The sequence below is a fragment of the Calliphora vicina genome, chromosome 2, assembly GCF_958450345.1.
Source record: "Calliphora vicina chromosome 2, idCalVici1.1, whole genome shotgun sequence".
NCBI lineage: Eukaryota > Metazoa > Arthropoda > Insecta > Diptera > Calliphoridae > Calliphora > Calliphora vicina.
In genome coordinates this window covers 100129241-100273419 of record NC_088781.1, presented here as the reverse complement: position 1 = coordinate 100273419, position 144179 = coordinate 100129241, and the positions used below count along the sequence as shown (strand labels likewise).

The window sequence follows — 144179 nt, the reverse complement described above, 5'->3', positions numbered from 1 at the left end:
ATTCTTTCATATTATAGTATAATTCTAACAAATTCCCAATTAGTACCAGCAGGAACAATTATTATAAAAAAATTAAATTTATATAATAAAAAAATATTTAAGCTATACTAAATACTAAATAAAGATATAAAAGAAAGAAGAAATATAAAAATATGTTATGGAGAAAAATGAATACGTTTACTCTGCCGCTTGTATGGAGTATGTGAATCTCGACATATCGACCAACAAATGCTCTTTCCTCTACCACCGAAGTTGCGAACGAGATTGCGGACGATTTCTTCGTAGTTTTCAAATTTTCTATTACCTAAGAAATTTTCTATTATGGCATCTAAACTCCTCCAACTATTTTTCTCAATAGGTGATAGAAGGTTTGGAAATTCCTTGCAATTTAACAATTTTTTTAGTTAATTTATTTAATTTTTTATAAATTTGTACATCCTTGAAACTTTGAAGTCCTTTAAAAAGTATATGCATGGTTTCAACATATATTTTTTTTAGAAAAATAAATTGGAAATTCTCAAGGATATAAAAGGATACATTTTTCAAAGGACATTTTATATAAAACTTTTCGTCCTGAAAAGTAAAAATAAAAAAAATTATCTACTTCTAGAAATTGTCCCCTTTCATTTGATATCCATATAAAGAAAAACTAATGAGCAGAACCAGTTAAACAATTTTTTGGAAATTTGTATATCCTTAAAACTTTGAAGTCCTTTAAAAGGGAGAAAAGATCACAAAATGAAAAACTGAAAACGCGGTTCTACTATATATGATCTCATGTAAAATTGTATCACGGTGTTATATTCATTTATTTGCTTATAAAATCTTTTCACATTTTTTTATTTTACTTCGACAGGGGTAGCGAAGCGTACCGGGTCAAGCTAGTGACTATATACATCATTTAAAGAAACTTCTGGGGAATGTCTTTGTAAAAAAATTCGAGCCGCCAGCACCCGCCGAAATACTTTTTTTTAATTTTTACGGAATGGAATTTTTAGAAATATTTTTTTTTTATTATTGATTTTTATATATCTAGAACTTGAAGTATAGTAAATACAGATCTTTTTAAAAATTTAGTTTCAGAAACACATGAAAATGTATTTTTTTAATTTTTTTTATTAATGATTTGTATATATCTAGACCCTACTGTAACTTGAGAAAAAGTTTATATTGATATTTTAAACATTTTTTTTTGGAATCGGAGACATAAGTTCTATATAAAAAGAGCGACAAATAATTTAGTCCATCAAGATTTTGATTTGGAACCACAGTGCTAGGCTCTCTTTTGTTATGTCTTATTTCTGACTTTCTAGTTGAATTTTCCGTTTTGATGTATTCAGGGACTTATAGTAAAATTTTACGTATAATTTTTTTCCAGAACATTTTAACCCCTTAAATCCCTGTTTTAATGGTGTTTTTTGGTCTTTTTAAAAGAAGGACAAAAAAGACCCATGCCTTGAGGATTTAGAGGGTTAACATATTCTACAAAAATGTTCTCCGTAACATTTTACATAAATTTGCTAAACAAATTTTATACCTAAAATATAAGGATCACATGGTTTCTTATGTCGATTAACAATACGAATGTGCCAGAGTTGGGAAACTTGTTGAAATTCAGATGTAAACTTTCAAAACGCCGATACACGTGTCTTTTTTTTGTTGTACAGTGTTATTAAATAAATTATTTAAACAAAAATGAAACAAATTGAGTTAAAAAATCTCATTGTTGTTTGCTTTTGTTTAAGTTTCAGCAATTTCTTGCCAAGCTTGTATTTTTGGAAATGTATGTATATATATTGTGGTGAACCGATGTCCCAAAGCGTTGGACATTCTTGAACTGCAGTAATTAGTTTATGGCCACAACTACACATGATACATCAAGAGATATGGTGCGATATCCGCTGCATAGGCGTAGACCTTCTACGGAAAATGGACATCATGTCATTCCTGGAGGTTTATTTTAGTGAACCATTCCAGATGAGTGACCCATATAGTAGTATAGAGTTTGACACTCTCTATAGAATTATTCTGCGGCTTTGCTTTGGGCCTCCTATATTTTTGGCATCATCCCGGCCAATGAATTTACGACTTTAGTAGCCTTTTGGCATGAGTACTCAGTATGCCGTTTAAAATTTAGTCGGTTATTAATGATCACGCCCATGTATTTTATTGCTTCCGTGATAACAATTTCGGTTCTTCCAACTTTGATCCTTAGGATTTCATTTTCTCTCCTGCTGCTTATCAATACAGCCTCTGTTTTGTGTTCTGTAAGTTTCATGTTCGATTTTACCAGCCATTTCTTGGTGGTTCTAATGGCCTCGTTTGCATAGATTACGAGCTTGAACTTTTACTGCCACATCATCCGCGAATCCAACGATTTTCACCTCATCCAGTACTTGGAGCCTGAACACACCATCGTACATGATGTTCCATAGTAATGCGCCTAGGACCGATCCTTGCGGAACACCCGCCGAAATGTTTTTGTCAATCACATACCACATCGGAAAATAAATATTTTATTATACTTATAAGCCCAGCGGCGAAATTTTTGAGGCCTTCAGCTATAAGGCCTTCTGTAAGACCTTCCTGGACCTTTTTTTAGATCCAGTACTCATGCTCGCTTGCCTTCTCAGGAAGACCTTATGGAAGGCCTACCTGCTCCCTTCTTTTTGTTGCTACAAACGTAGTACAAGCAGAAAATACCGTTAAAAACTCACATTCCAAAGACAAAACTACAAATACAAAAAAATGCAAAAAGTGAAGAGAAAAAAATAAATAAACTTAAAATAGTTTTGCTTTAATTCTTGGTCAAAGCGGTTGTGAGAATTTTTTACTTGGTCATTATTGGATTTTATTATAAAAAAATTAAAATAAATAAGATATCGTTTAGGCCGGGTAAGTTATTAAATTTTAAACATAGTTTAGGCTTAATCAAAGATACAATTTATTTAACAAAATTTATTTACAAAAGGCCTGAAAACAAGCCTGTGAAGAAGGCCTGCTACCAGGCCTGTTGAAGAAGGCCTTCTATCAGGCCTGTTAAAGAAGGCCTTGGCTGGCTAGGACATCGTGTGTAAAAAATGTATGAGTATGGAATGGGTCAATAAGTCCTTGTGTCTGCTAAATAAGGCCTTCCAGAAGGCCTGCTTACTACTTCTTTTCGCCGCTGGGAGGTACTCCTGAACGTTCAAATTCTGCAGAGACGTTATTGATATCTAGCGCAATTATTGCACAGTACTTGACCGACTATACTTTCTTACTTGTTTATTTTAGAATAATAATACTAAAAATATTTAATGACTAGAGATCGGATTTACATATATGCAATTGCAAATTTTTTCTAGAATGAATAAATACCAAAGGGCTAATTACACTATGCAACTTTTGGAAAAACACACGGACTGAACAGTATAGGTTCGACTCTACTACCAAAGGGTAGTTAAACCCTATACTCGGTGTAGCGTATCATATGGTCGGGTTTGCTAATGCAAAAACTGGTTGTTTCAAAATGTTTCTGGCAACGCTGGTAACATTTGACATTTGCTAAAAAATAAAAAAGCCAAACTGTAAGAAAAAGATTAAAAAAAATTATTAAAAAGTGTATTTTATATATAACTAGTTGACAGCCCCGGCTTCGCCCGGTAGCATTTACTAATGTTAGTTGTTCAAGTTTCTCCAACCCACAACCTGCCTGTTCTTATTTATTTGCAAATAAAATATCTAAATTTGAACTGCATACTTTAGGGAGCTTTTTTATTACAGCTGACTGGTCTCAAAAAAGCAGATTTTAGCCGGAATTTTTTAATTTTTTTTCTTTACAAACCATCTCCTGAAAATTTCGGATCGAATAAAAACAAATCATCCAAATCACTCCAGCCGTTCTCACGTGTGACATTACATACATGGACCATTTAATTTTTATATATATAGATGGACAACGAAAATAAAAGGTATATTTATATGTACATATAAGTATGTCGTGTAACAATGTTGTTCTAAAAAAATACGGATGCTTAAATCTTATTTGTTATGGAAAAAATATGGAAAAATTTAATACAATTTTTTAGGAAGCGTCTCCACATAAACCTATGGGGAAACCATATAGAGGAGATCAGGGAGTGCAAAAGAAACAGCCATATTTTCGAATGATAGAGTGCTTGTCATATTGGGTCCATTCAAGTCATATTCAAGATTAATTAAAATTATAATTTAATTTTGTAAAAGTGGATTATTAAGGAATTATTAAATAACAATTAAGTTTCAACCTATAACGTGCTTTTAAAATTTGTTGAACACCCATCTTACAGAAGATTCCCCCTCAAAAAGTTCGAATTCAGTTGCAAATATTGTTGATGTATTAAATGAATATGATGAATTCGAATCAACATTGGAGTCATCATCTCAAAGTGTTTCCCACATCGATTAAACAACACCTAACAAAAGTAAGAAAATCAGCAATCAAGAAGAAACATTAAAGTAGTCAAATGAGATTATAAAATCCGAATCTCAAAAGCATTCTGACCAAAAAATGGTTAAGCTGCAAGAGGAAATAGTTGCCATAGAGAAGGAAAGAAATGGAATTCTTAAAAGTTTTATAAATATGTAGTAAATAGAAAGAGCTTTAGTACTTTAAATATTGTTTTTTGTATTAAAAATTTTATTATAAATGTTTTAAAGAATGAAAATTCTAAAATAAAATTTAAAACTATTTCTATAAAAATTTATTAAATAGACTTTTTATAAAACTGAAATATTTTTTTATGAAGACGGGTTTATTTTAGTTATACGTATTTATCGGTAAAAAAAACCTTTTACATAAAAAAAAATCGTTGCAATTACGAAGTTGCTATTGCATTTCTTATCTCATCGTCTTTTGGATTTGAATCGTAAGTAAAAGGTTCAATATCAGGCTGTTCTCTAAAACTTTTATTTTCGTAACTATTATTTTGCCATTTCTCATTGATTTTTTCATTATTTTCATTTAAAAAGTTGTGCAGAACACAGCAACTCTTTATTTTGGTGTTGACGTTATCAACCCGGTTTTCAAAGACGCCTAAATTGTATTTTTAAATGACCAAATGCGTTTTCCACCACTCTTCGGCATTTAGATAGCGATTAATTAAATACTTTTTGTTTAACGGGTGCATTTACTTGGCAAGCGTATGGTTTCATCATGTAGTCTGACATTCTAAATGCAGAATCGCCAATTAACATAACAGGAACTTTAATGCCGCGGCATGCCGTTCAAAACTACGGATTTTTCTTTAAGAATTGGCATGTCCATTTTCTTTCTTAAGAGGGAATGTTCAAATATTGACATCCTACATTCGTGTATAAAAAACGGTACCTGGCATCAACTACGGCCAATAATATAGTTGAGTGCCAACCCTTATAATTGTAATAGTCAGTAGTTTCTGAAGAGGGTGGTCGGACTTCGACACCCATCTAAAATGAAAATAAAAATAATTAAATGTGGATGAGACATATTTAAATACATATGTATGGCATTGTGGAAAACCTAGTTCATTAAAACCATTAACACACTCTTCAATTTTAGTTTCGTTAAAAAAAATGTTGAGACAAATATTCTCCAGAAAGTGCGTTCAAGACCTCAGTACAAAAACTTCTTAAAATCAAACACACACTTGCCTTAGATATTCCGAACATAGGATATTCCGAACATATTCAGATGATAATTTTAGTGTGTACAAAGCGATAGCTACACGTTTTTCAAGAGGAATACATTTTCTGAATCTTGTGTTCTGCTACGCGATGTTTATCATTTGAATTAAATGTTTCACGACACAATCTAAAATTCTCAATAAATATGTCTTCTGTCATCAAGGGCACGTCTTCCACATCAAAAAGAACCATATCGAACCGTAGTTGATGCCAAGTACCGTATTCATATATGTACATTAGAGTGACAATCAGTTGTATGGAAAACATTTTTTGTTAAAATTTTAAAGAGTGCTGGGTGGTCTAAAAGTTAAGTGCTGAAAATTTGAGCCAAATCGGACATCGAGGTCAAAGTTCAGATATATGCAAAATAAAAAAATTTAGATTTATTTATATTAATGAATATGACATTAACATTTTTTTTTTGGAAATTAACCCTTTGGTTCAAAATGGCCCAAAAACTGTATTATCGCCAAAATTCGGAAAAAATGCAAATTTTTCAGTTTTTGTAAAAATGTTGCTACTAAATAACCATTTTTGCAATTGAATGCAAAAGAATCGAAATACGAACGTAATTATGATTGTGATGAGATATAAATGACAAAATTTGGTTAAAAAATGTTAAAGACCATTAATGTGTCTCAGGACACTAGAACAAGATATGTAGAAACAAAATTAACATATTTTGAGAAATATTAAAATAATAGCAAATGTTTACTTAAAATATATCCATATTGCATATGAGTTTTTGTCTTCCTAGGATATCGTTAACCTATTCGTAGGTAGACCAAAAAAATATTTTTTTTAACGGCAGTTTCAAAACTCCATTTTAAAATTTTAAACATTTTGTTAAACAAATTTAAAATCACGAAAAACACAGCCATTTTGACCCCAAGTGCTCTTAAAGGTTAAAATCCATTTTTGCACTGTTTTTGTAAATGTTAGACCCCAATGTATGTATGTGTCCATTCTGATCTACAGCTTAATATTTGAGTACAACACTTTTGAATATGTATTTGGTATAAAATATTAAAAAAGAGTGTTCTTCTTTTCATCCGTAAATGGTCAATTTCGGATTGAATTTTATTCAACATGGATGAAAACACACAAATTTTAAATTTTTTTTTGTAACAACCTCCATATTTTTATTGAATTTTTAATATTGAAGTCAATAGTTTTATGACTTGTCAAAGATAAACCACTTAAATGCTGATGTAAACGGTATAGTTTATAAAAGTACATTTCAACAAATTCAGATGGTTGATAACAGATTCATTATTTCGAAGTTCTTTTGTAAAACTTGCTGTGAATTGATGTAAACTCAATGAACACTAGGTTTTTAATCATAAACATTTGATAAGTTCTTCGTTTTCTCTTGTCATAGAACTAACTTTTCTCATCTTCCCCTCAACACTATTAAGCACATTATTGTGGAGTTTATTTATAAAAACCACCCAGCTTAAAAAGATATTCTGACTCCTTTGGAAATTAATGACTTCTTCAGTCTGTAATATGTTTGAAATTAAAATATGACTTGCATTATTTTTTTTTGTGTCGAAAAATTACGTCTTATAATTAAATTGGTTTGTTAAAAGTAAAAGTAATTTCGTTGTATGAGGTAGTAATTTTATGGATTTAATTTTAAAGAATTGTAAACTAAAGCAATTTTATTTCCCAGATGTGCAATTTCGTTTTCGCTTGGTTTTATTTTATATTTATTTTTTGCAAAGTCAATGTCAAGGGTCGTGTACTTTCAACTGAAAGAGGAAACAAAAAATAGAAAAACAAATATTCAAGTATTAAATAAGGATGCTTGCAACAATGTATTTTTATATTAAAGGATGTGTAGTGAGTGGTTGCTGGCTGCATACTTACAAAAGGTTATTTATACGTTGCTCAACAATGCGCAAATAAGTGCTATTGAATCTATTACTTAAACACAGATATCTAAAGGAATGAATTATGTTTGTTATAAAACCTGAATGCTGATATTTTGGCAGAAAAACTCCTCTTTAATATTCCACTAAAATTCAATTAAATAATGTGTTCATTATTATATTTTGTTTGGAATAATTATGTTGCTGGTTATTGATTGAACTTTGTATGAAAACATTTTATTAAAGAACTGCATCTTTTCTGATCTGATTTCGCAATAAACTTGTATGTAAGAGCAACTAAGTATTACGTATTTTACCTTATTTGCCATTAACGAGTGAGTACTTTAGTTGTTACCCATCACCTCACTATTAAATCCTCCCTTCACTTACATTTTTTTTATAACTTTCTTACTTTCAGTTTCGTCTGAAGTCATCTTTGATGGTGAAAGGATGCGACACATACATACGTTGATTATGGGTGGGTATGTGATCAGGATGTGCGGTTGTTATTAAATTGTGCCCCTGGGCGTACGTGTCATTTACTGCATTAGAGTTCTTTTTTTTTTTTTGCAACACTCTGGAGCATGTAACACATCAATTTGAAATGCTTCAATTCGCATAATGATGAAGAAGGCGAAGCTGTAGATGTCGACCAATACATTAATAAATATTTCAAAATCGGCCACACAGTCTGGGTTAATGTAAATGACATTTATATGAAATACACAAATTGTAATTTATTATACATACATATTTTTAGGGCATGATAATGATTAAAAAGCTTTTTCGCTTATGATTTTGCATTACAAATTTAAAAATGTATCTGTTGTGGCGTTTTTCTGTAGGTTGTTGGCTAGCAACCACATTTAACCCTATTAGTGGAAGGTTAAGTACTGGGAAAGATACTGACCAATAGCATTTTGCTTCGAGCTCAACAAATTAATTGAAAATGTGTAATTTAATTATTATATGGTAAATTATTTGAATGCCAAAGGTATAATTTACATAAATATCGCTATTTGCTTTCTATGATGTTTTTACTAAATCTTACTTGAGGTGGCAAATACATTTTTATATGTATTCTCAATATATTATTATACCCTATGTATACATTATTGATCCATATGGGCACTGCTAGACGTTCAATATATATTGACCGCGATCCAGTATCGCGATATTTATTAAACGTGTAGCATATAGTATTGATGGATCGCGATCCAAATCATAGAATAACCTAATTTTTTGTGAATATATAAATAGAATTAAAATTACCATCTGTGATTGTGTATCAATATTAAAGACTCATGGTATTACGTAGAACCGATCAATGGAATCCAATCATAATGTATTTGTGTTCCACAAAAGTATCTGATGAGTTCTCCAACTCGTTTACCTTCCTGGACAGAAATGGATAAATAGGCATCAGGTAATGGAAATAATATCTAGTTTCTAGTTTTTAAAGTTATGAAATATTTATGTACAGAGTCAAGTGATGAATCGGAAATTACCAACTCATTCGCTGAATTTTTTGCCTCTACTTACTCTACGGGGTTTTCACAAAGGATCTTCAGATATGACTAACATTCTACAATTATAAACTTTGGTTAATGAAGAACTCACTATTTTTCAACATACTCATGTCATTTATAATGATTTCAAATTGACAAAGATAATCATAAACTTCTGCTATAAAAATCGGATACAATGGGTTTCGACAATATTTATTTAAGCTGGTTAAAGTCATATCTTTTATGTAGAACACAGTCCGTAAAATTTAATTTCGAGAAATATTTTGGTAAAATCCGGTATTCCGCAGGGAAGTCACCTCGGCCCTATTTTATTTTTACTTTTCATCAACGATTTGCCGGAAGCAATAAACTATTCGAATGTACTGATATTCGCAGATGATGTTAAACTATTTTTAAGCCTCAAACATTCACCAGATCATATTTACCTTTAGAAGGACTTGGATAATTTTTATAATGGGTGCAACCATAATTTAATGGAACTAAACCTGAAAAAATGCAAACACATGACTTTTTCGAGAAGATGTGATATTTTTGATCACTACTACCTTGGTGGTTATAAACTGGAGTAGGTAAATGCAATTATGGATCTTGGTATTTTGTTAGATGGAAAATTAAACTTCATACAACATATTACGATGACTGTTAACAAAGCTCGAGGAATCTTAGCTTTTATCAAACGATGGGCAAAGGAATTTAATGATTATTTACATCACTTGTAAGACCAATTTTGAGTATGGCTCAATTGTGTGGGACCCCTACTATAATGTCTACATTGATCGTATCGAATATGTCCAGAAACAACTTTTGCTATTTCGTTTAAGATATGTATGTATGTAGATACTAAATTGACTCAAATGTAGTTAAAATTACTACAAATTTACTGGCTAATTGGTAAAAACTCGAGATTGAGTTTAAATTGTAAACTTTTGCTGTACAGCTCAATAATAAAACCCATATAGTTATATGTTTATGAGCCTCACTAATATATAACTACATTATTTCACCTCCCTTTATATTTATTTCCCATCTTTATGTATTAATTTTCTTTATTTACTTTTTGTCCTAATTTGTTAATTATTCTTATTTTACTATATTATATTTTATCAACTATTTTCTTTACATTATTGTTATTATCTTTACTTTTAATTTAATCATTATCAACTATTTTCTTTTCATTGTTTAATTGTTATTTCTTGCATTATTTAAAACTAGTCTTACCGTTATTTATTCTATGATATAAAAGAGCCAAATATTGTGTGTTGAAGTTAGATCATAAGTATCAATTGAAAAGAATAGTTGACTTTTTAAAAAATAAATAAATTGTTCTTAAAATAAAGCACTTTTGTTTTAATAAAATAATTATATGGTGCTATGGAATTTAATTATGGGACACGGCCTCAGCTTCTAATATTGAAAAAATTCAAAGATTCCAAATTAAAATATTAAGAATGATAACATCAGCGCCCTGGTATGTGAGAAATATTAATTAAAGGATAAAATTGAATGTGAGCATCCAATCGCGTTCATGTCGCAAAAATTAACGCCAGCGCAACGGAATTATACCATGATAGAACGGTAGTGTGTGGCAGCAGTGATAGCAATTAAAAAATGTCGGGCCTACATCGAACTCATGCCGTTCACGGTCATTACAGACCAATGCAGTATAAAATGTTTGATGTTGGACAAGGAGATGAGCGGTAGATTGGCGCTATGTATTATATTACTACAATCCTATACGTTTGATATCGAACATCGCCAAGGGAGTAAGGTGATAGTGCCAGGCACTCTATCGAGATACGTCATGGATGCCAAAGTTACACGTCTCATCGATTTATATTCTCCAGCTTTCGATAAAAACTGTGAAACGTGCAAGGAAAGTAAACCCTGCAATCATGTTATAAGACCAGAAATGAACGACGAAGTAATGAAACTCACGCGAAAGCCAACAATAAAAATGTAGTTCTCTTCTTAGTTTCAGAAGTGTTTTATAAAATCGTCGTACCATAAGCAATCTTGTCGGACAATGGAGTTCTGTTTGTATCAAAGGAATTCAGAGAAATGACAGATCTATTCGGAGTTCCATACATGAGGACCTCAGTGTATTCCACCCCAAGCAAACGCGTCGGAGAGAGTCAACCAATCGCTACTAGCAGGCTGCTAGTAGCAGCAATCAGATCACACTTAAAGAGTGACCAGAGAGATTGCACTCAGGTCATCGGTGCACACATCTATTGGGATAACTGCCTAATTCGCTTTGTTTGAAGAACATGATAACATGGTAGCGTTTATCAATTAGCTAAAAAGCTTCAATTACTGGATGATGCTGAGGTGAACTTCTTACCGAAACCAACAAAGAACGAAATGAAAAAAAAGACTTAGCGAAAAGCTACACTCTCTCAGACAAAGAGTATAACGAAACCGAAAAATTGGTGCATTTAGTTCTAAACGGTTGAAACAGTTGTTTAATGTTGTTTAGATGTTTGAGCTGTCATTTATCTTGTGTTTGTTGCGGCGAATGCTACAACAAACGTAAAACCACAGGCAAACTTTGACAGCTTGTGAGAGGACCTAAATTCTTGGAATTTATACCCACATAAGTAATGAATTAAAAAAAAGCCAAATAAAGAAATATTATTGTTTTATTGGGTAGATGATGGATGACATCCATCAACGGGGGGCAGATAACATCCGCCAATATTTGGATTTATTCTCATTTTAGATATCCGGACGATGGGGTACAGAAGGTCATACGAGCCGTACAGTCAGGGGCAGGTGGTGGGTACAATACTGGCTGCGAAAATAAACAAACGGAGTGTATACAGCAGATTATCAACAGCAGAGAGTGTCAGCAGAGGAGTTTAGAGTAGAGTTCAGCAGAGAGGAGTCAACGGAGTGTAAGCAGAGAGGAGTCAACAGAGTGTATCAGAGAGGGTAGTCAAGAGAATACAACATACACAGGATCAAACAACTGAGATGAGTTTAGCACAGGGAAAGGCAACCTATACTATTGCATTTTTCGATTGTATTAGTTATACACTCTCTCCGCTCTCACCACGAATCGGTGTTGCCAGTAAACTTTCGACTCTTTTCTCCAATTAAAAATCTCATATTGTTTATCATACATCTTTAAAAGTTGGGACATTTTTTTTTCACTGGCAACGCTGATTCTTAAATTGTGCGATAAAAAAACGATACACAACCTGCTTGTTTGAGTTCTCAAGCTAGACTGATTAAAAGTTGTTTATTTCTCTACAATGCGTGTGCACACGTACGTAAGAGAAGAGTAAATGAAAAACGCGGCGCCCATGTTTTGCCCAAGGCGAATCTATAGAAGGTGACGACAGAAGAACAGCTGATTATTTTTTTATTCACTTGTTTAGACAAGTGAACTGTCAATTGACTTGTGTTTGTTGTGGCGAAAAATACAACAAACCCAAAAGCAAAAACAACCACAGGCAACTTTGACAGTTCACTTATCTTTTTACAAAAACAAAGTACTTGTTGTTTTTGTATATGTTGTATTTGTTGTAGTTCTGTCGTCACCTTCTATAAATTCGCCTTGGTTTTGCCTTTCCCTGGTTTAGTACAGTGATGTTCAAAAATAAAAATGAAGATATTTGGTGAGAGAGCTACCCAGCAAACATAATGTCAAACACTTAAAATAACAACAAAATGAAGAAAGTTTAAATTTAGAATTTTTGTCAAATAAAACCAATTTATTAAATGAATATAATTTAAATTTTAAGGAAATGAAAGAATATACATTATACGGCCGAAATACTCTCAAATTTTTTATTTATTTTTAACTTTGTTTTTTTGTGTTCAATTGTAATTGAAACGCGTGTGTTTGCTATGCTTCATCCAAAAACCAACCAACAACAATGCTTATTGAATTTCTGAAAAAATTAGACATTTATTACGCTCTTTAAAAGAGCGTAACAAATGTGTTTAAATTTTTTAAACAATTGTTGTATGGGATGAACATCACTAAACTTTAGCACAGTGATGTTCAAAAATAAAAATGAAGATATTTGGTGAGAGAGCTACCCAGCAAACATAATGTCAAACACTTAAAATAACAACAAAATGAAGAAAGTTTAAATTTAGAATTTTTGTCAAATAAAACCAATTTATTAAATGAATATAATTTAAATTTTAAGGAAATGAAAGAATATACATTATACGGCCGAAATACTCTCAAATTTTTTATTTATTTTTAACTTTGTTTTTTTGTGTTCAATTGTAATTGAAACGCGTGTGTTTGCTATGCTTCATCCAAAAACCAACCAACAACAATGCTTATTGAATTTCTGAAAAAATGAGACATTTATTACGCTCTTTAAAAGAGCGTAATAAATGTGTTTAAATTTTTTAAACAATTGTTGTATGGGATGAACATCACTGCTTTAGCAACAACCGCTACCGGTTCAAACCTTTTTTCCGCATTAGCTACAAAACTACAATTGCTGTAGAGAAACAATAATATATAAGCTAATGTAAGACCCCTTTCACAATGGGCAATTTAGTTGCGCAAGTCTCTTGTGTTTGTAGATGCCAGAGGTAATGTCGGGTTAAGGAGAAGAAAATTTTGCATGCTGTTTTGTTGTTGGTCAAGAGACTTGCGTAACTAAATTGCCTAGTGTGAAAGGGGTCTAACAGAGCAATCGATCTCTTTTGTGTTGTACAAGTGAACAAGTAAGACGTGTGACAAGCAGGTAAGAAAAAATGATATAACAAGTTACAGAGCAGTGCTAGGGAGTAATTCAATTTGGATTTGGTAACACCGATCCATGCATAGTGAGAACAGGGCGCTGGTTTACAATCAGCTAGCAAGGCGGATTACATCCAACCTTACTCAAAACCGGTTTACATCCGTGGAGGGAGGAGAATAGGGCACTGGCTCAGGGCAAGAATGGTGGACATTCTTCTTGGAAGTAACACTCGGAAGTATTAGAGACAAGAATAGATTCCAAAATTACATTGTAGAATATTTTGAGAGCAGGAATTAGTGGTCACGAGTAATAGGGCACCGGTACGTATCACTCGAAAGTTCACGGAGCAACAGCAAGTTGTTCTCAATAAAGAAGCAAGTCAATTTGCATTTGTGGCTCAATAAATATAATTAAGCAATTGAAAACATAAATAAAGAGTGAAAAGAACAAAAGCAAAGTGTTTTAAATTTTATGTTAAGGACCCTGGACTAGACAAAACCGGAGTAACCGGAGGTTCCTTACACTTGGTCCATAAAGAGAGAAAAATGGTAAACACAGGAAAAATTGATACCTTTCGTTTTTAAACATTGATTATTTGTTCTAAAATGAAAACATTTTAGATTTAGTTCTCTATAGTCACTAAAATATTTATTCGGAAAGTACGTTTTCAAAAGTCTGTATTCAAGGACGTAAAATGAGGAATTTTGTGTTTTTTTTAACAAATGAGCTGCAGACTTATATTTTAAATATTAATATAAACAAGTAAGAGTGCTATATTCGGCTATGCCGAATCTTATATACCCTTCACCTTTGTTGTGGATGCATTATTATTTTTTATAATTAGTATATATGTATGTACATTGCCCACTTTCAGCGTACAGCATCCTAAATTTATCAAGAACACAAAAAACTACAACAACGCCAAACGAAACAGAACACCAAAAGAAAAAACAAAATACGCAAGGCAATCAAACCAACACACATCCAAACATACAGTCAGCGTCTAAAGAAAGTGTACAACTTGTTTTTACATTTAAAACATTTTATTTACATATTGAAAAACTATTTGTTCTCCAGTTCTAGTATATTTAACAAAACATTTAATTGTTCTCTTACAATATATAAACAAAAAACTAAACTAGTTCAACTGCAACAAAAACAGTAACAACAAAACCAAAAATACTCCATTTTTAACGCGTCAAAAGAAAGTGTACAGTTTAGGGAAATTAGAAGAAAAAACGTGTTTAGTATTTTATTTGACATCTTTTGGGTTTTAAAACAGTTTCAAGTTTCCTTGGCATTGTTTCTACCAATTTTGATGTCACCGATGTTGGGATGTTGAACCACTCTTCCTGCAGGATTTTGTGTAGAGAGTCATTGCTGGTAATATTTCATTTTCTGATCTGTCTGTCCAAATGCTACCACAGATATTCAATGGGATTAATGTTCGGTGACTGTGGGGGTTGTTCCAGTTGTTTCGGTGTATGATACAACAACCATTCTTTAACAACTTAAGAAGTATGCTTCGGATAGTTGTCCTGTTGGAAGATCCAGGTTCGGTCTAGATTTAATTTTCTAATGATGGGTTCCATATTTTCTATAAGAATGTTTAGGTAATCGGTTTTGCTCATCAAACTATCAATAGATATGAGTTTTCCCATGCCACTTGCCGCCATACACCCCCACACCATCACCTAACCACCACCATGCTTTACCGTGGGTAGTACATTTTTTGGTCGAACTCTTGATTTTTGCTTCTCCAAATTTTACTCCTTTTTTTACTTCCGAAAATCTCAAACTTGCTTTCGTCCGTAAACAGCACATTATTCCAAAACAATTTTCTTGGTTTTTATACCTGTTTGCGAATTCTCGAAGTCGCTCTTTATTTCGTTTGGAAATGTGGGGTTATTCTCTCGGAACTCCACCATATAGAGCATTTGGGTGTAGCGCTCGACGAACCGTACTGTTACTAACTCTCACTCCAGACGAATCTGTTAATTCTTCGCATAATTTTACTGCACTTACTGTGAATACTTTCTTCACTGCTCTCACAATCGATCGTATTTCAAGGTTGTTAAGGCGTTTTGGTGTTCCGGCACGTTGCTGATCTTCTAAAATTCAAAATTTTTTTGTTTGTCTATAATTTTTTTTACAGTATTATGGCTTCTTCCTATTATAGAGGAGATTTCACGTGACGATTTGCCTTCATTTTTAAATTTTATGACTTACTTTCTTGTTTCAATTGCAGTTTGTTTTCCCATTTTGGTTTTAAAGTTCTCCCGATCAAACAAGAAAAGCTACTATCTTAAAATCTCATGAGACTAGCAGCAAGATCCACAAAAAATTATAATCTAGGCAAAAATAAAGAATAACAATATATTTTTTTATGTAGCTAGAAAAATCTTATTGCAATTCTAAATGTGTACACTTTTTTCTGACGCGTTAAAAATGGAGTATTTTTGGTTTTGTTGTTACTGTTTTTGTTGCAGTTGAAATAGTTTAGTTTTTTGTTTATATATAGCAAGAGAACAATTAAGTGTTTTGTTAAATATACTAGAACTGGAGAAAAAATTGTTTTTTAATATGTAAATAAAACGTTTTAAATGTAAAAACAAGTTGTACACTTTCTTTTGACGCTGACTGTACGTTTAATTGTATAAAAAACAACAACGCCAAAAGAAACAAAACACAAAAGAAAAACAAAATACGCAAAGCATGCACATTCAAACATACGATTTGTTGATTTTTTGTCAAAAAACCAACACACAACCAAACAAAAGTTTAGTTGTATAAAAAACAACAACAATGCCAAAAGAAACAAAACACAAAAAAAAACAAAATACGCAAAGCTTGCACATCCAAACATACGTTTTGTTGTTTTTTTGTTAAAAAAAACCAACACACAACCAAACAAACGTTTAGTTGTATAAAAAACAACAACAATGCCAAAAGAAACAAAACACAAAAAAAAACAAAATACGCAAAGCTTGCACATCCAACCATACGTTTTGTTACTTTTTTGTCAAAGCATGCAATACATTGTGTTTTTTGATGAAATTTTCAGAGGTTGTCTCGGATTTTTGCTCATATCTCCGTTATTTATGGACGGATTTTGCTGATTTTAAATAGAAAAATTCTCGAAAGTATATCTGACAGAATTGTTGAAGATTTGGATCCCGGAGATACTATCTGGGGCCTTCAGAAAATTGATTTCAACAGACAGACAGACGGACATGGCTTAATCGACTCCGCTATCTATAAGGATCCAGAATATATATACTTTATAGGGTCGGAAATGAAAAATGTAGAAATTACAAACGGAATGACAAACTTATATATACCCTTCTCACGAAGGTGAAGGGTATAAAAACAAATTTTTTTTTTAAAATTTAAATAATTCGAAAAAAAAATTTCAAAAAATTTAACTTTGGGAAAAAAATAAATTTTGTTTACCTAAAAATATTTAAAATTTGTATTTTGAAGTATAATATCCTACTTGTTCTTATAAACGAATGACATACAATTTTATATACCTATATCATAAAGGGTATAAATTATAGTATAAAAACAAGTAAGAAAGTATGGTCGGTCAAGCCCGACCATATAATACACTACACTAATTAAAATAGCAAAAACATATTTCTTTTAAAATTTCAATAATATATCACCCCTATCGCGAATCATTATTTCACATGAAATATGTTCCCATTTCCCATTTTTCGTTCATAAACTTTGTTCACGTGAAAAAATTCCCCATGTTGTGAAATTTTTAGATGAAATTTTGTAAACAATAAACAGCTGCTACGAACAAAATCAACTATTGTGAATGAAAAGTTTAGGGGAATATCACGAATTATTTCCCCCTTCGAGGGAAATAAATATTTCATGGGAACATAAATTTCACATGTTTTTCACGATAGGGGTGATATATTTTTGAGTGATTTTCGGAAGTGGGCCTTATATGGGAGCTATGACCAATTATGGACCGATCACCATGAAATTAGGTCGTGTGATTTATGTCTATATTAAAGTTAACTATGTTGAATTTTGTGTGTATACCAACATTTTTAAGCGATTTATGCACGTTAAAGTGATTTTCGGAAGCGGGTCTATATGGGAGCTATGACTAATTATGGACCGATCGTAACCAAATTTGGTGACATGAATTTTGTATATACAAAATTTATTTTGAGCGGAATTTGTGGAGATATGTACATATATAAATTAAACATATAATACAATAATACAATTTTTAGGTAATTTGGTCTGCTTTCAGATACAATATCTCGAAAACTAGGAAAAGGATCGTCATTATTTTTGATTCTGTTGATAGATCAATTTATTAACTGTTTGCTTTGTATTTGTCCAGGTAAATCAATATTCACCAACTATCCATTTTTTCAATATTTCTCAACTTTGGTGGAAAATATAAATTTTTATATTTGCCATATTTTCAAAATAAGTTATTTTATAATTTCTTTGCCTAATACAAAAATGTCACGAAAATAAATTATAATGTAGGGTATTATATGATCGAGCTTGACCGAACATACTTCCATACTTATTTTTATCTGCTTACGACTTTCCATAAAAAAAATTCTAAAATATCTCTATCGGTTCAAAAGTTACAGACTTTTGGCCGATGAAAAACGATAATGAACCACTGTGCGTCGGCTAACCCTGCCTTTAATAAGTGTATATTACTGTATTGTTGTTAGTGTAAATTGTCTTGTTACTCTTTCTGTCATGTTCGTGCATGCATTGTTATTTATTGTATGTAATGTTTTTGTTGTTAAATAAATGCACCACTTGTTATTAATTTTTAGTTGTCCAAAATATTGTTTTGTTAATTTTAAGTAGTTAGAATTGAACCTTCAACTAAACAACATTATAGAAAAATACCCTCGCGTCTTTTTAATAACCTATTACTTTTAGTAATAGGTAGTATGTCCTCACACTTGAGATTGTCGAGAAAACTTTCTTGAGCTGAACATTCTTAAAATCCCCATATCTCTATTCTTGGGGTTCTTCTATAAGTTCTATATGATTTTTCCACGACATAATACTTTATGCGCTGTTTGTGTCATTTCATTCCAAGAGTATAACTGTAAAAGAAGTTTTGAAATTTCTGTGGAATACTCGCCAAATTTGGTTGCATTCACTTTATGTTTACTATTTATTGCCATTAAAATAATATTGAGTTTTTTCAGTAATTCCATATTAATTCTCATTATATTAGAGGTTGTTTGGAAATCATTGAAAAATTGTCTAGCTGTGTTTTATTCAATCTGCATAATGAATTCTTCTTTTCTCCATGGCTCTCATTGGTATGCTTCTGTATTTTAAATCATATGCTAGATATAGAAAATGTTCAAGAAATCTATATAGATATAGAAAATGTTCAAGAAATCTCCTTGGATATTTTTGAAAATTATGATTTTTTCACGTTTGGAACAGTACCAAGTAGATATTGTTCCTGTTATGACGTTGCTGAATTTTCCATCGATCATCGTTAGTTTTATATCAAAAGAAATGATTAAGGAATATTTAGGTAATAATAGGTACCAATAGGTAGTTAGTAATAGGTACCAAAGCATTAATTTCCACAAAAATGGGGAAATAAAGCCCAATGGAATAAGTCCCAAAAAAATTAAATAAGACCCTAATATTTAATATTTTAATGAAATGTGTTTATTAGTGTTTCATATATGAATTTATCTAAATTTTTGTGTTTCGATGTTATTTGTCGAGGTAATGCTTGGCAGCAATGGAACCAGCATCCAAATATTCTGGAACCTGAAAATACGGTTATTATTGCCTTACGGAGACCTTGCTCATAGTCAGTTTTGTATGTGGCTGCATTGAAATTTAACACATTTGAATTAAAATATTTTAATAGGTGGTTGTAACCTTCGCCACGATTTTTGTTACGAACTATTTCTCGTCTGCGGCGCTATTCTTTTTTCCATTACAAAACTTGTCTCTGTAAAGTAGTAAAGCTTGTATAATGATTTTTTCAGTCTAATTGTTGTTCAGTAATAAAATACAACAATTTTCTATTTCTACGGCGACTACTCATAATTTCATATTCCATTAATAAAAATTGGTTTGATGTCACGAGTTCAAAGGTTTGTTTAAAAAAAAAAAAACACAAACTGCGAAGCGTTTTGCTTGTCTGCAGATACACCCAGAGTCTCTGGCGGGAATCGAACCCGCAACCTTCAGATTGATAGCCCAACACTCTATCGTCTAGTAGTCCAATTCTAATGGTATTAAGCTGCACCAAGAATATTTTAAGTCGATCCTAACGGTTTCTAGTTGTAACACAAGTTTTAAAACTGTTAAAAATTTGTCAACAAATCATGTTTATGAAAATGAAATAAGGCCCATTTTATATGAAGTAAACACCAATTTTTTTTCTTTTTGAATTTACTTCATTTTGGAGTTATTTCATAATGAAATAATTCCCAATTTAAAAATGAATTAACCCCCCAAAAAAATGAAATAAAGTCCAATTTTAAATTTTTCCAATTTTATTGGAACTTATTTCATTTTCCTAATTGGGCGTTATTTCATTAGGTGTTATTTCATGTCGCGGAGAATCACTGTCAGTATGTCAGTATACTTAAGAATTCTTAATGAAGCCAGTGATGACATAAATACACTTTTATATTCTGATGATGTTTGACTCGATGTAGTTTGCATATATTCTCATCCATATCTACGTACAGATTAAGTACAGATAAGTACTTATTTTGTTTAGATGTTTTGTAGAAAATTCGGAAGCAATACTTTATAGAATTTATGTACACCAGTTGCCAGAACAAAAGTTTATTTTATTTTAAAGAAATATATAATTTTATTGTTAACAATTCAATAATCAAAGTAAGGTACATAAGTGTACCCAGCCCGCTGCACATTTGTAACCTATTACGAAAATAATGCCAAGTAAATTTACAGAGCAACATATTGTTGACCTGCTCATAGAAAGCGATATTGAAAATATTTCTGATGATGAAGAAAATGAGGTGGAACAAAATTGTTTGACTTTTGAAGAGGAAATAGCGGAAGAATTAGTGGAAAGAGAAGAGCCAATACCACCCGAAGTTTTGCCTCAAGCAAAAGTGAAGCGGCTAAAATTACTTTAATTTTATGCATTAGGAGCATAATTATTTTTATGAATTTTAAAAGAAAAATGTATAAATAAATATCTTTTGAATCAGCTCATTATTTATTTTTCTTAACATTAATATTGTATTATATACTTTAATTTCATTTCTATTGAATTATTATTTAAATTTAACTTTTAACGTTTATTTTTGAATTTAACGGATTTTACAAGATTCAACTCTGTCAATTCTTTAATATTACACTTTTTACTCTGATCATTACTTTTTATTTACAACTGAGTATTAGAAAATGGTATATAAGCAGCGCCAGTTGCATGAATAAAATGACTTTGCTTTCTGCCTTCAATGAGTCAACACCTTTGTCTAGTATTAGATTACCGGACGGGTTGAGAATGACTTGAATTTATTAAAGTCACTTTGCTTTCTGCCTTTAATAAGTCAACAGCTTTAGTATTTAATTACCGGACGGGTTGAAGCTAGTAAGGAAAAGTAGTCTAAGTTAAAATCTTTTGTGTGTTTTCTACTTCTATTGTTTCTACCAGAAGCATAAAAAAATATTTTTAAAGACTTTCGCTTGGTTTTTCCTTGTTAAAAGTTAGTTAGCCAGTAGCCGGCGACTAGGTAAGACCTTATTTATTTGTTTAAGTTTTTCATTCTCATTTTTTTCCATTTCAAATCTCCCACATTCTCACTAAAGAAAGGTATTACTGACTGTCTGTCCAAGAATAATTTTCAACTATAACTGTCTGAAAAGAAGAAACCCGATACCCAGTAAATGTAATCTGCTCACCCTAACGCCATTTATATATTCCGCTAATATAATGCGTGCAAATGGTGGACTAGCTAATTCCAACAATTTGACCTATTACCCTACTGTAGTACATTTGCTAAATTACTGGTAACTCTGCATGGTGGAAATCAACTCATGTTGATAGTAATCCGATCAGGATATCGGGTAACTTTTTCTTTTTAAGTTATCGCAAAAAATTTCTAAGGAATTTATACTTTCTGAAAGCTAAGTTCTTATAAAATATTTTAAATGAAAAAAAATTTAAAATTGTTGTTACCGAGGGGACCAGGTCCATTCAAAGAACACCTATTTTTATGTAAAACTAAACATTAGGCAAAAATTCTCAAATCACATATTCTATATCAAAATATAGTAACCGATTTTAGGTGGCCCAATATGTTTCTAATTATTTTGTAAAGGGTTCCGGTAACTCCGACCCTGGTATGGAAATTATAGCCAAAAAACTAAAAATTCCCATTTTTGGAATTTTTCAACACTTTTTTGGGAATTGTGGAATGCTGATAATAAATTTCAAAATTCGTTTTTATTTTTCATTAAAAACTATTCATAAATAAAAATTTAATTTCAATTCGAAAAATTTGTATCTATGCAAAATTCAATATAAAACATTTTTTGTCATATTTTTCAATAAGTTATAAATATTTTTGAAAAATAAGAAAATAGCTTGATCGAAATTATATTATATCGCATCATAACATTTTTAATTCTATGTATAAATTTCAAAATAATCAAGAAAACTAAAATATTTTGATTTATATTATAAAAGGTACATGTTTTTTATAATAATTTTGCATTTATTGATCTACTTATTAAGAATATATTATTTAAGTCTAATATTTTAATAAATTTTTGTCTAAAATCCACATAATGGGTGCACGTTAGTTATTCTTTATTAGAGGAGTGTATTATCCAATCAGATTTCACTCATTCCGTTTATTAACACTCTAACACGCAAGGGTGCCTCAAGGCATGTATTACAAAACACCAATTATCTCAAAAAGTAATTATAATTTTTTATTTAAATTTAACTGTGACATTAGTTTTTGTTCTGTCAGCTGATATCATATTTTTAGCACGTACAATTTTGTGTGTGATTTTTTTTTTTAATTAATGTTTAACTAACTTGAATTACCGGAAATATAATTTCGGCTATTACTTTGGGATCCAACATTTGTTTTAGTGGCCATTAAAGACCGGTGAAGGCTATCTAGTCATAGAATATGTAGCCAAGATTTTCCGATCAAATATGGCCATTAGAAGCTTCCTGCCCGCAATCGAGGCTCATATGTTATCATATAACTTAACTGGTATACGTGTGTTATTGGGCCCAATCGATACCATTACATTTTGCAGATCGAAGCTAATGATACCCGTATCACAATCGACGTTGCTATTGCCTGTGGATGAGGTAATAACATTTTGCATTGGTCTGGAGTTTACGTTGGTAATTCAGACTTTAGCCGTCTTACGTAATCTATTGCCGTATATAATTGTTTCACCTTTGCTGACCGTTTTTGTAACAATTTTCTGTGTCGCCAGTTTTCGTCTCTTTATGTGTTATTATCTTCAATTTTAATATTATATATATTTATTTATTCGGTCAAATGAATTTTTATCGGTTCATCCATACCCGTACCTTCAGATATAATATTAGCACTGATGTTACTGAGGTTATTGTAACCAATATTACTGATATATTTCTGACTTTGTGGTTGCTGCTGTGATAATAATACTGATGTCCTTGCCGATGTAGCATATATTTGGGATAGTAATTCTAATTTTCTTTCTCTTTGAGTTTGCTGCTCCCTATTTTCGATTTCTGGCCGAAGATCAGGACAGTTGGGTGGATTTTCCTCCCGAGCTACAAAATTGACATTATTATTTGAATACCACTCAATATACTTTTTTCCGTAGTGTCATGTTGCCAAATCAGGCCTGAAATATGAAGGCACTCTGTGTTTTTTTAAGAAATGTAAAAGCTGTCTTTATATACACTCCGTAATATATATTTCTGTGTTTATGTTATTACCCACTTCTTTTTCGGCTACTTCACACTTGTGAGTTACCGCAAATATAATGTCGGCTATGACTTTGGGATCCAACATTTATTTTAGTGGTTTGCCTTGGTCATTAAAGACCGGCGTAGGCTTGCCAGTCATAGAATATGTAGCCAAGATTTTCCGATCAATTATGGCCATTAGAAGCTTCCTGGTCGCAATCAAGGTGGAGGTCCAATTCATGTTGTCATATGACTTAACTGGTATAAGTGTGTCATTGGTTCCAAGATTTTCGGATCAAATATGGCCATTAGAAGCTTCCTGGTCGCAATCGAGGCAGAGGTAAAATTCATGTTGTCATATAACTTAACTGGTATACGTGTGTCATTGGGCCCAATCGGTACCATTATATTTTCCAGATCGAAGCTAATGATGCCCGTATCACAATCAACGTTGCTATAGCCTGTGGGAAAGGCAATAACATTTTGCAATGATCTGGTATTTATGTTGGTAATTCAGACTTTAGCCGTCTTACGTAATCTATTGCCGTATATAATTGTTTCATCTTTGCTGACAGTTTTTGTAAAAATTTGCTGTGCTGCCAGTTTTCGTCTCTTTATGTATTATTATCTTCAGTCTTAATATCAATATTTATTAATTCGGGATCCAGACAAATTTGTAGCCGCCCTGATTCTACAGAACTATTTAAATGTAATGTCCATCATCTTCGTCCAAATGAATTTCTATCGGTTTATCCGTACCCGTACCATCAGATATAATATTAGCAGTGATATTACTGAGGTAATTGTAACCAATATTACTGATATATTATTATATACTATTATATAACTTAACTGGTATACGTGTGTCATTGGGCCCAATCGATACAATTCTATATTCCAGATCGAAGCTAATGATGCCCAACGTTGTTATTTCCTGTGGGTGAGGTAATAATATTTTGCATTGTTCTGGTGTTTACATTGGTAATTCAGAGTTTAGCCGTCTTACGTAATCTATTGCCGTTATAATTGTCTGATCTTTGCTGACAGTTTTTGTAACAATTTGCTGTGTTGCCAGTTTTCTTCAGTCTTAATATCAATATTTATTTATTCGGGATCCAGACAAATTTGTAGCCGCCCAGATTCTGCAGAACTATTTAATCTTCGGCCAATTGAATTTCTATCGGTTCATCCGTACCCATACCTTCAGATATAATATTAGCACTGATGTTACTGGGGTTATTGTAACCAATATTACTGATATTTTCCGTGGTATAAAACTGACATTATTATTTGAATACCACTCAATGTACTTTTTTCCGTAGTGTCATGTTGCCAAATCAGGCCTAAAATATGAACGCACCCTGTGTTTTTTTAAGAAAGGTAAAAGCTGTCTTTATATACACTCCGTAATATATATTTCTGTGTGAGTTACCGCATATATAATGTCGGCTATGACTTTGGGATCCAACATTTGTTTTAGTGGTTTGCCTTGGTCATTAAAGGCCGGCGAAGGCTTGCCAGTCATAGAATATGTAGCCAAGATTTGCCGATCAAATATGGCCATTAGAAGCTTCCTGGTCGCAATCGAGACGGAGGTCCAATTCATGTTGTCATATAACTTAACTGGTATACGTGTGTCATTGGGCCCAATCGATACCATTATATTTTCTAGATCGAAGCTAATGATGCCCGTATCACAATCAACGTTGCTATTGCCTCTGGATGAGGTAATACCATTTTTAATGGTCTGGTGTTTACGTTGGTAATTCAGACTTTAGCCATTTTACGTAATCTATTGCCGTATATAATTGTCTCATCTTTGCTGACCGTTTTTGTAACAATTTTCTGTGTTGCCAGTTTTCGTCTCTTTATGTATTATATCTTCAGTTTTAATATCAATATTTATTTATTCTGCCAAATGAATTTCTATCGGTTCATCCGTACCAGTGCCTTCAGATATAATATTAGCACTGATGTTACTGAGGTTATTGTAACCAATATTACTGATATATTTCTGACTTTATGGTTGCTCCTGTGATAATAATACTCATGTCCTTGCCTATGTAGAATGTTTTTGGGATAGTATTTCTACACGTAATTCTACCTTTCGATTTTCCTCCAGTACTCTTATTTTTTCCTCTAATTTTCTTTCTCTTTGAGTTTGCTGCTCCATATTTTCGATTTCAGGCCGAAGATTTGGACAGTTGGGTGGATTTGCCTTCCGTAGAATCTCCCTGGTCGCAATCGAGTTGGAGGTCCAATTCATGTTGTCATATAACTTAACTGGTATACGTGTGTCATTGGGCCCAATCGATACCATTATATTTTCCGGATCGAAGCTAATGATGCCCGTATCACAATCAATGTTGCTATTGCCTGTGGGTGAGGTAATAACATTTTACATTATATTTTCCAGATCAAAGCTAATGATGCCCGTATCACAATCAACGTTGCTATTGCCTGTGGATAAGGCAATAACATTTTGCAATGGTCTGGTATTTACGTTGGTAATTCAGACTTTAGCCGTCTTACGTAATCGATTGCCGTATATAATCTTTGCTGACAGTTTTTGTAACAATTTGGTGTTCTACCAGTTTTCTTCTCTTTATGTATTATTATCTTCAATCTTAATATCAATATTTATTTATTCGGGATCCAGACAAATTTGTAGCCGCCCAGATTCTGCAGAACTATTTGAATATAGTGCCCCATCATCTTCGGTCAAATGAATTTCTATTGGTTCATCCGTACCCGTACCTTCAGATATAATATTAGCACTGATGTTTCTGAGGTTATTGTAACCAATATTACTGATATATTTCTGACTTTGTGGTTGCTGCTGTGATAATACTGATGTCCTTGCCGATGTAGAATGTATTTGGGATAGTAGTTCCTCCATTACTATTACTTTTTCCTCTAATTTTCTTTGTCTTTGAGTCTGCTGCTCCCTATTTTCGATTTCAGGCCGAAAATCTGGACAGTTGGGTTGATTTGCCTACCATGGTACAAAATTGACATTATTATTTGAATACCAATCAATGTAGTTTTTTTCCGAAGTGTCATGTTGCCAAATCAGCCCTGAAATATGAAGGCACACTCCGTAATATATATTTCTGTGTTGTCACAAATTATTGGAATATTTTGCCAAAACTGCAAATGGCTTGCTATACATGAAACTTCTTATGGAATTTTGATTGTTTTTTTTTTTTTTTGTCCACATGTTGACTCGGAAGTTGTGAAAAGTCTGATAGTACATAAGTTTCATCGACCTTAATATTATCGTTCGTTCTTTTGCTTCTAAGTTTTTTAAAGCATTGTGATCTGATACTTTTTGAACTTTAGAATACTTCAACCCAGCATTAGCTTTGAATCTGCGCACAAAATAATCAGAGCATTTAACTTTACAAGCTGCTTTTCTGATAGAATTTTTCGGAAGACCTATTCTTCTTCCAGATCCAGGTTTCCTTCCTTTCAATATTCAAATCTTCCTTATATTGTTTAGTGGCTTTTGAAACAGTGTGACAATGGACCTTCAAATCTTTTGCTTTTTTTTTGAAAGACAATACTGGATTTTTTGTTTTAATTTAATTTTCATTTTGACTGAAATAACAGTTGTAAAGAAATGATTTAGAAAATAAAATATCTGGCATATTTTTAAAAGCTAACTTGATTAATAAATAATTTGTTGGACCAATGCTAAGTTTTGGAAGGAATAGTGTGTATAAGATTATTATGACTCACTTTTTACCAAATATAAATGAATATTTTTAAGATAAACTCAAATCTACTTGAGTTTTCTCTTAAAATATAGTAAATTTCTGCGTTTTAAAGCAAGAAACTCTTAAAATAAACCTAAATCTAATAAAAACAAAAAAAAAACACAAAATTCCCAAAAGGGCACTATCCTGTGTGCCAGATAAACTTTTTTTAAAAAACCGGTGACTTATGTTCAGATTTAAATCAAAGCAAGGAATTTCATAATTTAAAAAACCGATAGGTGAAAGATAGTTTCTGTTATACCAACTGAAATCTCTTTGCTCGTTAAATAACGTATGCTGAATGAAATTTCAACTGTCGTATCCGTGCATGTATTGTTATTTATTGTATTTAATGTTTTTGTTGTTAAATATAACCACTTGTTATTAATTTTTGGCAAATTATTTAGTTTTGTAAATTTTAATTAGTTAGAATTGAACCTTCAACTAAACAACATTATAAAAAAATACCCTCGCGTCTTTTTAATAACCTATTACTTTTAGTAATAGGTATGTCGTCAAATTTCTATAGCAAATCCAATGTTTCCTCATAGATGATAAGACTGAATCTGATGATAAAATTAAATTATTCATAATGTCTTCGTTTTGAGATTGTCGAGAACACTTTCTTAAGCTGTACTGCTGAACATTCTTGAAATCCCCATTTCTCGATTCTTGGGGTTCTTCTGTAAGTTCTCCTAAGGGCAAAATATTATGCAGAAATATTCCATGACATAACACTTAATGCGCTGTTTGTGTCATTTCTTTCCAAGAGTATAACGATAAAAGAAATTTTGTTGCATTCACTTTGTGTTTACTATTTATTGCCATTAAAATAATATTGACTTTTTTCAGTAGTTCCATATTAACTCCCGTTATATCTGAGGTGGTTTGAAAATCTTTGAAAAATCGTCTAGCTGTATTTCCATCATTTGTACTTCCATATCCTTCGAGTGGTGCATCAATGTTTCATCTAATCTGCATAATGAATTCTTCTTTTCTCCGTAGCTCTCATTTCCATCAGATCTTCAGTTCTATTTTCTGGTATGCTTCTGTATTTTAAATTACATGCTAGATATAGAAAATATTCCAGAAATTTTATACGGGCATGTAGAGGAGATATTCCGAATTTGAGTACTTCCTCTTTAGTTCTCTCCTTGGATATTTTCGAAAATTCTGATTTTTTCACCACGTTTGGAATAGTACCAAGTAGATAATGTTCATGTTATTGCGTTGCTGACATTTCCCTCGATCATCGTTAGTTTCTTATCAAAAGAAATGTTAAAGGAATATTGAGCTATTCCGATTGTAATAGGTACCAAGGCATTAATTTCAGATTGAATTAAGTTTATCAAATCTTGTGTAGTAATCTTGGTTTCTTTTGTATATTCGAAACTTATTGGCCTACAAAAGGCTTTCGATCCAGGAGTTGAATTAATCCATATAACGTATGCGGAATGAAATTGCAACAAAACAGAAAATGCTATATTTGTTTCCTATGTTAAAACAAATAATTTATAAAACCTTTATAAAATAGACCATTGCACAGTGGATTATATAAGGTGTATGCATCTCGCAAATGATTGAAATTAACCATAAAACAGCTTGTATCGTAAAGTTAAGATGTCAAGCAATAATTATTTGCAGAAATTATACTTAGTTATTATGTCAACAGAAGTATTCGAAAATGGCGACAGAATACACTACGTTCCATTTTAAAGCTTTGGGAGTTAAAATTATACCTAATTCAAGGGCGTATTTTAAATATTTATAATTATTTTTAACAGAATTGTTATACCTTGTTGGAAAGATTTTAAATTTATTCATTTAAAATATATAATGTTTTTTGGCTTACCTACGCAAGTTTGACTAGGATTGCAACTATTGGCACCGATCTAGTTTTAATACAGAATTAAAGTTTAACTTATCTAAAATATATATCAAAATTAGCTGCCTATAAACAAATGGAATGCAAAAATGTTAAGCAACTCAGAAATTTAAGAAAAAAAAATTATCAACTTTTTTGGATTTTAGTTGCTTTTCATAGCTTATTTTGCTATATTTGCTAATTTATAACTATATATAAAGTAGTTTATTTAGTTCTTAACAAAACTGTGTTTTAATTTTTTTAACCGGATGAAAAATGTAAACGTTATTAAACTTTTCATTAATACCTTTTATAGTATTTTCTCCCTCAGCACATAAGTATAATAAAAGCAAAAAACTAAGTATAAAAAAAATTGTTTATCAAAAAAGTTTAATAAGTAGTGACTCACTTTTGTCTATATAACATTATCTTTAAAACATTGCACAGTTGTATGAGAAAAAAAAGAGGGAAATAAATCTGTAACTTCTAAACGCTTAGTCCGATTTGAATGAAATTGCACATGCGCAAAGAGGAAGTGTTGTCGAGTTTAAGTTTTGAATTTGGACCCACCAGGAGCGAGGCCAGGGGTCCACAAAGTAGGACACCTCGGGTATGTTAAATTTTAAAAATGATCCTATTTCTTCGTTTGTGTTCCGATTGTGTTCGTAGATATCAATTATCTCCTATAGCTTAGGAGATATTCGCATTTGAAAATTAAATTTTCAACATTTTTACCCACCCTACTCCAGTTTTTTAATGACCTATTTTTTATGTAAAATTCAACTGGCAAAACTTCTCAAATCGCATAGTCGATATCAAAATATAGAATCCTATTTTAGATGCCCCAATATGTTCTTAATTATTTTGTAATAAGGATTTAAGGATTGATCGTAAAAAAGTGGCTGTAGAAATTCATAAAAAAGTATGTTTGCGCCTACCTAACAACCTTTTTATGACACTAATAACAGTGTTAGGTAAATTCTCTGCGAGGTGTTAAGTTTTCCCTAATTAATTTGCCACGTAAAAAACATAAGGTTGACATGTTATATATCAAGGTTATGGAATTTTGTCTATTTTTCAATAATATATACAGTGAATGTCACTTAAAATCGTACACCATCGTAGTCAAATTTTATTCATTAGTTTTAGAAAGTTGATGTTTTGGAATATTTTAAAATGCTATTTTTATATTGTGTGTGATATTACCTATCAGAAAATTGGGTATAATTTTAATTGCCCTTATCCACAAATAAAAAAATTGGGTAAGACTGTCAGTGCCCAGAATATCAACGCTTCATTTAAAAACGTAAAGGCACTAAAAAATAGCAAATTATACCCTACAAAGTATTAGGATTTTTTAATATTAACATTTTTTTTTAATTTTTAAAGTTTTAATTATAATTTAATATAATTGTACGAATTTAAGTGAAATATGAATTTTGTGATGTTCTTTAATTTTCATCAATATTTTTTTTAACGAATTGAGGTTTTGTTAACTTTTTTGTTGAAATACATATTTTTTGAAATACAATTAATAAAATGACTTTAAATTTTTTATATAATCACCTATATTGTATAATTTTATAATATTTTAAAAAAATACGTTGTACGATTTTGAGTGACACTCACTATATAACTTTTGTCAATTAAAAAAATCATGGAATACTATTTCGAAAAATATGACAAAAAATTTTTTTCATTTAATTTTTGCGACGATACAAATATTTCAAATTGAAATAAAATTTTTATTTATGAATATTTTTTAATGAAATTTTACCTTTATATAGATTTTTTTACTGAAAATGGAAACAGATTTATTTCCCTCTTTTTTTTCTCATACCACTGTGTGGCGTTCTTTGAATAAATTTACAGCTTTCTTTTTGTTGACTTTTTTAAGCGTGACAATCCCATGAATTTCATTCTCTTTGAAATAGATGTGGCACTTGCTATTGATTGTGGCGTGATTAAAATCCAGATTTTGTTTTTGCAATTAATACAAGACTTTGTAGTTTTGCATACTTCCTTGAATTGTTCACATTTATGGAATTCGTTAGAGCAATTTGAGCATAACTTGATATTTGTACATATATTTTCAATATAACCATATCGGAAGCAATTTCTACAACGTATACTGCGGGGAACATACGTACGTATTTCTACTCTTTCGAATCCAATAGAGACTTCTGATGGCAGAGAAATCCTGTTGAATGTAAGAGTAATCAAGCCAGTTTCTTCTAGTTTGTCTGCTGCTTTCCTTCGTCTCATTTTTAAACATTTCTTGCATTTTGTGATTTTAGTTCATGAAGAATTTCTTCTTCCATATAAGTCGTTAAAATAAATAACATATTTAGCGAAATTGAGGCAGTTGTGCTCCCAGTTTCAGTAATTTTGCAGCTTGGATGAAATTTTTTGTTTTAATTAAAATTCTTCCATCTTTCCATTTCTTACAACTGTCGACTTCTCCTCCGCAAACAGAGTCGATTACTCTTTTAATTAAAAACGGATATACTCTGGCGAGGGTCTGTTCACTTTTTGTTCTTGACATAACCAAATATTTGGGTCCAGGAGATGGCTTGTTCGTCATAATTGTTGGTTGGTATATTCCAGAATTGTTCGATGATTTATTGCTATTCATGTTGTTATTAAAAATTAAAATATGCGGACGAAGAAACTAATGTGTGCATACCTCAACGTTCAAAGTCGAACTAAATAATTTTCTAATCATTTTGTGGTAGTAAACATTTTATTTTCAAATTGGTAATACAAATTTGAGAAACATATTTAAATTATTAAATGTCAAATAATTTGATTAGGTTCCATGGACAGCCACTATTCAAGCAGCTCACTAGGGTCAAAACTGAACCAATTGTGGCACACAAGGTGTAAACAGCAGGGTATCTGATTTGAACCAACCATATTCTCTGATGAAGGATTAGATTCGTCTTAGATTCATCCTTGATAGCTCATCCAAGCATGATATGTATGGGATTCCGAGAATGCGTTCACTCTAGTTTGTCAGAGTCGGGCATTGTACAGTTGCGCCATTTGAGTTTTTTCGTTGTGAAAATCATAACTTTTGAACCAAATGAGAATTTAAAAGGCATATGATAGACAATTGATTTGAAATTATTATGGGAAGTAAGATAAAATATTTTTTAAAATGTTTGATTTTTTATGTTTCTTTTCCAGAAAAGTTTTAAAAAATAGATTTTTGATATTATTTTTAAATTTTTTCTAAAATATTGCTCAAATTCCGTAAAAGGAGATATATCTAAAAGACTAACCATTTCTGAACTATAATTATTTTCTAACTCTTTTCGTGAATTTACATGCCGCAGTGATGAAACAATTGGTTCGGAAGATGTTGCTAACATTTTGTCTCACCCTTGATAATTTGAAAGTGTTCAGTAATCTGTATTTGATAGTCTGATATTCTATTATATCTTTGCTATGCGACAATATGTTATGAACTGTCGGAGTCAACTCTTTATAATTCTGCTAAAAGGTATGTAGTTTTCGAAGCATATTCTCCATATTTTTCAGTCATTCTTTTCAAAAAAATCTCCTCGAAGTGTTTCCATCGTTTTAGTTTCCGTATCCGTAATTGGGGCAGTGGGAAGCTTGTTGCTCCTTTGTGAGATCCTCGACTTTGATAGCAGCCCTTCTGGCAGGGTTTTCATGCCTGAGATTTTATTCGGTGGCAGAGTTGGTGGTGCGGCTTCAGAACATGCGGAGAAATCCAGAGTTACATCGCCGCTTAGGTCACTACCACCTATAGCTTTAAAGTTTTTACAGCGCCACCAGTAGCATGCAGACTAGTCTAGCCCGGTGTAATCACCTGACTAGCCTGGGTCGCAGTAACATTCGACTCACCACAGCCCGTTATCATTGCTGTGGGAGTAGGGACCCCGGAGATTATGAAGCCCCCGACCAGGTAATGGGGTATGATTTGCGACCTTCCATGCGTCCTTTCGGAAAATTTTGGTTAGATTTCATACCTGCTGCCAGGTATTGAGCCGCCCAATATGAGAGACAGGTGCTGATGGGTTTCGGATGGACATTAAATGAGCCTTTGTGGACCAAAACCACCCCTCTCAATGAGGGGGAAATGGTTCCATGGAACATCTGATAGCCACCTCCAAGGAGAACTGACGCTATCGGACATATTGAGAGGGTAGTTCTTAGTGTCATGCTCAACGTGTGCCCTTCTGGAATGGAAGACTGTACCAGAGACAGCCAACTCAAGTTAAACTATTTCCTCCATCATGGCCAACACAGATCATAGCATTTAAGCCTCTACATCGCGTCAAGATGACTACCCATCGTAGAGGTAATTTGATTAATAATTTACGATTTGCAAACTAAACTTTTGCAGTTTTGTTCTAAAATCTCATATTTTTAGATCAATGATCATGATCATGTTCACGTGAAATTTGTGTTATTTATGTACATTAGAATGTTTAGAAACAATTTTTTTAGGAATTCACCATCCAATACTAAATGGGAAATTTCAGGCAAACAAATGTATTGAAAGTCTCAATATCAGTATTATATCTCCCAATATTTTGTTTGTATCAAATTGAGTCTTAAAAATGTTTATTATATGTACAATTTATTAGTCAGTAATTTTTGTCCATATACTGACTATATTTTTTTCTCCTAAAGAATGAATGCAGCAAACAATTTTTATAAATATTAAGGTTTTTTATTTATTGGGTTTGTATATTTTATTAAATTGTCTAATAAATTTATATTCAATTGTAAATTTTAGTTAATTCTAATTTAATATATATTTTTTCAATCTTATTTTTTCACATTTTTTTAATCAGATCAGATTTATAAATATATTCAATTATAAATTATAGAAGTTGATATTTTAAAAACAGAGTAGTCAATTTAATATATAAGAGATACATATCATTATTAATATACAATTATAAAATAATTGTTAAAAGAGAGAATAATTGTTTATATTTATTTGTAGTTCTAAAATCTGGATCGTTCTGATATTTCAAGGATTATAGAGTAATCTTTTACAGCAAGGTGTGTGGATGAGCTACGGTGTATTTTGGTAATTGCTTTCATTATTATTAATTTCTGGTGTGTTAACGCTTTGTTCAGATGATGCACCTTACAGAGTATTTGAGTGGCGTTCTTTGTACAAATTTACAGCTTTATTTTTGTTGACTTTTTCAAGCGTGACAATCGCTTGAATTTCTTTCTCTTTGATATATATTGGGCACTTGCTGTTGATTGTGGCGTGATTAAAATCCAGATTTTGTTCTTTGCAATTAATACAAGACTTTGCAGTTTTGCATACTTCCTTGAATTGTTCACATTTATGGAATTCGTTAGAGCAATTTGAGCATAACTTGATATTTGTACATATATTTTCCATGTGACCGTATCGAAAGCAATTTCTACAACGTATAGGGCGGGGAACATACGTACGTATTTCTACTCTTTCGTATCCAATAGAGATTTCCGATGGCAGAGATGTGCTGTTGAATGTAAGAGTAATCAAGCCAGTTTCTTCTAGATTGTCTGCTGATTTCCTTCTTCTTATTTTTTCAACCTTTCTTACATTTTGAGATTTTAATTCATGTTGAATTTCTTCCTCGCCTATTCCCCTCAGGTCGTTACAATAAATCACACCTTTAGCAAAATTGAGAGAGTTGTGCTCAATAACTTCAACATCAATTGTAGGAGAAAGTACTTCCAGCTTGAGTAATTTTGCAGCTTGGATGAAATTTTTTGTTTTAATTAAAATTCTTCCATCTCTCCATTTCTTGCAACTGTCGACTTCACCTCCGCAAACAGAGTCGATTACTCTTTTAATTAAAAACGGCGATACTCTGGCTAGGGTCTGCTCACTTTTTGTTCTTGACATAACCAAATATTTGGGTCCAGGAGTTGGGTTGTTCGTCATAACTGTTGGTTGGTATATTCCAGAATTGTCTGATGATTTATTACTATTCATGTTGTTATTAAAAAACGCGGATGAAGAAACTAAAGTGTGCACACCTTAACGTTCTAACTCGAACTAAATAATTTTCTAATCATTTTGTGGTAGTAAACATTTTATTTTCAAATTGGTTTATGTGACCTTATAGCCATTAATCCCTTATTTCTAAATGTGTTTCTTTACAATTAGTTCTTTGTTTCCCAACTCAGCACATTGAATTGTAACATTTGTGTGTCGAAGATTTGGATTTGTTTCCCTCTCTAATCAAGTGTGCCAAAGCTTTTGTTCAGTTTTCATAGTGGTGGGTTTAAAGATAAAATTGCAATCAATTGTTTGCATGTAAAAGTTGATGTGAAAAAAAAGAAAAATCATTCAAAATAATGTTTCTTCTCATTTGCGATTCATTTAACGATTTCAAACATATAGTACACACACATTTGTATATACAGCAAGCTGACTGTTTGGCCGTCTGTCTGTCAAACCACCCTGCAAATATTCGAATCACGTACATGCGATTTTCGTTAAAAATTATCAACAAATTGCAGTCATTGAAATCCAATTATAAGTCATGGTTAGAAATTTTGCTACTGATTGTAGTCCGTCATTTAGTCTGCCAGCCAGCCAGTCAGTCAACGAGTGAGTAGCTTTAATCCATCGGAAAATATGAATGAATGTAATGCAGCAGATCTGTGCAGGATACATGAATGCATGCAGGCAACAATCATGCATGCATGCATGGAAAAAATTGTAATGACATGTGTGCTTGGAACGGTGCGTACGAACATTCTTTATGTCGAACGGGTCATATTGCAATTGTATCCCAAAAAAAAGTAAAAGAAACATGAACAAATTATATAGATTTTTCCAAAATTCTCATTTGCTTTTACTTCTTTTGTTGCATTTTATTGAAATGTGTTCATTATCAGAATAGTAATCGGATTATCGAAGGAACAAAACCAGCCAGCAACTAAACAATGAACTAAAACCTAAATCAAATATTTCAGGGGCTGACAGAGAATGAGAGGCAAGCAATGCAACTGTGATAAAATCTCCTCATTCAATTTATTATTTATTTAGAAAATTTGACAATAAATTTTTTTGTTTTGCACACAAAAATTTATTAAAATCAAACAAAAACGGCAGCAGGTCAATTTGCAAATGTGTCAAAACGATAAAATGTGAGTGAAGGTGTCACTGGTGGTTGCAACTAGCGAAAGTAAGAGAGGGTGGGTGTTGTCACACCATCTACAAAAATGTAAATGCAAACTGACACTTAACAACAATTTAAACCGCACCAACAATAACAACAATTTTTTTGCCATCATTAACAATTTAACTACAATTATTTATTTTTTTCTTTGGCTGTCGTATAACGAAAGTGAAAACCAATCATCTACAAACTGATCAAATTTCCAATTGAATTTATGAGTGTTGAATGGTTGGTAAATTTTGTTAAGACTTTTTCTGCATTTATTTATTTTTCTATTTCCAACACCCTCCCTCTTTAGTTCCGGTATTTGGCTGAAATTATGAAAATCTAAAAAAAAAATTGTATTTTTTTTTTGCACAGACTTTTAGCAGATGTCTGGATGAATGCACCACCAATATTTAATATCGAATGAAGAGCAATCAAACCACAATACAAACTCGTCTAAGCTGAAAACACCAAACAAATCATCTATGAATTTTATTTTTAGAGTGACCAGAGTTGGTGTTTTAAAAAATCTAATGTACTGACTGATTTTTCTAAAAAGTTTCATGAAACAATTCATGACAAAATTTTAAGGATCTTCCTGTTGATTACACAATTCTTGAAACTGCTTTCGATTCAAGTTTTATCACGAATGTTTCGGATAGATCAGACGGTGGTGCTGTCTCGACTAAAGCGTTTAGCTATTTAGTTGCCATAATATATCAGGCTTTATTGGATTATTAAAACAATTTGTTTTATTTAGTTTTAAAAAAGTCTTTAATGATTATTTCTGTTAATATTAACTTAGCTAAATATTATTTCAACATTGCCAGCGAACATGCTATTTTCATTTTGATTAATTGCATTTTTAAAATCAAGTATTTTAAGACCTCTAAGTTCGGAGTAATATTTTTGTTTATCACCTTCCCATATGAAATTTGGAAAATGTGTTTTATAATATCAAAAATGTAACCTTCATTAAATAAAAATTTAAGTTTTTCTAAGAGTGAGTGACTTTTATTTAATTTCAAATGTCAACAAGTACGTTAGGTTTAAAAAAAAAAAATTGGCAAAAAAAATACCTATTTTCTATTTGGATCAAATTTGGCCCGAAGATCGTCAACGTCAGTAAACCATTAAATAATAACAAAATTATTTTTTTTTACTTTTTCTTAATTATTGAATCTAGCTTATTTCCTTAGGCCTAACAATAAGTATTCAAGTCTTAAAACTTAAATTAAATCTTATTACTCTCTAACAGAGCATTAATTCATTATTGGCTGGTAAGCTCTACGATGCCTCGACTGCTTCTGGCTCTGAGCTAGAAGTCTAGCAAGCGGATTCGGGTGGCTTTGTAACACCAATCATACCGGTGTTTGACTGGGTCAATCATACCGGTGTTTGACTGGGTCTCGTCTTCAGAGTTAGTGGTAAATTTGGCTTTGCTTCTCTCGCAGTGGCGCCAATGATTCCTTATTCAGAACAACGACCACCTTCTTAATTGCACCTTCAGGAGCGGAAACCTTGACCACTTTCCAGTTATGGGTCGGTAGGTCAGTATTCCCGTTCTGAATTTACGCAAGGATCACCTAAGGTTCATGTGGTTCCGCCGGAATGACTGCAATTGATATCGGTCTGCGAGGTATCTCTCTTACCGAGATCACATCCAGTTTCGCGCCAGGCCACAATTTCCCTAGGGACGCAATTGCTAGTTTTAGCAATAAAGCTGAGTGCTTGTTAGTATGCGCTAGCAGTTTTACATGGCCTTGATACCAGCCAGCATCATCATTTTGCGGGGATGGATCGGCATTCTCTTTGAGAATCTTCCAGTATACCCTGACGGCTCATCACTATTTTTTCTGGGCCCCGTCTTCAACACTCCTATCGATAATGGCTCACGAGCATCTTGCTTTGACGTTTAGTCTTCTTTAGGTTTTGCACACAATATCCAAAGTTGGGGCTGTTGCTGGTTTATTACCAGTGAGGGCTAAATCAGCTTTGGAGGACAGTTGATTTTTTGCAATCAGCCAGCATAGGTTCCCCAGCTAACCTTTTGCCATTGTTTGTTGTTGTATTTGTTGTTTTTTTATTGTTGGTACATTTGGTTCCAATGAGTAGGCGCGTAAGGGGATGGATCATCCATGCAGTGACTGCGTACATGGACTGGGCAAAATCTGTATTATCACCGAAACGTGCCCTGGCGTCGGAGGGAAGCAGTTCGCTACTAGTCTGCTTTAACCACTATCTAGCCATTCAGGTTATCAGCACTGCTACCAACCACATTAACCTTACAAGTGGGGGAAAGGAAAGAGTGGGATTAGAAGGATATATGTGTATGGGAGAGAGGAGAAAGGAATGAATAGTTTTGAGAGAGCTATTCTGACAAAGTTTGAATAATCTCGTAAAGTGATAAGATAATTATTCGTACAAAGTTTAAATACTTTTACGACTATAAATAGTTCTTCAGATATTCGAAATTAAGAATATACATTATATGGGAGGTGTTATGCCCACTAATACAATACCGCCCATTTTCAGCAAAATTATAAACAATAATAAGTGAGATATTCGGGCATATTTTAAGACTTTCACAACTATAGCCCTCCAGAATTTTTGGGAGCTGAATATTTAAAGGAAGATTATAATTTTATGCACTCAAAGTTAGGGAATGTTCGAAGAATTTTTGGAACATTCCCGTTACTATATGTTGCTAACAACTTAAAATTCGTTAATTAAATAAAGGTAATACATATTTTTATGTTAACAATTGATATATAAGTAACTGACGGTGCTGGATATGTGGTCTTCTTGGGCTGGATGAATGGCGTTGAGGGCTTGACGTCCTTCGGACGTGTCATATAGCTGGTCGCATCGTTTGCACGCTCCCATAGAGGAGCAAGAGTTTAAATTATGGGTTCTAGCCAAACAGTTGAAGCTGTAGGCCAAATTCCCAACCACTTCTCGCCTCTTCTCTACAGACATCTTCTTGAATTTCCGGCAGAACCGTTAGCCGTGGTACACCCTGCATATCAGGCAATAAAAAACTTCCAAATCTCTAGGCTGTTGGCTGTACTGGGGTTACGACTTGGGCTGGTTATTCTTGTAGCCATTAGTCTGCGGTTGTATCTGTCAGTAATAAAATGGGAAATAGAAGAGACAAAAACAAATTAATTAGTTTGCGTTTAAGAATTCAATTGGATGCTGGAAAAGAGCAAATTTATGTTAATAGTAGGAGATCGGGTTAGAGTTGGGTTATTAATATGAGTTATACTTAATAATGATAGTATTATAAAGTAATGTTAAATTTTTAAACATGTTTTCGCTTAAAAAGGGTAGGTAGCTTAATTTTACGATGGGCCGAGTAATGACTCCTGAGCATATTATTACGTCGGCAATGCGTACATTATTGTCTGAACCAACATACGTTTTTTGGATTCTTCCCAGACGCCATTCGTAAGGCGGCTAATGATCGTCCATTTCAACGACGAGATCTCCGACTTTAAGGTTTGTACTAGAGTTTTTCCATTTATAGCGTTTGTGTAAAGTTTTAAGACGAATAGATAATTGATTATGGATTGCTTTTAATTTTTTCCACCTATTAATAAGAGATATGTTTTGATAATCTTGTTCTGGGAGCGCCATTATCGGGTTTCCTCTAAGGAAATGTCCTGGAGTTAGGGCAGTTAAATCTGATAGGTCTTCAGATAGAGCTGAGATTGAACGAGAGTTTAGTACGCCTTCAATTCGAGTTAGAATTGTTGAGAATTCTTCAAATGAGTATTTTTGAGCACCAGTAATTATTTTTAAGTGAAACTTGAAGTTTTTTACGGAGGCTTCCCATAAGCAGCTCATGTGAGGAGCGTGTGGAGGAATAATTTTATACTCAAAACCGTGTGTCAAATACTTTTGAGCTGTATCTTGAGAAGCGTTTTTTTATAAAAGAGTTAAATTCTCGTAAAAGTTCTCTAATAGCCCCTGGAAAGATTCTTCCGTTATCAGATACTACCCTTTGGGGTAGTCCTCGCCTCCCAACGAAACCAGAAAATGCTGCTTGAAATGCCGGTGAAGACAGATCGGAGCATACTTCTAAATGCACAGCTTTCGTACTGAAGCATACGAATACGCTGACGTACCCTTTGACAAATGTTGATTTTCGTAAAGCTGATGCTTTGAGCTCAAAAAGCCCAGCAAAGTCAACGCCTGGTATTTGAAAAGTTAGAGACAAATTGCATCTGGTAGGGGGTAAAGGAGCCATTATTTGAGAACATGATTTCTGTTTTTGTAAATTATATAAGTTTGACAGTGTCTTAAATATTATATTTTTTACACGAGTCTGAACACATAAAATTCCCTTTGTACCATTTGGCACATATAGTTTAGATAGAGTTTGCAAAGTGTTGAATTACAGGGTAAAATTATTGGATAACGTTCGTTATAGGGAGAAGATTAATGCGATAATCTTCCATTTACTCGTAAAATTGAGTTCGAGTCCAGAAATGGATTGAGAGATTTTAGCGATCTTTTATTGGGTAAAATTTTAGATTCTAAGCAACATTCGTATTCTTCGAAATATAATAAGGGTCCTCATGTAAACGCTTAAAAGCCTCGCAAACTGTGCAATCTGTGCATTTTTACACTCTCGCAAATGAAATGTCAAAAAATGTATGGAAATTCGTTTGCACAACTCCGATAAGTTTGCGCGACAATTTAGACTCGCAAACTTGAATTTATTGTGCATTTGATGAATCAGCTGCTTTTGTTTACTTTTATTTATAAGAAATAAAAATCAAATAAAATATAAAAATTTTGTGCATGTTAAAATTGTGTAACTTTGGAACAGAATGATTGTATTAAATGACATTGTGTATGAAAACATTAACCAACAGCTAGAACACAAACAAAGTCCTCTAAACTATGTATACCACCGTTTGTTCCAAAGATTTAACTTTCATTCAACATTTTAAAATTAAAATTTATACAATTTGAAAAAAAATTATTAAAGCTTTTGTTGAATTTACAAACAAAATTAAAAAGGTGGGTTCATGAAACATGTCGCGCAAATTTGCCCATTTGCACAAATGGGAAACTTAAGCGTTTAAATGAGTACCCTTAATATTTTTTTAATGAGTAATATTAGTTTATTTTTTGAAAATTTCATTTCATCTTGAGTTAAAAAGATGTGTGTAGGGGAATTAACTTTTTTACATTTGTTAATAAATCAAAAAACATAGCAGATAACACGTAAGGCTTTGCTATACGATGAAAATCTTTCAAGTATATCTGTTTGTTGCGATTCTGAATGCATTGATACAGTTTTCTTTGGATATTCAGGGGTTTTTAAAGGATTTCTATTAGGCTACTCTGACGATGATTTAGCTAAACATGATGGGCCATGCCACGAAAGCGAATTGTGTACAAGGTCTTGAGGTTTACAACCTCTTGTTCCCAAATCTGCTGGATTGTCATGCGTTGGGACATGTTTCCATGTGGCGTTTGGCGTTAAACGATGAATTTCTGCAATACGATTTGCGACATAGGTTTCCCACGAGATGGGTGTTTAGAGATACAACCTAACACAATGGATGAATCAGTCCAAAGAATGATTTCTTTACTATTGAAATTCATAGAAGAAATTATGAAATTCACCAACTTTGATAGCAATACTGCACCACTTAGTTGCAGTCTTGTAAGGCAAACATTTTGAATTGGTGCTACTTTATTTTTTGCTACAAGTTAATTTACGAAAATATTATGAGTTGGCGTTTTACATCGAATGAACACTGTATCGCAATATGCGGAGAATCCGTGTATGTGAATATCGTCAGATGGCGTATACTGCAACAAGCGTGGAATGGAAATTGTTTCTATATTAGATAAATCTCGAACTAGATTATTCCATTTTTGAAGTGATTTAGATGAAACATCTTCATCCCATTCCAAGCCTTCTGACTATAGCTGATGCATCAGCATTTTTAGTCTGATGACGATCAAAAAGTTTTGCTACTGAAGATAGAATTTGACGTTTTGTTATTCTTTCGGATTCGTCAATGGGTGAAACACTATAAGTGATTGCATTCCATTTGATGCCAAGTGTTTTATTAGAACTTGCTTCGTGAAAACGTAAGAAGTCTAAATCATAAAGATCTTCTTTGGTCAAATGAGCAAGTAATTGGGGGTCATTTGCAGTGATTTTCTTTAAAGGAATCCAACAGATTTCAATACAAGAACAATCTGGTTTTGAGCTGATAGAGCATCTTCTAACTTATAACCTCCTGAGTATTGAAGCTGCTTTAGGGTATGCAGAAGCTTGTTTTAAAAGGATCCGAATTGCGAGATATGGGGCACAGTTTAGTCCGAAAGTTACCGTTTTTAATTGGTAATCTTTAATTGGGCTGTCATCTTGAGGTTGAAATAAAATCCTTTGATAGGGTATATCATCAGGATGTAATAGTAGCTGTATATTGAAAATCATTAAGAGGGAATTGGGACTTTGATTTTCTTGATGCATTGAAGACAACTCTGACTTTGGTTGTTTTGTGATCTGGGCGAACTACGACATGATGTGGCAAATAAAATTAACCATATTTACCGTGGGAGATAATTTAATTTATAACAGCTTTATATTGTGATTGAAGGTGGGGATCTTTGGCTAGTGTTTTCTCCATGCTATGAATCGTGATGATCTGAGAAATATTTTGTCAGGAAACTCAAGTTTAAATGGTAATCGCACGATGTGTCTACCATTTTCGTTATGCGTTGTTGTTTTGGTGTAAAAACATTCACAAAACTCATCTTCTGCTGCCATTGAGTGATCTACTGGAATTTCTTCCTGTTCCCAAAACGTCCTCAATTGAGTGTTTAGCTCAGAAGTTTCATTCGGAACAACAGTAGTTTTTAATATTTGTATTTACATTGTATGGAAGGATCCACACCCCTTGTTCCGAACTGTCCGATTTGTGGCTAAACTTCATGAACTGATAAGAAATTGATTCGTATAAAGTTTGGAGACTGTCACAATTATATTTTATTTCGAAATTAATGCAAGCTCTTACCACGAGACATAAAGACTTTTGATTAGACAAATCTGTAGATTCATCTACACATAAGAAAAATTTATTTTCTTTCAAAAGCTTAGGTACCACTAAGAACTGGGAAATTCCAATTACATTTTTAACAATTGCTTTTGTTCTGCCTAACGTCATATTTGAAGTGACGTATGAGTCTTGAAAATATTGTTGACATACCGATCGGTAGATACAGTATTAGATACCGGCTTAGGTACGGACTATGCTAGTGGCAATTTAACCTTCGAAATCTATGTCAGACCTTACACCTTCTTCTAGAATATCCTGGAGTTCACTATGCCCAACAAAATGAAAATGATGGATAATAAATTATCTGAGTGAGTCGGCAGTCGTTCTTGGATTTTAGAGCCATGTGCTAAAACCTACATCCACAAATTAACTTATGCATCTCTAAACTCCCTGCGTCAACTACGCTGCTCCGATGAGATTGGGTTAGTTGACTGAAATTCTATGGAGAAATTTTCAAAGCATTAACAATCGACACAGGCTACTTTAAATAATCTCCGAACATCATCTTCAGAAGGAAACAAAGGTTCTTTCGGTCTGGGAAAACAACGTCATGTTGAAGTAACAGTTCACACAGATGGGGGCTCCCTCGAGACTTATCAGACAGGAACTACGTATGTACAGATGTATCCACAGGACCTAAATTTCACACTTCTACCGCGAAAAGAGGAGTCGTTCTACACTTTTCGGGATGCATTGAACGCTCTTGGATCTCATGTGGATTGGTATAGTGTCAATCTTGTTTGTGGGCGTACGCATACAGAAATTGGAAGCGGGCGGAATGTTGCCCTAACAGAAAATCCACTTTTATAAAACAATTTAAAAATTTTGCACGTGTTTTTAAACGCTATATCCGTCAATGGTGATATGGCAAAACAAACTGAATAAATGACAGCCAATACGACAGATGTAGCTTCAACAATATGGCCGCTATCAACTGTCAAAGATCGGAAGTATCTATTGGAAGACCCTTTGGTGAAGGGTATAGAAATATATTTTTCACAAGGCTCTCTTTTTGGGTGTCGAGTAGTGTAATCAGCGATACATTTTGAACCTGGTCACCCCAAATAATGCACGGCATATTAAGAATTCCAAAACCAAAAATCTGAAGCTGTACAAATTTACAACAACTACAACGAATAGAACGATAAAAAAAATGTTGAATACAACCAAATTGTGAAGTGTGAATAGTCAATGAGGGAACAATGAGGAAATATAAACAATCAACACCTCCCCCAATGGAAACGTAGACAAAGGACGAAAAACCAGCTACTACAACAGCGAAATTCTTACATGAGTGTTTAGCTCCAAGGGGTAGTAGAAATACAATTTAGTTCTCTTGTTTCGTTTGTAACATTCTATCGCAGTTTTAAGTATTTATTGCTAACAAAAATACACATTCTCATAATGATTTTATTCACCCTCAATTGTTTAAAGAACATCTTAATATTACAACAATAAAACAACAAATAACAACAACTAAACTCAATAATAATAATTTTACAAGCAATCGACAGGATAAGAATTCTTCGGCATTTATTCTGTGTGTTCGATTACAATAGAATTATTTTGTACCAAGTGTCCTGTCTGACAATGAACGAATGCAGTTGCTGTCAGAAGCTGCAATCAACCCTCCTCCATTTAGCACACACAGATCACCATCAAATCGTATTCCAAAATAGATGAAAAACAAAACAAAAAAAAACACAACTGAAATAAAATTCAAACTCCCAACATTTATAGTCTTTCATAAATGACAATAATCCATTGGGAATTGATAAAGTGTAGATTTTTTATGATTAAGATTGTTATTGTTTCTGGGAAGCTGCTTCCTTGTTTTATTTTTTCTACCACATTTCTTTCAGTCGCTTTTATAAAAACCTTGAATAGACTTTGGGGAGGAAAGTCGACTTTTTTATGTCTTCATCGAATGAAGGCTAAAAAAAGAGAAACACATGGAAAGGAAACGGAATAAATGTTTGTGTCAAAGGTGTTGATAAGAAAAAGTGCATAAATTGAAACAATTCATTCATGCATTCATTGGAATTCGTTTTTATTCATTGTTTTGTTTTTTTTTCACATCTTTTTCTAGTTTGCATTCTCTAAGGTGTCATAATCAATGATAAGATTTCCATTTGAAATTATGGACATGTCTGCAAGGAAATAATAAATGTAGATTTTATCTGAAGGAGATTTAATTAAAAACTAAAGTAAACACTTTGTTAAGCAGGAGGTTTTCTTTTTTTCGAATTTATGTTTAATTTTTTTTGGGAAAGCGTTGGCGGTAACTTACTGAAGAGATAGAATTTAAAAATAGCTGAAAACGACATACTTTTATACCAACACATTTTGCTGGGGTACATTCAAGATCATTCGTGAAAGTTTTCCACTCTATTTGAAATAGTAAGCTTTTAATAAACATTATCGACATTTGCAGATTTAAAGTACAAATACAAATTTCGTAGTATAAAAAAGCATCTATATATAATTTCTTTTAAAACTTAAATCGATTAGAGAACTAAAACGTTTTAGCTTATAATCAGCTCTTTTTTTTGTTCATATAGAATGCTATTAATGTGTTTAAAAAATTAGGTACAAATTTACACAAATTTATACAAAATTGGAATTAAATTTTAATTTTTAATACTTAGTTTCATTATGTGTAGTACATTCTGGAAAAGTTTTTAAGTAAACACATCGTCCTCTACTATTTAGAATGATTTTAATTCTTAAAATTTTTTTATCGAAAGAGCTATACATTGTATATCAGCACTTTAGGTTTTAAATCAGACCAATGCACAGTGTCAGATTTGTGTAATATAGAGGGACTAAAGTCTGAATTTTAAAAACGGGTAACGATAATTAAATGATTTTTGAAACACACTTTTCTTCAGATTAGGTACATTATTGGAGGTAAAATTGAGGTGGGTTTGGCAATTTTACGCCTACCTCCCATACAAATGTTATAATCAAAATTTTAATATTTATACCCTGCACCACCATAGTAGGGAGGGTATAGCGGGTTATGTTTGCTAATATTTGTAACGTGCAAAAATATTGTCCCAACGCCCACCTTAGAGTAACTAATTTGCTCTGGATCACTTTTTGAGTCTATTAAGTGATGTCCGTCCGTGTTAACCTTGTAATAATTATAGGTCGTAATTTCAACGATAATAAGACAAAATTCAAGCTTTTCTATTGCCCCAAATTTGGTTAGAATCGGTCCATTATTTCTGCTCGCCCCCATACGATTGCCCTATCTGAAAATAGTTAAGATCTCATAAATATCTTAGTTATATAGATATTCAAACCAAATTCAGCACAAATAAGTTTTATATAAGCCGAACTCGCCACCAAAAAAATTTTGTTACGATCGGTCCATAATTAGTCATAGCTCTCATATAATTCCCACTTCCGAAAATCACTTTAACTAGCATAAATCTCTTAAAAATAAAAATCGATTTTTGGTCAGAAATATGAGTGATTATAGATCGAGCTCCTTTTCTTACTTAAACGCTTATTGGTCAAGTTATTAGCGAATTTAGATATTTTGAGTTTTTATACAAAAAAACGATTTTTGGTCAGAAATATGAGTGTTCACAGATCGAACTCCTTTTCTTGATTAAACGTTTATTGGCCAAGATATTAGGAAATTTAGACATTTTGAGTTTATGTATAAAAAAATGATTTTTGGTCAGAAATATGAGTGATCACAGATCGAACTCTTTTTCTTGATTAAACGCTTATTGGTCAAGTTATTGGGCTATGACCAACATTTAAAAATTGTCTAAACGCTTGTCTAATTGCTCTACTGATGCAATTACCAACAAACGACATTTGATTTTTATTTATGTATATAGATTACAGAGTTTATTCTTGGATTTCGAACAAACAGTAGAGGTGGATTTCAATTAAGTTTTAATTGACTTAAAATCATATTTTTAGCAATTAAATAAAAATAAAAACATTCGTTTTAGTTCTGATCTCTTTCGCACAAAAAATAACGAGTATTTAAAAAAAAATATTGAATAAGCTGAAAATGATTGTTAGCTTCAAAAATCGAAGATGTCGAGTTTTTAGTAGGAAATCTTTGCATTCAAATGACACTTCAAATTGACGAAATTAAAGTGTTACCGCATTTGTGTAAGTTAGGTTGAGTAGAGAAACAGTATTATTGGGTATTGGCCCATGTCGACATGTTGTGCCCTCTTGAAGAAATGTTTTTCCCCGTTTTTCCGTTTCCTTACCGTTTGCAATGGTAACCATATACACATGTTCGTCTCTAATACGACAGTGGTACATGTAATGTTCCAGTGTTTCAACCTAGAGCCAGATGAGCCCGTTTTGCAAATATCTGGCATATAGGTTTATTGCCCACTCCCTTAGTTTATTCGATCATTCTTAAGCTTTAGGAAGGTTTGGTATTTTCCAGATTGACGGTATCCAATCGCGATCCTACCGTCAAAAGCGTGTGCACCTCTTCGTTATCCATAATGACATCATGTGATCTCAAGATTTTCGCATTTATAGTATCAGTATAATTCATTGAAACATTAATAAACATTCCTAGTTTCCACATTATCTTCACTTAGGGTATTAATAACCGCTTGATTTTTGTTATCAATCCTATTCAACCATTCAATACACTCCGTAATCGCCATGATCTTAGCCAGAAAGTATTATTATTTACCTATATTTTGGCTTAGTTCGTAGAAACCCATTAATGTTTGGTGGCCTATTTTTAAACCATCTATATATAGATCAGTTCCTTGGTCATTCCTTACTCTCATTTCTTCATTACATTCTTTTCCGTCTGATAATATGACATACTCTGATCGAATTCTGTCACATATTTTATTGCTGATATTACCCTCTGATAAGATATTTATTATCCTTAATTATCTGGCCATTTATCAGACACTCTCTTTAACTTCAATCTAGTCGCATTTACTTACTCGGCAGGACAATTCGGACAAGATGCGTTCAATACGATTCTTCATCAAGAAATGGATAAAACTCTCCAAAATCCTTTTGTCATAGTTTAAGACGTTCAAATTGGAAAAATAGTATGAATTTTAAAAATGTGTTTAATTTGTAATATTAATATGTGGCAGTCTTGATTATATTTTAATTTTCGCTTGGTTTTCTTTAAGTTTTGTTTTTTGTAAACTTTCAATAACTTAATTGAACTTCAAGTGGACAAAATAATTCAACTAAAAGCACATGCATGACACAAATACCCAGTACTCTACAAAAATCATCAGAAATACTTGAGGGACACATACTCTGTATCCACTGTGTGTATTAACTACATGTATCCATTTCACTTGATAACAGCTCTTCAATGTTCGCTGTACGAGTATGATGGTGAGTAAGTAGTTGCTCACCTTACGTTCATTTTTCCATGACTTCATTAACAATACCCAAAAAAGGAATAAAAAAATAGTGGAAGTTGATAAAATGAAGAGCAATGTGTCAAAATAATGGAACACGGAGTAATTTTTTATAAAAACAAAAGGAACGTGTATAAACGCACTCCGGTATGTGGTTCACCCAAAAAGGAAATTCTTGTTGGTTTGTCTTTCAAAACGAAAACAAAAGGGAAACCGGCCACCAACCCACCCTCTCCAATGAAAAGGAAGCCAGCCACATTTACAATGATAGTGACTGATTGTGTGTATCGGATTTAAGTTTCATAAAGTTTATCATTTCATTCCATTTTTCATAGTCAACTTCAAGAGAATCATCATCGTCACTGTCCTGTCATCGCCAACGAATGAATGACATTGTTATTGCCATCGTCAGCATTATTGTCGTTGGCATTGTCATTGTCAAATTTATTTAAGCGGCCGATGATGTCCTTCGATGGTGATTTTCTTTACGGAAATGCAATAATTCAACTTGCAGAAATATTTTCATTGACTTTACATTCTCATTCCATGTCACACGTAATCCTGTACCTCTACATACTACGTACATAGGTAGGACGGAACTGGCTATTGTATTTGATAAGTGAACGAGTGTACGTCGTTGTCTTCATATGTGTTAAGAGAATAATGTGAATTAATGTTCATCATGTCAGTTGTTTATCTTGGATTGTGAACATTACGAAATGTATTAAATCGATGAATGACATGGAATTCCATCTGTTTAGTACGACTACCATTGCCCCAATTGTAATATAGCTACAATAACATTAACTTTACTCGTAACTGCTCATACAAGTATGAAACAATAATTTGTATTGGCCAAAAAACGCAGTGATGGAAGAGAGTGCATTCAAAAATTCAAGTATTTAGAGCCCGAAACGTTCTAATATAATGTAGCTACACCATTTTTCATTGAAATTGAGAAAATTCCAAATGAAATTGAGAATTTCCATTTTAAATTGAGAAAATTTCAAATGAAATTGAGAATTTCCATTTCAGATTGAGAAAATTCCAAATGAAATTGAGAATTTCCATTTTAAATTGAGAAAATTTCAATTGAAATTGAGAATTTCCATTTGAAATTGAGAATTTCCATTTGAAATTGAGAAAATTCCAAATGAAATTGAGATATTCAGTTTTAAATTGAGAAAATTCCAAATAAAATTGAGAAATTCAAATTGAAATTTAGAAAATTACAAATGAAATTGGGAAAATTCCAATTGAAATTGAGAAAATTCCAAATGAAATTGGAAAAATTCTAAATAAAATTGAGAAATATTATATAAATTATTTTAAACTAAAAAGAACAAAATTAACGATTATATCAGATGTGGAAAGATGTGGTGGTCTGGGTAGAGCGACCAATTTCACTTTATTTTGTCGTAGAAAACATGGTTGGTCTTGTGTTGGATCCCGAACAGTTCTTTTGATACCTACTTCCCGTGGCCCCGAAATCCACCTGATAGGTGCAATTGGTACCGCAGGCATTATTCAAATGGGTCAAAATATAACGAATGGGTCAAAAGTGTTGATAGCAAGAGGTGGGTAATCAGTTATCTGAACTCGTTTTGGTATGTGACAATGCCCCTTGCCACAATCGTTTATGTGAAATTTTCGACAACTCTCCAGCAACACTTTTACCATTGAGTCCCTATTCACAATGCTTAACCCTATTGAAATAATTTGGTCCAAAATCAAAAATATTGTGAAGTCAAAAATGAATATACCAACCGTAAATCCTTCAAATGTAGGAGTGCAGATGATTTTATATCTTCAAGAATTAATTAACGATAGAGTAAAATAAAATTTTCACAATTTCATTTGGAATGTTCTTAATTTCAATTAGAATTTTTCCAATTTCATTTGGAATTTTCTCAATTTCAAATGGAAATTCTCAATTTCAATTGGAATTTTCTCAATTTGAAATGGAATTTTTCAATTCCAATTGGAATTTTCTCAATTTGAAATGGAAATTCTCAATTTAATTTGGAATTTTCTCAATTTGAACAGGAATTTCTCAATTTCATTTGGAATTTTCTCAATTTGAAATGGAATTTCTCAATTTCATTTGGAATTTTCTCAATTTAAAATGGAAATTCTCAATTTCAATTGGAATTTTCTCAATTTAAAATGGAAATTCTCAATTTCATTTGGAAATTTCTCAATATCATGTATAATGTTCTCAATTTAAATGAAAAATGGTGTAGTTCTTCGTACAAATATGTCCATAGGAACAGACTTCAGACCATTTCATTTGAAAAGCATGAAGATCAATCTGGACGGTATAACCAAATCGTTTCGTTTTATTTTGTTTAATATGTAAGTTAAACTTCAGATTGAGTGGCTAATTTCGACAGTCATACCAAATTATAACGTCTCAAAAAAATCGATTTGGTAGGAAGCAGAGACAATGAATTTAGCAAGAACTATTCTATGAAATTAATGGTAAGATTTTGGTCTTGAACGACGTAATTAATACATGTTCTAATTTCAAGACGTTCTTAATGCCTTATATTTTGCACAACAAACTAAGAGACTTTAAAATGTTCTCAACGACCACTATATAGAAGGAATTATATACGTACAAATTAGGAGCTGAAGTAAACTAGATCTAAGTTATCAGTTGTGAGACCAATTCGAACTGAGTTATATAGGAAAACACTAGCCAAAACTCAGAGATTTGCTTTACTTCTCATTACCACAGCCATAAGAAACCATAACCCCTGGCGACCTAGGACCCATTGAGGAGTATATAGTGGGAATGTCAACAAGCTGAGGAAACCGGGCCATTCGAGGATCTTAAACGAATTTTGTTTCCGTATACGGATCCTCGGGAATCAGTTAATATAGGACTTCATTATCACGGATTCCTGAGTGGAAGGAAACAATCAGCCACTAGTGTATGATAGAATTGAAGAAAATTATTTATAGCACTAACTAATCTTGGACAGAAGGGACTGCAGGGTATCAAGCGATTTGTGACCCAGGTTGACTATGACAAGTACCAGACTTCTATTAGATTTGGATAGAAGTTCTTCATTGCTAAGATTACATCTATGTCATGTCCAATTCGGGCTAGATGCAGCACTAGTAGAAGGGATGTGCCACTCCCAACTATTATAGGACATGCGGGAACCACGAGGTGTTTGAAACTAGAAAACACATCTGTCACTGACTAACGTTATAAGACCACAGTAGACTGACTGTAAGTTAGACGATATCGCCTGCTTTTTCATGGGAATAAAGAGTTTTATTGACAGATTAATTTTCTTTTTTGGGTATATATTTCCTGTATTATATTTGTTCAAACTTTGAAGGCCATGAAAGCTGTATAAAGGCATTAAGCTATCGTCAACCCTAGGAATACTCATAAGATAGTTTTAAGAAAAATTCAATTCAGTCTCAATCATTTCAACACAAAAGAAAAGTAGACCAGCTAAAAATCCAATCTCTTAGATATATATTCACTCCTCGAGGAAGCATAGGGCCATAACAAGGTGGTTCGATGCTTGATTTCGTTCCACTTCATCCGCAATCTCAAAAGCTCTGTTATTAGTTGTAGCTTCTAGGTATCAGCTGGTCTTCCAACTCGTCCGCTTCCCTGCGGGTTCTTTCTTGGTAAAGTTGGCGGGTGTGACCTATACAAAATCTATGAACACGAGGTATAATGGTGATCTCCATTGCACTGATTGCTCAAGGATAATCCTAAGACTATTTACTTGGTAAACACATGATTTTCCGGAGTGAAAGCCAGCTTGCTCATTTTTGAATGGTGGTAGGTTTGTTGTCGTGAGTCTTGTGTTTATAATATGTGCAATTACTATTGCATTGTTTAAGTAAATTTTTTTCGGAGATTTACGATGACTACATCAGACAGATCGGCTTGATGGGTTCCAGTAGTCGTGCCCTAGTTATACGGGCCTACCTGAGCGTTAAAATCATCCACCATAATGATAATGTCATAGAAAGATTATTTTGTGGAGTTTTCAGAGGTTTCATTGGACAAACGTAACATTTCGGGATTTGCCACGCACTCTGGCAGTAATGATTCTGTCGGAGTGAGGTCTCCAATCTATTAGGGCACGTTTTACCTGTTTTGATAGAATGAATCCGACGCCACTTGATAGAGACAACTCATTCGCTGCTTTTTAGGAGAACAGAACTGTTACACCTTCTGCAGTTGTAATTTCTCCTGATTCACAACATCGCATTTCTCATAGCCCAAGTAATGGGAGCATATAAGCGGTGAATTCTTTTAATAATCGTCCAAGACTTGACGTTTCAAAAGGGTACGTACATTCCATGTTCCGATTCTAGCCCTAGATTTCATGCCAAATTCCGTCAACGTTTTATCGGGTTTAGTAGTTTTTATTCTTGATCTGGTTTCGTTAATAAGGTTTATATTTAAGACGTACGGCTTATAAGACCATAGCATCCGATCCCGGTGTTGGGACGCCAACATCGCCACCAGGTTTGCAGTATTTAGCCATGCAAAATAAAAAATATTAAGGTTATCCCGCCCAAGGTTGGTCGTCAGAGCCGCGTTAGCTCGACAGGGGACACCAAGTTTTTTAGACAGTGGATGAGGTTTAAACAAATTTAAGAATTTGCTTGCGCTTCGCTTTCCCATTATAACCCCTTCTAGATTTTGCGAAATTGGTTCGAATTTCAAATATTACACCTCAACACTGTGGTTCCAAAAAAAGATGGACAAAATTATGAAAATCGGTATCTTCAGAATTTGGAAAAACGAAGTTTTTTCGGAAGCTGACAATCTGCTCTACTCCAATACATATGGGTTTTTCAATTGGACATTTCGTTTTCTCGACAGAAGCGCCAGAAGTTCAACAAATTTTGCATGATATTTTCGTTTATTATTTTTAATATTTTACACTTTACTAAATTACATATATCTCAATTGTTTTACCATGTAGAAATTCATTCTTCAAAACATAGATAAACATTGATATAGGCTTTTATTAAGTGTATATCTTATATTTATGGGCCTCTCCATTTTCCTGTTGTAGTCCTTTAAACGTGGGTCTCAAATATACTGATATTTTTTTTTCTAAGAATGTTATATAGCTTGCCAAAAAAAAGACCGTCCAAGCCCGTCCAATGACTATATACATCATTTAAAGAAACTTCTGGGGAATATCATTGTAAAAAAATTGTAGCCGCCAGCACCCGCCTAAATACCTTTTTTTAATTTTTAGAAAATTTTCTTTATTTATTAATGATTTGTATACTGTAACTTGAAATATAGTAAATACAGATATTTTTAAAAATCTAGTTTCAGAATCACATGAAAACATATTTTTTTTTAATTTTTTATTAATGATTTTTATATGTATATCTATATCCTACTGTAACTTGAAAAAAGTTTATATTGATCTTTTAAACATTTTGTTTTGGAATCGGAGATACCAATTCTATATAAAAAGAGCGCCAAATAATTTTGTACACCTAGATTTTGATTTGGAACTATGGATTAAATGAGTGCTCAAGTGTAATATTAAGAATCGCACTGTAAGTTCCGGAAGTCTCGAGTCGTTCAACGGTTACTGCACAATGTCCATTGTTTATTTATGTCTCTCTATTAAAATACGAACAATCATTAAATTCCTTAAAAGCCCTCTTTAAGATATAAGTACATATGTATACTGATTTCTAAGAAGGTATAAACATGACGAGTATATTTACAAGGTAAGAACCCCCCATTGACAAACAATAGCCGAAACCCCAAAAATGTTATATTGCATACGCATCCCAAAATCATTATTCTACGCCAAGTGTAAGATTAGAGTTACCCAACACCCACTCAGGCTGGCCAAGTAACGAAAGGGGGGGATAAAAACAATGTTTTAAAAGGGAAACTATAATGCAACAATATTGTTGACGCCGTGGTTATAGACTACAATGCCACCAGAATAATCGTGGTATACAAACAACAAGAAACTACATGAAATAAACTACAAACCAACGAACGAACCATTCACATCCAAACAATCTAATGAGTCATTTCGTTAAGGGCAGAATTATTGTAAATGATTTTGTGATTTTGCTCTCATTTCAAAGTCATTAGATTTAAGATTAAACTGCATTTTCTTTAAGGCTACAAAACGTACATACAAACTACATTCATACGCAAACAACAGCCAACAACATTGAACTACAAACTCTACTTGTTGGCTGAAACGCTTGTGGTTATTACCATCCCTTCTTCTCTTCCCTTCCACTTCCAAAGAACTTTAGCACTTGTGTTCTTTAATACATAATTCTTTAATGCAATATTTTGTCTTGAAATGTTCTTGACTTGCAGATTACACCCACCCTTGCAAGAGGTCTTATACAATTTTTCATTTTTGTCTCTTCTAATAATGTGGCTTAAAATAAGAATTTTATTCCAACTACATAAATACAACAGCAGCAATAATAAAAGAAAAACCTAATGAGATTTATGAGTCGACATTAATTCAATTCTAATCCCAAAGTATATTTCTTAGCCTTTAATATAATTTTGCCTTAGAATGCCTGCTTAATTATAGTCTAGAAGTTACACCCTTTCAAACTCCCTCCCCACCACCATGTTCCTTTCAGCTCGACTGCAATCGTTAATTAATTGCGCAAAACAGCACTTTATGTCTTCACATTTTGCACAATTTATTATTATTATTTTCAACAAATTCTATTATTAAAAGGAGAATAAATACAGAATGCCACAGAATATTCATATAATGAACATATTTTGCATTAAGTGCTTTTTTATATGTAAGTATGTACTAACTAACTAAACGAGTTGTTGATATTACTACCTTAATGATAAAATATATTGTTATTTTAGTGCAAGATATTTATTAAGCTTAAATATGTAAAATAGTACCTACAATAATTAAGAGAATATGAAGACAAAATTGCATTAATGGATTAAATGATGACACATTAACTAAAAATTAAATCTTAAGTTAATGTGTATTCAGGGTATTCAATGCTAGAGTGATAGAAATTATAAAAATACCATAGGAATAATGAAAAAGTCGTCCTTTTTTGAAACCATTAGAAGGGCTCAAAAACATACCAGCTAACTTTTATTTTGGTGAATTCATTTACCTGCCTTTCACTTAAGAGCATTTTGCATATAAGTGCACAAAACTTGTGTACCTGCACATTTAAGATAAATGAATAATACTTTAGAAGCTATAACTGGTTTTCACGAAAAAAATTTCATGTAGCTGCCTAATATTAAATTAAACCAAAACAAAATAAGAATAATACGATTTTGAAATTAAAAAAATTATGTAGTAAACATGTAAACGTACTTAATGCCATTACCAGCAACAATGAGCAGGTAAGTGCATTAAGGTTAACTACATTTTTAACTTACATGTACAAAATATCGTCTAAAGTTGCATCGCTAATTGGGCCTGGAGAAACGCGACGCAAAATGAAGCACGATTTTCCATACATTTGTATTGATTTTAATTGGTTCCTAGATTCATATTTTTTGCAGAAAAATAGATTTTTCAATACAAACATTTTCATATTAACGACGCAACTTCGAAGCCATGCGACGCAAACTGCAACAAAAACGATGCAAATCGAAGCACTAATGACGCAACTTCGCAGCCATTTTTTAATCGTTTGAAATAAATTTATTTCTTATCGAGTGAAAAGTTATTAGCACTTTTTGTATTAATTAGCCACTATTATGATATGCAAACCTTGTTAAAAAACTTTTCTCTACACATAAATGCGAGTAAAATATGTGTAAACTAGTAGTTCTTACTCAATATATGGTCAGCGAATTACTTTGCTAGTTTTGTGAAATGGTGAAATGAAATGTTTTTTTCATAATTTCGTAGAGTTTATGATTCTCGTTTAGTGAAAAAATCTATATAAATAAAAATCAAATGTCGTTTGTTGGTAACTGCATCAGTAGAGAACGGCCGGACCGATTCAGACAATTTTTTTTATAAAATGTATGTAGTATGGCTATACTTAGGTTTTTACGGAATGAAAGGGAGTCTTCAATCCCACTTTTTTCGATTTATCTAAAATCGGAAAAAGGCTACATCGATTTGGCTAATTTTTTGTTTAAATGATTACTCATATTTCTGACCAAAAATCGATTTTTTTATAAAAACTCAATATATCTAAATTCGTTAATAACTTGGCCAATAAGCGTTGAATCAAGAAAAGGAGCTCAATCTGTGATCACTAATATTTCTGACCAAAAATCGATTTTTTATATAAAAACTCAAAATATCTAAATTCACTAATAACTTGTCCAATAAGCGTTTAATAATGAAAAGCAGCTCGATCTGTGATCACTCATATTTCTGACCAAAAATCGATTTTTACTATAAAAACTCACAATATCTAAATTCGCTAATAACTTGGCCAATAAGCGTTTAATCAAGAAAAGGAACGTTTAGTCATAACATCTAAATTCGCTTGACCAATAAGAGTTTAAGTAAGAAAAGGAGCTCGATCTATGATCACTCATATTTCTGACCAAAAATCGATATTTTATATAAAAAATCAAAATATGTACGTTGATTTACATGTATGCTGTTGTTGCAAGACTTAGGTTTTTGACAACAAACTTAGGTTATTTGTCTCTCAGTAGCGCTTCTATGTATATTTTATTCTATGTTCTATATGAATAAAAATGATCATTCAATAATACGTTTTTTTTTCATTTTAACTATTTTTATCCTTTTCAAACCGCTTCTCACAAATTCACAAATCGAACACAAGAATTTTTTATCTTGGACAGGACAACGTCTGTTTCAAATGTTTTCATATGAAAAGAACAATTGGAATGAATCAAATTGAAAAGAGGGGAATCGCAATTTGTAATTTTGAAATGATAATATGAAAAGCTCTTATGAAAACGAAAATGAAAAGTTTTTTCATTTCACCGTTACACAGAACCAGAATTGACTCCCAGAAATGGTACCATTATTTACATAATTTTACAACTTTCAATAGATTTCCGGCATGGGATCTAGTTATCCCAAATGTGTAATGTAAGGGTTAACTGTCAAACGAACTGTCATACTTCGCTCAATTTTTGACATTTATGACCAGTATACTCTGACAAATCATCTTGAATAGATTGACACTTGATCAACGCTACCAAATTTTCCAAATATACTTTGAAAATCAGTCATTGATTCGTGCGTGCAACTTGTAGACGACTGTTATATCGCAAAGTTGTGTTCAGCGATGAGGCTAATTTTTGGATTAACGAGTTTATTAATAAACAAAATTGCCGCATATGGAGTGTGACCAATACACAACAGATCCTACATAATCCATTACATCCAATGCAATTTACACGCTGGTGCAGTTTACACGCTGGTGGCATCATCGGACCAGCAATGATCGAAAAGTGACCCAAAATTGGACGTTCGGTATTCGCTTCTTCAAGAACTGCAGGTGTGCATATGGTCACAGCGAAATTATTTTGAAATGTTAATGTCATGTATTAATATTTCGAATAAAATGTTATTTTTCACAATTTCAAGTTCTGTCGAGCTTCAAAAAAACACCCTTTACATATATTGTTTTATGTTTTATGCAGTTAAATATATCAAAAAAGCCTTTTATATGATGCATCAATTTAATATTGATCCTTAGGGAAGAAAATTTAAAAGAAATACTCTAAAACTAGATTTTATTTGTACGGAGGTCCAATGATGGAAGAAGTCACCAAAATAGTCGATAAAACTGGTGACTTGGAGACACTTGTCCCCAAAACATTGCCTAATCCGTCTGAAATTATAAAGCGAATTTTGATAAAATTTTAAACGTTAGTTCCTCCAGCCAAACAAGAATTAACTAACAGCTTGTTATATATACATCGAGAGCGAAGGGTTAGATTGGACCAAATCCGTGAAAACAGTTTGATACTTGTTTTCTTTGAGAAAATTAATTCAGACTTGAATCGGTTGAGGCATATCTATGTCACAAAAATATTCGCAAAAATGGAATATTTTGATATTTTAAACATGATGGGTGTTTAATGGTACTTTTTTAAATTATTTAACATATCGACATAAAACTTAGCTGATATGCTTCTGAGTGAAGTAAGAAATAAGGATAGGTTGCTTAATGGTATTAAGGTACCATAAAGAGAAAACTTTTCATTCCTCAAATGTTAGTTTTTTAAATTTCTATAATAATTGACCTAAAAACAAGAAATTAAGCTGAGAGTGTTAGAAACCATAAAATTGGGAACATGAGAATTTACAAAAGAGGACTTAATAGTGTTTTTTTTCTTCCATTGGTACTTTTTTAATTCTGTATATGAACAAACTCGTCCTTTTTTGGCTTTTGGTTAGAATAAATTAATCACAGATTCTCCATCCACTTGCAACACTATTTATCGACTTATAGCCAGGTTTATGTTTCAGTTCATTTACATTTCAATAAGAGTGGGCGACGAAGTGCACCAGTTACTTAATAAATCGAAAAGAAATTAAAAAAGGATTAGGATTACAGCTATATTCCATGTAAACTATGGAAAAATGGCAAAATTTTTAAAATTAAAAAATGTATCAAGTATTTTTAAACAAAATATTTTCAGATAACTGGATTTCTATAAGGATCGAAGTTAGTTTTAAATGTCAAATCCAATTTTGAATCCTTTTTGTATAAATTTGGACCAAAATTCTTATACTGACAATGATTGTGAAGGGTATCGAAAATGATTCAATATCTGTTTCACAGATTAAATTTAAACTAAAGTCCACAAAAAATGTTTGATTTTTATTACCCAAATACATACACTTTAGTTATAAATAAAATTATGAATATTTAAAAAGATTTTAATTAATTTCATGTGCATTTTGTTGTTTATTTTTTTGTAACGTAATGAAGGTATAATTAAAACACAGATCGCTGTCAAAAACGATGAAAATTAAAATTGTAAAATTATTAAAGTATCGAAGAACAATAGTGACATACAGCAAACAACATCGTTGATTAACGATGGGAGAATTAAAGCAAAATTTCCAAACATTACAACAACATTTAATATAAAGAACAAAAATTAAAAAAAAAAACAGAAATTAAAGTTAAATAAGTCGGATATACATCGTTGCTATTATTGTTTGTTTAAAACACACACTGACGTTTTTACAATTAAAAGTTGGCAAAGAACATTTACACGATTCCCTACAACATTCATTCTTAAATGATCTCTGAATAAAAATTAAATGATCTCTGAATAAAATTTGTTATGCCCAAAACTAAATATATTACATATATATCGGTGTTTTCTATTTTTTGATTGCTATATAAAAAATATATGTATGTATATATTTTCGTTTTGAAATATGAATTCTTCTATCACCACTCTCAGAGATCAGAAAGCTCTTGGGCCTCTCGGTCACCCCCTGCTATTGAGTTAACAGATATACATGACAATATAAATGAATGCCGGTTGACAAGAACTGACATAAAAGAGCTTGGAAATGTCAAAACCTCCGGAACGACAGGAGGTTGCACTGAAAATTAAATAAGAAAATCTTCTGGTTTGAACTATCGTTTTACTACAATATAAGCGATCATACACTCCATACATCGGTTATCATATTTTAGCAATTCATGATATTTTTTTAACTATATCCCCAGCAAACCATCTCTATTACCATATTAAATAAAATACCAGATTTAGGGTACAAATAAAAACGCGCGCAAATGTGATGAGGAAAAAACAAAAAAGCTCAAATAAAGAAAAAACAATAAAATAGCAAAAACGTAGATTATCATGTCTGATTAAAGACAATTACTTTGTCCGGCCACAAAAACGGCAACAACAAATTCATTATTATATCAGGTATAAACTCTGTATCAGAGAAGGTGATCACAACAACCACAAAAACTGAACAGAAAATCACCCCAAACCCAACTTTATCTTAAAACATGCTACAAACATTTAAAATGAGAAACATTTTATTTATTATACTTAGTTGTTGTTTAGTCTTTTTTTAACAATAAAAATAATAAAAAATAAACAATTAATACCGCCTTTGGCTAAATTTATATAAAAAAGGGTTCGCGAAACACTACGAATAAAGGGGAACATTTACTGTCATTTTAATGTAAATCCAGTGTTTAAACAAAATGTGTATTAAATGCCGTATTTAGTTCCAACTTTTATGTATCAAGATAAGATTGTATAATACTTGTAATGATATTCTCATTAAGTATAATTCAAATTGTTAAGGGATGTCTATTTATATTAAATTACAATTTTACTTTACAGTTCTCCTAAAAGTATGCTACACATTTTTACTTTACATAGCACAGTGAGATCGATTATAAAAATAGTGGATTGAAAGGACTGAATGAACTACAAATTGATTCGAAACTTAAACTATAACAAAACTTTTCTTATTATTTTGCAAATTTTTTTTAATTGTTAAAAAAATCACAACTTTAAAACTCCATGTCCATGTCCAGTTAACAAAACTGTGCTAAAGTCAATTTTTCAAATGCAAATATTCCACATTTAGTAACCAATACTGCAAATTAACGAAATAAGCTTTTTGTTTTTGGTAAATATTAAATTCAGTTTGGCATTGCATTGTAATCACTTAATACATTTTGTTGAAAAGCCAGTATTGCTTTCAAAGATTCAATTGCTTGTTTAAATAATTTCGTGAGTTATAATGAAGAAAGTGAAAATGGAGAACAATAAATTAAGTAAGTAATTAATGTTTTTTGTTAAATATGTGATAAATTTGTTTGACTTGCTTGAAATATAGCCACTTTTTTTGTAACATAACCTTAAAAGTACTGCGATTGTTTTCAAAAGTTAACTTCATGGAAGCAAATGAATATATTGAAATATTATAAATGAATTTTCATTTACATTCAATAGCCAATTTTAGCCGTTTTCGAATAATATTATATTTCTTAGGTTATTGCGTTTTAAAAAATCGGAGTTGTTTGAAATTTGTTTTAACGAAAATTAAAATAAGAAAAATTTGATGACTTTTTCAAACATGTATTTGACAAAATTGAAGTTAACATATTTTCTGATGAAGTGGAAAAGAATATAATGCAAACAATGCATTTTTTATACCTTACACCACCATATTGGGGAGGGTACAAGGCATTTGAGCAGATTTTTGTAATGTCCATGAATATTAGTCTAACAGCCACCTTAATTGGGTACATATTTTTTTTTTGGCCCAAGGACAAAGCCTATTGAAGCTGGCTGAAATCGGTCTATTATACCACCTAACTCCCATACCAATTTCCTCCCGAAGTTGGACTTTATCGGTCATAAATGTTTAATTTTTATAGGTATCTACACAAATTTTGCTCCAAATAAGTTTTATATGTATATACGGAATTCATGTCGATTAATTTTATGATTATCAGACCATAATTAGTCATAGCTCCCATATAAGACCAGCTGCCGAAAATCTCTTTAACGTGCATAAATCTCTTAAAAATGTATAGAAATTAATTACACAACCTAATTTCAAGACGAAAATCATTCACGAAAATAAATTATTGAAATTTTAAAAGAATAATTATAAAAGCAAATGAGGCCCTTGCCAAAGTTTTGTTGCAATCTATTTTACTGCATATTGCTGAATACATTTTTGAGATACAAATAGACGATGTAATGGAAGCGGAGAAATTAATATTAAGCTGTATTTCAGATCCATTACTTCCCACATAATTTTTAAATAGGCGCTTACAAAAGCGGAAAAGTTCCACACTTCCACCTGAAGTAACTAACTATTATGTTGCAGTAAACCCATGAACGAATTTCACTTTAGCTACCAAGACGAAGAAATTAATGAAAGTGAAGAGGACCTTTTCTTTTAAATTTACAAAATGAATTCGATTTAAGCAATTACTAAAAGTTTTAGTATAAATAAAATAAATTAATGTATTAAGTTTGCATTCATGGTGGTAAAAGGGTTAATTTTTGGTCGTTAGTAGGTTAAATTCCATTTTTTAATAGAGCTATTCTTACTTATGAAATTCTTTAAGGTTTTGGTTTGAGTACCATGATTTTGTAGTCGTTATTAATTTAGCACAGAAAAAGTGGTCATTTGACCTATAGTGCTATGGCTGGATCAATGGTGGGTCTCTACAACCCTGTTGTGGAAACTAGCTTCAGTGATGGTATTTAAAAATGATGTACCTCTAAATAAATATTTGTAAACACTTTTAAAAATTCAATTCAGGATTATGACAACAGTTCTCCAAAAATTAAATGCGATCAATGGACAATAAATGATTAGCCGCAGAACAAAAGGTTTTTTTGGTATTTTTATAATATTTGGGTTGAAATCTTCTACACCATTTCCAATTGTATTTCAGAAATTTCTAATTATATTTCAGAAAATTCCAATTGAATTTCAGAAATTTCCAATTATATTTCAGAATTTTCCATTTATATTTCAGAATTTTCCAATTATATTTCAGAAATTTCCATTTATATTTCAGAATTTTCCAATTATATTTCAGAATATTCCAATTACATTTCAGAATTTTCCAATTATATTTCAGAAATTTCCATTTATATTTCAGAAATTTCTAATTGTATTTCAGAAATTTCCAATTGTATTTCAGAATTTTCCAATTGTATTTCAGAAATTTCCATTTGTATTTCAGAATTTTTAATTTATACTTAAAAAGTTTCTAATTGTATTTCAGAATTTTCCAATTGTATTTCAGAAATTTCTATTTGTATTTCAGAAATTTTCTTTTGTATTGCTATTAGAATTTTCTGAAATACAAATGGAAATTTCTGAAATACAATTGGAAAATTCTGAAATACAATTAGAAACTTTTTAAGTATAAATTAAAAATTCTGAAATACAAATGGAAATTTCTGAAATACAATTGGAAAATTCTGAAATACAATTGGAAATTTCTGAAATACAATTAGAAATTTCTGAAATATAAATGGAAATTTCTGAAATATAATTGGAAAATTCTGAAATATAAATGGAAAAATCTGAAATATAATTGGAAATTTCTGAAATATAATTGGAAAATTCTGAAATATAAATGGAAAATTCTGAAATATAATTGGAAATTTCGGAACTTCAATTGGAATTTTCTGAAATATAATTAGAAATTTCTGAAATACAATTAGAAATTTCTGAAATACAATTGGAAATGGTGTAGAAACAATCAAGTCAGCAACATTTTTTTATTTTTTTATTAAGTAAATGGGTTCTAAAAAAAATTGTACTTAATAAAACGTACAACACTATTATAAAACGAAAAATAAAATGTATTTAATTTCAATGTGTAATTTGTTTATATATTAGATCAGGATTAAAAACATTCATTTAAAATATTATCGTTAAAAAAAAACTCATAAAAAATGTACTTTTTTTCTTTATTTTTAAAGGTTCTTTTTCCGATATTAAAATGATTTTATATCAAACATCCTTAACATTTAATGTCGTGACTTATTTCAGTTAGATGTATCTATTGATAAGTAAAAAACTTGTTATAATTTCCAGGTTCATGCAGTTTTTTAAGGGGGCGAAATAATTAAAACTCATTTTACCAAAAATTTTAAATGTGCGAAAAAGTACCTTTTGTTTAAAAATTGTTGTAGAAAAGCATATCTGTATAATTTCTCTTAAAACTTAAATCGATTAGTGAGTTAATGTATTTTAGCAAATATTTATTTAGCAAAATTCCAAAATACTTTTAAAATCCGTTCATATATCCTAAAATTCGGATATATCGTGATCAAAATTTTTAGAATGCATGTTATATTAGAGATATAGCCCCCTTATTCATAATAAATTTTTAATTTTATATAACGTTTATAACACGAAATTTCCATACAAAAATTGTTTTATAAACCTGTTATAAATTTAAAAATGAATTATGAATAAGGCCTTAATACTTGGATTTTAATTGTTAAAACTAACGTACAAGAAAATTCTTTATTATAATACAGTTCAAAAATATATTACAAAACAATAATGATGTGCAAAGAAAATCTTCTACTCAAATTTTAACAAAATTGTGTATTTGGCCATGTATATAAGATATTTGGTAGTAAAAGACAGTTTTACTGATATTTAAATTGCATGGTATATAAAAATATACGTATTGTTTAGCTCATCAAACAATACCACAATAGTATCACACAGCCCACAGTGCCTTTATTTAAAGTTTAAGAGTGTAATTTAAAAACTACACATAAAATACTATTGTCAACTTTTAGGCGGATGGTAAAATAGCCAATAAATATTCATATTATGTGTTGAAAAGTTGTGACTTGTATAAATATTAAAAACTGTCCACTATTTTATTTTAACAGTTTTTCTAAAGCAATCGATCAACTCAACGTAATCTTTAAAATTCTCAATTCTAGAAACCCTAAAAACTATTTTGAAGAAAAAAAACCCAAAAGATAGAATAAAATAAAAAGTATAAGATTGTAGTAAGTAGCATGAAGATGTTATCGACAACACACACCAAAACGACAATAGACGCTAACAGACGTTAACAATTTAATTTGAAATTAACTGCAGGTAATCTAGCAACAATAACAAAAACAATAATAAATAAAAACATTAGAAAAACGCGTAAATCAACAGATTTTTTTGAAGTTTTTATTTTGTTGTTATTGCTGTTTCAGTTTTTTTTTATTATTTTCCCGAATCCATCAGTTCTAAGATGAATTGTTCTTTAGAACTTGTATTAGTTGTTTTGTAGCATTTGAAGTGTTAAGATTTTAATTAAAAAATAAAAATACAAAAATTAATATTTAATATTTTATTTAAAATATAAAAAAAATTATATATTCATACAATAAAAAATTTTATTTAAAAGTGTTTTATCGTGATTTGTGTATTTGAAACACGCTATCATTCTCTTAATTAAAATTTATTTAGAAATTATTGGCAATGCAAACAAAAATTATTTCTAATTTATTGCGACTGTGTATTTTGATTGTGATTTTGTGTCATTATAGCCAAGGTTTGTTTGAATTAAAGCAAAATTGCAATATGTAACTCGTTTTTTAAAGAATAAACCGGTACTAATTTCGGTATTATAAATTTAGTCACATGATATGCCGAAATGTAGTTCTTTTTTTAAAACATGTAAACTCATTCTAGAATTAACAAGAGCAATTTCAAATATCTAACTTAATTATCTTTAAGTCAATAAGAGCCAAAGAATTGCAAATTGGCAGGTTTATAGTCTGCAAATGGTATTAATCAAAGGCGTTACTTAGAAATTAGTTCTAAGTAATTTGTACAAAAGTGAATCAGAATTGCCGCATAATCAACATATTTATGACTGCTCAAACAGTATTCCGGAGGGACATTTGTATGGGTGCTAAGTGAAATCATGAACCGATATTGCACATTTTCAATACCTAACAAACCTTATCAACAGAGAGTCCTATCGTGATTTCAATAGATAGACAGACGGACGGACATAGCTAGCTCGTCTTAGAATTTCATAAGGACCCAGAATACTTATACTTTTGTGGGTCTGTGATGAATATTTCAATGTGTTACAATAAATACTTTAAATTTAATGATAAAGTGATTTCGTTAAGAAATATTTAAAATTATAATTAGTGTAAAATTCGAACGGATTAAAATATCATAGTAAAATGTACAACATTGAAAATCAAAAAAGTGCAAAATAAGAAATGAAGACTTTAAAAAAATATACATTCAAACCTTAGGTTAGATTAGATTCCATGGGCAGCCACTCTTCAAGCATCTTACTTGGGTCCAAACTTGGGTTCAAAACTGATCACATTGTGATACCTAAGGGGTAAACAATTTATTATACGTCCGTTGTCTCCAAATTAAACCAACCAGATTCCCTGATGAAGGAGTATATTCGTCTAAGGCTCATCCTTCATAGCTCATCTAAGCATTATAGTCATGGAATTCCGAGGATTCATTTCCTCAAGTTTATCAGAGCCGGTACTTTCCAACCTTAATATCTCTTGATCAAAAAGAGATAAATCATTTCTGTATATATTTGCAAATATTTTAAGTGCTGAAATATAGTACGAAGTGCTGGACAATTACAGATAAGTTGATAAATATTTTCAACGTCTACATTATCCTGATAACTCCTACAGAATTCACTATAAGGTAATCCAATCCTTCTAGGATGAGTGCCGAGTTTACAGTGCCCGGCAGGCTTGCCAGTCTTTGGGATTTTATAAGTTTTTTGGGGACAGAAAATTTCGTTTGGAGACTGGGGATTTTATTTTAAAATATTTCGGGGATTTTATTGGGATAAATTATTTAGGATTGGTTTGTTTTTATTGTCTGTAATAGCAATATGTTACCAATAAGTGAACTTAATTTCAAGTTCTTTGAATAGAAAATAGAGATGTTTAGTGCTAATAAATGTACGTATCATAACATATAATATGATACAATCTTTAAATCCAAATCAGTATTTCCAAAAAGTTTTCTAATTGTCGAATTTCAGACCAAACTGACCAGATCAAAACAAAATTTGAATTTACAATGGATTATTCTCAAATCGGTTTATGTTAAATCTTTGGTAAAAAAATATACCAATACTAATTTTATATAAAATTTGTAACGATGTGTTACGAGGTGCAGTTCAACCAATTGGAATGAATATTTTCTAAATAAACTTTGACTAATTCATAAAAATGTTGGTTAGAAGGAAACTTTTTAATATTATAACAACTAATTTGTTTGGTTATTGGCTAATTAATTTTATATGAAGTTTAGTTTTTGTAAAAAAATCAAGAAAAACCATATTTGGGTATTTTTGAGGATATTTTCAATTTTAGTTGGGGCAGCGATAAAAAGTACCTGGCATCCCTGGTGCCCGGTGATAGCTGCCTCCATATTGATCAGTCGTAGTATCAAGAGAGAAGCCGTATGCTTTTGATTCATCAAAGCAATATCGTCCTTGAGATTGTGAAAGTATTTTGGTTAACTTCGTTACCTTATCTGAGCGAGCTCATAGGAAATCTATATCCTCATCAAGTGCCTGTTTAGCCAAGTATATACATATTTAAGCCTTTAATTCCCATTGGAACATAGGGCCACAACAAATGTTTTCCATTGTATTTTATCATTATATAACAGTTTATTCCCACTCATACATCATGCTCATGCAACTCGTTCTCAATTTGTCGTCTCTAAGTATTTGCAGGTCTGCCAGGTCTCCTAGAACCTTGGAGTTATATTCGACGGACTGTCTAGTTATATTCCCAGCTAATCAAATTAACGCAATCGTATACTCAAACCCAAAGAAACCTGATTTGTGCTATTCCACAAATCATGATTTGATATCGTGGCTGGCCAGAATATTCTATATACGCCTGAGGCAACAGTTTACAAAAGCTTGTATAGTAATCATTTCGCGACTCGATATATTCTATGTTTCGCAGCCATATAGAAGCACAGATTTCACATTGCTGTTAAAAACCTTGACTTTGGTGTGAGTTGAGATATTTTGCGATCTTCAGAATTTGTTGAGCGCACTATAAGCGTACCTTGCCTTACAAAGTTTATTCTGAATATCTTCTTTGCTGCCCCCAATTTTTGAAACTATACAGATAGCAAAAGTTTTAAATATCTTCAATGCATTGCCCCGAAAACTGGAAGTTCGTATAGCACGATTAATTTATGCTCATTGATTTGGTTTTGTTGATATAATTTTGTAAGCCAGCTTTAGCTGTCTTGGATTGCATGCTAGAGAAGCGGTAAGATGGAAGACAGAAGTCATCTGCATAGTTGATATCATCTAACCTATCGTTGAGGGCCGAATTAATAGAGTGGTTCGTAACTATGTCAAGTACTATGTTAAACAATAATGGAGACAAAACACAGCCTTTCGACCTCCAACGTTTACATTAATGGGTTTACTTGATGAGCTCTCATGAAGTGCAGAACAATATACTCTGTTGTAGAGCTCCTTTATTAGCTTAATTATCTTATCGGGAACTCATTAGCAACTTTGAGCTTTCCAAATCGCATTGTGTGTAATGTGTCAAAAGCACGAAATTGTGGAATTCATTTTCGATTTGTGCGAGCTTAGTAGTCTCCAGCATACTGCGCAAGTTCCAAGATCCAAATCGTATCATTTTAGAGATTATATTGCAGACTTAGGAATACTATACCCAACCTAAAAGCCATCCTGGATATATACACCTTAGTCAACTCACTCTTCCTTTAAGAGCAGTCCGTATAAATTGAAAGACTCACTGTCTTACGATTTTTACAACTATTATGCCAAAGTGACGCAAGAAAATATGCAAAACTGAGTGCTTTTCATAGTTTCTATTTTATGTCCTCTTTTAATACTACCATACTCTATGGCTTGTTCATATACGATATATGAAACTTGAAATTTTTTTGTTGATTAATGGCAAATTAATGATGAAAGGACAATGCTTACTGACTTCAATACATTCAAAAATCAGAAATAACCAAAAATTAAAAAAAGTCTTTATTATTTAATTTTTATTTTGTACGCTTATGTTTTTTCGTGTAGTATATAAGACAAATATCTTCAAAATTCCTATTTTAACTTGTATTTTTAGGTCAGCAACAGGATGTCTCACCAAAATTGGACTTCGATGAAGCCGAAAATAAAAACAACACTGTTACCGTTGTACCGGGAGTCAAGAAAGGTAGAAATGATGAACGCGACGATGAAAGAGAAAAGGAAAGTGATGGTGAAAAAAGAGCCAAATCAGGACCGAAAATACATGGAGTTCGAGTAACAGTGGACACGGGTGATACACATAAATCTAAAGGTAAATTTTTTAAGGCCAAGAAGTAAAAATAATAATATTATAATGGTTTGGTTTCAGAATCCAAGGAAAGTGTAGAAATCACGGATTTGGGCAAGAATAAGAAAAGAGTTGGTATACATACTGATATAACATTCGAGATAACAGCGGAAGGAGATGAACATATCAATAAGACAAGTCGAGAACAGGATGTTGATAAAGGTGGGTAGGAAGAAGTGGGTAATTTCAATTTAGTGTTATCTTATGTATGTATAAATAGTACATAAGTGTTTTTGTGGTGAAACAAATAGGGTTTTAAAGGTTATTTTCTCTAGATATATACAATATAAACAATTATTTCAAAATTCTTACCATAAAAGTGGTAAAAAGCATTTCATACCCTTCTCACGAAGGTGAAGGGTACACAAATTGAGACATTCAATGGTTGAATGGATTAAAGATAAAGTTAAAGAATAAAAATTAACTTCACATATTTATATTCAGGAAATTAGTATCTCCAATAGTTTACGAGCTACCGATCTTTTTATGTTTCTAACCCCCATTAACACGAAGTCTGGTTATGCCTTAACTAATAGTTATATTGTCGGTTAAAATAATTTTTGTATGAAAACTGTCAGTATAACTATTAGTTAAAACATAACCAGACTTCGTGTTACTGGGGGTAAACCACATTATCATATTTTAACAAGTTTGGTTCGATCCAATTTCTGACATTTTCTTTAGAAAGTTCGAAATGGCATTGGTGACAAACCTTCCTTAGACAGCTAATTCGATTGTTAAGACTTTGAAATATTTAATGCTAGACAGGAATATTTCTCAGATTTGAAATAAGTGTTACTTGGTGTATTAACTTTTAAATTTTACTTTACAGAAGATGCTAGTGTGCCTATATATAAGGGACGTGGGGGTTCTAATCATAAAAATCGCAAACCCAACGATCCCAAATCGCACTGGAATCCAAATTTCTCCACCGAAAGAAGAAGTGATACCTCTGGCAGAGCAAATTATCCAGATTACTATCCCGAATATTATCCCAATAATGTACCAGTTTATATTGGCTCTGCCGATGCTAGAGGTGCTGGTAGTCCTATATATCGTTCATCGGATGGTTGGAACAGTTATATTCCGCGTTGGACTACTGAACGTTCAATGTATGTGGATGCCTACAACAAGCCTAATGATGTGTCGGCCTATAGAAATAATGCTTGGAAGCCCTGCTATTGTCTGACAAACGGCAATGAATATAGAAGACGACGAGACAACAGACCGCATTATCATTATCAACCTCAGGGTTCGGTAAATGTTGTTAAGCCCACCAGTTCATTGATTGAAATTGTTGATGGTAAATTGGAATCAACATTCTCGAGAAAGTAGTGATTTTGTATGAACGAACACACTTGGTGTCTGTAAATAATTTGTATAATTTAAAATTAAAATATGTGTTTACTTAGTTTAGAATGTGATTAAATACATGCATATATGTACATATTTTTTCAAGAAGTGTGTCAGTCAATCTGTATTAAATAATTGACTTGGTTTTATTTACGTTTTAAAATTAACAAATAGTGATCGTAATTTCCTAGAATTCTTATCAATGTTGTCTATTTTATAATTAACGCAATGATTACGAAATTGTTTTGAATTGATGTTTTTTTATTTGAAAACAGGGAGACAGTGTTTGTTTTTATTAATTTCGTAATTTTATTTATTTTTAAATAAATAATCTTTAATCTTATAAATTACATGAATCTCGCATGAAAATTCAACACAAAAAATTAAATATCTATGTAATTAGATTTATGTGTGGAGACTGTAGCTGCTTACTTTGCCGTTGTCATCAAGTGTGGTGGTGGCGGCTGTGTAGCCAGCACGACGACCATTGATGTCGTAGTTTTCACTTTCGCCAGTGGACAATTCCTTGTAGTTTTTCACTTGACCATCGGATCCGAACTGCAAAAAAAAATAATGTTTTTATTTTAGCAATTATGAGAGATTCAACTTTAAAAAGTTAACAAAATTTTTAGATCCTTGGAATCATATTTGAATACAAATTCTGGAGAAACTAAACATAGGCGCGATATGGATTTAGTTTAATATTTTTAATAAAATTAAACTCACCTCAGATTGGCTGGACCATTTGGAGGCTTTTTCCCATGATTTGGTTTTGTAACCAGCATTTCCGGCACCAGCACCGACACCAGAAAGACCACCAAAACCTCCGAAGCCAGCAGCATTACCACTTTCCAAGTTAGCGTTGAATTGACTGCCACCAGCACGAGTGCCACCAACAGACATACCTTGAGCTTGCATTTGAGCTAAACGTTTAGATTCGTCAATGTGGGTGTGTAATCCAGAGGAGCCTGTTCCCAATAAGGAACCAGCATTGAAGGCAGACTCAGCTCCGAATTGAGAGCCAAATTTGGATTCGGCACCGAATGAAGAACCGAATTTAGATTGTGCACCGAATTGAGTACCGAATGAAGATGCATCAGTGAAAGCACTGTTGGCACCGAAACCAGCTTGGTGACCAGCACCGAAGTTGGAAGCAGCTTGGTGAGAAGCACCGAATTTAGAAGCCGCTTGATGAGAAGCACCAAAGTTAGAAGCAGCTTGATGAGAAGCTCCGAAGTTGGAAGCAGCTTGGTGAGAAGCAGCAGTGTTGAACAAAGAGTTAGTGTTACCAGCAGTCAAAGCAGCGGAACCTACCAATAAAAAAAAAAAGTATAATTAATGAATTTCTAAGTTTATCACCAATTAAAAAATCTCACCGTAAGTGGCGGAAGGAGCTGTATAGTAACCAGTCTTGTAGTTAGAGTTAGCACCAGAGGTAAGACCACCAGTAACTAAAGAGCCCAATTGAGAACCAGTAGTGGAACCAGCAGTGCTTTGATGAACATAAGAGCTGGTGGAAGGAACAGTGTGTACAATCATCTGAGGTTGAGAGGCAGTGGTAGTAACTTTACGGTATTTCATGTAGGATTCTTGACCACCAGCTGGGGAGGTGACAACCATTTGTACGGGAGCTTGTTGGACACGTTCTTCCTTAATGTGCACATACTTTTCTGAACCACCCGAGGGAGTATATTGGAAGACGGGAGCTTGGTTTTGTACGCGACGTTCTTCATGATTAATGTAATTTTCGGAACCAGAATGGGCAGGGTAGTGGATGACGGGAACGGCTTGGTTTTGTACACGACGTTCTTCATGATGAATGTAATTTTCGGAACCACCAGAGGGAGAAGTATAGTGGACAACGGGAACGGCTTGGTTTTCAACACGGCGTTCTTCATGACGAACATATTTCTCAGAACCGCCAGTAGAAGGAGCAAACTGAATGATAGGAGCAGAAGTTTGAGTTTGTGTACGACGTTCTTCGTGGTGAACATAGTTTTCAGAACCGCCAGTTGAGGGTACGGTGTATATAACGGGATGGGCAGCATTGGATAGACGACGTTCTTCATGATGATAGTATTTTTCCGAACCACTAGAGGGAGAAGTGTAGACGAGAGGAGTGGCAACTTGATTTTCGCTACGATGTTCTTCATGACGCACAAAACTTTCATGACCGCCCAGACCACCGCTAACAACTACTTCGGGAGCAGCATGATGAACATTTTCGGCTGCAGAGCTTTCCATGTATGAAGTTGAACCAGCACCACCGGCAACGGGAATAACAACAGCGGAACCTCCTTGAGCACCAGAGCTGTGTACACCATGCATACCGTGACTGGCAGCAAAGTTAGCATTGCTGCCAAAAGATGAAGAGGAAGCAAAGTTGGCATTGTGACTGGCACCAAACTGGGAACCAGCAGAGGCACCATAGCCAGCAGAGGAACCATAACCAGCATTGCTATCAGCACCTGACACACCAGATGATGAGAAACCCACAGTGCCAACACCTACTCCACCTACACCTCCATAAGATCCAACTTCTTCGTATTCAGCATGTTGACCATCCAAAACATCAGAAATCTTCTTCTTAGCCTCTTCTAAAGTTTGATGGTGTTGACTGTAATGTCTGGAATACCAATTCAGTATAAATAATATTTTAAAAATTTTAAGCGGTTAAATAAACATTTCCAATTGTTTGTCGAATATGGGTTACTAAGCGATAAACAAGGATTTGTTTAAAAACTCTCTTGAATAATCCATTAGTTTAAAACTTTGTTTTGAATCAGAGATCTTTCATATTTTACGAAATTTAGTTTTCTAAACAAAGTACTGTAGTTCTCAAAAATCTGGTTCGAGTCTCTGCTAATGATCTCTTTCATATCTATTTCTTAGCAATTTCACAAACAATTGTAAATGTTCTTAAATTTTTTGTATCAATGAATTTTTAATTTTATAAAATAAATTTTAAAATAAGATTGTTAATGATGTTGTGTACCAAGCCAATTAGGAATTAATAAGTTAATTGAATTAATTTCTCATTCCATTTATTGTTGAGGTACTTACAATGTATGAAAATCAACTCCTCTAGAAAATTGCAAAAATTATGAAAAATAAAATGAAACAAAGAAACAAATGTTGATAAATTAATAAAATAGTTTTTTGAACTCTAAACAAAATTATGAATGCAGACCGGAAATCCAAGATAATATTTACCTCTCATGTAATTCTTCTGCAAAAGATAAAGAAACAAAATTTTAATTAATAAATTGAACTATTTTATAAATTAAACTTAAAAACAGGATGTCAATTAAAAATAAATTGTATGATTTAATAAGAATGATTTTATATGTACACATTTATGTACATTGTACATATTTAAACAGACAGTTATCAAATTTCATTTGAAAGACCTTGACTTTAATTCTTTTCTTTAGCAATCAAAAAGGTTATCAGTTTTGCTGATAAAATCCTCATATTTAATAAAATTATAATAAAAATATTTGACACTCAATTAAAATAATCTCTTTTTTACTTAAGATTTTTAAATATTTAATATTCTGCTCAAAATTCATTTAGTTCCACTAAAAATATGGTATCTTTTTCAGTTCTTTCGTTACAAATACCATGATCAAAACTGAATGTTTGTTAGCATCAGATTCTTGATCAGACATAGATATTATCATTACTCTCATCTTGTAGCCCTACAGTTTGAAGCTAAATCAGATGATTGCATCCCTACTGTGATTTCAAAGAGATTTCGGACAACACAAGATAGTGAAAGGCATTTAAAATATTAATGAAGTACCTAAGGAGAAAATTTGGGGAAATTTTTGAACAAATATGTTTCAAACGATTGAAACTTCTGTTTATATTTAAAAAAAAGTACTAAACTGTTTACTCAGATTTGTCCCAATCTACGCCTTTATATTCGAGATCCAAATAACACCCTGTTAGTTTTGGTACTTTTTAGTCCCCATTGAAAGGAATAAAAGTACCAAACACCTGTCTGCAAATATCTTGTTTTTGGAATCAGTAATAGTTTATAGGATATAAGTTTAATGATTTGGAACGTTTATCCCCCTAAACCTATAATTTTCCAAAAACTCCTTCTATAGTCAAAATTTAATGTCTATACCTCTTGATGCTGAATCAGTCAGTCACCCAGTAACGCTACTATTTTAGATGGCAGTGTTATAAACTGGCTACAGAACTCAGTAGAACTACACGACCATTAACCATAGCCACAAAGAACGGAAAACATTTCGAAAATGAAGAAAATTGTACTTTGTAATTGTGATCAATTGTCAAGAGCAGATGATAATTTTTTTCTCGCGATTTTGACTTCAAATCTATTAATACTAATAATTTGAATCCACATATGGAAAAAAATTTGAAATAATATTTAAATAGTATTTTTTCCACTCTCAAAATTTTTAATTATTTTAATACTTTCTATTCAATGTTCTGTAGTACAAATAGAAAATGTTCTATAGAAAAAACAGTTATACACTACATAAACCGTTATACAAAACATTTTCTATAGAAAAAACAGTTATACACAACATTTCTATAGAAAAAACAGTTATACACAATATTTTCTATAGAAAAAACAGTTATACACAATATTTTCTATAGAAAATACTGTTATACACAATATTTTCTATAGAAAATACTGTTATACACAATATTTTCTATAGAAAATACTATTATACACAATATTTTCTATAGAAAATACTGTTATACACAATATTTTCTATAGAAAATACTGTTATACACAATATTTTCTATAGAAAATACTGTTATACACAATATTTTCTATAGAAAATACTGTTATACACAATATTTTCTATAGAAAATATTGTTATGTACAAAATGTTCTACAGAAAATACTCTTATGCAGAAACTTTTCTATAGAAAATATTGTTGTACACAAAATTGTGTATGGAAAAACTGTTATATATGGCAATGTCTGTAGAAAAACGTGATATTCTAGAGGAGAAAACATTTTGCGTTTTATAAGCTTTTAGAGTTTGGGTACAGGAAACTCATTACTTTTAGTATAACTTAGTAATGAGAAGGTAATTAAACTTGTGGTATCACTACAAATAGTTGTTGATTAAATAATAATTAAAATTCACGCATTAGAAGAGTCTAACGATACTAAAGATTGTACAGATCTCATTTATTTTTTTTACAGATTTGATTGATTTGCTTATTTTTCATTTTCGTTTTAGAAATTTCATTCACAAAAATAAAACTATGTTTACATATTTACATATAATTTCACACATTACCTGCCACAACAGCACTAAGGCACAAGGCCAATACTATAAAGTATTTCATTTTTAACTTATTTCTATTTAAATTAAATCACTTAAACTTTTTTACTATTTCCTTTTTGTTCGTGTTGCTTCCACCACAAACTTTTCGTTAATGAATTAAATTTTGAATTCAATCATTTATTTGAAGACTGTGTCATCATCTGAATTTCATGAAATACATGGGAAATTGTCTCCGATAAGATTTCGAAAGACTTGAACCCAGGCAGTGATTATGTTGACCTAGAATATTATTTTCATTTGTTTTTTTTTTGTACTGATAATCAAAGATTGTAGAGAAAAATAAAAATAAATAAATAAAAAATAAACTTTTTTAATGAGAACTTACTATAGATCATGGAATTGCTTTACTCAGAATTTAAATAAAATTTGTTAAAAACAGAGATTAATTTTGCTTTCAACGGTCTAATTAAGAAGAAGGTCGTTTTACAAGAATTGTAAATAAAGAATATATTTAAATACAGACGTCTTTTAGTCTTGAAGGTAATACTATGGCAAAGGTGATAAGTTTAATTATAACATAATATTTCGATTCACGATCGTTTCACCACGGACCACAAAAATAATTAAGAATTAACTCCTGAGGTTCTAAATGTTAATTGTCAAATACCCTTGTTTAGAAGTAGAATCGACATGTTTTCGTTCTGTCAGTTACCCTTATGAAATGAAGAATGAAATATATATTTTTTATTTATTTGGGACCTTTATAAATTGTATTAAATATAATTTTACAAATATATATGAAAAAGTTAAATTGGCGATATTTATATTGTATATATTTCGGGAAAATTAACTATTGAGATTTTGGTTGCATTAAATTTGACATGATTTTTACTATCTGTAAAACCGGACACTGAACCCACTTAAGACAAAGTTTTACCACTGTGCCTACTAGACATTATATAGGCCAAGGTTTACATATGTAAATATGAATCGATAACAGCAGGAATCATACATTTTTACACATACACAAATATAGCCGATTTTCAGGCTTCGTCTTATTTGTTTTGATTTGGCTTTATATTAATCAAGTGATAATGAAATTTTGCTCTTTATCAGCAATAAACTGTTTTAGATGGTTGACGTTAATAATTGTTAGTTTTAATTTCGTTTGCCTCTAATAAAATTCTCTTTTTTTTTTGTTTAAGATGCTGTAAATATAATTTTTGATATAAAACTTTTAAGACTTACGGCCATTTTCACAATGTACGATTAAAAGTTAACGTGAACTTTAACCGCAAGTTAGGCTAATATGAATTTCACAATGTACGATTAATTCTTAACTGACACTATTTAACAACAAAGTTGCTGTTAAATATAACCGAATAAATTTCGCCGGTTAGCATCTTAATTGTAAGAAATATAATAAAAGAACATGGAAAAACATTTATATTTTTGTAATATTTATAATTTTTAAGAAAAGTAAATTTTGCACGGGGTGATCCATATACCACCCGGATATTGCACTTACAAACCAAACAACAAATGTGCACTTTTCCTTGTTGGTTTTCAGTAATTGTTGTTCAGTTTGTTCTGTAAATTTTACAGTTAGGAACCTTAATATTTTTGAGTTTTATACGTTTTTTTTATTATACCACTAAGAAAACACAAATTATTATTTTTTATGCCGTCTTTTAGACAATTTTTTATATTTCAATCTTTCATTACACTATTTTTCGTAAACAAATGTATGCATTATTGCCATACTTTCTACTGAATGCTTTGGTTAAGTAATCAAATGATGGTGAAACGTAAATCGGTAACCGTTGGTTAAATGGTCCTCGTTAAACAAACCGACAGTTAGTTAATTTTCCGGTTAAAATGAAATAATCGTACATTGTGAAAATGGCCGTTAGAAATATTTCTGGATTAATTGTGCTTTGTTTAAGACACATGTCAATTACACAGGGCAACAAAATCGAAAAAATATTTGAGGCTTTTTAAACCACTACACAATTTTGATGTATTGTGGTTCCAGTAGTACTAATATGGTCCAAATTTTAAATTCTATTATTGTAACAAATATTTTAACAAAAATAAAACACAGTGTAAATTTTATTACACTCAATGTACAAGCTTGCTTGCTTTTTATACCCTTCACCTTCGTGAGAAGGGTATATATAAGTTTGTCATTCCGTTTGTAATTTCTACATTTTTCATTTCCGACCCTATAAAGTATATATATTCTGGATCCTTATAGATAGCGGAGTCGATTAAGTCATGTCCGTCTGTCTGTCTTACCGTCTGTCTGTCTGTCCGTCTGTCTGTCTGTTGAAATCAGTTTTCTGAAGACCCCAGATATCTTCGGGATCCAAATCTTCAATAATTCTGTCAGACATGCTTTCGAGAATTTTGCTATTTAAAATCAGCGAAATCGGTCCACAAATGGCTGAGATATGAGGAAAAAACCAAGACAACCTCTATTTTTGACCTATATCTGGATTACTAAGACATTAATATAGACAATATGGATATCTAATGATAGATATTTCAAAGACATTTGCAACGACGTATATAAGACCATAGTAAGTTGGACCTACAATGGGTCAAAATCGGAAAAAAAATTTTTAACCCGAATTTTTTAAAAAATTTTTTAAATTTAAAAAAAAAAAATTTAAATTTAAAAAAAAAAATTTTAAATAACAATCGAAAATTTTTTTTTCCAAAAATTGAAAAAAACAACTAAAAAAAATTAAATTTTGTTTACCTAAAAATATTTAAAATCTTGAAGTATAATTTGGTGAAGGGTATATAAGATTCGGCACAGCCGAATATAGCACTCTTACTTGTTTTATTTCAGCCTTTTATAAAAGTAATGTTTTTATAAAAATTTTCATTACAAATATATATATTAGTTTCGTATTTATTACGTAATAAACATTTAAAAAGTTTTAAAATTCTATAATAAAAAGTTTTAAAATTCTATAATAAAAATACTCGAGAGCTCGTTTCTGGGACTTTGTATATACATATGTATATATTATACAAACTAGTGTTTATATAGTATAAGTTGTTTAAAAATTTAAAATAAATAAACAAAACAAAAAAAAAATGTACAAGCTTGTACGCACATACAATTTTCTGAAAATAAGCGAATTCACTTAATTGCGAATAAATTCGAAAAGAATCAATCGATTTTTATGACCGATATCTCATTTTGTTCCCATTACATGTGGCTTTCCGATAAAGCAATAAATCTAAACAATTTCTGCCGTTTACGATTTTTCATGATTTTTTTAAGACAAAAAAATTGGATATTTTTATTTTTTGAACATTCAATCAATCGAAAAAATAACATTAACTACTCAATTTTATGTATATCCAACAAAAAAGTTAAATTTTGTGAAAATGTGCGAATTCACTTAATTGTGAATAAATTCGAAAAGAATCAATCGATTTTTATCTACGATATCTCATTTTGTTGCTATTATATGCCGCTTTAAAACAAACTAAAACTAAAAATTTATTTTTTGCTTCAATTTGTTATTATAACTCCGAAAGTACTGAGCCGATTAAAACGCAATATATAATTAGATTAAAGGTTATGTAAATTTAAACATTTCCAAGTTTATTTGAGTAATGTCGAAATAACCCTTTTTGAGTAATCATAAATTATATGGAGAAACATCTACAAAAATCCGCAATTTTAGAAAAAACAAGTAAGAGTGCTATATTCGGGTGTGCCGAATCTATATACCCTTCACCAAATTATACTTCAAAATTTTAAATATTTTTAGGTAAACAAAATTTAATTTTTTTCCAGTTGTTTTTTGAATTTTTTGTAAAAAAAAATTTTTCGATTGTTATTTTAAATTTTTTTTTTTTTAAATTTAAAATTTTTTTTTTTTGTTTTTTCAATTTTTTTTTAAAAAAAAAAAATTCGGGTTCAAATTTTTTTTCCCGATTTTGACCCATTGTAGGTCCAACTTACTATGGTCTTATATACGTCGTTGCAAATGTCATTGAAATATCTATCATTAGATATCCATATTGTCTATATTAATGTCTTAGTAATCCAGATATAGGTAAAAAATAGGTCAAAAATCGAGGTTGTCTCGATTTTTGAGTAAAAATATATACATATATGGTTACAATTAATTATGTACCTGTTATTAATTTATTTCAATATGGTTATCAGAAACTTCTCTTAATTAATTAAACTAATTTGATTTACATTTTTTTATTATATTAGCAACACTATTTCTGTTTTGTAGTTGACAAAAATAGAAATTAGCCTAATTCGGCTACATTGGAATGAGTAATCGTGTGGCCGTGTAGCTGTGCTGTCGTTAAAATAATCGTCTCCATATAAACGTGTGCATTTTATTTTTGACAGATTGAAGTTGGTAGCCTGCTGTCTTGAATGTGTTTAATGCATATGATCGCTGAAACAGTTTTTCTCCAGGCATATCCACAGGAATGTATAAAATAGACTAGTTAGTTGCGTGAATTCAGTTTATTTGCCTATAGTATGGAAATTATGAAATGCAAACATTTTATGGTCAACTTGAAAATTTCACAAAATTTAAAACTTTTGTTCCACCAAATATTATTAGCCAAAAATATCAAGTCAACCAAGGAATACTTGGTTGTATTAATGTTATAAATTAATTTAAATATAAAATTAAAATATAATTTTTTTTAAACCGCGATAACGTTTGGGCTTCCTCACCAAAATAATTCACGAAACCCGATTTTACATTCTGAAATACTTCTTTTTTATACAAAATGCCATTGATATGCAAAGAAAAAAAGTCTTTATTATACTACATCTAACGATTTTAATATACATATTTCATACGATAATATTGATTAGAATATCTTCTTAAGTAAAAATTTGTTAGAAAATATGCTATATACATAGTTTGCAAAAGTAACATTTATCTTTTGACACTTTAATACCCTACACCACCATAGAGGGTATAATGCGTTTGTGCTCATGTTTGTAACGCCCAAAAATATTGGTCTAACACCCACCTTAAAGTATAACGAGCGACATATAATCACTTTCTGAGTCGATTAAACGATGTCCGTCCGTCCGTCTGGTTGGCTGGCTGTCCATGTAAACCTTGTGCGCAGAGTACAGGTCGCAATTTTGAAGATATTTCGATAAAATTTAGTACATATAATTTTTTCTATTGAAACTGGCTGAAATCGGTCTATTATTTCACATAGCCCCCATACAAATGTCCTCTCGAAATTGAACTTTATGGGTCATAAATGTTTAATTTATATATGTATCTACACAAATTTCGCTCCAAATATGTTGTATATATACAAAAATTTGTTACGATCGGTCCACAATTAGTCATAGCTCCCATATAGACCCGCTTGCGAAATCACTTTAACGTGCTTAAATCACTTAAAAATGTTGGTATATACACAAAATTAAACATAAATAACTTTCATATAGACATAAATCACACGACCTAATTTCATGGTGATCGGTCCATAATTGGTCATAGCTCCCATATAAGGCCCACTTCCGAAAATCACTCAGGAACATAAAGTATTGATATTTTAAAAGAAAAATATTTTTACTCATTTACTTGGTGTAGGGTATTATATGGTTGGGCTTAACCGACCATACTTTCTTACTTGTTAGAATCACATTTAAAATTTTTGGTACAAATTTCTTATTAGTATAAACTAATTTTTATAAAAACACTATACCAAAATTATGTACATAATTCAAGATATCCTTCTTTAAAGGACCCTAATTATACTCTTTCTGATAAATATTTTTCAGTAATACATAAGAATTAACAACTTTCAATGATTAATTAAGACTAAGTTTCACATATATCCATAAATTTCCATTATGTCGAGAACCCCCATGATTCCATTCTGAATTTTATATACATACTTATATAGCTCATATTAAAGTATAATCTTTTGGAAATGGAAGATGGCTTTTATGAGATATCCTTTAACTTAATACGCTTATCTTGTTCTGATGAGAAACGGATTTCTAGAGAAATGTTTTAAAATCGTTAGCTTTAATATGATATCAAAAATAATAAAATCCGATTAACAATTCAAAAGTTATTAATAGTTTTACTTTGGGTATTTTGCATGAATCTATTATAAGTTTGAACTTTGAACCTATATAAAAACCAAAATAAAACGAATTACGAAATTCTTTAAAACTTTAAATTTTGAATGGCCATGGAAAACAATATACCAAATATTGTCGAATTCATTTGATCGAAATTTTTCGTTTTGTCCCTTTATAATGGAAACGAAATGACATTGTTACCAACCTAAATTCTGTCTATAGTATTTGATTTTAATATTAAATATTTTATGATTATACTGAATTTTGTTAAAATAAATCTAAATTTTTCAATGTCAATAACATGTTTATCGCCTTAAATATACATATATACAAATTAATAATAAAGAAGTAATCTTCTTTCAATTAATTTCATTTAATTATAAAAAAAATATGTATGTACATATGTATGTATAATTGAAGTGACAGCTTCTTTAATATATTGTAGCAAAATAATGGTCACATACTGATAACGCCTCGAAAGTTAGTTCATGTATACAGAACTAAAACAAATTAGGAATAATTCTTCTAAATTCATAAATTTAATATTATAAAGGCTAATAAGAACAGCTGGTAAAACACTTTCTTATAATATCTTGTAAACCCAATGATGGAATACAAATTCAAACATTGACTCGAACATGAATTCTGTTAATGAACAAATTATTTATGCACCTTCAGCCTTTATCTTTCTCTAATCTATTCGACCTTGGAGCACTCTAAGTGTCAAATTCCTCCTAAACCTAAAATGTATATTTCCAATGCAGAAATTAATAGATCCTCCTCGAAAAGAGGAAGATCTCCTGCTGCTAAGCAGAGGCTGTCCACTGCAAGTAATAAACCATAAAGAGCCCTTCATTCGGATAAGGATCGCAGAAATCGAAACTATATTGAAAGTTTTACCAGCACTAAGCACACAAACTTCACCCTTTGGAAGACAGCTAGGAACATTAAACCCGATTAAATCTGATTGTACCTGATAATCCAAGGGAAAATTTCAACATTCTTAAAGAGTCAAAACCAATTCGGATTCCGTGAACATCACGGAACAATTTAGCAAGTTAACCGCCTAACTGGAGAGATACGGAAATCTTTTGAACTAAAAAAGTACTGTTCGGCAATATTTCTAGATGTTGTCCAGGCTTTTGAAAAGGTTTGACATAAAGGTCTAATACACAAGATGCCTTCTAGTATACACAAAATACTAGAGTCTGATCTATCGGATCGCTTGTTTAGGATAAAATGCGGCGATTATGAGACCAGCGACTCAATGCGATCAATGCTGGTGTACCTCAGGGAAGAGTTGATTTGCCCAAGTCCAAAGAATTAACCATTTTCACCTTTGCAGATGACACTGCAATTCTTAGTTCGCATGTAGACTTGAGTGAAGAAACCTAGATAATTACCTCAGGCATGTGGAAACGTGGTTAAAAAATACAAGTAAGTGAAATCAAAAGCACATAACGTTTACACTTAGGAGAAGAAGTTGTCCACCAGTGACACACCCCACAGTCTGATCACGTTACATACCTTGGTATTCATTTAGATAGACGCCTTACTTGCCATCGGCACATGGAAGCCAAGTGGCTCCACATAAAACTAAAAGCTTCTAAATTACACTGGCTAATCCACCATCAATCGAAATTAAGCCTTAACTGTAAAGTCATCCTGTATAATACAGTCTTAAAACCAATATGGATATACGAAATTCAATTATGGGCAACAGCAAGCAATTCCAGTATAGATCTCATACAGAGAGCGCAATCCAAAATTCTTAAAACCATGACGGAAGCTCCATGGTACATAAGAAATACGAACATCCACAGAGACTTAGATGTTCCTATCGTTAATGACGAATGTATAAAAACTCGTGAAGCTTATTTGTCAAAATTACATCATCATCCGAACTCGCTCTCAAGGCTACTTACAGTAACTCAAGACGAATCAAGGCTGCGTAGAGCTGATTCACCACTCATCTAATTTGAGACTAATTTACCAAATATGATTCTCCACTGAGAAAACAATAATTGATTAGTTATAAGATTTAATTACTTATTGAAGGGCCTAGACATCAAGGAATTTAAGTATATTAAATTTCTCTAGGATATAATATAATCAAACTTACCAGGGAAATGTAGAATTGCCGGAAATAAAAAAGGATAAAAAATGGAGCTAAATTAATATCAATTCTTTAGCTTTTTCTAACTTTCTTAAAAACCTTTGAACTAGTCATGTTTATAGTTATGAAAGTGATCGGGCACATTTACATGGAGTAGGGAATCTGTCATGTTCTAAGCACATTGCGACAATATTCCACACAATTCTGGTCACAAAGTTAGATTAACAAATAAATGTTCTACCAAATTAATTAAAAAATTATAATTTTTAATAATTATTGATCAGTTGTCTCACTTTCCTTAAGATGCAGCACGTTATTATACGCATTACCAAAAATTGATTTTGTCATTCCGTTTGTAACGTATAGAAATATTGGTAGCTGAACACAAAAATATATTATCTGTTCTATAATGCAATATAATATAACTTCGTTCAAGCTATTTGTCTATTTTTTAAAAATATTTATAACTTCTGACAACTAAAAATACATGGAAAAATATGACAAAAAATTTGTTTTATTGAATTTTTGCATAGATACACATTTTTCGAATTTAAATTAAATTTTTATTTATGAATGGTTTTTATTGAAATTTCACAGTTACATATGTATGTAGATTTTTCTATTTAAAATGGAAAAATAAAAACGAATTTTGAAATTTATTATCAGCAATCCCGCAATTCCCAAAAAAGTGTTGAAAAATTCCAAAAATGGTACACCCAGCGAATAAATTAACACATCCGTGTACAATTTGACACCATTCGGTGTCAATAGTGTATCAACCCCGTATATGTACAAATTGTAAACGAACGGTGTCAATTTGATAACGAAAAAATTACACCATTTCGTAGCCGAATTGACACCATCCGTTGTCGATTTGACAACGTTCGTGTACGATTTTATAACAGACCGTTGATAATTTGTCACCGTTTGTTTACGATTTGACACCAGAGCGTTGTCAATTTGACAACAAAAATTATCGACTTGATACCGTTCGTGTACGATTTGACACCTGATAATTTTTCCTTTCTATTTTTTTGGTAATTAATATAAATAACAATTTCTTTATATTTTACATTTTTTTTAAAACAAAACATATAAAACATAACCCCCTGGTTATACCTGATAAATTTTTATCATGATAAACTTCAAAATGGTTGTCTAAATAAAAAATTATCAGGTATAGTCTCCATTTATTAGTATTATTGTTTCGTTATGATAAAATTGTTAGTACTTTTGCTTAGACAACTTTGTCTTGACAACAAATGTCATTTATTGTTATGATGATTATTTGTCAAGTATAGACAGGGGGTAATATATAAAAAAATCAAAAAAAAGTGACACCGTATGGTATCAAAATGACATTCCCTCAGTGTGTATTTAAACTTTAATCTCTGACTGTATATCCTCTTAGAAATTTTTTGCCATAACTTAAAATGAAAAACAGTTCCTTTTTCCCAAAAAATTATCGAAAAATCGCCTTTTTAAGTTTTTTTAAATTCAAATGCATATAACTTTGGACTTAGTCATTATTTTTAAACAATTCTTTTTCTTTTTATATGTTGTTAGTATATAAAGGAAAACTGGAGAAAATCGGGAAATATTTGGCTACGCTGTTATCAAAAAACTGGAGTAGGGTGGGTAAAAATGTTGAAAATTTAATTTTCAAATGCGAATATCTCAATTATCTCCTAAGAGATAGCTACGGCGAGGTTTTTTGTAGTGCTCGATGAGGAGATTCTATATGGGTTAATTTTTTTGAAAACTTAAAAATGTAACATACCCGAGGTGTCCAACTTTGAGGACCCTTGGTCGCGCCACTGGTAGACCATGAGGTCCACTTTCAAAACTTAAGCTCGACAACACTTCCTCTTTGCTCATGTGAAATTTCATTCAAACCAATCTAACCATTTAGAAGTTACAGATTTATTTCCCTCTTTTTATACCCTTCATCTTCGTGAGAAGTTTGCCATTCCGTTTGTAATTTCCATAATATAATTTTCCGACCGGAGTCGATTAAGCCATGTCCGTCTGTCTGTCTGTTCATAAAATTTAAATTTTTGCAATAAAAAAATGTTTAGAAAATGTCGCTTACGATAATTTGGCGCAAGGGCTCGATATGTTTACAATTAATAGCTTTAGGTATTGCTTACTACATTCATTAAATTTTCAACCTATATAAAAAGTGATGCATTCTTTTAGGCATACATATTTGTAACGGGTGGTTAAAAAACAGGTATCGTTTTGAGAGAGCTTTTTAAAAATGAAATGAACAAAACACAATTTGTTTTGGTTTTTATTTATAGAAAATGATCAATCTAATGACTGGGACAATATTATTGATCATTTCTGTATTGTCATCATAACATCGATCGCAACGTCAACCTACTCAACTGACATCGGCAAATGGGCAAAAAATATAAATTATTTGTTCACTTCAGATATAATGGTAATGTCTTTTCTTTTAAATAAAGTCATAATATACCAACAAAATTGAGTTATTTCAAAATATCTGCTGCAATTTTATTAATGTTTACCCAATATTATTGCATATTTAAATGTTTTAAATTAATGAAAACCCACCAATTTCAAATCAACATTAATTTCTTATTTCCGGTGTGTATTTTAATGCCTAAGGTAACAAAACTAGAAAAATATAATTCTTCAAAGTAATTAAAAAATCTACTACTGAATTCTTGATAATTGATATGAGTATTAAATAATTTATTATCATTTTTTGAATAATTTTTGTTGTGTGTATGTTGTGTTGTTTTTTTTTCTCGTTATAATATAGATAGGAGTACAATTTAAATAAAATTAAGAAAATATTAAATAAGAAATTTCATCAAATAATTAAATAAAATAATTTATAAGAGTATAAGTAAAAAAAATAAAACTTATGAAAACTATTTCACAGAAATTTCACATCTTATGAATTGACCTTGTAGGTGGTTACACGACCATTGTCGTTGATTGTCGTTTGAGCTCCACGGTGACTGGTCTTTTTGCCATTAACATCTGAGCTGGAGCTGAAAGAACTAACCGAGACACCCTTGTAGCCACCGGGGCTGGACGATCCAAAGCGGTTGCTAACATTGGGAATGCTCTGAAATTAAAGTTTTTATAAGTAAAATCTATGAAATTAATATAAACTACTTAGAAACTTACAGGATTTTCAGGGCTTATGAAAGCTGTTTGGTAACCACCGGCGGGACCTAAAGAGGCAGCAGCTGCCGAGTAGTTGGGAGCATAACGGTTACCCTTGCCGCCCTTGTAACTGTAATGATTTTGATGTCTGATATTGTCGAAGAAAGCAGCTTGTTGTCTATTAAAGAGGTTATATAAATTAATAAATATATCATTTAACAAAACTTAACTATATATAAAGTATATAACTAAAGTATTTTTTAATTTAATATAGAGAGTATTTAGCAGTGTAGAGATAGATATATAGATATTTACTCATCATAATCTGGAATATCATTAGGCAGATTAGAAGCTTCAGCTGTCACCGTTGCATCACCCATAGTTAAAATCGAGGCTATAGCACTAAAGGAAAATGTATTTATTTAGAGTAAAAGTATTAGGGACTACCTACAAGCATTAGAATTTACATAAAAGCTCCTCAAAACCAAAAGCAACATAAATTAAAAGCATGGAAATTAAATATTCGTTGTTATTACTAGAAATCATAAACAATGTGTCTTACTTTTGTTGAGCTGCTTGTTGGGCCAAAATTTGTGAGGTCAATTGTTGATGGAATGCGTAAGGATCCAAGAAACCGAAACCAAAATCAGGAGCATAACCAAAATCATCGTAGTCATTGTAGTTTCCTACGTAACCACCATTGTCACCATTTGAGCCGGAATAGCTACCAGAATAGGAACCGACTCCACGTTTTTTCATGTGTTTAGAAGCTGAAATATAAGAAAATACATTAATATTTTAGATTTTTGAAGTATTTGCACTGAACTAGGATGTTATTTCTTGAAGATTCACAAAAAAATAAATTTCCTAACGTATTAAGCTCAATAAAAAATGTTTGAGCAATTAAATTTTCAGCGGAAAATATCTGGTCCAGGAACCTTCTTCTTATAGAAGCACATCCTGCCACCCTAGAGTTTTTACACATTTTGTGAAATGTTAGCTGGATAAAGTAAGCAAGTTGTCAGTTGAAGAACGGGAATCTATTAAATTGTGCAGTATACTCTTGATATTAATAATATTGTCCTAGAGATTTTAATATATCTTCATTAACGGTAATAGAAGACCTTCCTATAAGCATCACCAAATACTCAATTTTTCATCTCTTGTACTGCATTTGATTGCTCATCAGACCATTACTTTTCGAAAAACCCTTTTTCACTATTAATATTTGTCGCAGATCAAGAATTATGATAACACAATTTAATAATTTGTAAGCTATGGGTTAAAACTGAGCGTGATTGTCTTTGTAAGTTACGTTAGGTTATATATCAAAATATAAAGATTTTTATAAAAAAGACTTTTTGAATGAAACACATTTTTTTGTATTAAAACTCATTTAATTTTACATCATAGTCTCATTTTAGCTCTATGCACTTTGTCCAACGTTTCTGCAAAATTTGTATGCCTTCCAAAAAATAAGATTTGTCGAGGTCATCAAAATAGGTATTTATTTATGAGATGATTTCATCATTGGAGTCAAATCTATTTTCGCCGAGCCATTTCTTCAGGTTTGGAAACAAGAAATAGTCACTCTGATGAATAGGCTGGATGAGGAAGCAACTCGTAACCTAACATATGGATTTTTGCTGGACCAAATATTAACGCGAACGTTTCATTTTCCATATCCTCATTAAATCGATCAAGTCAAGCGGTAGTCTGCTATCAGTGGCTGTCAAACACATACCAAATGACGCAGCATGTTCAAATTTTGACATGAGTCAACATACAGATGCGAATTGGCAGGATGGATGACTCAGAAAGTGATTCTGAGCTGATTGGTATGCTTTAAGGTGGATGTTGGAACAATATTTTAGCACGTTACAAACATAACTAACTAAATCCGATATCAATTCGAAACGGTTAAAGGATAATCTGAAGCGATGCGTAACGGAGTTAGAGCTTTTTCACTTCTTCTAGATGAAAATGACACTCGTATTGTTCCATCTTTTGGAAATGAAGTCAGAGTAGATACTTATTAAACAGGAAATCAGGTATTATCTGCAATTCTACCGTTATTGCACATTCAGTTTTGGCGATTTGGGTTAGTCAATAAATCATTTGGATAAAGTAAAGTAGAGATGGCTCAACTTGAATTAATTACTTCGAAGCTCTGGCTTCAAGCTGCGTAATAAGATTTACGATACAATCGATCCGGAACTTACGTTTGTATATTCTCCTCGAATACAAGCAGATCCTTCCTGATATTATTTGAGGAAGATTGCAACTGTATTAAGTTGTAGCTATGATGACACTCCAAGACGACCGGTTGTTCCACACGATATTATTTCCCATGACTGGCATACCCTAATTTGCTGCATTCATGAAAGCTGATGTCTGACCTGAGAAGGTATAGATTCTGTCAAAGGTGACCGTTAAAGTTTTCAGTTGATTCACAGTCAGAATTTGTACCTAATCGACAACGTTAAGATTAATTTGTACCTCATTTCTCCTGGAGATGGCGAGTGTAGCCGATTGTGACAGTTTCAGGTTACGCGCAGTGATGAAGTTGTGCATTTTGCTGAGATAACCATTTACCAGAACGCATAGATTATCATCGCCAGAATGATGCAGTCATCCATACGCAGAAGTTAAACAAGAGTGGCGACTAGACGTCGCCCTGAAGATCTCTTTGTTTACTCTATGGGATTTTGAGAGTTTATCTATAAACTCTACGAACGTCTTGCGGCCACTCAGATAACTTTCACATTATTTTGAATTCTAAACTGCAGGAAGTCCTGCAAGAGTATGGCGTTATTGACATATCGAAGTCCTACGAAAAATCTGGAACCACAAAGACCGTTCTTTAGTAAAGCCTCTGCTGCTTTAACCCAAATGAGACCTAAGTGGCAATAGCGGTCAGCCGAAGTAGGCCAATATTTGACTATAATTCCATATCAACCAACCATCTCCAAAATCATTAACTTTTGTGTGTACCTTGCCTAATAATATCTTCGAATGTTTGTTACAGAATCATCGTTATGTAGTTTTTAGTATGATTGGACTTAACCGCATATAAATTTCTTAAGTATATGATTGTACATGATTTTAACTTCCGTGTGTTTTTTTTAGTATACGTCATGCATATTTTAACATTTTAATTTTTTTTAAATACTTACCAGCTTCTGAATCCATAACTCCCCACAAAACACATGTCGATATTAAAATAACTCTCCACATATTGATATAACTGCAAAATAAATATAAACAAATCAATAAAATGAAAATGATAATATTTAAATTTAATAATTATAAATAAGAATACAAATCAAATTTAAATGTGATCATCACAGTAATTAAAAAAGTTGAACGTTAATAACTTTAAACACGAAAATTGTTGTAAAGCAATGAGAGAAAAATCAAAGGGGAATTTCACCATTGTCTACTTCCACTCCAATGATTAAATAGTTATAAAAAAAAATATATAAAAATAAAATTAAAAAGAATAATAATAATTTATTAATTTGAAAACCTACTATTCTACCATTTTAACAATCTTAAATTTCTAGTCCACATATACAATTCACATTTTCTAAGAACTGGTTATTTTATAAATGATTTTCAAACCCATAAACTAACTTTGAAATTATGAAAAACTGTCTGTAATGTTCATGTTATTATGACAAATCATGACGTTTTTTCACATTATCGTGAGAAATAAATTAATTAGTAGGGGAAAATTTTAAATTTAAATAAATGTATATATGTACAAACAAATTGTTTACAAACATTTAATTAAAATAATGTTTAAAGGTGTTGCTTTCAAAATTTCATGAATTATTCAATAAAGATACATAAATTAATAGACAGAAATTACTTATTTACAATGTGTTTAATATCAATTACAACTCTTAAAGATTTGAATATAAAACTTGTTGTTTATGTGAATTAAATCGCAGACATTGTATAAATAAGACTTGAAACAAGTAAGAAATTCGATCAAGCCCGACCATATAATACCCTACACTAAGTAATGAGCAAAAATATTTTTCTTTTATAATTTCAATAATTTATATTCCTGAGCGATTTTCGGAAGTGGGCCTTATATGGGAGCTACGACCAATTATGAACCGATCACTATGAAATTAGGTCGTGTGATTTATGTCTATATGAAAGTTATTTATGTTGAATTTTGTATGTATACCAACATTTTAAAAGATTTATGCACGTTAAAGTGATTTTCGGAAGCGGGTCTATATGGGAGCTATGACTAATTATGGACCGATCGTAACAAAATTTTGTGACATGAATTTCGTATATATATAAAGCTTATTATACATATATAAATTAAACATTTATGACCGATTTGGGCTAGGTTAAATAATGGACCGATTTCAGCCAGTTTCAATAGGCTTCGTCCTTGGGCCGAAAAATGATATGTACCAAATTTAATCTGAATATCTTCAAAATTGCGACCTGTACGTTGCTCACAAGGTTTACATGGACAGCCAGCCAGACTGACGGACAACGTTTAATCGACACAGAACGTGATTCTTATCGGTATTAGTTGTTAGACTAATATTTTTGGGCATTACAAGCATCTGCACAAACGCATTAGACACTCCCCACTATGGTGGTGTAGGGTATAAATACGATATGTAAATTACAGTCAACTATTTAAATTTTAGTTAACTTTAAATAACCAAATGATTTCTCATGGATTTCACTGAATTTTAAACCTTAGAAAGGTTTAAATTGTAATTTTCGCATTTTCTTATTTTCGAAGAATATTTACATGGGGTGTCAATCTTCATTTATATTGGTAAAAGTCTGACGAGGATATTGAGGATTTTCAGGATTTTTGTAGTGTATTATGAGGTAAGATCGAGTGTCATGAACATAGAAAACCGGCTAGCTTTTATAGGACCAATTTTGCATCCTGCAATTGTATGCTAAAAAGGATTAATTCTTGGTTTGAATTATGTCGCGAATGACAATTAATTGTGTTCAGCCAGACAAATCGGTTTATTAATCTATGTAGGAGTAAATCACAGAAGCTGATATCACCTAATAAGAGCTTTGACCGATATTGTGGTCTGAGTTTCCATCAATTTGCTTTTTGCAATGTTGAGTCAAAACAGTGCAGATTTTGCATATATTGTGAATTGGTTCAAAAGGTCTTTAGTGACCTCGTTGGCTTTCTTGATATTTTTTTCACAGATCACGCGTGACTGGTGTCATATTTTCATCTTACTTTTTATTCAGTATTAACTGACAATTCATCATGAAAAGACTTACACCACAACAACGTCTCAAAATGATTCAAAAAGCAATGGCTTTATTGAGGAATCATTTTCGAATCAGTTCAGTATCATATCACATATCTGGATATATTTTTTGGGATTATATGAAGTCAAAATTCGTAATTCGCTATGCTGGAATGAGTGATCTAAAGTGGACCGACCGACCGACGAACGTTTGAATGAAATTATATTTTGAAAGTAAATGTTAGAGATTGTTCTTTCGGGTCGTAATAAAGTTTCCGACATTCAATTATATTTTAATAAGTGCTTTATTTAAAACTAAGTAGCTTGACCCGGTGTGCTTTGCTACCCTTGTCGTAGTAAAATAAAAGAGTTATACCAGGAATTTTTGCATTTTTTGTTTCATTACAAACCATCTCCTGAAAATTTCGAATCGAATAAAAAACAGCCAAATCGCTCCAGCGACATCAACGGGGTAATAAAAGAAGATGTAACGATCCTGAATAGGACCACCTAATTCTTTTGAAACATTTTGTGTTTACTCTTCATAAACTTTACTTCCAAAACAGTGTTCTACCAAACCCTTAACCACCATAGTGGGGATTATTAGTCTAACACCTTAAAGTATACTGATCAACTTAGAAATACTTTCTGCGTCGATTGTGCTCAAAGTACTGCTTGCAATTTTGAAGATATTTCGACAAAATTTGATACATACATTTTGTGGTCCAAGGACGAAACCTATTGAAATTAGTTGAAATCGGTCCATTATTTCATCTAGCCACCATACTCGTTAATAAATGTTTAATTTATATAGATATTTACACACATTTCGCTCTAAATAAGTTTAAAAAATTCAACAGGAATAATTGTCATACATACATATAAAAGTCATGTCACCTTATTTTTGTGACTATTGGTCCATAATTAATTAAAGGCAATAGTGTTTCAGATATGCCTAAAGAAGCTGAAAAGATTTAATCTTAAAAGTTTATAATTGATCTCGTTAAATGTGCATTGAAATTATTCCCTAGGTACACCACCATAGTCAAATATATTTAGCTAAGACACAATCAGCAAGTAAGCGAAGACACAATACAGTATTGCATAGGTAATTTTCAATATAATTTCGAGCAATTAAGCAGTTTAAACTGTTTAGCTTATTAGATGATTTGGGCTAAAACACCTGATGATATATGTTTCAAACTAATTGATTGATTCAAATCATGTGAAAAATGTATATGCAAAACTGTGTTGTGTCTTCGCTAGATATAGGGTGCTTAAAATATTGGAAATTCCAATATTATTAGCCAATATTCAAATTAGTAAAATTAACTGGTTATTTGTTTCAGATAATTATTGGAATTTTATTTAATTCACTTTGGAATACAAAATTTACACAAATTTTAGCATTTCATTTGGATTTGCTATACAAATTATTCTTCAAATATAAAAATTTTGATAATTATTACTTTTTTATTGTTGTTGGCGAGTGATTTTAATGAATTTATTTGTCATGCACAGATATTTTGGTGGCGTCTTTATCAATTGTTTTTTCTACGCTTTCGTGTTTAAAAGTCAGGGGTGTATTTATTTTTAGTTGGACGACGGTGTTTTGAACAAAGTTTATTTATATAATCGTTGTTGTATTTTCGAAAACAAACAAAACAACACAAACACTATTAAATCACAACAGGAAACTATTAAACAATTAAGGTCTTTTTATATAATTATTGTTTGTATTTTCTTATTTTTCTCATAATGATTTCTATGAAAAACAAAATTAAAATTTGTATGAAGAAAAAAGAAAAACAAAACTCACAATCACAAGCGATCTAACGATCTAATGATTTTTAGCGTATAAAACACTTTGCGCAAACTTGCAAAACTGATGTTTCTGATGTTAAAATTTCAATAATTATTTCAATTAAGCTTATACATTTTTTTGTTCAAAGTTTTAATCGCGATAAGAGTCAAGATCATTGAAACAGTGATTTTATTTTGTTTTTTCTTCTAAATTTTACAAATGTTAATAAGGAAAACAAAAACTAATCTTTATTAATAAAATAGTGTTTTCAAGTGCGTTGCCATCATCTTGATCATCATTAGCACAAGAACAATATCATTATAATGATGTTTTTTTCTACGGTTACACTCTAATTAATTGAATGCGTCATTTGATGGAGCACACAGATAGAAAAATTGATTTGAAATGTTTGTTTTTAGCAAGTAATCCACAAACTACGCCTTAAATTTAAAACCAAATCACGGTATAGATTTTTGTTCTTTTAATTTCCAATATAATTCTGCTGATGATCACAATAAACTTGATTGTTCTTTATTAGTTTTCTGTATATTTTGTTGATGTTAGACGCAAATCTAAATCTTTTCAATCCAGTTAATGTTGTTTAATAATTTTATTTTATAAATTTTTACGTTTGTATTTTTTAATAATTTACCGGTATATAAGTTTTGATAATTGAAATGTGTTGCTGTAAAGACGTCTTAACTGTTTGCCAACAAATGGACGTTTAAACGAAACTGGTAATAGAACGTCTTCTTATAAATGTGAGCAACGTACAAAACGTTGTTTTTAAAACTTCAAAACTCACCTGTAAATAAATGCAAAATAAACAAATAAAAACAAGTATTTTTTTTGTCTTTATTTCACTCTCAGTGGTCAGTCATCAGCTCATCCCTACTCTTTTCTATTGTCAAACTCAGTTACACACACCTACACACTCATAAATTATGTTTGTACCCAACAGTTAAGAAAGTAGTCGATGTACCCCTTATAGACAGTAATTTTCACTAATGTCTGAACACTAGGCGACTCTAATTTATATATTATGGGTCATTTGACACGTATGTGCTTTTTGTAGTGCAGAGAGAAGTCAATTGGTTACTCTATACATCCCAGGTAATCTACAGTGATGACAATTGTCACTAAGTTTATTTTGTATTACACTTTTTTGTAATACAAAATGGTTCCATAAAAATTTTGTTGATATAATTCTCGTATAGTTTATTTAAAATTTGCTTAAGTATAATGACATCCCATGTAACATAGCGTGAAGTCAATTGTCACTTTAGTGTTTCTAAGTAACCTAGAGTGAGTAAACTTTCTTTTTTTTACTGGACTTTAGAATGTTGTTATTTTATCCATCTGAGGTAATCTTTTGGAGAGCTATTGAAGGAAGATTTGTTTACAAGCTATCGGTTATTGGACTGTCTATGATATGTATTTTTAACCGACTATTAGAGGTTAATTAGCACCCGCATATTTTAAAATAACTAGCTATGTAGCTGATCAAGTAACCAGTTTAGTAGCTAGTAAGGTAACTGACTCTATGTAACCAGTATGTGAATCCAATACGTTGAACAGCTTTCAGACAGATTCATTGTAATCAAATAGGGTCAACTGATCCTTTGCTTAGGACATTCTGGTATTAAAATAACTAATCTCGTAACTCATAATGTAACTAGTTGTCAGGTTGGTAGGTAAAATCAATAGTTTGTGACAGTCTTCTAGAACTGCTGGGTATGTATAAAGGCGTTTGAGTGTGTTGTACATATGTTTGTATACACTACTTTCATTTGTTGGTAGTTTAAGTTTGCACATAATTTAACGCTATACTACCATTGCGGAATTCGCATAAAATATCGCTAGAACTGTGTTTTCAACAATGGTAAGATCTTGGCTATGTCTACTGTACGATAAAAGTCGGACACATTCGAATAATTGAGGAAAAGAAATTATTTTTATTCGAATAAATAAAATTTTTCACTCGAATATTAAAAAAATATAAACTTTTTATCTACCACGTTTATACTTAAATCAAATGATACATATGTACATGATAAACTTGATTTACTCCAAATCATGAAAACTAGACAATACATTGTGTGCTGGACAATGATTTCTTTCGGCGCGAAATAGCTCTATATGAGCTACGCCTTCGTACTAAAGTTCTTACTGCTCCCCGGGGTAGTAAAAGCTTTTATTCATTCGTTAAAAGAGTAAAGGACAATGGTAGTTCCTCAATTCCAACTCTTTTAAAGGATGACCAAATATTCACTGACCCGGTTGATAAAGCTAACATTTTAGCTGAATTATTCGCAAGTAATTCTCACCAAGCGGAAAATGACCACTGCCCGAACTCGAAAGAGTATTAGTAACTATGCAAAGTATATTCTTTCGAGCTCTTGCTGTTAAACGGGTTTCATCGGATCTCAACGTAGATAAGTTTCCTGGGCCAGATGGTATATCAGCACTGGTCTTGAAGCTGTGTTGTTCGACGCTAGCTCGTCCATTAGCTAACCTTTACAACACTTTATACCATGCCGACAAATTCCCTGTATGTTGGATGGTTGCTAATGTAACTCCAATTCCTAAAAAGAGAGAGGCGTTTCACTGTTCTATCGGTACTATATTGCAATGTGTTCTGATGAAATTAACGACCTTTTTTTCATCAAGAACTCATTCCTATGTGGGCGATTGGCCGGTGGACCGCACCACACAACACAGGAAAAAAAATTTATTTACACTTTCCGCTGAAGTCTTTCAATGTAAGAAAGTTCACAAACACTATTCCCTCTTTCCTCCTTTCGAACATAATGCTGTTGGGGTCATCCACTGAGTGCTGGTCCAAGAATAAAAAATTATTGTACAATCCGAGGATAAATAACTAGGTATACATCTAGATTCTCAACTTTCTTTAAGTAAACATAGATGTGAATTAATATAGAAGCAATTTTAATACAAATTCAACTAATATCTCATTATAAATGCGACTTTAGTTTTAAATCTGGTCAAAATTCAAAGACTTCAAAACAAAAATCGTTGAATGATTGGAGTTTCTACCGGGTGCAACTCATACTCGTAGCAGGCGAGCATTCGAGTTAAAAACACTAAAAAATATAAATATTTTTTAAACAATTTTATTCAGGTTCTAAGATTCAAATTGTCTAAAAATCTATGAAATTATTGATCACAAAAGAGCAAATAAATTCTCAATTATACAATTCTTGTAACATCAAACAAAAGAAAATATAAAAAAATATGAATAAAATCAAAATAAAAGTTTGACGTTATAGGGCTAAATAAAATGAAAACACTTCCTAGTTATTCTACCTTCTACAAATATTGTATCATGGTCATAAAGAATTATACATAGAGACGAGACACTCCGAATTGTTAAACCAAAATACAACAAATCATATGTTTTATACAACAAAATACATACATTGACTAACATGTATTTTGTTGTTGCAAGAGATAGGTTTTTGAGAATTACGTCTCGTCAAAAGGAAAAATTCCGCTTTCAAATGAAAAAGTGGAATTAAAAAATGTGTAAATAAAGGAAAAAAATTAAAATATATCATGTATACTTTTAGGAGTGACAAATAAATATTTATTTCATAAACTTTGAGCCTCATTTTATAAAACGAAACGTTAGAAAGCGTAAGCAATTTGTTTGAAGAAAACTGGGAAAAGGGTTTAAAATTTGAATATTTTCCAGTGTTTAAAAAACTAGACCACAAGTAGCAGTAGCAACGAAAAAACAAAGGAGTCTAGTTAAAAAATTAATAAAAACTCGGAGTCAATAATTACTACTACTACTGCTACCTTCACATTTTGGTAGCAGTAGTTGTAGTAGTACTAATAAAAGAAAAATTTAAAAGTAGCAGAGTAATTTATTTTCTATTGCTACCTTAAACAAGAAAAAGTTTTGATGTAGCAGTCATTAGTTTTTTATTAATTCTGCTACTTTTAAAATTTAGTAGTAATAGAAGTAGCAGTTGGGGTAGTAGAAGAAGTAGCAGTTAAGTAGCAGTTGAAGTAGCAGTTGAGGTAGCAATAAAATAAGTCAAAAATAAAAATCTTCAGCCAAAGAATTATATTATGTGTTGTTGTTGTGAATGTATATTTGTGTATGTCGGTCGTGTTGTAAACAAAAGTTCGGCTTTTTTGTTATACACACAGAAAACACGATCTTTCTGTTAGCAACACGAACATCTGAGACGAATAAAATCGAATAATTCTTTCAAACTCTCTCAAAACAAAAACAACACACAGTGTTTAATTCTGTCAATTTTGGTGTTATGACTGAAGATTTTCTTTTTTGACTACTTTTATTGCTACCATAACTGCTGTATCAACTGCTACTTTACTGCTACCTTAAAAATTAAAACTCGATATAGAGCAGTAGCAATGATTTGTATTTTTATGCTACTACTCCATTTACAATTCATGTTTTATTACTACTGCTCTGTTAAGAGTTTTATATTTTGAAGGTAGCAGTAGTTTTAAAAAAACAAGAAAACGAAAAAAGACAAATGCTACTGCTACTGCTACATACACTTTTTTGAAGCAGTAGTTGTAGCAACAGTTAAAAATTTGTTAGTTATCGTAGCTTTTTAAACACTGATATTTTCCATACAAAATATGTTTAACGTTTGTCCTTGCGTATTAAAAAAAAAATTAAATTGCGCCTTAAAGCATGTGAAGTTCTTGTAGCAGAAAGTTTTTACGAAAGCTGAAGAAGTAAAACCAAAAGGTTGTGAATTGGAAAATATGATTATTTTCACTTTCGTAGAAATTCTGTGACAGACATCATAATATTCAATAAAAGGTTTATTCGTTAACACATCACAATGAAATTTGTTACGTCGGTATATCTATTGATAAATAATGTAAAGATGAAAACAAAAATACTAAAATCCTTAAGATTTTTTAGTTGAATAAATATAATCACTTATTTGAAATATACTTATATACCGTAACAATTAAAAACCAAATCAAGTATTTGTTTAAACCCCCTTGATAGTTAATTCATTTATAATATCTAGGGCCTCTTTTTATTAAACCCAACGACAAATTTTGTTTGGAAAAAATCCAAGTTTAAAACCTTTTTCCCAGTATTCTTCATACAAATTGCTTACATTTCTGAATGTTTCATTTTATAAAATGATGCCCTTAATGTTTTTGAAGTTCTTCTTTGTTAAATAAACTATTTTTAAGCTCTCATTAATTTAATATTTCTTTCCCATTATAATGACAGAACATCTGTACTGTCGCTAGAGATGCCAAACGGGGAATCGCGGGATATTCGGGATTTTTAAATCCCGAAGAAAGGGATTTTTTTAATTGTAAATCCCGGGATTTTCCATTTTTTTCATTTATTTATTGATCTTCATTATTTAATGAACTAACAAGTCATGTCATTTTTGTGTGACTTTTTCATGAATTTTGACATTCTACATGCCCGAATATCGCAAAATGATGTTCAGCTAAGTTGTTAAGCCTGCTACAACATCTATATTTATAAAAATTAAATGGTCCATGTATGTAATGGCATCACATGAGAACGGCTGGAGCGATTTGGCTGACTTTTTTTTATGACTTTTTTTTATTCGATTCTAAATTTTCAGGAAATGGTTTATAAAGAAAAAAATAATCATAAATTCGGTGTAAAACTCGTAAATTTTTTTTTCAGTCCAGTCAACTATTATAAAAAGAAACTTGAAGAACTAACATTAGTAAATGCCACCGGGCGAAGCCGGTCAACTAGTAGTTAATAAAGGAAAGCGGTATTTTTGGTTTTCCTTGACTGGGGCTCTGGAAAATCCATTCCTCACCTTTTTTTGTAAGTTATCTAATTGATTTTATATCAGATGAGGAGTTCGAACAAAATCAAAATATTTCGATTGCTTAAAAGCTAAAAGAAAAAACAAAATTCGTTCCAGAATGGCAGAAAACCATAGATTTAGATTTCCCGAAACCCCGGGTCGGGATTTCGGGTTTCTTTTTAAATCCTGAACCACGGGATTTTCAAAAATCAGTCCCGATTAGTATCTCTAACTGTCGCCTACGAAAATATAAATTAACTTATGTTGGCTACAGCAGCAACGGTGGTCGTGTAGCTGTCATGGCGTCAAAATATTCGTTTTCATATAAACGTGTGTATTTTAATGTTGACTGATTGTGGTCGGTAACCTGCTGTAGTCTATGTGTTTAAAGAATAACCGTAAACTTTTTATTTTGACCATTAAAAAATTGTATCTTATCGGGAAAATACACCTTCTAAAACCAAGCCAACATATTGTTTGCTCGGGTATACAAAACTATAACAGCAAAATAATAATTATATATACCACTGCTCGATTAGGCCATTTTCAGAAATTCCATAGATTCGTTATTCAGGAATAGTGTATCTCTAAAGTAGGTACAAACTTCTTAGCAAAATAAAACCTGTTAATTTCTTTAGAATACGAGTAAATATGAATACTAACTTGATCTGTTATTAATTCATTATTTTTACAAAAAAATAAATATTTTCAAAATACAAAGTAATAATAAATTTAACACATTAGCGGTTTAATAGTTTAACAACTTAAGTGCGGATCTACAATATTATATTAAAATGTTTTGCTTTATTTTCTTTCTTTTACTTTGGGGTTTTTTATTCACCCAAGACTCGAATCATTAACAACCCAAGTGATTTAAAATAAAAAGAGAAATCTCCAACAAAATAAAATGCAAATCATTTAGCAAATGTAGAGCCAAAAAACGATAAAAAAAAATAAAAACAAAAAACAAATCGAGTAGACTGATAAAACTCTCTTGAATCGAACAAGTTTCTTTGATTTACTTCTTGGGAATCACCCACAATTTAGAGTTGCCGTTTTCGCTCAGTTTGCTTATGTCTTCTTTAAAATACTCGTAACTGGTAATCACCGATTATAATCATTAATTATAACACTTTACAGGTATTAGTTAATAAGTATGTAGATATTATGGTAATCGTGTAAATATAAATACATACATATGTATGTATTTTTATATATGGGTGTTTTTAAACGATTATATCACTTGCCGTTTTAGCACCAAAAGGCGCATCTGTTTAAATTTGTTTCTTACTTTTTCTTCCCATTTGAATAAATTAATGAATTTTATTGAAAACAAAAAACTGAAGTTGAAAAAAATCAAATCAACTGATTTGTTTTTTTTTCATTTTAGGATTCAAACACAATTAATCAATTAGTTTTAATTCGTCGTTGTAAAATAATTGTAAAATTGCACATGTTTACTAAACTTTAAGGGTAGTTTTCACAGTGAAAGGTTAAATTGAATATTAGATGTAAGTACGGAAGAGTTCTGGGTAAAAAAAAAATAAACTGTTAGAATTATCATGATCCAATATTTGGAGCTATGAAACCAACGCTGTCTGTTATTTTTTGATGGTCCGAATTCTTAAGCATTCCTTCCACATTACACAGTGGAATGTCAATAAATCGAAGTACCCGAAAAATTCAAATGTTTGCTTTGACTGATGTGTTATATTGTACAATGCCCTTTTATCTAGGTATTGGCAAAGACTTGAATTAACAAATAAATTTGCAGTTTAAACTTCCTTAAAACCAAAGATAATCTAAACCCCTATAAATTAGTCTCCATGTGTAGTTGAATGATTATGAATAGATTAGAAGAAAAAACATTTATTATAGTTAAATAAATTAAGTTAAATTAATAAAAAAACAAATTGTTTATTTATTATTTAAATAACAAAATCATGAATACAAAGAAAAACGATCAAATTAATTTATTAATTTAATTTATTATGATTTATTGTTTCATTTCAAACTTTCCAACTTTAACCGCAAAACACGAAATTTCTTTTAAACAATTATTGAATATAACAACATTTGCAATTACATACATTTGTTTTTTTTTTAAACGTTGATAGCATTCAATTCCACACCCTTAGTTTAAAAAGATTTATACATTAACCAAAACAATTGAGTGAAATTGTCAGTGGCTTAAGCTTTCTAGTACACAAAATGAATTAATAACCTATTTTGGTTGGTATTAACTTTCGGAATCTTGAAATACTCATATATACCAGGATATTCAAAAAAGATAACAAAAAAGCGCATGAAGTGTGAATGAACATAAAAGATAATATCGAGTCCTAACAGCGAAAATATCTTAAACAACAATTTTTTAATGAAAATCTATAATTTAGGATCGTTGGCATAATTTGTTGAAATTTCATAGGTGTACCAAGTACCGTTATGTTTACAATAGCATATCTGGTAAAAATAGTAAAAATATGAAAGGATTTCTTTTAAATTTATTTTACTTATTTAATAACGTATCGAAAGTGGAAATACCCATGGAAATACCCATTGTTCTGATCTTCCTTGTTAGACTGTAAAAAACAATAAAGAAAAATACACATGAATCGGAAACTCTCCTATCAAAGACCTAACTCAGTTGTCAAAATTCTAAGTGGTGATAATGTATTAGTAAAAAAAAACTATGTGAAAACAAAACCAACTCTCGTATGTGTGATTATTTTGAGAAATATTTTTGTTCGAGTTTTTTTTCCAGTGAATTAGAGTATTTCTTTTCCCGCACTTTTTCATTTCCCGGGAAATCGGGATTAATTTTGAAATTCCCCGGGATGCCGGAAATTCCCGCCTAGAAAAAATTATACAATTTTAAGAATGAAGACTTCGTTAAAAAGCGAAAAAATGTCTTGGATTTTAAAATCTAATTGACAATGTTTTGCTTATTAAATACAAAATTAATTAAAGATGTTAATTAAAACTTGAAGAAACCCCAATAATATTAAACAAAATTCAATTCCACGGAATGTGGCTTTGTGAAAAAGCATTATACTAAAATAATTTAGTTTCAATCGGAATCGAATTCTGTGACAAACCTGAACATTCACGAGTTTTTGGAATAATTTGAATAATGAACTTGTTATTGGTCTATTTGGGTTAAATCTTTAACTCTTTGCGGTTTGGTGGTTAGTTTACTAACAACATTTTCTATAGCCTTTAAAACATAGTTTATTGGCATATATTTCCATTTTGCTAAACAATTATATTTTTTGAAGTCATCGTTTAAGATTTTTTGCAAAACTTTGCCGTCAGGGTATTATTGTAAAAATCAGAGACTTTCACGCATTCAATAAAATATCACAGTGTGTTTATTGTTCATCGAATTCAGTATTACTTTGAAATTTCGGTTGTTTGGTCAGAAAATTTAGTCAAAAATATTCGATTTCAAAAAAATTTAAACGAAACAAAAATTTTTGTCATAGTTATTTTTAATGCCAACCGCCACGGTGCACAGTGGAAAATTTTGGTCATTTTTGGATAAAAAATCTGTAACATTTGAATGGATGAGGATTTTTGTAAGATTTTTTTTGTTGAATAGGTGAGACTTTGAGCTTTAATATGTATTTTGAATCATAAAAATCGATGTATCAAAAAAAGTTATGAACGGTTAAAAATACATTTTTGATTTTTTTTTTGAGTTTTTGTATAAAAGTAATAGTACTATAGTACCTCTATCTCACATATTTTTAGACCGATTGTAAAATTTTAAACAATTTCGGGGAGACATCGAATTAATTTTTCATTGTCTGAATATTTCATGAAATTATGTAAGTTTTTACAAAAAGTTTAGCATTTTTTTATTTTTTTCGTAATTTTTCAAATTCAACAAAAGTTATTTTAATTTTTTTCTTTGAAAACATATTTCTTTGCACAGTGCTTTAAAGAAAATTTTATATAGACAAAAATTAGTCATTATTTGTTAAAATCGGTTTATATTTGCAAAAGTAATTAAACTTTTTCGAAAAAATTTACCTTGTAAATTAAAAATTTTACAAAAAAATTTTATTTATACTTTGTTTTTTTTATTCATATGCGCTGAGGGAGAAAATATTATAAAAGGTGTTAATGAAAAGTTGAATAACTTTTACAATTTTCATCCGGTTAAAAAAGTTAAAACACTGTTTTGTTAAGAACTAAATTTGCTTTATATGTAGTTATACATTTTTATAACCTACCATAGCAAAATAAGCAATGAAAAGCAACTAAAATCCAAAAAAGTTTATAATTTTTTTTCTTAAATTTATGAGTTGTTCAACATTTTTGCATGCCATTTGTTTATAGGCACGAAAATGCATCTAATTTTGATATATCTTTTAGATAATAAGTTAAACTTTAATTCTATGTTAAAACGAGATCGGCGGCAAACGGCGCCAGTAGTTAAAATCCTGGTCAAAGTTGCATAGGTAAGCCAAAAAACATTATATACTTTAAATTAGGCCCTAATTTTATAAAACGAAACGACAATCGTTAAAATAAAATTCTATGGAAAATATTCAAGTTTCAAACCTTTTTCCCAATATTCTTCATACAAATTGCTTACGTTACTGAATGCTTCGTTTTATAAAATGAGTCCCTTAATAAATTTCAAATTTGCTAACAGAATTTAGCAAAAAGAATTATTATAAATATTAAAAATACGCCATTGAATATGGTATAATTTTAACTCCACAAATCTTTAAAGTCGAAATTAGTGTACTCTGTCGCCATTTTCGAATACTTATGTTGACATAATAACTACAATTTCTGCAAATAATAATTTATGCAAATACACCTTATATAATCCACTGTGCGGTGGTTAGTAAACTAACCACTTCACTTCACAAAAAACATTGGAATGGAGTGGTTATTTCATGTTTTGATTAATTTTTTCTTACATTTTATAATAAACTAACCTTGATTAAATTAAAAATGCAATTGTTTTGATTTTAAACTTATACACAAAAAAGCGTGGCTGAAGCAGTTAATCATCTTTCAGAGAATGTAAAGTTTACAAAACATCACATAAAAATAAGGAAAATAATTGCCGGGAATTCTCGCACAATTTCCCGGAATTTTGGATTGAAAATTTTGCGGAATTCCCGGGATTTCGCGTCTATTTCATGGTTATAGGTACATTATTATAAAAAAATCAAAAACTACCATTAGTTCTCCCTATGTTTGATTTTAATTTCACTATGATGCACATCAGCAAACTTTTATATAGATAAGTTTAATAATTTATAATATTAGAAAAGTACCATTGGAGAAAAAGAAATTGGTATTTTTTCACTTTTGAGCACATGCGAAAATTTTTTTTTGATACTGATAGGTCTCTAACAATTCAAATCTGTATTCATATTATACAAAAATAATAATCAGTTTAACCGGATTTGACTACAAGATATTAGAGTTTTTTATACTAAAAATCTATTTTTGGTATACAATACGAGTGATGAGATTAGGTTTTTTTTCCATAAAATCACAGTGTTTACGAAATTATTAACGATTTAATATTTGAATTTTTTATACCCAAAATCGATTTTTGGTAAAAAAAAATATCAGTGATCATTGATTGAGCTTATTTTCCCAAAAATCTAAGTATTTACAATGTATGCAATGTAATTTTTGTAACACCCAAAAATATTATTTTAACCCTCACCTTAACGTATACCGATAGACACAGAATAAATATCTGATTTATATTGATATCCACACAAATTTCTCAACAAATACGTTTTATATTAAAAGAAATCATATTGCCCCTATATAAGGCTCACTTACAAAAATCACTTCAAAGAGCATAAATATCTTAAAAATGGTACTACATTTTTAATAAAATTCAACACAAATAAGTTTTATATATATAAAAATCACGCGACCTAATTTCGTCATAGCTCCCATATAAGGTCAACTTCCAAAAATACTTTTACGTGCATAAATCTCTTATAAAGTTTGATATAAAGGCTCACTTTACTTTAAATAGCAAAAATATCTTAAAAATTTCATTATCCAAATAAATAAGTTTTAAATGTATACATATATGTATGTCGGAAAAATAAGGTTTCGATGTTCCCATGTAAAATGAAAGTTGGTTTGAGGAAAACATTTCTTAAAATTATTTGGTAAGCTGTATCCACAGATAGAAATATAATTTTTTAAGGTTTTAATAATTTTTTCATATTTCTCGCAAAGAAAGGAGCTTTCAAGTTCTTGTCCATATCTAAAAATATTAGAAGCTTTGTAATTTTTTGACAAAACTAAACTCGGACAAACATTTTGAGAAACCGTATCTTATAATGAAATTAACTTTTATTTTAGTTGAGAACATCCATAATATTTATTTGGGGGAACCCTAATGTGCATCCATTGAAGTTTTTATATTAAACATCTCAATAATTCCTTTATGATCTTGAAATTTGTATTAAGTCGATCTGCTTGAAAATTCCTGTTTTAAATTAAAAATTGATCAGTGCAATAGTGGAGTAACCCACAATTTTTGTTAGTTGCTGCTCTGGTGTTACTACATACATTCCTAACATTACCAACTATCAATATAAAGTGGAGTAAGCCACCTTTTGGTATTCCAGAGCAGATGGAGCTGAAACAAATCGTATTTGCAAAGAGCATAATATAACACAGTAATAAAGCAAAAGTTGTGTAAGTTACCCCTACTCCTAAGTAAATAGTTTGGGGTTACACCCAAATTTCTGTTCTTGTCACACAATCATTCGATTGACAATAAATCACAACGCATCTGTTCAGAAATAATACTGTAAATTTAAGAAGAAAACTAATAAAGAAATTCCTGGGAATTTCTTAAAAAATATTCTCGGGCAAATTTTCCCGATTAGGAACCCTATATGTAACGAAGAATTAGCTGCTGGTATCGGAAGGTCAATAATGCAAATCATATGTTCCTCGAAGTGCACGAAAAATATTTCTCACAGAACGTTTATTTTCGTATGCAGCTGAATAATTTGGAGACGTTGTGGCGGTGTGAGTCTTTCTCTGAAGAATTGAAAAACAACTCTAAATGAATCACCATTTAATTGGTAATGTACTTGACTATCAGACTGGGTTCTCGAAACGCTCTCATATTTTTTCTTGATTTTATCCTTGCTCATGACATATTTTCAGATATCCATGTATATGTTAATATCAAATAGTTTTTAAATACGATCAGTTAAATTATTCACAAAGTTTTTAATACTTATTTTGATGTATAAAATATGACTATTTGTAATCTCCTTTAATTAAACAATTAGGTCGTGAATTGCTGATAGTTCTGATAGTTTTCATTATTACTGATAGAATTAGACACAGTTATGAATCAGCTGGATCCAGTAATATGGCAATAGGAAACAAACAAAAGAAAAATTTCAAAATGGTTGTGGTTTGGAAAGAGGGACAAATATATAACACACTTGTTGCCTGTTGAAAATTGTATATTTTCTCTTGCTCTGCAAACCACAGCCATTGAAAATTGGTTGTAGAAAGTCAAAATATACATACGGTTCGATAATATTTTTTTGAGAAATGTCATTTGTTTCACATCTGTAATAACATTAAATTTTTAAACTATTAAAATTAAAAAAACGTGTAAGTATAATAAAAAAAAAAAAACATTGAAGCATTTGTTTTAATATCAATATATAAAATGAGCAAAGTCTATAAAATCGGATATTTAAAGAATTTTATCAAAATATTAAATAATCGCTTAAAATCTCACATATACATACCTATATAAATGGATTTAAATATATAATTTGCATCACGTGTTAATATGAATTTGAAAAAAACATAGAAAATCGTATAACGAAAAAAAAACACTTTAATGAAGTAAAAAATTAATATTAATATTTAAAAATGTTTATTAGATCTTGTCTGTTTTTAATATCACAAATAAGGGCATTCATATGATCTTATAAACGTCGAGTAAAGCTGTATTGTCGTATAAGTTTACAAGCACATAAAACATATTGGTCAGATCCGTGATGCTGATCACCAAATTAGTAGGAAAGCTTATTATGAAAATTAGACAAAATTATAATTTGCATTCAGAAATATATTTTTTTGAGATAGAGAAACAAGCCATGGGCTTGTTTGCTGAATATTTTGGCATTAAAAACTCAGTTTCATGAAAATTTAAGATAGATTTTATTGCTCTTTTAAAAATTATGTCTTCTATTAGGTGTATGACTTAAAAATGTTTAGCTTTTATTTTCAAACGTTTGTACAATATATTATTCAAAGTAATGGCCATTGTTACCTATGAGCTTTTCCGATCTTACTGGCAACATATGGATACTGATCCAAAAGAACTGCTCATCTTTTGAGGCCAAGATCGAATCAAGCCATTTTCGGATATTGTATTCTGAAGTGAAGCGTATCCCAGAGACAGCGTTCTGCATCGATCGAAACAAATAGTAATCGGACTAGGCAAGTTCTGGACTATAAAGCGGGTGAGGCAAAAATTCCCAACCACTTCATTCTAAATAGTTTTTAACAGATAACATGCAAAATGTGACCGAGCGTTGTCATGATGGAATATTACGGTTTCATGTCTGGCCGCATAATATGGGCGTTCAAACGTTGCGTTCGTCATACGTTCCCTGTGATGGCTGAACTGGTTAATCTTTGTCTTCAGTGTCAAAATCAGCACTTCTGAACCGAACAAACTATCTCTCGCAAGTTGAAACCGATGGAACACATTCACATTAAGCTTTGGTGAGCAATCGGTATACCTCATCGGCAATATTTTTCAAATTAAAGAAGTAAAGCAAAACTTCCCGCATATGATGCTTTGTTGACACAAAATTGTACATTTTCGAAACCAAAAAAAATGTTGTTTACACTGTAATGTTCATTAAATAAGTGAGAATAAATGATAAGTGAAAATAAAAAGTAAGTCCCGCATTTTTAAGTCATACACCCAATAATCACTGACAGCTTTTATTTTAATATTTTATTATAATTACAGGTAAATTTTTATAGAGGAGACAAAAAAAAAGACACGTGTATCGGCGTTTTGAAAGTTTACATCTGAATTTCATTTGAGGGCGGGTTGAAGTTTCCCAACTCCTGCACATTCTTATTGTTAATCGTCATAAGAAACCATGTGATCCTTACATTTTAGGTATAAAATGTGTTCAGCAAAGTTATGTAAAATGTTACGGAGAATATTATTGTAGAATATGTCTTTTTTGTCCTTATTTAAAAAACTTCTAAAACCACCATTAAAACATGGATTTAAGGGGTTAAACTGTTCTGCAAAAAAATTATACGTGAAATTTATATATGTGCCTGAATACATCAAAATGGAAAATTCAACCAGAAAGTCAGAAAAAAGACATAACACAAGAGAGCATAGGGTTAATTTCGCATTTATTAAGAATTTTATTTTAAAGAACATTTTAGGTATAAAATGTATTCAGCAAATTTATGTAAAATGTTACGTAGAACATTTTTGTAGAATATGTTAACCCTATAAATCCCCAACACATGTAAAATTTCATGGACAATATTTTTGCGGAAAATTTGAACCCCTTAAATCCCTGTTGTAATTGCGTTTTTTGCTCATTTTTAAAAGAAGGACAAAAAAGACCCATTAATTGAGGATTTAGAGGGTTAACAGAGGCAATTTAGTTCAAGTTTTTTATAATGATTGTACAGTGCAATTAGGGTTTGTGGTTCAGGAATTCCCGCGATTATCCGGGAATTTCGACATAAATTCCCGCGATTTAAAGTTTTAATAAACTAATAAGTCTCTCAAATTCAAATGATTCAAGTGTCCCCATAGAAGGCCAAAACTACATATTGATTGGCCAAAGATTCGGCACAGCCGAATATAGCACTCTTACTTGATTTATTTACGAAGTCGTTTACGTAATGTAAACATTTGTTTGTTAACATGAAACCCCTTAATATTATCTGTTTCTTAATAAATAATTAAAACTGAATTTGTTATACAATCTATTAACTGCAGATTAAATCAAGATATGTATTTGTTTTAATCTATAAATAAATAATTTTATTGAGGGTTTTTTTTGGAAAGTGGTTGTTATGAGTCCATCAATGTTAATTTTTGACTTTCTTAGGAAAGGTATTTCTGATTGATATTTTAAAACTGAAATATGGATAATTTAACGATTAGAATGCAAATATTTGGACACAAATAAGAACTATTTTATTTATATTATTAGTCACCGAAAGAAATCTGGTTTTAATTATTTTAAAAATGGATATTTTAAAAACAAACAAAAACGGAATATATTTAAAGATAATTAAATGGAGATTAAGATCTATTCAACTGTAAAAAAAGTAAAAAATATTATATTTGCAAATACTAAAAAAATACTTAAAACTCAATTGTTTTTATAAATCCAACATATAGGAAATAACCTCTATTAATGCATTGTTCGACTCAATTTCTAAAATGGGTTTGCATTTGCTTTCGAGCGGCCAACTTACTTACTGGCCTACTGACCCACGAAAAATACCGGATGTTATTGATTTTAGCGTGATGAAAAATATCCCTAGAGAAATGATTCAAATTGAATCCTCGCTGGAACTATCTTCAGATCACTCACCCACTATTATTACTTTATTGAGCCCCCTAGAAATTGTATCCCCGACTGGTAATTTAGCGATGGCAGGCACAAGAATAAATTGGCTCAAATATAAAAAATACCTCAGTACACATTGCTCGGAAAACATACCGCTAAGAACACAAGAAAACATCGATCACTCTCTTATCAATTTCGATAAAAATCTCAAACTGGCTGCTCAACATGCTACCCAAACCCCCCGACAATTCAGATATAATAGAATTAATTCTGCAGATGTTGAACGACTCTTAAATGAAAAAAGAAGATTTCGAAGAGAGTGGCAATTGCACAGATCCCCCCAACTAAAATCGAAGCTTAAAGATTGTATAAAAAGACTTAAAAAGCTCTTGGAATTTCGAAAAATGGAATCATTGAATAAATATTTAGAAAGCCTGGACGCAATCCCGCAATCGGATTACTCATTATGGCGAGCAACAAAAAGTCTTAAAATACCCGTTATATGTAAGTCCCCCTTGCGAAATTCAAGTGGCGGTTGGGCAAGAAATGATACTGAAAAAGGGAATCTGTTTGTTAATCATTTAAAAAAAGTATTTACACCGAACACATCAAACGAAGCAATTGAGTTGCCACCTGTTGCACCCCATTTTGGAGCAGCCGCACCCCTACGTTTTGAGATTCGATAGATCGAAAATGCTATTGTTGATTTAAATCCCAAGAAAGCGCCTGGTATGGACAAGATCAGCAACAAGATGCTTATGGAGCTACCCCGGATAGCAATAAAAATAATTCTTTTTATTTTTAATGCTATATTACGACTTGAATATTATCCTCCAGAATGGAAGGTTTCACTGGTTACCATGATACCCAAGCCGGGAAAAGATCACACAAAAGTAGAATCATACAGACCCATCAGCCTATTGTCTAATATATCAAAGCTATTTGAGAAGATTCTTATGAACAAGTTGTACCCGATGTTAACTGAAAACAATTGTATTCCGAATCATCAATTTGGATTTAGAAGAAAACACAGTACTATCGAACAAACCCATAGACTTGTAAATATGATGAGAAAAGCGTTTGAAGAAAAGAAATACTGTTCTGCACTCTTCATCGACATCTCTCAAGCGTTTGATAAGTTATGGCATGCTGGATTAATATACAAATTGAGTCAAAATTTACCGGCAAACACACATAAGCTATTGGAAAGCTATTTAACTGGTCGAACATTTAAGGTTAAAGAGGGAAACTATTTGCTGTTGCTGTCCCGCAATATATTAGATAACCGTGGCCACACTCCATTAAGAAGGAGGGACACAGCAGACCTAATCTAGAAGGAAGAATGCCAATTTAAAAAAAACAACCATGAACACAAATTTTTTTCGTCCGGCACTGGCTGGATTAATTAAATAATAATTATTAGATATAAGATTTAAACCACTTATTGTTAGTTCATTAAATACTGAAGATACAATAAATAAATGATGATAAAAAAAAAATTTAGGTATAAATGTTACGCAAAACTCTACGGGTATTGGGGGCATGTTTCCTTATTTGATCAATACACATTATTTTTCGGATCAATCATGTTTTGCCACAATATCCAAGAGAAATGTCATATAATAAAATTAATACGAATTACATTCATTCTGTCATCTGCAAAATAAATGATAAATGATAGCACTGCTAAAATACCAATGTTGATATTCCATTTTGATCATTTAATATTTTGTTGAACAGCTAATACTCTAAAAATGCCTCTTTAGGATTTTATTAAGGATACATATATGAAGCAAATACGAGCAATGAAAGTATTTATTATTTGGGATAATCAGTACTCTATTTTTATTGATACAATAGCAAAAATAGCAAAAAACAACTACTCAATTGTTTTTTCAGTCCAATAAGGAAAAAACTGAATTGATTTTTAGGCTATGTCTGAAATATGTTGACATAATATTTAAAAAAATTCTAATATTTTGTTTTAAATTAAACTAATGTCTGGCTAAAATCTTCTGATGTAGAATAATATATTGTAACACTGTTTTCAGAATTATTCAACTCTTAACGTAGTTCTCAAAAGTATTGTGTAGTCAAAATTATACATATTTTACAACTCTATTTTTTTTAAAATAATTATTGGTCAATTTTAATACTGAAGATATTATGGAAATCGGGAAATATGAATTCTTTCAACGCGTAACTTCTTTCATAACTTGAGTACCAAGGCCCCAAAAAGTGGTACCACGGGTATATGAAAAGTTGAAAACGATCCCCAATTTTTATTCTCGATCTGATATGAAAAAATTTTATATATGTATATGAAATCAACTAGAAGAAATCTACAAGAATCTCTTACAGTTGTCGAAATGTTCGCATTTGGAAATTAAAATATAACAAAGATAACTTCTTAATTTTCTACCGCCATATTCATAATCAATTTTTAAATTTATTATGAAGATTTTAAAATGGCGTATACGTTTTTTGTCTGCAGATGAAAGTATAATGAATCATAGCAAATTACAAATAATCAAATACTCTTCACTATGAGTGGCAAGGGTATATATGTATAAGTTTTTCATTTCGTTTATAATTTCTACATTTTTCATTTGCGACCTCAAACAGTACACAGAGAAAACAGATTCGTGATAGCAACCGAATTTGTTGCCAATCGAATGATTCTATCTTAGTGACCGAATTTTACAATTGTGACTAAAATATTTTGTAAGGGGTAACTAAAGCTTGGTTGCCTCAACTGAAATTCTTCTTTATCAACTGACTTTCTGTTGTTAGAACTGAAAAATTCTATGTGTGCAACCGAAACATTCGATTGGCAACAAATTCGGTTGCTATCACGAATCTGTTTTCTCTGTGTATGTATTGAATAGATATCGGTTCTGTTCCTCCGTTCGACCGTATTTATGTTGAAATCAACTTTCCGTAGCCCCCAAATAATTTACATACGTGATTCATACATCAATATATCGGTTACTATTTAAAATCGAGAAAATCGGCCCACAAATGGCTTAAAGAAGGGTCACACATGGCAAATATTTGACGAAAATGACGTAACCACTAAATAAAATATATTTTAATTCTCTTATTTATTTCAAAAACTCCTTTTACTCAGGACAAATTAGTTTTATTTTATTCGATGCTGTTTGATCTTACAAAACACTTGTAAGAGTAAACAACACCTGACAAATGTGTGCTAAATAAAGTGGTTACGTCTTTTTCGTCAAATATTTGCATGTGTGACCCTACCTTTAGATATAAGGAACCAGGACAACCTAGATTTTTGTTCTATTTGATTTGATTTATATCTGGATTAATAAGTCATCAATATAGACAATATGGATATCTAATGATAGATATTTCAAAGCCCTTTCCAACGACGTATAGTAAATTGGACCTTCAATGGGTCAAAATCGGGAAAAATATTTTTTATCAAGTTTTTTTAAACAAAAGAAATTAGTTTGTCATAATTAGTTTTCACTAATAAATTAAAAAAAAAAATTTCAAAATTAAACAAATTTTTTTTTCAAAAAATTATAAAAACAAGTTTGAAAAAAAAAATTCAAAATTTGTATTTTAAAGTAGAATTTGGTGAAGGGTATATAAGATTCGGCACTGTCGAGTATAGCTCTCTTTCGTGTTTGTTATAAATATTGTATTAATTAAAAAAAGGAATTTTGAAATTCTAAAATCGGATTTCGGGAAAACCCCAAAGACAAGGTGACTTTTCACAAATTTGATTGCATGCAAACAACTTCATAAAAAATGTTGTGAAAATGTTATCAATTTAAAACATTGTTATAAAGATTACTGGGAATTTTAATAAACAAAAATATCGTTAAATTTGTATATTTGATTCATCGATATCTAAAGCAGAATGGCTAAAAGATGGAGAATTTTAAATTTTTGTTTAAATAAACTTATAGGTACAACTAATTAAAAGCGATTTTTTTCCGAAACTGAAATTACAACAATATGTCCGTCAGACGTTCAAAAACCATTAAAACACGATTGGGCACAAATTGTTATTGCTAATAGCATTTTTGTATCCAAAAAAGAACAAAAGAAGTTGAACCGGTGATTATGTCATAAAAGAGCTAATATTAATACTTATCGTTCCCAATATAAATGTTTCATCAAAATCCAGTAAATATGTACATATTTCGCTGTATTTTAATGAAAATTATTAAATATTAAACAATTATACATATGACCCACGTGGTGAAAAGATCCGCATTTACTGCTGAATTATGGGATTACGATTTACCAACTTCTGGGCCGAATGCTTGAAAAATTATACTATAGAATCTTTTTCCTCTGAAATGTATAAAAAACAGGAATTTTAACCCTTTTTTATGCCCTAATTTTGTAAAACGTTTTTTTCGAAAAAAAATCATTTTCAATATTCATATTTTTCAAAACGTATTTTTCGTTTCTGTATATTGAAGAGAACAAAACGTTCCCAAGCGCTTGAAATATCAAAATCAAACGTTGACAATTTTTTTCTAAAAATTTTTCATTGGTTTTTCAAACATTTCAAAATTGTTTCAATAAATTTCATTTATTGGAAAATAAATAAAAATAATTCAATTTATTTGGAAGTTGAACTAAAAACGATGTTTTAAAACTTGGTACCACATCAAAAAATTGACTTGAAACGAAAATATCGAAAATTCGTTTGAAGATACAAAATAAGGTCATTATGTGTATTTCTAAGATCCTTAATTTGATATACATATATTTGTCGTCCGTGTGTCTATTATATTTCCATTTTTTCTTAATTTAAATAAAACCAATTAAATTACAAATAAATCTGTCGAGAGAAATAAAGTTTTTTTGTTTAATTAATTGTAAACATTTTCATACATTCATACAAGACAATTAAATCACTTAATTTAACAAAAATCAAATAGAAAAAATACAATTTTTATATTATATTCTTAAAATGCACAAAAACGGCAATATAATAACAATTTCTTTAACAAATATAAGTAAATATTTCTGTTTTATGTATGTAAATTAACTCAAAGACGATTTAATACTCGTAATATAGTATATAGACACTTGTTTTTTTATGGTTTTTTGTTTAATATATTGTATAGTATGTGTAAAGAAATAATTAATTAATTAATTATACAAACAATTAGATACAAGATACACAGACAATGGGGAGAAAACAAAAATACTATCAAGCTACTTAAATAAAACAAAGGCAAAAATAAAAAATATTAATAACCGACAAATTAATTAACTAAATGTAGATACACATAAAGTAAGTTTAATTTTGGTTTAAGAGATTGCTTGATTTCATTTTTTGGATCGTGGAAATCTAATTTACAAAATAATAGGAAACGAAAAAAAATTATAAAAAATAAATGACTTGATGGGTAAAATTGTATCAAAGTCCTCTTCATAGTTTTGATTTCACTTGTGGTATGATTACGTCACGCCACCATGGAGGTCTCTCAAAAGCCCCCGTATTGGTCATAAATTCATTTTGCAAGTTCTCATACAGCAAACCATCGGATTTGGCAATCACAGAATTCAAGGCAAAATCAGGTGGAGCCAAAGCATCTGCCACTGATACAGCTGAATCCTTCAATTCACCACATTTCTGCAGCAGGCGATTTCTGATCAAATCAGCAAAGCTGGAACCATGAGCGAAACCACCCACATAGAAAGTAGTCATGTGTCGGTCCAAACACCACATGGCATAGACATCGAAAACCAGTTTTAAAATAGTGGCATATTCGCCGCAAATATCAGGACGTCGGAAGCGTTCCACAAAACGGCTCAAACAATAATACTCAGCATAGGCCATGGACATTTCACGGGCTCCATATACTTGGGAGTTATTGCGTGCTTCAAAACGATGACGGCCATTGTCAATATCTTTGGAAATTCGAGATGAGGTCGTCTGCAGTAAATGACACAACATCCACTCGTAGCAATTTAAAACAACTAGAACAATAGAATTAAATATTAGATTTAGTTTATTAATTAATCGATATAACTCTTACATTCCATAGACTCAATATCGTGTTTCTTTAAGACGTCTTCACTAGTTTGTTTTAGTATGGTTTCCCGATTGTTCAAAAAGTTTGCTGTACCCACTGGACTCTCGATGGTGCCGCTCCATTGTCGCAGTAGCCAGTTGGAGGCCTGTTGTCCCAATACATTATTGTCCCCTTCATATGTACAACTGGGATCATGATCATTGCGTAGATCTCCCAATTTGGATGCCTTGAGGTAACCGTGACCACCACATGCTTCTCTAGCCTCTTGTATGGCATCACGTGCCGTCCATGTAATCATGGGTTTTGATGAGGAAATAATTGCGTGAATTTCAGATACAATTTGTGTCTGCAAGAAATAATAGAATTATGATTAATTTGAATAGCTTGTTAAACTGGCTAAATTTTCGAGATATTGTCCCGCTTTTAGTCATTAACTCCCGCATCCCGCGCGGTAATCGTAATACTCAGTGACATCAATTATTTAATAAAGGTTGATTTTGAATTAACATCTTTTAATAACATTAAATAACTATTAAATTATAAAAATATCGCATTTGTGTTGAAATATATGCATTTTCAACAAAACAATTAAATGCAATTGATACATGTGTATAAAGATTCCAAAAACCAATTCTTGAACTTAACTAATGCATAACAATTATTTTTCAATGTCATTTTATTTGGCAAATGTCATTATTTAGATATCCTATCCACTTGAATTAAGGCTTTATGATTCTTTCGAAAATCACTTTAACGCCTATACATAATTGTAACTGGTGTTTGGCATGATTTTAAAATAGATCTATAGATAACTGGTATGGATTTATTATGAGAATAGAATAAAGAGTAACATAATTATGCCTTTGGATTACACAGGGCAACAAAATCGAAAAAATTTTAGAGGCTTTTTTGATGTATTGTGGTTCCAGTAGTACAAATATGGTCCAAATTTTAAATTCTATAGAAAGTTTTTTTTTAAATTTTGTTGTAAAATTGTGAATTTTTTTAGACGTTTCTACACATAATTTATGATAACTCAAAAAGGGTTAGACCGATATTATTAAAATAAACTTAGAAAAGTTTAGATTGACATATCCTTTAATCCTTTTATATGTTGCGTTCAACGGCTCAGTAGTTTCGGAGTTAAAGTAACAATTTGAAGCAAAAAATATATTTTTAATGTGAAAATAGCAAATGTTTATTCACAATTAAGTGAATTCGCTCATTTTCACAAAATTTAACTTTTTAAAGTTTCAGTAGTTAATTTTCTTCTTTCGATTGATTGAATATTGATAACATTTTCCCCGTGCTATGTACAAATTAACATATACATATATTGCGTTTTAATCGGCTCAGTAGTTTCGGAGTTATAATAACAAATTGAAGTTATAATAACAAATTGTGAAAATTTACAATTAAATGAATTTTCACATGGAGTGAAAATTTTCCAAAAAAAAAGGAAGCCATTATTTTTATTTATGCAAAAGCCTTCATAAAAATGATGATACCCGAAAAACAAATGAATTGGCCTGGTCACAAACAAACTCTAATGCATATATCTACGGTGTAAAATACCCATCAGATAAATTTACGTAAAACTTAACTTGACATTCATTTTAAAATTTAAATCAATATCTTCGGGTAAAGATTACCGAATATTTTTACTCCGTAAGTAATTACGCACTTATAGATATTTATTTATTAAAGTTACGGGCCCTTATCTAATTGGTAACTTGACATTAATTTCAAATCAATAGCAATAAAAATTACCAAATATTTTTACTTCATAGGTTGCTATGCACTGCTAGATATCTATTTGTTGAAATTACGGCCATAAATCATATTGAGATTACAATTTATTAACCTTATCAACAAATCTGTACAAACTATAAATTATCGTTTCAATCTTGAAAATCACTTTAACGCCTATAAAAGTTGGTAACGTAATAAAATTCGGCATAAATAAGTTTTCTCCGAACAAAAATCTATACTAAATTCCCTTAGATAAACAGTTAAATACTAATTTATTTTAAACCGTTGAATTTATCAACAAAAATTAAATATAAATCTGGTTAAGAAAGAACTCATAGTTTGGAAGGCCTGGTTTCAGTAATTGTGGCAAAAATTTTTATGATGAAGTATTTATCACACTTGTGTTGTTCTCGAATTATGGTTATCATACTCTGAGAATAACATACTATTACTACGTTTATACGTAGCCTATTCGCAAATAAAAATAATTTGTAATTCACTAACTCTCTGTTTATATGTCACTTTGGTTACGGAAAATTCTTATTTTTGTAAATGCAAAATTGAAAGAATTAAAATTTCTTGTTTGTCACAATTAATGCAAAAACGCAATGAAATATTTAAAAAACGAAAGAAAAGCTAAAAACGTTAAAAAATATGGCAATGTTTAAAATCTTATTTGTAAATAGTATCGTTAACCAGGAATTGTTTTCTTGAGTTAGCTATTTGCAGATAAATAATTAATTCACTGTTTATACGGCAAATTTTTCTAATTACAATATTTTTATTTGCGAATAAGCCTTACGTATAAACGTAGTATCTGATATAATGGTTCTTCACAATCATGTGAATGGTAACTTAGACATATTATGGCAACACGAAAAAAAAGAACCATATACGGAACGGACACCACTACGTGATAAAATACCAGTTTTGTCCAAAGTTATGCACTTTTGTTTTATGGACCCCCAAAGATTTGGGGCCTCGGTGACCATAAAAAAGTGCAATTTTCTCAGGCTCATATCTTGCAAACAGTTCGTAATTTTGATTTACTCTTTGGAGCAAATCATTGTAGCCCTTGTCATAAAGAACATATAAAATCAAAAAAAAAAAACTTCATCTTCAAGATCAAAATCGCTAAAAAACTTTAAAAAATTCGAAATAAATTTTTTTAAAGCTGCCTAAAAGTATGCTTTAGTTTATAATAATTTAATAGTTTATGGCACAAAACACTTTATTATTTTAGTTGTTTCTTATTAACTTATATTGACCTACCTAAACGGTGTTAAGAATCATTCCTAGGAAGTACATATGTTCTAGAAAGTTGTTTATTGAAATCTTAGGTAAATTTCTTAGTTGATTGTTTCCTTGAATTTTTAAAAGTTTGCTATCTATGGACCTGAACAGGGAAAAAAAGTAAAAAAATCGATTTGTTAAAAGTTGTTTGCGATTTTGATCTGGAAAATTAAGTTTTTTTTATTTTATATGTTGTTTTATATGACAAGGGCTAGAACTTAGCCTCAGAGAGTAAATCAAAAATGTTAGCAAGATATCAGCTTGAGAAAATTATCACTTTTTTTGTAAATATGACAACGAGGCCCCAAAATCTTTGGGGGCCCATAAAAAAAGTGCATGACTTTGGGCAAAACTGGGAGACACGGGTCTTTTTTTTTGGTCATTTATCACGTAGTGGACTCAAAAAATTACACACAGTGATATCAAGCTTTTATAGACTGCTGATCAAATATACAATTTGGCATATACTTAAATCACTTAAAATTTTACGAAAAAATAAATGGATATGCATTTTTTGAGGACTTAAAGCCGCAATTCTAGAAATCTATTAATGGATAAATTACATGCTGTAGGATTATCAACAGTGTTGCCACAACCTCAAAATTTTTGTAACCAAGTTTGTTTAAAAAAATAACCAAAATGCTAAAAAAGTAACCAAAAAAAATTATTGGAAACGTCATGTTTTTATACTTCAAGATAAATTTTATGTCAAGATTTTACCATTTACAATATTATGAAAATTAGTTCTTAATCACAAAATATTCAGAAAAAACTACCGGAATATTTTTTAATTCTAATATATAAAAATCTCGTGTCACAATGTTAGTGTTTGAACTCCTCCGAAACGGCTCAACCGATTTTTAAGAAATTTTGTATGTATGTTTGGTAGGTATGAGAATAGGTCGTAAAGTATATTTCATACCGCTAGGTCATTAGGGTGACCCTATCCAGAATTTATTTTTACCACTTTTTGGCCAAAAGCTTTTCCATTTTATTTATTTGGCATTAAAAAATACCTATAACCCCAAATTTTCATCAACCGACCCTCACCCACCCGTTTTTTAGCCGAGATTTTAGTATTTTGTATGAGCAATATCCAACTATTTTTATGAAATTTTGTATATATTTTTCGTAGGTACGTGAATATTATATATCATACCGCTAGCCCATTAGGATGTCCCTATCCACCCATTTTTTAAAATATTTTTCGCCAAAAAATTTAGTATTTGTATTTCTCTTCATTTGGCAAAATACCTATAATGCCAACTCCACTTAGAATACATTCGCTATTTTTGATTTAACAACCAAAATATTCACTAGAAATAATTTGTATGGCAGAACAACGTTTGCCGGATCAGCTAGTTAAATATATATATTTTTTTTATTTTTCTATTTTTACTGAATGTAAATCTTTTAATTTTTTTAAAATGTACTTCATGAAATAACTGACTTGAACATCTTGTGTTTGTTTATGCCTGAGGTAATGTCGGGTTAAGGAAAAGAAAATTTTACATGATATTTTGTTGTTGGGCAAGAGTATTGCGCAACTAAATTGCCTAGTGTGAAAGGGGTCATAGCTTTTCAAATATTACACTTTTTCTGTGGTATCTGCATGCAGCCTGTGACATATGATATTGGTAATTTTTATTACAGTATTTTTAATAAAAATCTAAACAAATAGCTAAGGTTGAAGCTAACTAACTAAGTAAATATTATATTTAAACTTTCTTGTTCACATATTTTTATTCTTATTCAATTTAAAGAATCGATCAGAGGAACAAAATTGACTTTAAAACTTTATTTTTTTGGGCAGCTCTTGTTTTTAAAATATCGCGGTTTTAATTTGTTTGGTTATTCTATATGTTTCTTCTTATTGGTTAAATATTGCATAAATTGAAATAAATGTATAAATAAATCTGATACAAAAAAATAGTACTGTTTTTAATACTCTACTTTGATAAAAATTTTAAGATATTTTCACCAAAAACGCTGCGTATCACGTAAATACAAAATACAATAGATTTAATTGTGTTTTAAGAAATAAGATCTAAGTACCTAAAAAATTAATTAAAAAAAAAAAATATTTTTTTTGGGATGTAAAATTTCTAACTATTTTTTCATTTTAATTCACTTTAATGTGCAGTATTAAATTTTTATTTAGGATAAAGCAAAAATAGTCAAATTTCAACATTCTTGAAATATCAGACAAATATTCCAAAACATCTACCAGAATTACTATACTCATATTCTAAGTTGTAGTACCGAAAATTTAGAGGTAAAAGGCCAAAAAATCGGATATGTAATGTGAATATAAAAACGGCGATATTTCGAAAACGCGAGCAGACTGGAGAAAACAAGTTTAACATAGTACTGAGGGGCTGATGAACCCTTACGAAACGAAATTGAAATTTTCGGCACCAATATGTTGGTGTGTAATTAAACCAATATTGGGAACTCATTTACATTCCTAAATCACAAACATCGTAAATATCTTTTAAAAAAATTATTCGTTCTCATACAAAATGTTTTGAAAAAAGTAACCAAAATGAAAAATAAATACACATCTACACATCAGGAATAAAAATAACCAATTTTGGTTATAAATAACCAAAACGGCAACACTGATTATCAACAAAAGTTGTAAATCTTCATTGAGACACTAAAGTGACAATTGACTTCACGCTAGATTAACTGGGATGCATAAAGTTAAAATTTTCCTGTTTTAAATAAATTTGTAGCTGATGATTCAGTCTAAAATACCGTAATTTTCTGTTGTGACTTAACAGTAGTAACATAAATTTGGCTATTTCAACGTAATTTTCTGTCATAATGATTGGCAAGAAATCACAACGAATTTATCGGTACAGAAATAATATTCTAACTTGAAGAAGAAAACTTATAAAGATATTCCAGAAATTACCGGACAAAAATTCGGGAACAGTTTTCCGACTAGGAAGCCTAGAGGGATCATACCTGGTATGCCGCTGAGTGAAATAATTTCACAAAAATTAGTCCTTATAGAACTTATTTATTTTTTCTACAGGTACGATCGATTTCTTTTATAATTTGAAACATACAATTATCCTGAATAAGTACAAAACCATAAAATAGGTATTGAATTGTAATATTTCGTTCTTCAAATGGTACTTTTTGAACTATCTATAATAATTATTAATTTTAAACAAATAAAAGAGCTATTTTCGGCTGTGCCGAATCATATATACCCTTCACCAAATCAAAATACAAATTTTAAATATTTTTAGGTAAACAAATTTTTTTTCCAAACTTGTTTTTTTCATCTTTTGGCAAAAAAATTTTTTTGAAATGTTATTTTAAATTTTATTTTTTTTTTTAATTTAAAATAAAAATTTTTTGTTTTTAATTTTTTTTTTTGGTGAAAAAAAATTCTGGTTAAAAAATATTTTTTAGATTTTGACCCATTGTAGGTCCAACTTACTATGGTCTTATATACGTCGTTGCAAAGCTCTTTGAAATATCTATCATTAGATATCCATATTGTCTATATTAATGACATAGTAATCCAGATATAGGTCAAAAATCGAGGTTGTCCTGGTTTTTTCCTCATATCTTAGCCATTTGTGGACCGATTTTGCTGATTTTAAATAGGAAACTTCTCGAAAGATTTGGATCCCGAAGATATCTGGGGTCTTCAGAAAATTGATTTCAAAAGACAGACGGACATGGCTTAATCGACCTTCTCACGAAGGTGAAGGGTATAAAAATGTACTTGAAGATTTGAGTTTAATTTAGATTAATATCTAATTAGTTTCTATATCCTTAGATTGAAAATTTTATAACAAATTATGGAAACTTGATCCGATAAAAAATTTAAGGCCTACTTGTATATGTTGTATTAAATATATTTTTTATAAAATTCAATTCTTACCAATAATTCGAAACCATTTGAATCAGCCTGAGATTTTTCAATAATTTTTAAATACTGTTCTGTCAACTCGATCACGGAGACCTTTAACACACATGCAGCCGCCAAATATGGGAATATTCTCCATTGCTAGAAAAATTCGTAGAAAGAAAAATTAATAAAATGTCTAATAAGAACTAAATATTATTAAAGTTACATGTAATTGATACTCGATTATAGGCATTTCGGGACCAGTCTTCTCCGGACCAAATTGTTTTCTTAAGGCAGCATAACGTATCGCTATAACAGCGGCACTTGACAAAGTATTCACAGATTCTTGCATGATGCCAATACGGCCAGCAGAAAACGATTCTAAAGCGGCGCCCAATACTTTGCCCGGTTCGGTGAAAACACTTTCATATAGACCCTCAGGCGTAACATCACCGGTTCGATTGAGTAAATTCTCGCGAGGTATACGATAGTTGGTAAATATAACGAAACCATTGTCAATGCCATTCAAACCGATCTTCTCGCCAATATCACCCACCAAGACACCCGGATAGGGTTGTAATGTTTTCGGATCTCTAATGGGTATAAGGAAACCATGCAGACCCTGGCTAACGCCATCGGGTGTATACAGATTGGCAAAAGTCATGGCAACAGTGGAAGTTTTTCCCAAGTTACCGACCCAACATTTGGCAGCCTCAAAATCTGGTGTATTGATAATGAACTCATGAGTCTCAGGATCGTAGGTGGCGGTGGTACGAATACTTTTCGTATTGCTGCCATGTGAAACCTCCGTAATGGCCAGACAGGTGACTACTTCACGATTCCAAGCAGCCTCATAATATTTCTTATGCCTGTCTGTGCCCATGGCACGTATGGCATTGTTGAAGAGACCAACGCCCAAGGCAATCTTCACCGACAAACTGGGACAGTAGATGTGTAGAGCCTCGTTAATGCTCATCAAATATTTGGTCTTTTCGCTGAACGAACGTTGTTCGATCTCTTTAGGAACTAAATCCAAATGAGCCATACGATTCATTTGCATGGCACAAATACGTTTCTGCTCATCGGTGGGTAGGAGTGCGATGGGTTGGGAGAACAGAGGATCATTTTCTAAAATTTTCCAAACCTTGTACTAAAAATTAAAACATAAACAAAATTAATATGTGTGCCACAGTTATATGTTAAAGTGGATAGCTCACCTTAATGCGTAAAGCTTGTTCCTTTTCAAATATCAGCCTTAAACGTTTCCAATCAAACTTGACCCTTTTGCGATAAGTGCACAATGGTCCTTTCGGTAGGTCTGGTATAAATGTTGTATCCGCACTTTGTGCCATGTCTTTTTGGTGTATTACAATCTAAAATGCAATTTAATAAATAAAAGTAATAGTTAGTATTATTATCGATTATTGTTACAATGATAATGGTTACCGGTTATTGACCGGTTATTAGCTTTAATGAAGCATGTGTTAATGATTGAATTTCCATTGACAAATCTTAGGAAACCCTACAAATTATTACTGCTCATTAATAATACATTCATGTCATACATATCGATTTACACTCAATACATTTTAGTTTATAAATTTAGTAATGTGGTGAATAAGAAATAATTCATTACTAATTGTTTTTTAGTAGTTGTTTATAAGTGGGTTTAGGGGGAAGATGAATTATTTATGATATACAGTGGAACAAATTATGTAGTATTATGTTTATAAATATTTATTGTTAATCAGCATTTTTAATATCTATAGAACTTCTTACGAATATTAGATTTTTGAATGAATGAATTTATTTATCGTGGTTTGACTCAAGATTCTTGAAAAAAATACAAAAACTTTATTATGTAGTAAATAATAAACATGTCTATCCATATTATGGTTAAATATGGGCCGATTATTACATAATATCATTATTATTTACAATATTCGCATTTGAAGTGAATTTAATTCCGATAAAATATAAATATTTGTGAACATTGAAGAGATTTACGGTACGGGGTCTTACATGGGAGCTATGTTTGAGTTCATGTTTTAAATTGACCAACGCACAGAAAGAGATTTTGATTTGGTGTCAGGGTTGTATTCCTAACCAAGCACGAAGGGCACAGTGGGATAGAATCAAAATTTTTTGATAATAAACCTGGCATTTCTAAACGGATGGTCTGTCCGGATAAAATTTGACGCGGGCGTAGCCAAGAAGTATTTGAATTTAAGTTATTAAATGGGCCCTACAAATGCCCCATGGGCGGCGCTATTGTGATATTGATTTGAAATTTTTTCTGTAAGATAAAAAATTAACTTATATAAACAACAACAAAAAATAGTCCGGAATAAACGTGGATCAAATTGTTCCTAATATTTGCAATCCTATTCAAATTTTGATACATATGGACAATTCCATATCATCGTACGTGACATTTGTACGCCTATAGAGTGGAATATATTTTGTAAAAATAAGAGTATCTGAAAAATGATTTGGTCTTTATGTTCCATTCAGAGTGTACTATATGTGAAAATAATAAAAAGTTCTTTCGAAACATTGTTGTCCAAAATATCGTGCGAAATAAGGGTATATCATACGTGACATAAAACGGAAGTCATTTTGAAGTACATGTAGAAATATGCGAACATTTTCGAATCGTGAGAGGCGTTAATTTTTCTTTTAATTTCTTACACTAAACGAAATATTTTTCCTTTACAATCCGTCATATTTAAATAAAAACAATCTTTGGATGATTTTAAAATAAACAAAATTTAATATCGTACGTGATATTTTAGTTTTAGAAACTCATTAAATATGTTATAGGTAATAAAATCTTTATTTATTAACAAAACTCTATGAAATTTTCAATGTCTTTTAAATTTGTCATTCTAAATAACAAAGTGTAAAATAAATTGTCAAAAGGTCAAAGGGAAGCCCACAATTCCTAAAAATTGGAGCGAAAATCCCAAAAATTGTATTTTTACAATTTTGTTGGAAAAATACTTTGGAATACAAAGCTGCTTTCCGTTTTCTGATCCTAGCTTTGGGATTTTAGAATATTTATGTGGCCCAATGGTGAAATTTTGATAAAAAAAAAATAGGTCAATAGAAGGGCGTAGGGGCGACATATTCGAAAACTGGGACATGTTTTTTTATACCTAAATATTCTCCGTAAAGATACCTTATAGAAAGACATAAAATTGTTATATATTCTTAAAGAAAGTTTTTTTTTAATAAAAAAAGAGTTAAGTCTCCTTTTCGTCCAAAAAACAGCAAAATCTGGTATTTTTTTAATTTTTAAATTGAAAATCATTTATTTTTGGATCCATAATTGATATTGCTCTGAAATCATTTGTATATTATTGGTAATTAAGTTGTCTAAGTAACTAAAACTAAAAAAAATCAAGTCTATTCGATCCAAAAGTACGACCTATATTTTTAAAAAAGCGGTCCAAGGTAGAAATGGCAGATTTATTTCCAAAAATTTGTGGATGAGTAGATTGAAGTATAAAATCTCATAGCAGGTTATTACAGGTCATTACTCAGTTAAGGCTACCACAAATAGATGGGATCCCTGGATTATTTCAGGATGTGCGGGGACGAAGAGGAGTTAGAAACTGTGGGCATATTGTCTTTCATAGCCCGGTAATGCAACGCCACAGAATTAGCTAGATAATTCCCGAGAAATAAGGAGACATAATGTTAGATGTGTAATTTATGGTCGAATAATTCATTTGATAGGTTTGTTTGGGACTAAGTCCCTAGAAATTCTTTTATTCTAATCTTTCGTTTTGAAGGGATTCACAATAAACTTATAGGTCTTCGATAATAAGTAATTTTGCCTTTTTAAACTTTAAGATTATTTAGATATTGAAAACCCAGTACTATTTTACATATTTCAGTACATTTTGATATGTTTATTGCCTTTCAAATATGTACATTTAATTTGATACACATACATATTTGGTCAATTCACAAGGCCTCCTATCATGTCATAATGTCCTAATATTTCACAATGGTTTGAAAATGCTGTTATTGCCTTTCAAGCAAAACATGTCCTAAAATAATACAATTCTGTATGCTATGTTAATTATGTCATCGTAACCAACCAGACCTGTGTCGAACGCCTAAGAGTCGGTTAAGCCGAGCCGCCGAGTCGTGAAATATTAAGACATTATGACAATATGACATGATAAGAGACCTTGTGAATTGACCAATTGGATATGTAATAAATATCTAATATATTGATATAAGATTTATAAGCCTCTCAGATATCTAGGACTTCCTTTCCTAGGGCGGGTAATACTATTGTAACTCCGAAATTTTGTGATTGGGAGCTGGTTAAGATTCCGAACAATCGAATTATTTCATGTTCTAATTTTCAGATAAACTATTATCAGTCACTTCGTCTAATAAATTAATACATGAATGTTAAACGTTTCATATAAAAAATATTAGTTATGTGTATCATAAAAATTTTTGATAAAAGGAACTCATTGACATATCTACAATAAACGATGACTGTTTACAATGACATTTTGTCAGTTACTGTCAAAGTAAATACATATTAGTGTCATTTATTATAATTTAAACAAATGTATGTCTATTTAATTAAAACAAAAAATAAATACATATCTATTTAATTAATTTATTTAATTGTAGCTGTTTGTAAAAGGGGACTTTTACTTTTTGATAAACATTTGTCTGACGATTATTGAAAAACACTGGGGAAAACCAATTTATTAATTTGAAGAAAGTATCAGCCCTACAAGTGCCGGTTTTGCAGAGTTAGTAAATAAAAATATTAAACCAAAGTTTAATATGATATCATAAAAAAATATTATTTTATATTAACGAATATAACATTCATAATAGCAAACATAATAAATATGTTGTTTGTTTGATAAGGAGTTTAATAAAACAGTAAAATAGTTTCATAATATTACAACCATAAAATAAATAAGTGATTTTTAACAGGAACATCAAATAAAACTAAGCGTTATTTGATCTGTATATAAAACTGTAAGTGGATGTAATAATAATTTCAATTACAATCATCAAAACAACATAACTGATTTGAGATATGAAAAGCCATGAGTTATAATCAGCTGTATCTCTCTCTCTCTTTATGTCATTTTCCTTGGTATTGTTTGAAAATGGCCCGATTTCAGAAAGTAAACACATGTAAATTGTTTACATTAAACGTAACAATAGCTCTATTTAAACAACACGAGTTAAGTTTATCTTATCAAATAAATTTTGTTATACTCTGGGAAATAAATACAGGTTTATATTAAACCAGAAACATTTTAACTATTATGATTTTGTGTTCCTTTAATTAATGCACTCAGTGTAAGTACGTCATTTGATTTTATACTCATTGTATTTATTGTACAATTTGTAACTGTTTACCATTGAATTATTAAATATTTAAGCATATTCAGAGGTATGAAATTGATTAAATAGACCACATTAAATCAAAAAAATAAAAAGTGAAGCAAAAATGATGAATTAATATTTTATATATAGCTGCATTACTAAGTGGATATTAAATAAGCTTTTATTATTTAATAATATTTATGGGATTTTTTTTTTGTATTTTATTTGTAGCATGTAGGCAGTGTATGTTTAAATAATTAATAAATTTACTGAGAATTCTAGTGTCTGATTATTGTAGAAAATATTTGTTTAATGTGGCGTTTTCGGTATTATAATTATTGCACAACAGCTAAATCGATAAAAGTGAAAACTGAAATTAAAATTTATTGTTGTTTTTTGAATTTATGAGAATTTAAGTGATTTGTCTGTTCTTGTAAATTACTCAGTCAAAACTAGATAATGAGCCCTCCAAAGCATTGCTGGCGCTTACGCACTCATTTGAAGAAATTTTCCATGATCAGAAGTAGAAGTCCCATGATGGCTCCACTCTAAAAACCGTTCCAAACAGTGATACTTTTGGAATTGATAATCACATGGGTCGGCTTTCTGCTTTTTTGGATTATCTTGGTTAGAATCTATCCGTTATTTCTCGTAGCCCACAAACAACTGCACACTCGAAATATGACTTAAGCTCTCATAAATATGTTAGCTAAAATTGCGCTACCAACCGATTCTTCAAAATTATTTGAAAATTAGCCCTCAATTTTATGAAGAATAATCGAATAAAACGAATAAATTTATTAAGTTCCTTAAATTTTTTCATAATTTCAAATTTAAATAAATAATAAACTTACAAAAATTGTATTGTTTCTGAAATTACCCAAATAACTAAAGATAAGAGAGTTTTTCGATCACTGTAGATGAGTGGTCCGATAGCTCCTTCTATAAATATATATGTAAATATTACTGCAAGAAGTTACAATTCTAAAAACAAGTCTTTCAAAATATTTAATTTAGGACTTGATCCAAGGAATAATATATTTGTTATTTAGTAAAAAAAAGGCTAAATGATTTTAGAATTGATTTCGAAACTGAAACATTAACGTCTAAACATGAACATATGCTGGCGAAATATTAGCAGAATCGCAATTAATAATCAAAATATTAACTTAGATTTAAGTGGTATTGAAAGTGATGGCGAATGTGATTTTGAAACGGTCGTCGAAAGTGATATTGAGAATGACATTTATAATGATTACGTTGACAATGATATCAAACTTTGGAAATATTTGTGTAACTCCCTAAGACCACTTGATTAAACAATTGATAGAGCTTGAGGGTATAATACAATTTGTTATAAATAATTTGGAAAAAGTGAATAATTCATTTACTAAAGAATTAGTTACTCATTTCAAAACCCGAATTAATGAACGACATAAAAAAGTTCTTAATACGTTTATATTGTATTCCAATTCAGGATCATGTCCAACTAGCTCAAATTTTTTAAAGCATAGCTCCAAAACGGAAACAAAGAACTTAGCTAGTCAATTGTTTTGTAGATTGCTAGGGAGGGAACCTGATCAGAATATTTCTGATGAAAATTTAATGATGGACTTTGTTTTCGAATGTTTTTTTTTAAATTATAAATACTTGAATTGTTAACTTTAACGTTAGTTTTTGTTTTTCTTTAACAATAAAATATTAAAAAACCTACACCAAAACTTTATTCTTTACTTTTTTAAAAAAATTCAAATTAAATTAAAAAGTTTAAATTATTCGAATAATTGGATTAATTTTAAACGTGTGATCGAATTATTCGAACAAGTTAAAATCTCTTATTCGTTTTATTCGAACAAGAGAAAAATCGAATAATTAGAATACCCCAATATCTGGAATACTAAGTCATTAACATGAGATAATATGGATTTATAATGATAGATATTTCAAACACATTAGCAAATTTTAAAATTAATTTTGTAATAAAATTTTGTTTTTCAATTTCGTTTTTCAATTTCGAATATTACTGATTTCCACGGCGGAATTATAGAAAGCACTCACAAACGATTTTATTTGCAATCGGAACCACAGTGCATTGTATTACACAAGATTTTAGCATGTTGTGAATGAAAACGTTTACTTTTATAGATATTAGTCAATATATTTACGTTTAAATGGAACATATGCAATACTAAGTAGAAAAGGTCTTGATAAAGGTACTTCAATTCAAGAACTTAAGCCTAAAATCAATAAATTGAAACAAAACAAAATTGTTTATAAAGAAATACATAGTTATTGTATATTTGACATTTATTCATTATGAGTAACCAATTGAAAATTGAACAACGGTGATGATTGCGGCACCTGCACCCATATTAAACACATCAGTAGGATAAAATCAGAAGGTTGTCAGTATTTATTAAATTATGTTACAATTTAACTGAATTTAAATAAAATTCCCCCAAAGTCATAAAAAATTATTCATTACCTATAAAAAACCTTTTTTATGCCACTTTCAAAAATATAAAAATAATAATCTATTGCATAAACTTCTTTCACCACCCTCGTTTGTTTGACTTCGTTCTTTAACTTGATTATTACTTGAATGGTTTTTGTTTTTTTCAAAATACTGTCAAAAGTGAATAACGTTATCACCAAGAGAAATTGAGACAGTATGAAAATGTCTAGAGTGCAAACTATTTATTTAACTGCTGATTCAGTGGGTTTATGTAAATATCTATATAAATAAATGAATGCGGGTACATTGTGGATACAATGACGATGACAGTGAGTTGAGCAAAATACAAATAAACACTTAATGTAGTATGTGGTTGATCTAAAAAAAAGATAAAAACTATAATAGAACAATTTTTTGTTTATGTACAAACAATGGATATATTTATTAATATGTTAATGCAATAACTGACTTTATTTACACATGTCCAGATCTATAAACGAAATTATTCATTGCAATTTATAACTAAAATTAAAGAATATAACCTCCATTAACACGAAGTCTGGTTATATGTTAACTAATAGTTATACAGTCGGTTAAAATTATTTTTGTATGAAAACTGTCAGTCCTTTAAAATCAAAAAAGAGTTAGACGTAAACAGTTTACCTTTTGGGAAGATATCTATACCCTAGGAGAACAATTGTAGAGTAGAGTGGCCATTATTTTGGACTCTGAAACTCCCAAGCACTTAGCGGAAATAAAGTGGAAATAAATCTGCAACTTCTAAACGGATAGTTCGATTTTAATGAAAATTCCCACGGCTATAGAGGAGGTATACCCCCCAAGTGGGGTATCCCTAATTATTGTTTTCGATCCAATTTGTAAAATTTTTATATTTGTAGAATGACAACAAGAGACCTACAAAAAAACATTAGCTATATTTTATCTCTTATAGTACACGAGAAAATTAAAATTTTAGTTTTTATACCCATCCCCATGAGTGGCAATGTTATATATAAGTTTGTCATTCCGTTTGTAATTTCTACAAAATTATTTTGAAATCAATGAAAATAATTAAAAAAATAGTTTTCTAGAGAATTTTATTCGAAAAAAGTGATTACATTAATGTTTAGTTATACAGACATTTTTTTTTTTTTATAAATTTTCTTAATATTTTATTCAACACAAATCATTGGTTCTGACTCAGTCACATTAAGAAAATTTATACAAATTTCTTTAGTATGAAAAAGTGCAATATTTTTGAAGGACGGAGTTTTAAAGTGGCATATTTTTGAATCTAATTGAGATATTGACTTGAAATTTTTTTTGTAAGACCAAAAATTAACTTATCTAAGCAAAAAAATATAGCTCGGAAAAAATATGGATCAAATTGTTAATATTTGCAATCCTATTAAAATTTTGATATAAATTTTAGTTTTTAAACTCAAAGAATATGTAATATGTAATAAAATCTTTATTTCTTTATTTATACGAAACTCAATGAAACTTTCAGCGTTTTTTAAGTTACTCATTCTAAATTACAAGGTGTAAAAAAACTTGTCAAAAGATCAAAGTGGAGCGAAAATCCCAAAAATGGTATCTTTTACAATTTTGTCTATAGGGTCCACATTTCCTTCGGGGCTGGGAAAATACATCAGGGTTTCCAAAACTGCTTTCCGTTTTCTGATCCCAGCTTTGGGATTTTAGAACATGTGGCTCAAAGTTGAAATTTTGATAAAAAAAATAGGTCAATTTCCAAAGGGCGAGGGCCGACATGTTCGAAAAATAGGACATGTTTTTTATACCAAAATTTTCTCCGTAAAAAAACTTTATAGAAAAACATAAAATTGTTATATGTTCTTAAAGAAAGTTGTTTTTTAATAAAAAAAGACATAAGTCACCTTTTTGTCCAAAAAACAGCAAAAATATACTATTTTTTGAATTTTTAAATTGAAAATCTGTTATTTTTGGATTCGTAATTGATATTGCTCTGAAATCGTTTGTATGTTGTTGCTAAATTAGTTGTCTAACTAACAAAAAAAATACGAGTCCATTCGGTCCAAAAGTGCGCCCTATATTTTTTACATAAATTTTACATGTCGAAGGTACCCTACTTTGAGCCTCCATAGCGCCGCCCTGGATTATTTGTAGGGCACATTTTAATAACTTAAACTCGAATACTCCTTGGCTACACCCAACTCAAATTTTATCCCGATCGGACCAGCCGTTTAGAAATGCCAGATTTATTTCCAAAAAATTTTGATTCTGCCCCACTGTGCGGCTGTACCTATCATGGGTTAGCATAGAGATTTCGTGGAAATCTAGTTTTTGACAGTTTTTTTATTTCTGTCGATATAAACACCAATATCATATATGTCTCCCTGAACATCTTAATCGAAGGTTTCATTAGGAAGACCTTTTCCCAGTTCCTCAGAAATTATATGGGAGATCATGGCTGATCTTAAACCCGTTGCGACGAGTCGATTTATATCTAAGCATAAGGTCCAATGGTCTTCGCATAGTTTTTTAAGAAGTTATAGAAAAAAGTATTCGAAATTATCTCAAGTTCTACATTTACCAGCTGCACCATTTAAGTTGCAACCGGTCGTACTGTACTATATAGGAATTTGCAATAAATTTAGAACAATGAATTCTTTAACAAATCTGACCTTACGAAGAAGATATTCAGACGTAATGTTGAACATTTAAAATAAACTAAATAAGCAAATGAATTTAACCACGTGTTTATATTTACTTAGTTAAACAGTGATAAAAACTATGTAAGAAAAAATAAAATAACAATATAAATTTAATTATCTACAACATGTAGATTATTAACATAATAAACGTTTATTTAACACAAACATCTTAATTAGTGCTGCAGCCAAATAAAACCTGAGTCATAAATATCAAATGAAAAATATGAAAAATAAGTTTTTTCTTGTGAAAAAAACCCATAACTTTTAATCTCAAAAAAAACTTGTTGATTTTTAATAATAATAATAGATAAAATAATGACAACCAGTAATAGAATGCTAGCTTTTATAATGTACATAATTTGTTCACATGTAACAATTTAATGGGTTGAATCGATCGCATGTTTAATTGTGATAAATGTTTATTTCCATACAAAACGCCCCTCATATATGAATTTGTTTGATACTCTAGAAGGTATAACTGTATTTATTTTTTATTATTTTAAAATACTGTTTATTATGGTATCAGATGTTGTTGAACATTTTTAGAGAAATATATTTGTAAACATCACCATTTCTCACTTTTAAATAAATTTTCAATTTATTCAACAAATTTTGTTTTATTCAAGCTTTCAGTGGGTCATCATCAGGGAAACCGGAAATATGCTCTAAAAAAAGCGTTTTAAGCGCTTTAAATATGCAGTAAAAACTTTAAAATATGCTCTTAAAATTTAAAAAAATATTGTCTTAAAAATACAAACTTTTATATAATTTTTAACCAAAAAATATACTTTTATTTAAAAAAATCAATAGAATTCATTTCTAAAAAGGTAAAGTTAAATAAAATAAACAAAAATAACATGAACTAAAACAAGTATAACAAAAAATAAATACAACATAAAAACAATAGGAACTTAAGTTATGAAAAGGCCTCGAGAGGTATTTTTTGATGATATTTTATATAAATATATAGTCACTTTTTTCCAATTTAAGTTATTATTGCTATAAATTACAAAATATTGACTTAAATTTTCAAAGAAAAATCGTTGTCTATTGGATCTGAAAACATTTTTATACATAGAAAATATTCTTTCAACATCAACTGATCAAGCAAATTTAAAAGACAATATTTCTTTAACACTTAGAACGGTTATGTTTGAATTGGAACTAAAATTTGATATTTAGATGGCGCTATTATTAAAATTAATTTTTTTTTTTAAATTTAAAAAAAAAAATTTTGTTTTTAAAATTTTTTTTTTTGGTGAAAAGCCATCTATTTTTTAATTTTGAATTTTTAACAAAGGAAGTAAAAACCTGTAACACAACAGCGAAAAATAAGTAAGACACAATTTGTTTTTGATAAAATCAAAATATGCTATTAAACAGTAAAATATGCTCTAAAAATGCAAAAATATGACATAAATATGCTCTTAAAACAAATATATGCAAAAAATTGCATTTAAGGGTAAAATATGCAAAAATATGCACTAACAAATCGATGCCAAAATTCTTAAATAGTTCTGAAACGTGTAAATATTTTATCCATGTGCTCATTAGACTCACCAGAAAAAACATGCATTTGCATATTTTGGTTTCCCTGGTCATCATTATGCAATAGGAAGTTCCCACTAGGAATCGTTCTTCCTTTAAATCTCTATCAATATTTGTTTGTTCTACAAGTCTCTGCTTTGTAAAGTCAAGCCGAACTGAGTAGGTGCTTGAAGAACTTAAGTGTCACGTTAAAATTCACAAATTTGCTTGTATTTTGTTGTAGTATTTTCAATTGTCATTGTTACACTGTGCTAGTTGAAATAGCTGTCAAGCGGTTTACACGGTGGGTTAAACTAATTCGGGTACGATGAATTCAGTGGTGCCAACCGTTTTTCTATTTGGTTTCACGTAACTCAAAAACGGTTTAGTTTTTACCAATTTTTCATGTCGTTTGATTATGACCGATGACAGAACGATCGGTAACATAGCGAGTCGATATACATACGTTTTTAACAACAAATCTACCGTTATTCTACAATGAATTGCAAGTCATTATGTTTTGTTTTAAAAATGTAGACATAATGGAAAAGGAAGCTAGAGAAAAAATTTTGCACAAATACCTAGAAAATTCCACTTTTTCGGGTTATAAGATATAAGATATCAGATCAAAAATTTTACGTCTCGGCAGCTCGAGATTGAACAAAAATATTAATTTTGCAGGCAATCCGCAGCTGCGGTTTGAAGAGTCAAGCTTTTCAGATATGTTTTTAAAGAATTTTCAGAATTATATATAAAAAGAGAGTTTGGAAAAGCTATTGATGTCATTTATAAGACATCATCAGATGTGGGGATTTGTTCCCAAATTGGGGATTTCAAGATTTTTTTGAGGACAGAATTTCGTGGGAAGGGATTTGGGGATTTTAACAAAATTTGGGGATTTACATGCATTTTTGGGGATTTTACATTTTTAGACATTGTATATCTGTAATTAAAAAAAGTTAATTACATTTCTTCAGAAATTTTTGTTTTGGATAATTGTTTGACATTTAGTAGTGCTACCATAATTATACCATCATTTAAATAAGAAAAATTATATAGCACTAAAAAACTCAAACTGTATTTAAACATATAATTTTAAGTAAAACCATCGGCTGTGCCGAATCTTAAATACCCTTCACCAAATTATACTTCAAAATAAAAATTTTAAATATTTTTAGGTAAACAAAATTATTTTTTTTTCAAAGTCGTTTTTTCATTTTTGGGAAAAAAAAATTTCAAGTTGTTTTTTAAAATTTTTTGAGGTCCAACTAACTATGGTCTTAGTAATCCAGATATAGGTCAACAATCGAGGTTGTCCTGGTTTTTTCCTTATATATCAGACATTTTTTAAACAGCAACCGAGCCGGAACAATTCTGGAGATATTGATGTATGAATCGTGTATGTAAGTTATTTGGGGGCTTCGGAAAGTTGATTTCAACAGACCGACAGTCAGACGGCCAGATAGACAGTAAGACGGACATGGCAATAATCGAATATAGTATCCATCTTATTTATCAATTTCATTGCAAATTAAGTTAGAGTTCTAAATTCGAATCTTAATTATGTACTAAAAGATGAACTGAAATTTCCATTATTTATAAAAACATAATTTTTTGGGATAAAAAGAGCAAACCCCTACATTTTAAAAATCGAATATTATAAAACTCTTGATTTCTCAAGGAGTTCTAAAAAATAATATCTTCTAAACTACTTGTTCCAAAATCGATGAATCAACTTTTTGAAAAACGGACAATAGTAAAATTTAGTATTAACAATATAATTTAAGTTTTTTTTAATTTTGTTTTTTATAAATACATATAAACTTATGGGGACAAAATTGGGGATTTCAATTTTGAAATGGGAATTTTTTGGGGACATCGACTTTCAAATTGGGGACAAGGAAAACTTTGCCTGGCAACACTAGACATCACACATCTGATACAAAGTTTTAGCCAAGTTGTCAATACTCAATGACAAGTTGTCATTACTCAAATACAACTATGAAGTGGTATAATAAGAATAATATTGACCAAAACACATCAATTAAACAAATTGCCCAAATCTTCGCCCAATCGAGATATATTGGGCAATTGTTAAACGTAAATTGAAACAGAGTTCAGGTACAGTAAATAACCAGATTTTGCTGAGAACAAAGTGGAATATATATGTGGAATAACGGTGGAAGTGGGAAGAAAAATTGTGTAGCTATTAATGGGAGGCATAAGAAGAAAATCCAGAAAATTTATTTGCAATAAAGACACATAAACCTACAGTTATATTTTTTAAAAGCTCAATAAATTACCTTTAATTTCCTGTATAAAATGTTAACATACGTTGTTCCATTTAAAAGTTATGCTCGCTTTAATCCGTACCTATTTTAAGTGGCCACTTCTTTAATTGAAAATTGTCAATCACAAATCAGACGAACAAATCATTCCGTGTGTGGCCAGCTTAAGATACTGAGTAATATAAACCTATGTATTCCTAAAATAAATAAGTTTTAGAAAAATGTTCCCAGAATGCAAACAAAATTTTCGAATTTGAAAACCCTATCCACAACTCGAACAGATGTTGTTGCATGCAGATGACGGTCAAGGTTGAGCAAAATAATTAAACCGGCTTTCTGTAAATTATTTACTCATGCCACAGACGAAACACCAACTCAACAGGCACAATCAGCAGACAGAGAATGGGAAAACAAAAATAAATAAATAAAAAAACTATGTACTAGACGAAAGAAACACTTGAGTGAATTTGACGTGCATGAAATTATTAAGTGTTTATGAGAGTGTGCGTAAAAGTATCTATGTGTTTTGATATAAAAATGTATATGTTAATGAGAAAATATGAATTGATCATGCAATAATAACAACAAATGAAATACAAAATTAAATAACAAAATTTTTATTCTAGTAGAATAGAAAAGGTATTTTTTTTTCTTTTTTGTTCTTTTTAATGACTTCATCCGTTTATTAAAAAAACGAAATATGGGTGAAGAATATTAATAAAAGAATTATATAAAAATGCGACAGAAGTCACCACCATCAAGAACTATATACATATATACAAATTTATTCCTATACACTGGGAGAATTTACTGCAAAACTAAGGATTCAATTAATGATATTTGTAAGTAGATGGCATGTTAATAACAGGGTAATAATTAGCGGTAATTTGGCAAATGTTATTAACATTATAACTTTTTTGTAGGAATATGATCTCATAGGCCACAGAAATACATTATTGCACCTTCTGATTTCTTAAGTAAGAAAAAGTAAATTGAATTAGTATGAATTTATCAAAAATATGTTTTCAATCTAAAAAGAGTATTTATCATACCAGTGTTTTTCTTTATTTTACTGGAAAATACAACTCTGAAAGTATTGCGTAGTTGATTTTTTATATTTATACGGTATTGAGTACCGAGTACCATATACTTTTACAATTTGAATTTGCTTTAACTACTGCAAATGTTTAATATTAAGAGTAAAAAGTTTTTTATTCAAAATCTGTTTTACACAAAACAGATTTAAATAATAGTGATTTAAAAATTACAACTATTTCTTCAAGTGTAAATACTATATTGCTCTTCCAGTCACAATGTGGTTTCAGAATATAAACGACAGAAAATAATATTGAGGCCATTATTTAAACTACTATACAATTGAATAATAATCAAGAAGTTTAAGAAAAAAGTACGTACTTTAGATTGTGATCAGGCGGCAGTCGGTGACACATAAATTATTCTTCCACATATGTGCCCACAAACTAACATAACGAATGCAAGAATGTGTCGTATTATGAATTTTATGATTGGTGAATACAAATAAAATTTATAATGAATTTTTTTTTTAACTATTTAAGAGTATAAAGAATGGAATGTGCTTGTCTACTTTGTCACAATTGTTTATACGAGTAGAGTACATCAATTAAGGCAAAATGTAACCCCTTTTTGTACACCGAGAGAAATGTGTGTAGTAAAAGATGTGACAATTTTGACATTTAAAAAAAAGCCAAGATCTGTTTTCTTGAGCAGTTCAGAATATTCAAATTAATGATTATTTTATTAAATTTTAGAACAATGAAGTATTCATAACTGTAGCTAATTGCTCGTTTTCAGGTCAGATTTCTCTCATTTATCGTATTTAAGGTTTCACAAAAGCCAACAATGAGCAACATCTGATCATGTCTATACCGTGTTTGATTCATTCGCATTCTAGACATTTTATGTTTCTAATAAGAGAAGTAATTAGTGAAAATAACAACAGACAGTGTATAAAAACATTTCACCATTAGTGCTAAAAGCATATACTGTGAGTGACAATACAATGGAAACTTTTTTGAAAACTATATTCCGTAATTTAAGTTTTCTAAAACATAACTTTTTACCAAATATAAATGTACATTTCAAAGATAGATTCAAATTAACTAGGTTCTCTATTAAAATATAGTAAATTTCAGCGTTTTTAAGCAGTAAAGTTTATTATAAATACATTGACATTTAGTTGTACTTTTTATCATTATCAAAACAATGGAAACTTTTAAACTTCTGCAAGAAATAAGACCAACACATCAAGAATATGCAAGAAAACTATGTAAAAAGCATCAAGTTTATTTTGATAATTTCTTTTTGTATATTTTTTAGCACAATACGTTTTTAAAATAGTTAGTCAAAACGGTTAGATGGCATTTAATTAATCGGATTTCTGATTTAATCGGTTAATCGAGCAAATAATTAATCGAGGTTTAGATTTAATCGGTTAATTTTAAATTATTCGATTAACCGAATAATTTCCATTTTAATTTAAATTGAAAAGAAAAACAAGAATTTTGTGTACTATACAAGCATTTTGTTAATAAAAACAACAAAAACATAAAAAGCAAACAAAACATAACATTTCAACAAAACAATAAATAAACATGTGAGGTTTTTTAGGGAGATCTTCTGAAATAATCTTTAAAAAAAAGAATATAATTTAAATGATTTCTTTTTAAACGATTTTTTTTAGTTTTAATAAAACTTGACTTGAAAAAACAATCTCAGTGATTGTAGATCAGCGAAATGCAATGAGCTCTCAAATGAGCTCTCTTGTTTTTATTTTCACATGTACGCAATCACACACATTGTATAAAAACAGTCAGTCTCGCATGAGCATTGATAGAAGCAGGTTGTGTTACGCTTTTATGCTTGGTTATTTCATTATTTCAGCTAGTTGTTTTTGTTTTTGCCAGAGAATAATTCTCAACTCATACAACTACAATATCTAAAAACTGTAGTGGTGTGAGTTTGCATTTCGCTGTTGTAGATGTTGGAGAAATCGAAAGTAAGGCATGATGAAGAATACCCAATTTCTCAGTTCTTTTTTTAGTTTTTTCTAAGTATATAAAATCCTCAATCATACCAAGGGAGTCCTTTTTGGATTTTTTTTAGATTTTGAATACTTTAATAGTTTCTTTAAGTTGTGATAAAAGACTCGTTTCTGTAATGTCTTCAGTTTCGTCTATTACAATATCGTCCTCCGACTCATTAGGACAATGTTCATCATAGAATATTCTGGAAAAAAGGATCATTTCCAAATTCCATAGTGTCAGTTTGCGTACTATTCTTCAAAAAACTATTGCTAGAAGGGTATGTTTACGAGTTAAGAAATAATATTTTTGTGTGTTTAAAAGTATATTTCTATATAAAGTGCAAAAAAAAATTAATTTCGTTTTATCGACACAAATTAATCGGTTTATTTGTTATTTGAAAATCGTCAATTTCGAATTATTCGAACAGTTAACCGACCAAAATTAATTGTTTAGCCGATTAACGGTTAATCGATTGAATACCCTAGGTTAGAGTCATTATTTATGAAGACATTTAGCAAAGACACAACATGGAATTAAGCGAAGACACAATACCATTTTCTAAATGATCAGTGTCAACTAATTCAAACTCTACTGTACAATACATTCCAGTAAATTTGCCACACTCGATTTAAAATCAACCATCTTAGAATTTCTGCATATTGATTTCATCGATGTTGACACAAATTAATAAAAACTAGCATAACCCGGTGCACTTCGCTACCCCTACCCCAACCCTAGTAAAATTAAAAAAATATGAATGATTTCTGATACAACCTAACTACGTACATACAATGGTACGAAAATAACACATGCAAAATATAACTAACTAATTTGGTATGGGAGATACCACTCCACTGTTCTGATCCCACCCATTTTTAAATCTTTTGTGTAAAAAAATAACTCATATCAAGCTTTACTTTAACTTTCCTTTATAAGGGAGGGGTCATTCCTACTACGCCGATCACGCTTAGCTAAACTTCGTACAGGGATCAGGAATAAATTAGTTTTTAGCTAACCTCCGTAGAATGGTAATAAATTGATTGATACTGAGTTTAAATATTTTTAGAATTATAGTTCTCGAGATATTCAAAATTAATTATTTACATTGTGCCACGATCACTACTGCAATCCCGACCATTTTCAGACAATCTCTGTAAAATTGTAAGAGAGCTATGCGGACAAAGTTTGAATAACCTTGCAATTATTACTTTGTATGGAAGGTGACTCACCTCCTTTTCCGACCCCTCCCATTTTGGTTCCCCAGATATTCGAAATCAATATTTACTCTGTATGGGAGGTGCTACGCCCTCTAATCTAATTCCGTCTATATTCAGCTAAACTCCGCACAGTAATAAGAAATTAATTCGTAAAAAGTTTAAACACTTTTACAATTATAGTTCTACAGATATTCGAAATTAATTAATTTGTATAGGGCCACGTCCACTATTCCAATCCCGAACAATTTCAGCGAAACTATGCAAAATTATAAATGAGCCATTTAGACTAAGTTTGAAGAATCTTGTAATTATAGTTAACAAAATATTCAGAAATAACTATTTAATTTGTATGGAAGGTGACTTCATGCAGTGATAAGAAATTGATTCATATGATGTTTAAAAACCGTCACAATTATAGTTCTTCACATATTATAAAATAACTATTTACTTATGTACAATTAAATACATATTTACTCCCATATGCATAAACAATTTTTAAATTTGTCAAAGGTTTATAAAACAAATTTTGAATGGAAATTTTGTTTTATAAACCTTTGATAAATTTAAAAATTGTTTATGCATATGGGAGTTAGAAAACAAACAAAAAAAACACCTTCAAAATATAGTTTTTTAAGTGACTGTGAATTACTAAAGTCTTCTTCTTTGTTTTCTATAACAACTCTCACTTAAAACAGAGCGAAATCAATACTGTTTAATTGTTTCTCTTATTTATTTACAACAACAAATTGGACAAACACGCATTGCTTTGTTTACATTTTAGCTTACCCAGCGGGAAAAAATGATAGGACTTCAATTTGTTGGCCTTCTAAAAGGCATACTTACACATTCTAAAAGATCCGATACTCATTCCACCCTGCCTGCTCTTAGAAGGTGTTCAAGAAGCCCTATGAATCCCCTTCTACTAACAAGTGAGTTTGTTGGCTGCCAACAGACCATCATAAGTAGGCCTTCTCTCAGCCCTCTAACAGCAGCGAGTATGCAAGGCCTTGGCTCGCAATGACACGCCGTGTAAAATTGAAATGATTTTGCAATGCGGCAAAATGATTTTGCAAGTCCTTGTGTCTGCAAAATGAGGCATTTAGGAAGGCCTCTTTACTGCATCTTTTTCCCGCTGGGTAAGGTTCACATGTACACGGTTTTGCATATGTGTTAGTAACATCTTCAAACGTTTATAACTCCTAAAAAACTGAACCGATTTCAATAAAAT

At 30.8% G+C, this 144179-nt stretch overlaps 5 protein-coding genes across 8 annotated transcripts; 1 reads left to right on the top strand and 4 right to left on the bottom strand.

Annotated features, from left to right (window-relative positions):
• Positions 1-34490: 34490 nt before the first annotated feature.
• LOC135950753 (uncharacterized) lies at positions 34491-35339 on the bottom strand. The gene has a single exon (XM_065500284.1). It carries the CDS (start codon positions 35337-35339, stop codon positions 34491-34493), a length of 849 nt encoding a protein of 282 aa, XP_065356356.1.
• Positions 35340-65766: 30427 nt separating this feature from the next.
• Positions 65767-71324, top strand: LOC135950053 (uncharacterized). The gene is made up of 4 exons (XM_065499547.1): positions 65767-66028; positions 69612-69827; positions 69885-70025; positions 70696-71324. The coding sequence occupies exons 1-4, from the start codon at positions 65956-65958 to the stop codon at positions 71196-71198; spliced, it is 933 nt and encodes a 310-aa protein (XP_065355619.1). The 5' UTR covers positions 65767-65955; the 3' UTR covers positions 71199-71324.
• Positions 71325-71501: 177 nt separating this feature from the next.
• On the bottom strand, positions 71502-76658 carry fon (fondue). 2 transcript variants are annotated; one of them, XM_065499545.1, is made up of 6 exons: positions 76511-76658; positions 74430-74445; positions 74280-74300; positions 72593-73842; positions 71943-72526; positions 71502-71774 (listed from the first exon to the last, which is right to left on the bottom strand). In XM_065499545.1, the coding sequence occupies exons 1-6, from the start codon at positions 76557-76559 to the stop codon at positions 71622-71624; spliced, it is 2073 nt and encodes a 690-aa protein (XP_065355617.1). In that variant the 5' UTR covers positions 76560-76658; the 3' UTR covers positions 71502-71621. The 2 variants fall into 2 exon arrangements, with proteins under 2 accessions (XP_065355617.1, XP_065355618.1); XM_065499546.1 differs by lacking the exon at positions 74280-74300.
• Positions 76659-87419: 10761 nt separating this feature from the next.
• On the bottom strand, positions 87420-95720 carry LOC135951789 (uncharacterized). Of its 3 annotated transcripts, none has more exons than XM_065501511.1 (6): positions 95594-95720; positions 91050-91120; positions 88436-88643; positions 88189-88275; positions 87895-88051; positions 87420-87832 (listed from the first exon to the last, which is right to left on the bottom strand). In XM_065501511.1, exons 2-6 carry the CDS (start codon positions 91108-91110, stop codon positions 87656-87658), a joined length of 690 nt encoding a protein of 229 aa, XP_065357583.1. In that variant the 5' UTR covers positions 91111-91120; positions 95594-95720; the 3' UTR covers positions 87420-87655. The 3 variants fall into 3 exon arrangements, with proteins under 3 accessions (XP_065357583.1, XP_065357584.1, XP_065357585.1); XM_065501512.1 differs by lacking the exon at positions 95594-95720 and adding an exon at positions 94957-95044; XM_065501513.1 differs by lacking the exon at positions 88189-88275.
• Positions 95721-116189: 20469 nt separating this feature from the next.
• Positions 116190-125697, bottom strand: LOC135951114 (peroxisomal acyl-coenzyme A oxidase 3). Its single transcript, XM_065500695.1, has 5 exons — positions 125542-125697; positions 124551-125474; positions 124358-124483; positions 117409-117751; positions 116190-117349 (listed from the first exon to the last, which is right to left on the bottom strand). The coding sequence occupies exons 1-5, from the start codon at positions 125674-125676 to the stop codon at positions 116799-116801; spliced, it is 2079 nt and encodes a 692-aa protein (XP_065356767.1). The 5' UTR covers positions 125677-125697; the 3' UTR covers positions 116190-116798.
• Positions 125698-144179: the final 18482 nt, after the last annotated feature.

What these genes read in the sequence shown, in the direction of transcription:
- LOC135950753 (XM_065500284.1), bottom strand. Translation starts at nt 35,339, where the DNA reads ATGAATAGTAATAAATCATCAGACAATTCTGGAATATACCAACCAACA.
- LOC135950053 (XM_065499547.1), top strand. Translation starts at nt 65,956, where the DNA reads ATGCAAACAAAAATTATTTCTAATTTATTGCGACTGTGTATTTTGATT. An exon ending in TTTGTGTCATTATAGCCAAG is followed by an intron (nt 66,029 to 69,611) that starts GTTTGTTTGAAT and finishes TTGTATTTTTAG; the next exon opens with GTCAGCAACAGGATGTCTCA. An exon ending in AGAACAGGATGTTGATAAAG is followed by an intron (nt 70,026 to 70,695) that starts GTGGGTAGGAAG and finishes TTTACTTTACAG; the next exon opens with AAGATGCTAGTGTGCCTATA.
- fon (XM_065499545.1), bottom strand. Translation starts at nt 76,559, where the DNA reads ATGAAATACTTTATAGTATTGGCCTTGTGCCTTAGTGCTGTTGTGGCA. An exon ending in GGAGTTGATTTTCATACATT is followed by an intron (nt 73,843 to 74,279) that starts GTAAGTACCTCA and finishes TTGGTATTCCAG; the next exon opens with ACATTACAGTCAACACCATC. An exon ending in AATGGTCCAGCCAATCTGAG is followed by an intron (nt 71,775 to 71,942) that starts GTGAGTTTAATT and finishes TTTTTTTTGCAG; the next exon opens with TTCGGATCCGATGGTCAAGT.
- LOC135951789 (XM_065501511.1), bottom strand. Translation starts at nt 91,110, where the DNA reads ATGTGGAGAGTTATTTTAATATCGACATGTGTTTTGTGGGGAGTTATG. An exon ending in AGTTATGGATTCAGAAGCTG is followed by an intron (nt 88,644 to 91,049) that starts GTAAGTATTTAA and finishes CTTATATTTCAG; the next exon opens with CTTCTAAACACATGAAAAAA. An exon ending in CAACAAGCAGCTCAACAAAA is followed by an intron (nt 88,276 to 88,435) that starts GTAAGACACATT and finishes ATTTTCCTTTAG; the next exon opens with TGCTATAGCCTCGATTTTAA.
- LOC135951114 (XM_065500695.1), bottom strand. Translation starts at nt 125,676, where the DNA reads ATGGCACAAAGTGCGGATACAACATTTATACCAGACCTACCGAAAGGA. An exon ending in CAAATGGTTTCGAATTATTG is followed by an intron (nt 117,752 to 124,357) that starts GTAAGAATTGAA and finishes TATTTCTTGCAG; the next exon opens with ACACAAATTGTATCTGAAAT. An exon ending in CGATATTGAGTCTATGGAAT is followed by an intron (nt 117,350 to 117,408) that starts GTAAGAGTTATA and finishes CTATTGTTCTAG; the next exon opens with TTGTTTTAAATTGCTACGAG.